The sequence below is a fragment of the Bos taurus genome, chromosome 15 (genome assembly GCF_002263795.3).
Source record: "Bos taurus isolate L1 Dominette 01449 registration number 42190680 breed Hereford chromosome 15, ARS-UCD2.0, whole genome shotgun sequence".
NCBI lineage: Eukaryota > Metazoa > Chordata > Mammalia > Artiodactyla > Bovidae > Bos > Bos taurus.
Window position 1 is genome coordinate 18,142,924 of NC_037342.1, and position 120,178 is coordinate 18,263,101.

A 120,178-nucleotide genomic window follows, 5' to 3' on the forward strand; every position below is an offset into this window, starting at 1 on the left:
CCACTGTATAGTCATAAGGGATTTGATTTAGGTCATACCTGAATGGTCTAGTGGTTTTCCCTACTTTCTCCAATTTAAGTCTGAATTTGGCAATAAGGAGTTTATGATCTGAGCCACAGTCAGCTCCCGGTCTTGTTTTTGCTGACTGTATAGAGCTTCTCCGTCTTTGGCTGCAAAGAATATAATCAATCTGATTTCGGTGTTGACCATCTGGTGATGTCCATGTGTAGAGTCTTTTCTTGTGTTGTTGGAAGAGGGTGTTTGCTATGACCAGTGCGTTCTCTTGGCAGAACTCTATTAGCCTTTGCCCTGCTTCATTCTGTACTCCAAGGCCAAATTTGCCTGTTACTCCAGGTGTTTCTTGACTTCCTACTTTTGCATTCCAGTCCTCTATAATGAAAAGGACATCTTTTTTGGGTGTTAGTTCTAGAAGGTCTTGTAGGTCTTCATGCTGCTGCTGCTGCTGCTGCTAAGTCGCTTCAGTCATGTCTGACTCTGTGCGACCCCATGGACTGCAGCCTACCAGGCTTCTCCATCCATGGGATTCTCCAGGCAAGAACACTGGAGTGGGTTGCCATTTCCTTCTCCAATGCATGAAAGTGAAAAGTGAAAGTGAAGCCGCTCAGTCGTGTCTGACTTTTAGCAACCCCATGGACTGCAGCCTACCAGGCTCCTCCATCCATGGGATTTTCCAGGCAAGAGTACTGGAGTGGGGTGCCATTGCCTTCTCCGTGTAGGTCTTCATAGAACTGTTCAGTTTCAGCTCTTCAGCATTACTGGTCGGGGCATAGACTTGGATTACCGTGATATTGAATGGTTTGCCTTGGAAACAAACAGAGATCATTCTGTCGTTTTTGAGATTGCATCCAAGTACTTCAGATATGCAGGTGACACCACCGTTATGGCAGAAAGTGAAGAGGAACTAAAAAGCCTCTTGATGAGAGTGAAAAAGTTTGCTTAAAGCTCAACATTCAGAAAACTAAGATAATGGCAACTTGTCCCATGGCAAATAGATGGGGAAACAGTGGAAACAGTGTCAGACTTTATTTTTCTGGGCTCCAAAATCACTGCAGATGGTGATTGCAGCCATGTAATTAAAAGACGCTTACTCCTTGGAAGGAAAGTTATGACCAACCTAGACAGCATATTGCAAAGCAGAGATATTACTTGGCCAACAAAGGTCCATCTAGTCAAGGCCATGGTTTTCCCAGTGGTCATGTATGGATGTGAGAGTTGGACTGTGAAGAAAGCTGAGCACCGAAGCACTGATGTTTTTGAACTGTGGTGTTGGGGAAGACTCTTGAGAGTCCCTTGGACTGCAAGGAGATCCAACCAGTCTATCCTAAAGGAGACCAGTTCTGGGTGTTCATTAGAAGGACTGATGCTGAGGCTGAAACCACAATACTTTGGCCACCTCATGCAAAGAGTTGACTCATTGGAAAAGATCCTGATGCTGGGAGGGATTGGGGGCAGGAAGAGAAGGGGACTACAGAGGATGACATGGTTGGATGGCATCACCGACTCGATAAACATGAGTCCGGGTGAACTCCGCGAGTTGGTGATGGATAGGGAAGCCTGGCGTGCTGTGATTCACGGGGTTGCAGAGAGTTGGACACAACTGAGCAACTGAACTGAACTGAACTGCATTTTGGACTCTTTTGTTGACTATGATGGCTACTCCACTTCTTCTAAGGGATTCCTGCCCACAATAGTAGATATAATGGTCATCTGAGTTATATTCATCCATTCCAGTCCATCTTAGTTGGCTGATTCCTAGAATGTCTATGTTCACTGTTGTCATCTCCTGTTTGACCACTTCCAATTTGCTTTGATTCAAGGACCTAACATTACATGTTCCTATGCACTATTGCTCTTTACAGCATCGAACATTGCTTCTATCACCCGTCACATTACAACTGGGTGTGGTTTTGCTTTGGCTCCATCCCTTCATTCATTCTGGAGTTATTTCTCCACTGATCTCCAGTAGCATAATGGGCACCTACCGACCTGGGGAGTTCATCTTTCAGTGTCATATCTTTTTGCCTTTTCATGCTGTTCATGTGGTTCTCAAGGCAAGAATACTGAAGTCATTTGCCATTCCCTTCTCCAGTGGACCACATTCTGTCAGACCTCTCCACCATGACCCGTCTGTCTTGGGTGGCCCCACATGGCATGGCTTAGTTTCACTGAGTTAGACAAGGCTCTGGTCCATGTGCAGATCTCTCCTGATGCTGAATAAACCCATCCTTGCTGGAGAAATATCTGGGAGTCTATTGTGTAAGGGCATCAGCACTTTGAAGAGGCTGGGAGATAGGAATGGGCATGTTAGCTGATTCTTTGGACAGAAATCTGTCTTCCTTATCCCCAGGACTTGTTGAGAATTGCCCTGTTGCTTTGTTTTTTCTTTTAAAAATTCAATTGATTTATCCAGGGCTTGCCCTATGGGTATCCTTTAAAATGAAGTGGTAGTCATTAAATATAGCATTTTCCTGAGTTCTATGAGTTGTTTTAGAGAATTATTGAACCTGAGGGCTATCATGGGCACCTCTAATTTAGCAGCCAGTTGATCAGAAGTGTGGGTAGCCTGGGAACCTAACTTGTGCCTGGTGTCTATAAAGACAGTCTTGTGGAACAAGGAGCCCTAAACCTGTAGGATCTGATGCTAAATCTGGGTGGTTAGCATCAAACTGTATCGAAGTGTACATCCAGTTGGGGGTGAAACCAAACAAGTAGCTCATGAAAATATTTCTTCTTTTCTAACTCTCTTTCCTCACTTCTGGCAGTCATAACTCCCTGTACATAAGTTGCCCCTACCCTTCCTGTGCACACTTCCAGGATTTGCAATTTCTTTCCATAGAATAAACAAACTCCAGTTGTTGTTTTTTCCCTGTGTTTAAGAAATGTTGCGGTGTTGCTTATCAGAGTTTAGTGTGGCTTCCTCTTCCATATAGCTCTATAGAGAGAACTTGGCTTAAAAAAGAAAACTTTGATCTCAGTAACTGGAATGGTTCCATGAGAGGTTGGCATAGTTAGGGGCAGCACTGGTTGGGATAGGATAAACTCTGGTTCTGTGCATAGAAGATCTGATTCTGTTCATAGAAGAGGGATTTTTACTGTCTAGTTTTTTCTCAACTAATGGAAGTCAAACATAACTCACCACCACAAGGATGATTTCATACCCCTCTAAATAAGAAACTTATATTTCTTCTTACCTTGGCCTTATGTCAGGAGAGAATGTTTCCTCTCTCTGCCCGCTATGGACTGAAAGTTTGCCTGTACCCGACCCCCCAAATTAATATGTTGAAACCCTCATCCCTAATGTGATGGTATTTGGAGACAGAGCCTTTGAGAGGTAATTAGGTGATGAGGGTGGAGTCCTTGTGATGCAATTAGTGCTCTTATAAGAGAGACAGGAGAGAGTTGCTTCCTCTCTGCTTTGTACCATGTGAGGATACAATGAGAAGGTATCAGTCTGCAAACCAGGAAATGGGCTCTCACCAGACTTCAGTCTGCTGGCAGTTTGATTTTGGACTGACTGCCTCCAAAACTGTGAGAAATAAATATTTTCTGTCAAAGCCACCCAGCCTATGGTAAATTTTTTATAATGGTAGCATGAACTAAGACACTGCACTTACTATATTTTCACCTGAAATAACAGAAAATAATAGTGTCAAGCCCAAATATCTTTTCCTTCAATATTAATTTCTACTCACTAGGGATTCAGTGTTGGTGATAGAAGTTTTAATTTATTCATTCATGAAGACATAATAGAATTAAAACTAGACCAACCCAGTTACAGAAATACCAAAACTATAGGTGGTTCAATCCTCTTTCTTAAAAAACAAAATTTATCTTTTTCAAATTTCTTTAGAAAGTGTACTTTATTTAAAAAGTGTGAATAATATATCCCATGATACAAAATTCTAGACATAGTAAATTTTAAAATAGCACAAAGGAAATATAAATATTCATTTTATCTTCTTATATATATCTTTTATGCATTTATTTTCTTTTCCTAGGTTTGTATTTTTCATTGTTGTCCAATCTGACTCATACTTACAGTAAAAACATTTTAAATACCATAGACAGGTTTAAGGCAAAAGTAAAAATTCCCTTCTCTCCATTCCCTCCTCAGATATTGGTGAATATCCTTTCAACCATATGGATACATTTTGTTTTTTTACATATATGATGTCACACTATACATGTTCTTCTGTAACTTTTTTCACTGAACACTGTCATGAAACGCTTTCATGATGGTGCATTTAGAGGTAATTCATTCTGCAGTGGCACCCTACTCCAGTGCTCTTGCCTGGGGAATCCCATGGATGGAGGAGCCTGGTGGGCTGCAGTCCATGGGGTCGCTAGGAGTCAGACACGACTGAGTGACTTCACTTTCATTTTTCACTTTTCACTTTCATGCATTGGAGAAGGAAATGGCAACCCACTCCAGTGTTCTTGCCTGGAGAATCCCAGGGACAGAGGAGCCTGGTGGGCTGCCATCTATGGGGTCACACAGAGTCGGGCACAACTGAAGTGACTTAGCATAGCATTCTGTTTAATAGTTAAACTGTATTCCTTGATGTATAGATATCTATTTAGCCAGCTCCCTCATGATGACTAACATGTTTCCAACATTTTATTGGGGTTTTTCTGGTGGTTCAAATGGTAAAGAATCCACCTGTAATGCAGGAGACCTGGGTTTGATCCCTGGGTTGGGAAGATCCCCTGGAGAAGGGAATGGCTACCCACTCCAGTATTCTTGCCTGGAACAAAATGATGATAGCTTATTTTTGATAAATGTAGTTACTATATTAACTTACATACAGTCCATGGGGTCGCAAAGAGTTGGACACAACTGAGCAACTAACACTCTCACATATCCTCACAGCCATCTCCTCCACAGGATACCAGTCACTGCACAGCTTGCCCTTTATTTTACACTCATGCACTGGTGCTTTGAGCAGCTGGTGTGTAGTAGTGTTTTCCATGGACAGATGCTGTAGGTGCTCGGTTGTATCCAACTTTTTGTGACCCCATGGACTGTAGCCCGCCAGGCTCCTCTGTCCATGGGATTTTCCAGGCAAGAGTACTGGAGTGAGTCACCATTTCATCCTCCAGGGGATCTTCCTGACCCAGGGATAAAACCCACATCTCCTGCATCTTCTGTATTGCAGACAGATTCTTTATACTGGTGAACACCAGGGAGGCCTTGGTTTTGATTACACTGTTATAAAATGTGGTTTTGCTTTCATCTAGTTTAAAAAAAATTCTGTGTCCCTATTGATGTTCAGTAAAGAATAGATATGGCTAATTTAAAGTGGTCACACTGTTTTCCAGGTTAGGTAAATATTTCAATTAGAAGAGTAAATATTTTTAAATTGGGAGTGTGGGTATTTCCTGTTTGGGGAGTGTGTTCTTTAATGAACTGAGTTTCAGATTGGTGATATTACAAGGAGTGTGTAATGAATTTCTGGGCTGTAAGTCTTAATACTACACCCTGTCCTAAAAGGTAAAGTAAATTTCCAAAGTTGTTATCTTAGTAATATAGCACAGTGAGATACAGAAGGGGTACAGTGAAGAATAGATGCTTGCTTTTGTCATTAGCTTGTTAGTGAATCTTAAGATATCAGGCTTCCTGGAGCTTGTTGGAGAGGTATTCAAGCATCCCTTTTAAAGATTAAAAAGAATTAAAGATCCCTACATGGCTACAGTTATCATTTATCTATTCAAATATATAGATAATGAAGGTACCCATAGGATTCTCTCATCTATTTAAAAAAATTGGGTGGTCCTTGATGGGTGTCCAATTCAGATCGACTGGGAATTATTAGCTTAAGGCACTATCTCTGCTTAATTTTGTCTTGGACCTTGAGTAAAGCTTAGTTAAAAGGATATGAATGAGCTTTAAAATAATTTCCCTCCACAGTATCCAAGCTACCTTTAATAACAGAGTCATTCTCATCTTCCTTAATTATTCATATCAGATCTTCCAAGAGGAAACTTGCTATTACTGAATACCAAAAGCAGCTTGTAGTGCCCTGCAAAAATATATTTGCTTCATAACTGGAAGGGGAAGAGGGAAAGTGAAGAAGGGATGGAAAGAAACCAATAAATACAGTGTAAATAGTTTCATAGAAAGTTATTTATATTTTGGCAAGCCTATCTACTATGATCCCCAAGTTTTCTTCTTAGAGAAACTATGATGATGATGATGATAATAGCAGTTTTTACTGAAAAGATATTGATATACTAAGATATTTGGTAATACTTACTCTAATATTGCCCTGTCCATCCACATAGCATGAAACCATAAAGAGAAGCAGTCCCCTGCATCCAGCCTTCCAGGGTGTCTTCACAGTCTTCACAGCTGAGATTCCATGTGTATGCTGCCATGAAAGTTGCTGCTGGCACACATAGGAGCGTGAATCTGGACTAACTTAGAGCTCTTGTCTTAAAGGCCTTTTCCTGTGGCATTGGCACAAAGATGCACTGTCACCTGGCTGGGGAACAAGTTCCATTCCATCACGTACTTCAGGTTTGCTCAACTGGCGTTCAGCGTATTTCTGGAATGTGGAAAGATGAGTCCAAACTTCATTCCACTGAATCATCCCCACTCATGCTATTGTTTCTAGTTGCTGTGTATCTTCAGACTAAAACCAAAGGTCTGATTTATTTCCCTCCTAAAGTGACATTTTAACTTTAGTTATGATAAGCACGTGTGTGCTATTTCATAATCTTACAAGGAGCCCCAATCCACTATTGTATGCATAGGTAAGAATCCTCTTGGAAAGGGACATCAAACAAAGTGTCCCTACTTGAACAAGAGCACTTCTTGAATTCATCCTCCACATGTTAATAAATAATTAACATTGTTGAATATTCAAATCAGTGAACAAAGATGATAAGCATCTCAAAGTAAAGTCTGTGGTTTTTATACATCCTTCCCTTTAGGCCTGTAGTCATGTGCGTTTTGCAAATGGTGATGGGACTGAAATGTCCCTCCACTTTGGCCACTGACTGAAATATTCCTTTACATCGGATTTTTCAGTTCTGTGGTTCCTCAGTACGCATGTCCTCAGATCGTGCAGTGCTGTAGTGTGCCTGTGTGTGCTCAGTTGTGTCTGACTCTTGTGACCCCATGTAGCCCACCAAGCTCCTCTGTCCATGGGATTCTCCAGCAAGAATACTGGAGCAGGTTGCCATTTTCTTCTCCAGGGGATCTTTCTGATCCAGGGATCAAACCCACGTCTCTTACATCTCCTACACTGGCAGACAGGTTCTTTACCACTGAGATACAAGGGAAGCCTCAGTACTGTAATATTTACTACTAAAAAAAAAAATCCACCTATAAATGGACCTGCATGGTTCAAACCCATTTTGTTCAAGGGTCAAGGGTCAACTTTTCATGTTTGTTCTATACAACAAATTAAATATTTGCTTTCCACCCTATACTGACAGCAAAAGCATGAATCCTAATTAATAAGGAGAATGAAGAGGTGGATATTTTGAGCAGAAAGAGATGTTAATGACCTCGAGTCTAACCCTCCTGTTTTCCATATGAGGAAAGATATTCTCTGAGGTTCAGAGCTTTGAATCTATATTTGTAAGGTCTCTATAAGCATTGTTCTTCTAAAAACTGAACGGAGATAAAAATATGGTGGCCACAAAGGGACTTAGCACTATCTTTCTATAGGTTGGTGCCTCAGTGTAGCCAGAGTTCCACAGGCTGACTCTTGACCCCCTTCAGGAAGCAAGGACTCAGGACATTTTTTGGCCTGAGGACATTCAACCAAGCAGGATGGATCCTCTGAACTGACCTGTAGTACTGTGTAATAGTAGCAGTAAAGCCGGTGTGGCTGTAGCAGATCCCTAGCAGTCAACTGTCCTTCTTTTGCAATCTTCTTGGCTTCTTCGTCATTTTCCTGAAAAGTTTAAAAAGAAACAATGAATGAAAATTACTCCTGCAACCCACAAAGAAAGCTAAGTGGGAGGTAGGACAGATGTAGGGTTGAACGTGAACATCATGGGAGAGATGAAATGTGATGAAAATATAACTTCAGAATGAGGCTATGGAAACAGACAAAGTACTTTCCTGGACATCTCTGCTATATATGCAAATAATCGTGCATGGTTGGGATCCCCCTAGTGCAACAATCTACATACAGCCCCTATTGTGACTGTCTTGGTACTTTCCAAGCTACTCAGGGAATCTGGGGCTCATCATCTGTTCCCTCAGTCTAACTCTGCTTGATATTAAAATACAAACTAGAATAGAATTAATTGGTTTTTATGCTATAACATCTTATTTAAATATTTAGCTTGAACCAAAAAGTTGTTCTAAAAGGGTACTCATGATAGACTATGTTATTGTTGTAATCAAAAATTCAGTTATTAGTACTCACCAGCTATTCCTTCAATACAGGAATAGTCAATATTCCTAATTATACTTTTATAAAATATCTCATATTATATGATGCTGCTCCCAGGAAAAGCCATTTGCAAGCAATTCTGAGTCTTTATGAAGGGTCACAAAAATATTCTGTGTCAGATATCCAGTTGTTTCCATAGCCACATTGCTTCTCAGAAACAGAATAAAGACTTACAATGGAAGGGTAAATTTTATAATTTCACAATAAAATACAAGAGCTTTTTAGTATTCTTCCTTTAAAAGAAAGAATTCTTATTTTATGGAAAGCTTGTGATTATTGGGATGTTGTACAGCATGCATTCGTTAAGAACTTATTATCCCAAGAAAATCATACATGCATCCCAATGTTCATTGCAGCACTATTTTTAACAGCCAAAATAGGGAAGCAACCTAAGCATCCACTGACAGATAAATGGATGAAGAAGATGTGGTACATATACACAATGAAATATTACTCAGCCATGCTGCTGCTGCTAAGTCACTTCAGTCGTGTCTGACTCTGTATGACCCCATAGACGGCAGCCCACCAGGCTCCCCCATCCCTGGGATTCTCCAGGCAAGAACACTGGAGTGGGTTGCCACTTCCTTCTCCAATATTCCTCAGCCATAAAAAGCAGGAAATAATGCCACTTGCAGCAACATGGACGGACACAGAGAGTGTCAATACTGAGTGAAGTAAGACAGAGAAAGACAAGCATATGATAGCATTTATGTGTGGAATCTAAAAAAAAATGATACAAATGAATCTATTTGCAAAACAAAAATAGAGTCACAGATATAGAAAACAAATTATGGTTTCCAGGAGGGAAAGGGGAGGGATAAATTGGGATATTAGGATTGACATATATGCAGTATAAAATAGATAACTAACAAGAACCTACTGTGTAGCAAGGGGACTCTACTTAGTTCTCTGTTATGACCTATATGGGAATAGAATCTAAAAAAGAATGGATACATGTGTATGTATAACTGATTCACTTTGCTGTTCAGCAGAAACTAACAACACTGTAAATCAACTTTACTTCAATAAAAATTAATTAAAAAACTTGTGCCCTTTTTTCTGACTGGGGAAAACAAAGGGGTACCATAATTGCTTTAAATATTTTCTTGTGCATAAAGCACTTTAACCCTGGTCTTTTTAATCTGTAATTTGCATTTGGTGTATGTTATTTGTATTTGGTGTGTGTGCGTGAATAGTGATCCTTTAGAAAAACCTATATTGTATGTAACACTGTACTTCAAATCTTCTAAAAATCCTCAAACATACTGATGCTGCTAAGTAACTTCAGTCGTGTCTGACTCTGTGCGACCCCAGAGACGGCAGCCCACTAGGCTCCCCCATCCCTGGGATTCTCCAGGCAAGAACACTGGAGTGGGTTGCCATTTCTTTCTCCAATGCATGAAAGTGAAAAGGGAAAATGGTTACTCAGTTGTGTCCGACTCCTAGCGACCCCATGGACTGCAGCCTACCAGGCTCATCCATCCATGGGATTTTCCAGGCAAGAGTACTGGAGTGGGGTACCATTGCCTTCTTCGCAAACATATTGATAGGGGGCATTCAAAACGGTCCTGATGTTGATTCTTCCTGATGTTGATTTCAGGGAAACAAAAATTTCACAAAATGACATTTAATTTACCTAAATTATGTCAAATTGTGTTATGATGAAACTTGTGTAACTAAATAATACTGGTGAACTTGTTATTGCCTAAAGAAATTAAAATTATGGAAAGCATACCTTGGCCCATTCAACTTTCTCTAGTAGATCACTAAGATTTCTTTTAATTGGAATATAATGTTTCCACGGCTTCAGTGCCATATAGAAATGTTCATAATACGGTGAATCCTGCTTCAGAACCAAACTGTCACCAAGCATGAGATATGGATATCTATAAGCAGCCACGGTCCCATCCACATTCACTTGATACTTGTACTAAAAGATTAAAACAAACACAAAAGTTTTAGCAGTCATTTGCTTCACTTCTGTGTCCAGTCAACATTGTAATATTAAATATAAAGAAATTATTTTCCAAGTTAATATTTAGAAGCTTTACATTTTATTTTGTAACACACATCTTCTCTTTGTATTAAAATCATAAGCAGCATTCATCAGGTCAATTTTAAGAAATACAACATATTTAAAGATAAGGTGATACATAATTTTAGGAACTAGGAATGGCTATTGTAACTATGTCTATGTAATGGGGAATTCAGATTTCTGTAACCAGGTAAGAAAACTAGTTCCAAAACTCTATATTTATTCAAGCTTAATATTGATAATAATTTACACTTTATTTATACATTATTTCAGTTTTTCCTTACACCCACGTAAGTAAGAAAAGGGAAGGCATTATCTCAAAGCTCTGTTTTAGAGCTGAGGAAACAGAAACCTGGAGAAGATAAGGACTAGTGTGATGCTGGTGACACAGTACATATACTGTCGACATGTTTGTTGGATTAATAAACAAATTACATTTGTTTTTTAAATGATTTTGATTTATATTTCAAAGTCATTTTCATTCAAGTATAATAATGTGAAGCAGATATTATCATCTCCTTCTTTTTAATAAATGATAACACTCATTTCAGAGATCTTTATAAACCTCTATTGTATGAGGCCAAATCCCATGCTCTCTTCATTATACCACATTGAGAGGAAGAGGACATACAAATTTGGTAATTAATATTTTCTTTTTCTTTTTTTCCCAGGAATTTTTTTTTTTAATTTTATTTTCTTTAACTTCACAATATTGTATTGGTTTTGCCATATATCAAAATGAATATTTTCTTAAATAATTGGTACCAAGGGCTTTAGATTTTGTCACAGCCAGTTCGTTTTTGTCATGTTATTCACATCTCTATCTCTGTGAGCCTCATATACGGTGCTTTGAAGGAGCTGGGCAGGCTCACATATGTTAGAGGCGAGAGGTGCTAAAGAGATGACAGCCCCAAAGTTAGTACAGGCAGGACTAGAGGTGGGACTTGAACATCATTTTACTAGCATGAAATTAAAACTGTTTTTATTTATTTACAAGACCATTTTATGTGAGACATTTATATTCCCAGTTTATTAAAAAAAATACAAAAAAAGAGAAAAACATGGAAATATGCCAAAATCCTAAACTAATCCTTGTACTATATTTTGAGTACTAAATACAGTTCTGAGCTATTTGTAGACAAAGTTAACAACAAACGAAAAAGAAATTGCACGAGTTTTGTAATTCTCTGTGTCTGAAAAGAATGTGTGTGCTGGGTCATAAAATCTGGGTAGAAATCTGCCCAACCCCAGCTATTTGTTTGACTTTTAACACAAGTTCATCACTTCATATCTATCCAGGAAGACCTAATCACATACCTTAAAGAAGTCAAAGAAACCTATCAATTTAGCTTTTCCAAGCTCCTTTTCTTTCTCTTGGAAGAAGAAGTATCCTGTGATTCCTGCATCTAGTAGCTGTGGATTTTCCTTGGACAGCTGCACCAACTGGAGCCTCTCCTCTCGGCTATCTCTACCTCTGAAGAAAGCTTTCTCTGTTTTGTTGATCCAGGAAGGTCCTAGATGTTTGAGACCATAAAAAAAATACTAATATGAATTTGACATTTTTGTATTATGGTAAGTATAGTCATCTTTAATCTACCTTTGTTATTTAAGATGCTAAAGCTCTTTTATCATCAATACATCCTCTAAAGTAACTTCTGAAAAATATGCTCTAATTTTTATCCTTTTGTGTACTAATGATAACTCCCTCAAAAGGTTGAGTTCCTGTGGTATGACTTCAGGAATTACCCAAAACAATGCTGGATCAAGTTAAAAGCAAAAAGAGATTCCATGACTTGGTTCACATTAGTTTCTTCACATTAGTTAAAACTTCTTTTGTGCTTCACACACACACACACACACACACACACACACACACACACACACAGACTAGACTTTCATTCTTAGAGTGACTATAACAAACTATACAATTAAGTAACACCCACACAACTTTAATTCTTAGGTCACTCAGAATTTTGAGCACATCAATTTGAATACACTGAAGAATTTTTCTAATAAGCTGTTAAATGAAAATACATATGTATAACTCAACTATGTATATATATTTATATTCTCTCTTTCCTGGGAGGGAAATAATCAGGAAGAATTAATTTAGATCTCTTTCTATCATTCTAAAAAGAAGTCATTAGTTAACACTTCTCAGTGTTCTAAGGGATAAATCATAAATCACAGAAACTAGGGAGTGGTCAACCGCTTTACTATTTTAGCACACTTTTCAGGAATTTACCGATATCAAATAAAAAGTAGGTCAGTTTTCATTTCCCATTATCTTTAGAGACTTTACAAGGAGTCTCTAGTCTTGTCTATAAAATAAGTCCACTTGAACTGATCTAAATAGAAATAAACCCTTGTAAAGACAGGCAGTGTTTTTTTCTACTCAGGGAGTTCAGTTTAATAAAATGTGCATAAACCTAAGGCCATTAAATAGGAGGCAAGGAATTCAGATTGTAAAGGATCAAGAGAGACAGAAACAGGGAAGAGAATTTCTTACTGGAGGCTATAATATCCAAATTATATCATAGTTCTCTTACATATGAATAAACTTTATATTTTTCAGAATTCTCCCTCATTTCATCCAGCAATATAAAGGCACTGGAGTCAGCATTAAGTGAAAGTTTTACCAAATACGTATTTTTACGGGACTTCTCTGGTGGTCCAGTGGTTAAGGATCCACCTTGCAATGCAGGGGAGGCAGATTTGATCCCTGGTGGGGGAACTAAGGTCTCATGTGCCACGGAGCAACTTAGGCCACGCAGGATAACTGCTGAGCCTGTACACCACAACTAGAGAGCCTGAGTGGCAGCAAAAAATCCTACATGATGCAGTGAAGATCCCCCATGTTGCAACTAAGACCCAATGCAGCCAAATAAATAAATAATACAATTTTAAAAAGAAAATGAACAAAAAATTTTTTTAAATATATTTTCAAATGGTATTTACATGTGACCAACTCAAAGGAGACTCAGTTACAGTAGATTTTGGACATTACTAGCCCAGCTCATGTATCTTTGATTTTTGAATTAGAAGAATCCTAAACAAAAACCACTTTAGAGTTCAGACTGCTGTTTTCCTCTTTTCCTGGTTAGAAAAGAAGAACAATGGTTATTTAAATATATAGACGTACTCTCTCTGAGTGAACATTCCTTTCACCTTTTTAACTTTTAAGCTTTTTCTTAGAGAATGACTTTTACCTGTATTTCCCTGAATAGACAGGAGATCATTTGTAACACCCCTCAAAGCTTCAAGTGTGGAGTGGGTGATGTCATATGTTGGAAGGATAACATCTTGTGAATCCAGAGAGCCACACCATGAAATGATAGGTAAAGGGCCAGGGGTTTCATTGACTTTTCGATGCTCCAAAGGCCAGTCTCCAAGATTAACATAAAATTCTAAATCTGGGAGAAGGACCTAAATAAACAAAAGAATGTTTATCAGTGTCGGGAAGACCTCAGTCTTTGACACTAAATGCTTTGGTTCTTCGACTTTTAAAATTTTCTGATAAATTTGAAAATGGAAGAGAGAAGGATGCTTCTCGGTCATCAGTAGTATCAGATAATCAAGGGGCTTCCCCGGTGGCTCAGTGGTAAAGAATCTGCCTACCAATGCAGGAGACACAGGTTCAATGCCTGGGTAGGGAAGATCCCACATGCTGCAGGGCGACTAAGCCCATGGGCCACAACTACTGAGCCCACGTGCTGCAACTACTGAAGCCTGCATGCCCTATGGCCCGTGTTCAGCAACAGGAGAACCCACAGCCATGAGAAGCCTGCACACCACAGTTAGAGAGTAATCCCCGCTCACCACAACTAGAGAAAAGCCTGTGCAGCAACAAAGACCCAGCACAGCCAAAAATAAACAAATAAATAACTTTTTTTTTTTTTTTAAGAAGGAAGAAAATCCAGAGTGAGGATGATGCATGACAATTCACTTAAGCAGGAAGTAGCCACCTCTCTTCAGAGCTGGCATTTAAAACTTGTGTGTATGTAACTATAGGTATGGAAACTTTGCAGAAAGGCGTGAATGAATGGCTTCAAGCACCCTTTCTGCCAGCAGCCTACGTGAGAATCTATAAAGTTAGACCCAAGCCCTTGTTTTCCTTCACTATCAAAACTCTTTATAACAACCGTGTTTGTTTTTGGAATCTGCCATCCATTTCCATCTTCATGCTCAATGCCGTAGTTTAGGCCTTTATCATCTCTTCCCTAGACTGTTCCAATACTTGTCCCTTACTAGATGTTCTGATTCTAGCCTCTCCTGCTGTCCACATTGTTGTTCAAATTTTCTAAAACCCAAATTAATGTTACTACTAAGCTTAAGAGTACCTTAATCCTATAGGACAAGGTCTAAACCCCCTGGCTGGAATTCAGGCCCTCACTATCTTGTTCCCGCTTAGCTTTGAATCTCATCTTCCATCTGCCCAAGGACCAGAAAACTTTACTCTCTAAAAACGCCACACACCTTAACATGTAATTCTCTTTACTTGGAATGCCCTTCTCCTACTTATTCACTTGGCAATCTCTTTTCATCCTCCACACCCAGAGCAAATATTACCTCCTCTATGACTTGCCTTCCTCGGACATTTTAACTCTGGGTTATCTACTTTTTTTATGTGCCTATCATGTTGTGGTATAATGTTGCTTGTGTTCATATCCCATCCTCTCTTCCAAATAACAAAAACAAGTTCCCCTAGAGTGAGCTGTTCAATAACCAGAGATGAGTCTCATTTATCTTAAATCCCTTTTTAGTCACTGGGCAAAGAACCTGGAACAAAAGGGAAGGGCAAAGGGATATGATTCTTCACCCTAGTGCTCCCCTACTATCATTTAGTAGCTTATTTAATAAGGGATTCCCTGGTGGCTCAAACCGTAAAGAGCCTGCCTGCAATGCAGGAGACCTGGGTTCCATCCCTGGGTTGGGGAGATCCCCTGGAGAAGGAAATGGCAACCCACTCCAGGATTCTTGCCTGGAAAATCCCATGGACAGAGGAGCCAGATGGGCTGTACAGGCCATAAGCTCCACATCAGAAGTTTTCACTGTAGAGGAGGATTTCTCAATCTTGGCACCACTGACATTTTGGTCTGGGTAATTCTATCCTGAGGGCGTTGTCCTGCACACTGTAGAATTAGCAGAATCCCTGGCCTCTAGCCACCAGGTGCAGTAGCAAGTCCCCAGTTGCAACATTGCCAAATTCCTCTCAGAGGCAAATCATTCCTAGTTGAAAACCACATAAGCACAGAGATAAGGAAACACAGGGCAGAGTGGACTGGTGGTAGTCCAGGAAGAAGGAACCGCCTTTAGGATCAGATGCCCATAATATGCTCATATGACGGGCTGATGGGGAGGCAGGAGGCAGCTGCTATTTAAAATAAGAATTGATTGCAATCCCATATTTCATATGCTTGGGAATATATAACTCATATCAGGAAAGGTGGCGTTTGGGTAAGAAAACTACCTTCATGGCCTTTCTAGATGAGAAAGGTAAAAAAAATGCCCATTCTTCCTCCTTTATTCTGCACGATTGGGAATAAAGAATAACAAAAGGTAGTTTGAATTGCTCTGCTTCAGAGGATTTATAGGAGTGTTGTAAATATGGAAAGAAGGGCTGAATAGAGGGATAGAAGGAGGAGGTGCTGGGGATATGAAATCTTTTGGAAGACAGAAGCTCCAATCATGTTTCATAAGAAGCCTAGACATGAAGATCAGGGTCAGCCAGTGAGAAATTCCCAGAGGTAAGGATGACTGAGAGTCTTATTTTACACAGGGATGTCTATTTTTACATGTTAGGATTTTTGTTTTGCTTATTCTGCATTGGCACAAAATAACCTCTCTCTGGTACCTCAACATTCAACAAAGTGTACCATGCACACGATCTTTTAGAAGCACTTAGGATTAAAACAACGAAAATGTGTCCTAAGTTCAACTTATTTTGAGGTGACAAGAAGAAAACTGCTGCAGGAAGTGAAATCTGAATGGAAGGAGTATTCAGCAGGAACGGGGAAGCTCAAGAAGTCACCTTGCAACTATAAATGTCTGGGAGTTCACAGAGGACTTGGGAGAGTGCTATACGGTCTACCTACCTGAGATGAGGGCTCAAACTATTTAACTTAAGTATTAAAGGAAAGAGAAATCCAACTGATCCATACTTAGGTGGTAGACAGATGTACATTTGCAAGCCTGGAATCCATTTTCATTCTTTACCATTATTATTCTACGAATTAAATGTTACAAATAAATACTTAAACTATTTTGGTTTTGGAATCAATGAATTCATTCTCATACCTTTCTTGCTAGTGACAGCAAAATCTCATCTGAGAACATTTTGAAGTCTGTGTATTTCCCTAAAGATCTTCGGTAGATGTTGTTATTGAGAATCGTGTAATGAACAATAGCACCCCTCTCATCCCCAAACCTTTTCGGAACTTCAATTAGCATCTGCTGGAGATTAATGCTGGGGAAAGAAGCAAAATCTTTTTCAATCTGTGGTTCCTTGTCTGGACAAGACAGAGTTTTCTGCCAGGCCTGAGGATCCTCTTCTGGACACTCACAGTACTCATGGTACACTGGTCCTAAGGAAAGCAAAACATGTGGAATGCCAAGCTCCATTAACAAGCAATGCAACACAGGGAGTTGTTTCTGCCACTGCTGTGAGCATGGGATGACTTCTTGGTAAACTCTACGATTATCCAGACAGGGATAATCTACTGTAAACAAATCAGTGGTAAAAGTAATGTCAGAGTCTTGTGCTCTTACCTTCTGTCCCGTTTTCACCCCACCCTAGATAACCTAGTATAGCATATACTCTCTCAATGTAACATATAGCATATTATCTCCCAGTGTAACCTACTCATTCAATTCATTGATAAATTTATTTCCAATGAGCTATAAATGGCTGATGAGCATAAAACTCACCTTTCAACAAGGAAAAAGAGAATGTATTCCTTTTTAGGCATGGTTATGTAGTAAGGCTGGTGATTTTTAAAGACAAGATAAGGTCTCTTCCTCTGAATTCCTAAAATTACCTCCATCAGCACATCTCAAAAAGGAAATATGAAACTCAGGGACATCTTGAAGTATAAGCTTAAAGTGGTCAGACATAAGTATGAAACTATTCTGAAGACTCATTTAAAAAAGAATTTGTGTAAAATTTATCTTATTTCACAATATATCCATATTTAATATAAAAATAATTTTAAAAGCTATTTAATTTTCTTGAAGATTTCTACTTCAGACCAGCATAAGAAATAGGGATCAATTTAAGCGTCCTACCAAAAACTACAAAAATATGGATAAAATATATGAAACAATAGTTTTTTAAGACATTGGCCATCAGGCAATGGATAGAGTTTGAGAGATGACAAACAAATGAGGTAAACTCTATAGTTCTTCAAGTTTACTGCCCAAGGGAGTTTCTAGGTTGTGCAACAGGCAGGAACAACCTGGGCAGAGCCCAGAAGTCTCACTGAGTTGAGACAGAGCTGAAAGTCCAAGGCAGCTAGAAGTTGTAGAATATACTGCACAGAGACAGAACTCCATAGATCTGTACAAGGTTCCTCTCAAATATTTAAGGCATACTGATCAATATGTATGTTTGAATAAACTGTCCAAAACAAAGAAAGAACTATCCATAAGGCCATAAGGATTAGAGGCAACAATACCCATGGTTCATACAGGGCTGGAAAAAGTGCCTATTCATACAAACCAAACTGGAAAGCATCCTAATTCATAGAGGTTGGACAGAATATGCAGAGACGTATTGCCTGAGTAATAAGGAATAATTAGCCCTAGACTAAACATGGCTCTGGGCCTGCCTAATAAATTGTAAAAGAAAATTTGAAGGATCAAGTTACTTCCAAACAACTTAATTGCATCCTAGAGAAAATCTCAAGAAGATGAGAAAGCATTGAGCAATGAGAAATACACTGGATAGAATTAATGACAAATTGAACATAATAGAAAGATTGTAAACTTAAACATATAGAAACTATATAAAATGAAATGGAGAAAAATATAATTTTAAGTGAAAAGAGCTTAATCGAGTCATGGGGTAATTTCAAGCCTAATGTACGGGTAATTAGAATTCTTGGAAGACAGCTGAGATAGAACAGAAAAAATATTTGAAGAATTTATGGCCACTTTTATGCTGGATTTGATGAAAGCTATAAAATGAAAGATCCACAAATCTCAAGCATAAGAAATATGAAGAAACCTACACCAAAGCACATAATAATCAAATTGCTCAAAACAACTGATAAAGAGAAAAATATTTAGCAGGGGATCAAAGATATAGAAAATGGCAGATTTATAACTGGAAATAATGCAAGTGAGAAGATATAGAAGATAACAGAACAATATATTTCAAGTACTCAAAGGGGGAAAAAAAAAGTCAATCGAAAGCAAAGGAGAAAAGGAAAGAATAATCCATTTGAATGCAGAGTTCCAAAGAATAGCAAGGAGAGATAAGAAAGCTTTCCTCAGTGATCAGTGCAAAAAAATAGAGGAAAACAATAGAATGGGAAAGACTAGAGATTTCTTCTAGAAAATTAGAGACACCAAGGGAACATTTCATGCAGAGATAGGCACAATAAAGGACAGAAACAGTATGGACCTAACAGCAGAAGATATTAAGAAGAGGTGGCAAGAATACACAAAAGAACTGTACAAAAAAAATCTTCATGAACCAGATAACCACGATGGTGTGATTAGTCACCTAGAGCCAGACATCCTGGAATGCGAAGTCAAGTGGGCCTCAGGAAGCATCACTATGAACAAAGCAGGTGGAGGTGATGGAATTCCTGGTGAGCTGTTTCAAATCCTAAAAGATGATGCTATGAAAGTGCTGCACTCAACATGCCAGGTAATCTGGAAAACTCAGCAGTGGTCACAGGACTGGAAAAGGTCAGTTTTCATTCCAATCCCAAAGAAAGGCAGTGCCAAAGAATGTTCAAGCTATTGCACAATTGCACTCATCTCACATGCTAGCAAAGTAATGCTCAAAATTCTCCAAGCCAGGCTTCAACAGTACAAGAACTGAGAACTTCCAGATATTCATGCTGGATTTACAAAAGGCAGAGGAATCAGAGATCAAATTGCCAACATACATTGGATCATAGAAAAAGCAATAGAGTTCCAGAAAAACATCTACTTTTGCTTCATTGACTACACTAAAGCCTTTGAATGTGTGGATCACAACAAACTGAGGAAAATTCAAGAGATGGAAATACCAGACCACTTTACCTGCCTCCTCAGAAATCTGTATGCAGGTCAAGAAGAAACAGAACCATACATGGAACAATGCACTGGTTCCATATTAGGAAAGGAGTATGTCAAGGCTGTATATTGTCCTCCTGCTTATTTAACTTATATGCAAAGTACATCATGTGAAATGCAGGGCAGGATGAAGCACAAGCTGGAATCAAGATTGCTGGGAGAAATATCAATAACCTCAGATATGCAGATGACACCACCCTTATGGCAGAAAGTGAAGAGGAACTAAAGAGCCTCTTGATCAAAGTGAAAGAGGAGAATGAAAAGCTGGTTTAAAACTCAACATTCAAAAAACAAAGATCATGACTTCCAGTCCCATCACTTCATGGCAAATAGATGGTGAAACAAGGGAAACAGTGACAGACTTTATTTTCTTGGGCTCCAATATCACTGCAGATGGTGACTGCAGCCATGAAATTGAAAGTTGCTTGCTTCTTGGGAGAAAAGCTATGGCCAACCTAAACAGCACATTAAAAAGCAGAAACATTACTTTGCCAACAAAGGCCCGTCTGGTCAAAACTACGGTTTTTCAAGTAGTCATGTATGGATGTGATAGTTGAACCATAAAGAAAGCTGAGCGCTGAAGAATTGATGCTTTTGAACTGTGGTGTTGGAGAAGACTCTTGGGAGTCCCTTGGACAGCCAGGAGATCCAACCAGTCAATCCTAAAGGAAATCAGTCCTGAATATTCATTGGAAGGACTGATGTTAAAGCTGAAACTCTCATACTTTGGCCACCTGATGCGAAGAACTGACTCTTTAGAAAAGACCCTGATGCTGGGAAAGATTGAAGGCATGAGGAGAAAGGAAGGACAGAGGATGAGATGGTTGGATGGCATCACCGGCTTGATGGACATGAGTTTGAGCAAGCTCCAGGAGATGGTGATGGACAGGGAAGCCTGGCATGCTGCAGTCCACGGGGCTGCAAACAGTCAGACATGACTGAGCAACTGAACTGAACTAATAATTCTATCGGGCAAAATATCTCTCAAAATAAAGACAACATAAAGATATTTTCAGATAGCTAAAAGCTGGAAGAACTAATCACCATCATCCTCACATTAAATGAAAAGTTAATAGGAATTCTTTAGGTAGAAGGCAAATAGTACTAAATGAAAACATGTACCTATGCAAAAGAATGAAGAGTACTAAATATGGTAACTACCTGGGTAAATACACAAGAATGTTTTTGCTTGTCATTTAAATCTCTTTAAATTACTTAATTTTTCTCTCCCCTAAGATATTAAGAGAATTGAATTCCAGGAGATACATATATCACATTTATCCTTTTGCACATGTCTTTAACATCATCATAATGCAATCTGAAAGCCATGGGTTCTACACATAAGGTTGGCTCTGGTTTATGTAATAATTACTTACCTTTCAAAATATAGGGAGACTGAGCAACATGTTCATCACCATAAAGGACTTCTATTTTCAGCCCTTTACTGACAGTTTCATACATCCTATATCGCATCAAAAATGTTCCATCATTCCTGTCCAAAGGTTTAGGGACATGAATCCGAACTAACTCTTTAGGTGACAGAGATTTGATTACTACTCTGAATAGTGTTTGACCTGGAAAAAAAAAAAAAGTATAAGTATTTCTATTTCATGGTTCTGTTTCACAGAAGTTTATTTTTTCTTCTATTTAACTTTCACAGAAGTTTATTATTTTTACCATTTCATCAATGGTAAACAAAATTATTTTAGTTTTGAAGATCTTTGACACCAGTAACTATATTTGGTTTAGGTCTTCTAAACCAAGCAACTGAGGCCTGCAGCTCAAGATAGCAGAATAGAAGGATGTGTGCTCATCTCCTGTGAGAGCACCAGAATTGCAACTAGTTATTGAAGGAGTACGTCAAGGCTGTATATTGTCACCCTGTTTATAACTTCTATGCAGAGTACATCATGAGAAACGCTGGAGTGGAAGAAGCACAAGCTGGAATCAAGATTACTTGGAGAAATATCAATAACCTCAGATATGCAGATGACACCACCCTTATGGCAGAAAGTGAAGAGGAACTAAAAAACCTCTTGATGAAAGTGAAAGTGGAGAGTGAAAAAGTTGGCTTAAAGCTCAACATTCAGAAAACTAAGATCATGGCATCTGGTCCCATCACTTCATGGGAAATAGATGGGGGAAAAATGGAAACAGTGTCAGACTTTATTTTTCTGGGCTCCAAAATCACTGCAGATGGTGACTGCAGCCATGAAATTAAAAGACACTTACTCCTTGGAAGGAAAGTTATGACCAACCTAGATAGCATATTAAAAAGCAGAGACATTACTTTGCCAACAAAGGTTCGTCTAGTCAAGGCTATGGTTTTTCCTGTGATCATGTATGGATGTGAGAGTTGGACTGTGAAGAAGGCTGAGCGCCGAAGAATTGATGCTTTTGAACTGTGGTGTTGGAGAAGACTCTTGCAAGTCCCTTGGACTGCAAGGAGATCCAACCAGTCCATTCTGAAGGAGATCAGCCCTGGGATTTCTTTGGAAGGAATGATGCTAAAGCTGAAACTCCAGTACTTTGGCCACCTCATGAGAAGAGTTGACTCATTGGAAAAGACTGATGCTGGGAGGGATTGGGGGCAGGAGGAGAAGGGGGCAACAGAGGATGAGGTGGCTGGATGGCATCACTGACTAGATGGACGTGAGTCTCAGTGAACTCCGGGAGTTGGTGATGGACAGGGAGGCCTGGTGTGCTGCGATTCATGGGGTCGCAAAGAGTCGGACATGACTGAGCGACTGATCTGATCTCTGATTGAAGAATCACTAACAGAATGCTGGTACCCAATAAAATAAGATACCCCACACCAAAAGACAAAGAAGCAGCTGGAGTAAGATCATAGTAGAGGTACAATCACGAAAAAATCAAATCCCATACTGACCAGATGGGTGACCGACAAACTGGAGAAAAATAATACCAAAGAAGTTCTCCCACATTGTGAAGGTTCTGAATCCCATGTCAGTTTTCCCAGCCTGGATATCTGACAAGGCAACTGGGAATCCCCAGGGAATCTGACCTTGAAAGCCAGCAGGACTTGGTTATAGGACTTCCACAGGACTGGGGGAAAAGACTCCAGTCTTGCAGGGCACAAACAAAATCCAGTGCGCACAAAGACCCTGAGGAAAGGAGCACTGACCCCACAGGAGACCGAACAAAACTACCTGCCAGTGTTTGAGGGTCTCCTATAGAGGTGTGGGCTGGCAGAGGCTCACCACAGGGATGGGGGAACTGGCGGCAGCAGTCCCAGAAGGTTCCTTTGGCATAAGCCCTCTTGGAGGTTTCCATTAACCCAACCATAGACCCCAGGGTTGGGTCACCTCAGGCCAGACAACTAATAGGGACGGAGCACAATCCTACCCATCAGCAGATAATTGGGTTAAAGCTTTACTGAGCAAGGCCTTGTCCACCAGAGCAAGACCCAATTTCTCCCACCACCAGTGACTCCCATCAGGAAGTTTACACAAGCCTCAGGCTCCTCCAATGGCACCCCACTCCAGTACTCTTGCCTGGAAAATCCCATGGACAAAGGAGCCTGGTAGGCTGTAGTCCATGGGGTCGCTAGAGTTGGACACGACTGAGAGACTTCACTTTTCACTTTTCACTTTCATGCATTGGAGAAGGAAATGGCAACCCACTCCAGTGTTCTTGCCTGGAGAATCCCAGGGACAGGGGAGCCTGCTGGGCTGCCATCTATGGGGTCACACAGAGTCGGACACGACTGAAGCGACTTAGCAGCAGGCTCCTCCACCAGAGGGCAGACAGAAGAAGCAAGAAGTACCACAATCCCACAGATGTGAGAAAAAACCATATCACAGAAAGTTAATCAGGATGAAAAAGCAGAAAGCTATCTGTCAAATGAAGGGACAAGATAAAACCCCCGAGAAAACAACTAAATGAACTGGAGATAGGCAACCTTCCAGAAAAAGAATTCAGAATAATGATAATGAACATGATCCAGGATCTTGGGAAAACAATGGAAGAGATGCAAGAAATGCATACCAAAGACCTAGAAGAACTAAAGAACAAAAAATAGAGATTGAATAATACACTAGAAGGAATCAAGAGAAGAATAACTGAGGCAAAGACCAGCTAAATGACCTTGAGGGCACAATGGTATAAATCAATGCCACAGAACAGAATATAGAAAAAAGAATTAAAAAAAAAAAAAAGGAAGACAGCCTAAGAGACCTGTGACAGAACATCAAATGCATCAACATTCACATTATAGGGGTCCCATAAGGAGCATAAAGAGAGAAAGGACCTGAGAAAATATCTGAAGAGATAACAGCTAAAAATTTTCCTAACATGGGAAAGGAAATAGTCAACAAAGTTCAGGAAGCACAGAGAGTCCCAAGGAGGAACACACCAAGACACATAGTAATCAAACTGACAAAAATTAAAGACAGAGATAAAACATTAAAAGCAACAAGGAAAAAATGACACATAACATACAAGGGAACTCCTTTCAGGTTGTCAGCTGATTTCTCAACAGAAACTCAAGCCAGAAGGGAATGGCATGATATATTCCAAGTGATGAAAGGGAAGAGCCGACAACCAAAAATACTCTACCCAGCAAGTCTGTCCTTCAGATTTGATGGAGAAATCAAAAGCCTTCCAGACAAGCAAAAGTTAAGAGAATTCAGCACCACCAAACCAGTTTTATCACAAATGCTAAGGAACTTCCCTAGGCAGGAAACACAAGAGAAGGAAAAGACCTACAAAAAATGAATACCAAATAATTAAGAAAATGGTAACAGGTTCATACATATTGATAGTTATCATAATATAAATGAATTAAATGCACCAACCAAAAGACATAGACTGGCTGGTCAGATGAAAACATGTGCATGTATGCACTTCCACTTACCACATCACTCTGCTTGATTCCCCCCAAAATTGTATGTAATTATTTTCTATTGTTAGGTTAATCATGTTCCCCATATGGCTTGCAATTGTAATTATCTTTTATTTTGTGTTTGGTTATTGATGTGAAAACTGATAAGCATCTTTTACTATTGTGATTATGTAACTGTTACTCACTTAATACCACTGTATCATGATTGGTCAACAGAAAAATAATAGAACTCTATATCACCAAAAACTAGGAACTAATAGAAAAACCTGTAATCATTTTTTGAAATCCAGATGCATATAAGAATTATCTTGTTTTTTTCTTGAAGAATACAAATGTTCAGGTATTGCTTTTTTTCTCCAGAGCTCCAGGTATGTTTCTATTGAGCAGCCATGTTTAAAAACAAATGGACTATATGATCATCCTTTATTTTTATCTAGTTTGTTTTACTTTTGTCATTTCATATTCAGTGCTCCCATTTCATTTACTTATGTTTCCCAATTTCTCTATCTCTTCTTCTTTTTTTTTTTTCTGAAGTGCTTTCTCAAGCCTTTATCAAGCAAAGTAGAAAAGTTTTTGTATACATATAAATAGTATGTATTATACATATTTTAGAAAACATGAATCTTTACCTAATTAAAAACTGTATGATATTTTGATTTCACCTTTTTGACTTAGTGTGACTAGAATGCTTGATTTCTAATTTTAAAAATTAGATATGCAATAAGCAGCAAAAATTTACTGTATAGCACAGGAACCTATAGTCAATATCTTATAATATTCTACAGTGGAAAATAATCTGAAAAATAATATATGTGTATGTGTATAACTGAATCACCTTCCTGTGGGCCTCAAACATTGTAAGTTAACTATGAGTTCAGTTCAGTTCAGTTGCTCAGTCATGTCAGATTCTTTGTGACTCCATGGACTGCAGCACACCAGGCCTCCCTGTCCTTCACCATCTCCCAGAGCTTGCTCAAACTCATGTCCATTGAGCTGGTGATGCCATCCAACCACCTCATCCTCTGCCATCCCCTTCTCCTCCTGCCTTCAATCTTTCCCAGCATCAGGATCTTTTCTAATGAATCATCTCTTTACATCAGGTGGCCAAAGTACTGGAGGTTCAGCTTCAGCATCAGTCAACCCAATGAATATTCAGGACTGATTTCCTTTAGGATTGACTGGTTTGATCGCTTTGCAGTGCAAAGGACTCTCAAGAGTATTCTCCAACACCACATTTCAAAAGCATCAATTGTTCAGTGCTCAGCCTTCTTGATGATCCACTCTCACATCCAAACATGACTACTGGAAAAACCATGGCTTTGACCACACAGAAGTCTGTTGCAAAGTAACGTCTCTGCTTTTTAATATGCTGTCTAGGTTGGTTATAGCTTTTCTTCCAAGGCGCAAGCAACTTTTAATTTCATGGCTGCAGTCACCATCTGCAGTAATTTTGGAGCCCAAGAAAATAAAGTCTGTCACTGTTTCCGTTGTTTCCCCATCTATTTGCCATGCAGTGATGGAACCAGATGCCATGATCTTTGTTTTTTGTATGTTGAGTTTTAAGTCAGCTTTTTCACTTTTCTCTTTCACTTTCATCAAGAGGCTCTTTAGTTCCTCTTTGCTTTATGCCGTAAGGGTGGTGTCATCTGTATATAAAGGTTACTGATATTTCTCCTGGCAATCTTGATTCTAGCTTGTGCTTCATCCAGCCTGGCATTTCACATAAAGTACTCTGCATATAAGTTAAATAAGCAGGGTGACAATATACAGCTTTGCCGTACTCCTTTCCCAATTTGGAATTAGTCCATTGTTTCATGTTCAGTTCTAACTGTTGCTTCTTGACCTGCATACAGATTTCTCAGGAGGTAAGTAAGGTGGTCTGGTATTCCCATCTCTTGAAGAATTTTTCACAATTTGTTGTGATCCACACAAAAGATTTAGCATAGTCAATGAAGAAGTAGTAGATGTTTTTCTGTATTCTCCTGCTTTTCCTATGATCCAACGGATGTTGGCAATTTGATCTCTGGTTCCTCAACCTTTTTCTAAATCCAGCTTGAATATCTGGAAGTTCTCAGTTCATGTACTGTTAAAGCCTGGCTTGGAGAATTTTGAGCATTTCTTTGCTAGCATGTAAAATGAGTGTAATAGTGCATAGTTTGAGTATTCTTTGGCATTGCCTTTCTTTGGGATTGGAATGAAAACTGACCTTTTCCAGTTCAGTGGCCACTGCTGAGTTTTCCAAATTTGTTGACATATTGATTGCAGCACTTTCACAGCATCATCTTTCAGGATTTGAAATAGCTCAACTGGAATTCCATCACTTTCACTAGCTTTGTTCATAGTGATGCTTCCTAGGGCCCACTTGACTTCACACTCCAGGACAACTGGCTCTAGGTGAGTGGTCACACCATCGTGATTACCTGGGTCATTAAATATTTTTTGTATGGTTCTTCTGTGTATTCTTGCCACCTCTCCTTAATATCTTCTTCTTCTCAGTCCATGCCATTTATGTCCTTTGTTGTGCACATCTTTGCATGAAATGTTCCCTTGGAATCTCCAATTTTCTTGAAGAGATCTCTAGTCTTTCCCATTCTATTGTTTTCCCTCCATTTCTTTGCATTGGTCAGTTAAGAAGGCTTTCTTACCTCTTCTTGTTATTCTTTGGAATTACATTCAGATGGGTATATCTTTCTTTTTCTTCTCTGCCTTCTCTTCTTTTCTCAGCTATTTGTAAGGCCTCCTCAGACAACCATTTTGCCCTTTTACATTTCCTTTTCTTGGGGATGATTTTGATCACTGCTTCCTTTACAATGTTACTAACTTATCCATAGTTCTTCAGGCATTCTGTCATCAGATCTAATCCCTTGAATTTATTTGTCACTTCTACTGTGTAATTATAAGGGATATGATTTAGGTTCTACCTGAATGGTCACATGGTTTTCCCTACTTTCTTTAATTTAAGTCTGAATTTCTCCTTTGGTTAGGTTTAAAAGCCCATTTCAGTTCAGTTGCTCAGTCGTGTCTGATTGTGACCCCATGGACTTCAGCATGCCAGGCTTCCCTCTCCTTCACCATCTCCTGGAGCTTGCTCAAACTCACGTTCACTGAGTCGGTGATACCATCCTACCATCTCATTCTCTGTCATCCCTTTCTCCTCCTGCCTTCAGTCTTTCTCAGCATCAGGGTCTTTTCCAATGAGTCAGTTCTTCGCATCAGGTGGCCAAAGTATTGGAGTTTCAGCTTCAGCATCAGTCCTTCCAATGAATAATCAGGACTGATTTCCTTTAGGATTTACTAGTTTGATCTCCTTGCAGTCTAAGGAACTCTCAAGAGTCTTCTCTAACACCACAGTTCAAAAGCATCCATAAACTTTTAGGATGGCATAGCTCTAAGGAAATTCCACTTTCTCCTTATAAAGTATGAACAAGCCTTCTTTGTAATCCATTTTAATACCTAATAGCCCTCAATTCTGAAGAAATTTTCCTTCCATTTCCTTAAGTAGAGAGAGATTATAGTTATTTATTAGATTTGCACAAATACAACACACTCACCTACATACAAACTCACACACCTTGTAAATACTAGATGTACCCCTCTAAGCTTCTTTCCTAGAATTGAAATGAAACAGTTACATTAGGTTACTCTATCATTCCTTTCAACTGACAATACCTACTTAGTAAACTTTCCCTTCTCTTTTTGCAGTGTATTTTTTAGGCTTTGAAACAATACTGTTGCAGGAATAAACATTGGGACTTCTTTCTTTAGAGAGGATAGTGGACATACCTGCACTCAGTGCAGATCTGATCCTCAAGCACTTTGACAATAAGGAGCAGTGAATATCCTAATCACAGTTTATTACCATATCAAAGCAAAATGTTTAAAGAAAAGTGGTGAATCTTCTGAAATACACAGTCTTGGTAAACAGCAAATTGTGATCAAAGAAATCTTTCATATCTATCTATATTTAATAATATTCAAATATCAAACATATTTAACATATATTTTTGAAATTACTGAAGAAAAAATTTTATTTTTCCTATTCTTAGTTTCTGAATCTAGTGAGTGATGTTTCTACATTTTTTGATCTTCAAAGGTTTTATTTTTTTTCTTGTGGGTCAGAAAAAATGTTTCTTCCTCTCTTCAGTTTAGTAATAGTAATGTAGTGTCTGATATATTGCTAGTAAATAATTAAGTACCAAACACATACATTTTAGGAGTTTTGAAAAAGTGTGATAAAATTATGAAAGATATCTGCCTAAATAAATGAAATGAGATAACTGTAAGGGATGTTGTAAAAAAAAAAAAAGGTAATAATGTGAAATTATTATAAACGTTGGTATATTACCTGAAATGCTTAATGAAACATATAAATCATTGCTTTGTGTTATTTCCCACTTAGTTTCAGAAAGGCAAAGTGGTGTGGCAGACTGAAAATCAGGAAGGCAGTGCCTGGGGACTAAAAAGCCATTTCCATCATTCTCTCCAGATTGGAAACAGGACAGAAAAGCTTCTTATCACCTATCAAATGGTTCTATCTTCCATAAGTTTATGATTTTAAATAAAACACAGATAGTACAAGCATATTAATAACTATGTGACACTTTGAAAGAAGCTTCGCTTACAGAAGAAATCTCCAGAACACTTCATTAATGTAAAATTGATCAGGACTAAATTAGAAATAAGCAATCCTACCCTCATAAAATATTGAAAAGCAGAGACATTACTTTGCCAACAAAGGTCCGCCTAGTCAAGGCTATGGTTTTTTCAGTGGTCATGTATGGATATGAGAGTTGGACTGTGAAGAAAGCTGAGTGCCGAAGAATTGATGCTTTTGAACTGTGGTGTTGGAGAAGACTCTTGAGAGTCCCTTGGGCTGCGAGGAGATCCAACCAGTCCATTCTGAAGGGGATCAGCCCTGGGATTTCTTTGGAAGGAATGATGCTAAAGCTGAAACTCCAGTACTTTGGCCACCTCATTCGAAGAGTTGACTCATTGGAAAAGACTCTGATGCTGGAAGGGATTGGGGGCAGGAGGAGAAGGGGACAACATAGGATGAGATGGCTGGATGGCATCACTGACTCGATGGATGTGAGTCTGGGTGAACTCCAGGAGTTGGCGACGGACAGGGAGGCCTGGAGTGCTGCGATTCATGGGGTTGCAAAGAGTCGGACGTGACCGAGCGACTGAACTGAACTGAACCCTCATAAAAGAGAAAACAATGCTATGCTATGCTATGCTATGCTAAGTCTATTCAGTCGTGTCCGACTCTGTGCGACCCCATAGACAGCAGCCCACCAGGCTCCCCTGTCCTTGGGATTTTCCAGGCAAGAACACTAGAGCGGGTTGCCATTTCCTTCTCCAATGCATGAAAGTGAAAGTGAAAGTGAAGTTGCTCAGTTGTGTCGGACTCTCAGCGACCCCATGGACTACAGCCTACCAGGCTCCTCTGTCCATGGGATTTTCCAAGCAAGAGTACTGGAGTGGGGTGCCATTGCCTTCTCCAAAAAGAGAAAACAAGAAGAGTGTCATTTCAAATGGCTTCAAATAGAAGGAATGTGAATTTTAATTTGCCCTGGAGGCTAATATAATGGAACAGAAATGAAGTCAGCTTGAGCTTTTTTGTTCTATAAATTCACACTTCTTTATGAAAGATAGCAAATTGAATAAGAATGCAGTGACTAAAGGAGACAAAAGAGGTTGGCAGTATCAAAACTTTATATCATTAGACTTGGAAATTTTGAAAACTTTTGATTGGGAAAGAAAGCATTTTTTAAAAAATTCACTTACTTAGGGGGACTGTGCCTGTCCCTGAGCTTGAGATTTTCATATCTCTCATTTATTTCCTCCAAGAACTTGTGAGAAAGGTATTTGTCATCCTATATTACAGATCAGGAAGCCAAAGGCTATCATGAAGAAGTTCAGTAACTTCACCAAGATCTCATATATATGAGTAGCATAACCAAAATTTGCACACAGCTTGACTATTTCTTCCTTCAAAGTCCATATTGAATCCAATTTGTCACACTGTGTAAAGTTGATATATAGATTCCCCTTCATGGATCACAGCACTGTCATGGTGAAGAGGCTTGTTTAACTCAGTGAAGCTATGAAGCTATGCCATGCAGGGCCACCTAAGACAGATGGGTCACAGTGAAGAATCTGATAAAACGTGGTCCACTGGAGAGGGAAATGGCAACCCACTCCAGTATTCTTGCCTGGAGAACACTATAGACAGTATGAAAAGGCTAAAAGATATAACACCAGAAGATGAGCCTCCCAGGTAAGAAGCTGTCCAACATGGGTAAGAAGCTTCCCAGTACTAGCGAAGAGCAGATGGCAATTACTAGTAGCTCTAGTAAGAATGAAATAGCTGGGTCAAAGCAGAAACAACACTCAGTTGTGGATGCGTCTAGTGGTGAAAGTAAAGTCTGATGCTATAAAGAATATTGCATACGAACCTGGAATGTTAGATTCATGAATCAAGGTAAATTGGACATGGTCAAACAGGAGACAGCAAGAGTGAACATGGACATCTTAGGAATTGGTGAACTAAAATGGACAGGAATGAAAGTGAAAGAAAATGATGAGGGGCTTCCCTAGGGGGTGGCTGCAATGGGGGAGACTGGGGTTCAGTCTCTGGGTCAGGAAGATTGCCTGGAAAAAGGAATGGCTACCCACTCACTCCAGTATTCTTTCCTAGAGAATTCCATGGACACAGGACCCTGGCAGGCTACAGAATGGGAGAATTTAATTCAGATGACCATGATATCTACTACTTTGGGTGAGAATCCTTTAGAAAAAATGGAGTAGCCCTCATAGTCAACAAAAAAGTCCAAAAGGCAGTACTTGGTACCTGGATGCAATCTCAAAAATGACAGAATAATCTCAGTTCAGTTCCAAGGCAAAGCATTCAATATCACAGTAACCCAAGTCTATGTCCCAACCACTGACACGGAAGAAGCTGAAGCTGACCAGTTATGAAGACCTACAAAACCTTCTAGAATTAACATCAAAAAAGATATCGTTTTCATCTTAGGGGATTGGAATGCATAAGTAGGAAGTCAAGACTTACCTGGAGTAACAGGCAAGTTCGGCCTTGGAGTACAAAATGAAGCAGGGCAAAGGCTAACAGAATTTTGTCAAGAGAACACACTGGTCATAGCAAATGCTCTTTTCCAACAACTCAAGAGATGACTCCACATATGAACATAACCCAGATGGTCAATAACAAAATCAGATTGTTTATATTCTTTGCAGCCAAAGATGGAGACACTCTATACAGTCAGCAAAAACAAAACCTGTTGCAAGATCTGTGGCTCAGATCAGCAAAATTCAGGCTCAAATTGAAGAAAATAGGGAAAACCACTAGACCATTCAAGTATGACCTAAATCAAATCCCTTTTGATTATATGGTGGATGACAAATAGAGTCAAGTGTTTAGATCCGGTAGACAGAATGCCTGAAGAACTAAGGATGGTGGTTCCTAACATTGTATAGTAGGCACTGACTAAAACCATCCCAAAGAAAAAGAAATGCAAACAGGCGAAGTGGTTGTCTGAGGAGGCTTTACAAAGAGCTGAGGAAAGAAGAGAAAAGAAGGGCAAGGGAGAAAGGGGAAGATATACCCAACTGAATACAGAGTTCCAGAGAATAGCAAAGAGAGATAAGAAGGTGTTCTTATATGAACAATGCAAAGAAATAGGGGAAAACAATAAAATGGGAAAGACTAGAGTTCTCTTCAAGAAAATTGGTGATATCAAGGGAACAATTCATGCAAGGATGGGCACGAGAAAGGACATAAACAGCAAGTAGACCTAACAGAAGTAGAAGAGATTAAGAAGAGGTAGCAAAAATACACAGAAGAACTATACAAGAAAGGTCTTAATAACCCAAATAACCAATGGTGTGGTCACTCCCCTAGAGCCGGACATTCTGGAGTGTGAAGTCAAGTGGGCCTTAGAAAGCATTGCTACAAACAAAGTTAGTGGAGGTGACAGAATTCCAGCTGAACTATTTAAAATATTAAAAGATGATGCTGTTAAAGTGCTGCACTCAATATACCAGCAAATTTGGAAAGCTCAGCAGTGGCCACAGGACTGGAAAAGGTCATCTTTCATTCCAATTCCACAGAAGGGCAATGCCAAAGAATATTCAAACTAATGTACAATTGTGCTCTTTTCACATGCTAACAAGGTTATGCTCAAAATCCTTCAAGCTAGGCTTTAGCAATATGTGAAGCAAGAAATTCCAGAGGTACAAGCTGGATTTCCAAAGGGTAGAGGAACCAGAGATCAAATTGCCAACATCCATTTTACCACAGAGAAAGCAAGGGAATTCCAGAAAAACACCTACTTCCACTTCATTGACTAATTTAAAGCCTTTGACTATATGGATCACAACAAACTGTGGAGAATTCTTCAAGAGATGGGAATGCCAGACCACCTTACCTGTCTCCTGAGAAATCTGTATGTGGGTCAAGAAGCAACAGTCAGAACCAGAACAATAGACTGGTTCAATAGACTGGTTCAACATTGGGAAAGAAGTACGTCATGGCTGTATACTGTCATCCTGCTTATTTAACTTATAAGCAGTTAAATATGACCATATTTAATAGTTAATACTATGACCAGTGTGTTCTCTTGACAAAATTCTGTTAGCCTTTGCCCTGCTTCATTTTGTACTCCAAAGCCGAACTTGTCTGTTACTCCAGGTAAGTCTTGACTTCCTGCTTATGCATTCCAATCCCCTAAGATGAAAAGGATATCTTTTTTGATGTTAATTCAAGAAGGTTTTGCAGAGTACATCATGCAAAATGTCATGCTGGATGAATCACAAGCTGGAATCAAGATTGCCTGGAGAAGTATCAATAACCTCAGATATGCAGATGATACCACTGTAATGGCAGAAAGTGAAAAGGAACTAAAGAGCTTCTCGATGAAGGTAAAAGAGGAGAGTGAAAGAGCTGGCTTGAAACTCAACATTTAAAAAACTAAGATCATAGATCAGGTCCCATCACTTCATGGCAAATATAAGGGGCAAAAGCAGAAACAGGGACAGATTTTACTTTCCTGGGCTCCAAAATCACTGGGGACAGTGACTACAGCCATAAAATTTAAAGATGCTTGCTCCTTCAAAGAAAAGCTATGACAAACCTAGACAGCATATTAAAAAGCAGAGACGTCACTTTGCCAACAAAGGTCCGTATAGTCAAAACTATGGTTTTTCCAGTAGTCATGTATGCGTGTGAGAGCTGGACCATAAAGAATGCTGAGCATCAAAGAATTGATGCTTTTGAATTGTTCTGGAGAAGATTCTCGAGAGTCCCTTGGACTGCAAGGAGATTAAACCAGTCAATCCTAAAGGAAATCAACCCTGAATATTTAATGGAAGGACTGATGCTGACGCTGAAGCTCCAATACTTTGTTTTTGTTTCGATGTTCCAATACTTTGGCCACCCAATGTGAGAAGCCAGCTCATTGGAAAAGACCTTGATACTGGGAAATATTGAAGGCAAAAGAAGGGGACAACAGAGGATGAGATGGTTAGATAGCATCACTGACTCAATGGATATGAATTTGAGCATATTCTGGCAGATAGTGGAGGACAGAGGAGCCTGGCGTGCTGCAGTTCATGGTGTCACAAAGAGTTGGACATGACTTAGTGACTAAGAACAACAAGGTTCTCAAAATTCATAGTTGGAAAAATAACCTCTGTCATTCCTGTTACAATGGAGTCTTCATCTCCCTTTTTGTTTAGGAATTTTATTAATGCTCTCTACGCAACAAAAGGGCTGACTCCACCTGGCCAAGGGAACAGTCCTGAAGGCCAACTTGGTACAACTTGAGGCTAAATGGAAATCCTCCCAAATGTATGAGTGCCTGCTAATTGGGAATATTCTACAGGAACCTATTGAAAACAGTGATCTTATTAACAATACCAGTGATTTGATAAAAAAGAAAGACCATGAATGAGGTATTGAAAGCGTTGGGAATCTGGACATGACTTTGACATTTATCTATTGTGGAACCACAGGAAAAATATTTATTTTCACTAAGCTTGTTTCTTACAGGAATTGTGAAGAGAATAATACCAGTCCTTCCTATCCTAGTGACTCAGACAGTAAAGAATTTGTCTGCAATGAAGGAGACCTGGGTTCAAACCCTCGGCCGGGAAGATCCCCTGGAGAAGGGAATGGCTACCCACTCCATAATGTTGCCATGGACAGAGGAGCCTGGTGGGCTACAGTTCAGGGAGTCGCAAAGAGTTGGACACGACTGAGTGACTAACACTCTTACTAACTCACAAGATGATTAAGGAGAGCATATGAAACAAAGCACAACTCAAAACACTGAAGTGCTACATAACTAGGAGGTAAGATAATTTTACGGAGGTATTACTGATGAAGGCAGAGGACGACTGAGTAGAAAAGAGTCCTGGTATCTTCTATCTAGACATACTCCAAACACCCTCTCTCCATCTCTTCTTTCTTTTCTTCTACAATAATTACTGAGCAACTCTGCCAGGCACTGTGTTAGATGCTGGGAATATAACAATGTCAACAGGTTTTGCCTACATTCATAACAGAAGGAAGTACTCAATTTAAGTCAGAGGTTACTGAAAATAAAGATATAGATTGGTTTCTTCCTCATCCCAAATCACGGACCCCCAAATTTCTGTCTGTGAACTCCTGTTTGAAATCCCCCTGTTTTAGACCATTCAAGTTCACGTTTGCTATCTAGGTTCCTGGAGACATGCGGCATAATAATAGTACTCAGATAAGTGTAACACTGTTAAATGAGAGTGCTAATAAGGGAATCTTGCTAAGTCATGTAAGATTACAGTTTGAGAAAATTTTCCGTATTTTTCATTTAGTTCTTGGAGAAAGAAATTTTTCAGGACTTGAAAGTGAATGATGTTAGCAGAAAATGTAAAGACTGGTTGAGTGAGATTTCAGAAATATAGGGCAGGTTTCTAAACGGAAGCCAGGAATCATATCCTGAAAGGAGAACCTAAAGGAATAAAAGTGAGGTTGTTTGAAAACACTTGGTGAAAGTCTTTAGTTTGTTTCCTTATGACTTTTCTCTTGATTATTAAAACATTATGTTCATTTGGGGGTAAAAAAGAAGAGTGAAAAAAAATGTGTTACTCTCTTGCTGTGACCACCAATAATCCTGATGTATGAGGTACAGGTTCATTTATTTATTATGACTTGGAATAAAACTATATAATTTGTTTCCTGTTGCATCCTTAAACTTGTATGCTGCTGCTGCTAAATCGATTCAGTCGTGTCCGACTCTATGCGACCTCACAGATGGCAGCCCACCAGGCTGCCCCGTCCCTGGGATTCTCCAGGCAAGAACACTGGAGCGGGTTGCCATTTCCTTCTCCAATGCATGAAAGTGAAAGTGAAAGTGAAGTCGCTCAGTTGTGTCCGACTCTTAGTGACCCCATGGACTACAGCCTACCAGGCTCCTCCGCCCATGGGATTTTCCAGGCAAGAGTACTGGAGTGGGGTTTCATTGCCTTCTCTGTAAACTTGTATAAGCATTACTAAATAATATTTTAAAACATCAAAAATTTTACTGTGATTTGAAACACACAAAACTGACCATCTTAACCATTTTTAAGTGTACATTTCAGTAGTGTTAAGTGTATTCACATTTTTTGTGCACAAACTAGACCTTTTTCATTTTGGAAAACTTGAAACTCTGTACCATTCAACAACTTCTCATCTCCCTCTTCCATCAGCCCCTGGCAACGACCATTTTCCTTTCTCTTTCTTTGAATTTGACTACTTTAGATACCTTATAGTGGAATGAAAGTGCTACTTTAAATAGCTGTTAAATATTCCATCACATGAATGTACCATGCTTTGTTTAACAACTATCTTATAGCTGCTCTTTAAAATATTGTAATAAATAATCATAATGGGGCAAGAATATCCTTGCTCATAAGTCTTTGACTACATGCTGATCATTTTCACAGAAGTCTGATTATCAGATAAAAAGGCATGGACATTTTTCATAAATGACTTTTTTTTTTCATTTTTACATATTCATTTCATTTCATTTTCATTACATTTCATTTTTACATTTTCTAACTGTTGAGACATATATTTTGCACATTAGGTTTGTAAATGTTTAAGATTCTTCATGGAAAATTACTTTCTAGAAAGATTTGACCAATTTGCTCCCACCAGCAGAGGATGAAGGTCATTGTCTAAGAGTATTCATTAACAGCTTCTGAGTATTAGCAGTTAAAAAAAAATGCCATTATTTTTATATTAAAAATGGAATAAAAATATAATTTTATTTGAATTTATGCACGTGTGTTAGCTAAGTCCAACACTTTGTGATCCTATGGACTGTAGCCTTCCAGGCTCCTCTGTCCATGGGATTCTCTGGGCAAGAATACTGGAGTGGGTTCCCATCTCTACTCCAGGCGATTTCCCCACCCAGAGATGGAACCCACTGTCTCTAAAGTCTCGTGCATTGCCAGGTGGGTTCTTTACGAGTAGTGCCATCTGGGAAGCCTATTTGAATTTATAGTTCTTTCATTAAAAGTAAGATTAACAGTATTTTATTTTGGATCATATAACTTCCCTTTTTCATGCATCAATTAATTTTTTCCTTAGTTTTCCATCTTTTTTCTAAAGCCCCCCGCCCCCATTTATAACATTACAAAATTAATTTTAGAAAACAAAGAAAACTATAAAGAAGAAAATACACTCCGTGATGAAAGACTAAATCGGGGTTTAACGATCTTCTTATGATCCTTAGGGCCATGGAGACTTCTTAAAAAAAAACAACAACAAAGTACTCAGTTTTCCACTGGTGGTGGAAGGGGCACTGGGGATTCTGACTGTCTCTTTGTTGACAAAACCGGGTGCCAGTTGACAGGAGATAAATCAGCAAATCCTGACTGGCAACAACTCGAACTAGCAGGACAAGCTGTTAAGAAGTTGCAAACTTAAGACACTAAGGAGAACCTGGGAGCACGACTGGGCAGAAGGGATTCAGGACAGGACCAGAGGGAAAACCTAGTAAGTTCCGAGTTTCACTAACTCCTGCGACCCGCTTTCAAGAACTCGAAACTCTAAGAAAACAAAAATCTAGCCTGCAAAACTGCCTCCCAAATTGCCTGCTACTCTGACATCTCCTTTTTGTAGGATCAGGCCTAAACAACGCACCCCGATCCGATTCTCGGGCTGGATGACTCAACGCGTGAAGGCACTCCCTGCAAGCTGTAACAGATCAAACATCTCGTCAGGCGTAGAAAGACCACCTCCAACTTGTGACTCACACTGCTTTCATTAACACCCCGGGCGCCCTCCTTACGGATTAGCAGTCCCCGCACGTTAACTGCGGAAGGGCGCTCGGAGTTCATTTATTCATTCAGTAGACTTGCGTTGCAACTCCCTCCCGCCTTTGGGTCTGGGAGGGGAGGAGAAGAGGAGGTGACCAGAGCCGAGGGAAGGACGCCGCGCGGGCGGCGGGCGGCGGGAGGGTTCCCGGGGAGGGGCGCGCGGTCGAGGACGGGACTCGCGGAGGGGACGCGAGGAGCGGCCGCAGGGCGGGGAGGCCCGCGGTCGAACGCTACCTGGGGGCGAGCGGGTGAGGTTTTGGCCCTCCGGGCTGACAGCCTGCAGGTAGAAATAGCGGACCGGCAGAACGACGCCCGCCTGCAGCCCGGGGCCCCACACCAGGCTCCGCTGCGCGCTGAGCGGCGCCTCTGGGGCCCCCGAGGCCACTAGCAGGGCGAGCTGCAGCGCCAGCAGCCGGGCCCGCGGCAGACGGCGCATGGCGGCGCCCAGCTCGGCAGCGGCTGCGGGGCGGTGCCGGGCGCACGGCTGGCCGGAGCGGGACCCACCCCGGGGCGGGCTTCGCTCCACCGCCCGCGGTCCGCCCCCGGTTCCCACCCGGCCGGAAGGCGAGGGCTAGCCCGCCGCAGAGGGGCCCGGCGCGGCTGCGCGGCCGCAATGAACTCGGCTCTCCCGCTCCAGGCCCAGCAACCGGCGGCGCGGGTCTGAGGACCAGGGCGGAGGGGGCGCTGCTGAGACCAGCGTGCTTGAGGCTGTGCCCCGCCGCCGCTTCTGCTGCTGGAGTTTGGCAACTCTTCAGAGGAAACTGTCATTTTTAAAGGACGCACAGGGTGATTGCTGTAGAGAAAAGGCCCAGTGGCGAAGAGCTTACGCGAAAGCCTTCAAACAACGAATTTCACTGGGTTTAAAAGACGCAGAGCAAAATGTCATTCCCCTGATTCCCGTACAAGGCCAACTCTCCCAGCCCTTCCGTTCACAACAGCACCCATCAACTATATTACCTGTCTTGTTTTCTGCTCAGCAGTCTCCCTCACTGGACTGTAACTCCCTCCAGTCTCCCAAATCCCCTAAACCCTATACTTCCCTTCTGTCAACAAGTGTTTGTTCATCCTTCACTGAGTTGGGGCCAAGCCTCAAGCGAGGAACCAAGAGTTGCGCTCAGTAGTAGGAATCAGATTTGAGGCTGGTGGGTGAGCATCACCTCAGAGTCAGAAACTGCTGTCCCCTGTAACCCATGGGGGTTGACTGGTCTTGAATGCTCCTCGCTCCTCAGATGCTGGAAGTTGGATATGGGGAAAGACTGGCAAGGACTCTGGTAGAGGGAAGTCAATGTCTATCTCTTCCCACCATTTTGATCTTGGATGGGCAACAGTAAGTTTCAGTGTCCCGAAGAGAGATCTTAGTTCCCTGCACAGGAAATGAACCAGGGTAACCTAGATGAAAACCAGGAATCCTAGCTACTAGACCACCAGATAGAAATAAACTTAAGTGCTCATGCTCATAGAGGTAGAAAGGACAGAGGACCCATCCCCCCACCTCCCAGCACCTTCTGGACTTCCTGTTAGGTGAGAATGATAAACCTCCTATTTAATTTAGTGAAGTCACTCAGTCGTGAGGGATTCTTTGCGACTCCATGGACTGTAACCTGCCAGGCTCCTCCGTCCATGGGATTTTCCAGGCAAGAATACTGGAATGGGTTGCCATTTCCTTCTCCAGGGGAATCTTCCCAACACAGGGATCGAACCCTGTACTCCCTCACTGCAGGCAGACTCTTTACTATCTGAGATACCAGGGAAGCCCAGGAGCTAGAAGCTAAAAGCAAAGTGGCTCTTACTCTAATCTGAAAGTTTCAAGGAGGTAAAAACTAAAAAAGGTACAAAGTTTATTATTAAAGACACAGCACAACAAGTGGGAGAGCACAAAGAGAAGCAGTTTATTTAAGTCAGAAACTAGGCAGAAATATACACTCGAAGAGAAAAGCTATGAAAAAAAAGAAAAGCTATGGACAACTTCTCTAATGAGTAAACAGGTAAAGTAAATCACACATATAGGACAGTCCTGGGTCTTTGTGGTTTAGTCGCTAAGTCTGACTTTTTGCAACCCCATGGGCTGCAGCGCATCAGGCTTCCCTGTCTTCACTATCTCCTGGAGTTTGCTCAAACTCATGTCCATTGAGTCAATGATGCCATCCAACCATCTCATCCTCTGTCAACCTGTTCTCCTGAGCTCAATCTTTCCTTTCATCAGGGTCTTTTCCAATGAGTTGGTTCTTCGCATCAGATGGCCAAAGTATTGTAGCTTCAGCTTCAGCATCAGTCCTTCAGGGTTGATTTTCTTTAGGATTGACTGGTTTGATCTCCTTGCAGTCCACAGGACTCTCAAGTTTCTTCTCCAGCACCACAATTTGAAAGCATCAATTCTTTGGCACTCAGCCTTCTTTATGGTCCAGTTCTCACATCTGTACATGACTACTGGAAAAATCATAGCTTTGACTATGGACTTTTTTTGAAGTGATATCTCTGCTTTTTAATATGCTGCCTGGGTTGGTCATAGCTTTTCTTCCAAGGAGCAAGAATCTTGTAATTTCATGGCTCCAGTCATAATCCCCAGTGATTTTGTAGTCCAAGAAAATAAAGTCTGTCACTGTTTCTATTTTTTCTCCATCTATTTGCCATGAAGTGAGAGGGAGACCTGGCATGCTGCAGTCCATGGGGTCGCAAAAAGTCAGACACCAATGAGCGACTGAACTGAATTGAACTGATGGGACTGGATGCCATGATCTGTCTTTTGAATGTTGAGTGTTAAGCAAGCTTTTCACTCTCCTCTTTCACCTTCATCAAGCAGCCCTTTAGTTTCCTCTTTGCTTTCTGCTATTACAGTGGTATTATCTGCATATCTGAGGTTGTTGATATTTCTCCTGGCAAACTTGATTCTAGCTTGTGATTCTTCTAACCTGACATTTTGCATGATGTACTCTACAAACAAGTTAAACAAGCAGGGTGACACTATATAGCCTTGATGTACTCCTTTCTAGATTTGGTACCAGTCCATTGTTCCATGTCCGGTTCTAACTGTTGCTTCTTGACCTGCATGCACACAGGTTTCTCAGGGTCTTGGTTTACTTTTGGCCAATTATCTTGTTTCTTCACTCCTAACTGGTCCTAGGATCCTCCCCAACATGTGTGTGTGACTTTTTACTGAGATGGATCCTACCTCAGAGCCTGTGGGTGCATGTCCACATACTATGGGGTGGTTCCACCTCCTTTTTTGACCCCCAAGGAGCCTTCCAGCACATGTGCCGACAGGGAAGTTTTCCTTGACTTCAGGAGTAGGCACCTTATCTATTTATTCTAGTAGCACTCTGCTTTTGCTGTCAGCTTTGTCCTTGGAGTGTCTGGGTGAGAACAAAGCTTTAATTTTATTTCACTTTACAAATCCCAGCTGACTGGCCCAGGGGCCCATCTATCTCCTACCTCAATTTTATCTATATTAGTTAATTATTTGTTCTTCTTTTATCCTCTTATGGTTTTAATCTATTCAAAGGAAAGAAAGTTCTTCACAGGCTGTGTGAGTCTGGAGAAACTCATGTCCTGGTATGGACACAGGATTTCTGCATTCTGCTGGCAGTTTCTTGAAACAGAGTTGCCAGAATCAGGCCCTGAGAAGCCACCTGTTCATCTCTTGGCTTTAATTGGGCTGCTCAGCATTCTTGCTATAACCAAAGTTTATCAGAGCAAAATCCTTACCATATTTTCCCCAGTTCTCTTGACCTGCTTTAGGAATGCTGAGCAGAGTTTCTAGACAGTGTTCTTTATACTTTAGAAAGATTTTTAGGAACTGGTGGTAAATCACTGATAAATTGTAGAGCTAAAGTGTAGCATTACTTGGCATTACTTTCACTGCTAAATTTTATTTTGTGGGAGTGTCTGCATACTTTAAATGGAAAGTTTTGCTGTGCTCTAGCTATCACTTAAAAAGTTGTTTGGAACACATTTTGTTTGCATTCTTTCAAAATATTAAAGTTTTTTTTCAGAGAAATAATCTGAGAGTCAGCTGGTACTGGATGATAGTAAAATGTCACTTAATAAATTATATAACACATGATAACACCTGGTATTTTTGAGAACAGATCAGAGAAGTCATATAATTGTATCTGAACACTTGTTTAGCTGTATTGAATCCCTACCAACCTGTTTTCTTTCTCATCCTAACTCATACCTTAAAAAGTATATTTCTTCACATGATCCAATGCCTTGACTAGATTCTTTATAATAAATCAAATTTCCTTCACTCAACAAACACTTGTTCAATACTTACTATGTTATAGACATTATACTTTGACTTCACAGCTCCTGTGGTTCACTGGTCAAAGAGGCAATGGACAAAGACAAAGAGGCAATGTAAATAGTGTTATAGGTGCTAAAATATGGGTGTCAAGGACTGTATAGTGTCTAGGATGTTCCTATGTGAGCTTCCCTAGTGGCCCAGTGGTAAAAAAAATATCTGCCTATCAATGCAAGAGACACAGGTTTGATCCCTGGTTGGGAAGATCTCCTAGAGAAGGAAATGGCAACCCACTCCCGTATTCTTGCCTGGAGAATCTCATGGACAGAGGAGCCTGGTAGGCTATAGGCCATGGGGTTGCAAGAGCTGGACACAACTTAGCGACTAAACAACAACAGCATACTTCATATAGAGATGCTAACCCCAGTACCTCAGAATATTACTGTATTTGAAGATGGGTGGGCCCTAAACCAATCTAACTACTGTTCTAAGAAGAGGAAATGTGGGCACACAGAGACACCAGGAATGCTTGGGTACAGAAGAAAGACCATGTAAGGATGCCATGAGAAGGTAGCCATCTGCAGTCCAAGGAGAGAGGGGTCAGGAGAAATCAAATTTGTCAACATATTGATTGGACTTCTAGCCTCCAAAACTGTGAGAAAATAAATTCTGATATCAAAGCAATCAGTTTGTGGAATTTTGCTGTGACAGCCCTAGCAAACAAATACCTCTCACCCTACCTTCCCATACCCTGCCCCCACCCACCCAGCCACCCACAAAAGTCTGTAGGGACGATGCAAAATGCTTATCATAGATGCCTGAAGTGAGTTGCATTATAAGAGGTACACTCGAAGTTTAAGGGCTTACCATTTTTAGGGTAGGGGTAATTATGTCTGCCCTTTGTCAGTGGGGAGATGTTATCTCATTCCTCTTGTGTTTGATGGCTGCATACACACCCTGAAAAATGGCATGAGTAAACCATGGTCGAGAACTTACATTTTTGGCATACCCAGCAACAAATATCCAGGTATGTCCAGGCCCCTTGGCAGATTGCCTCTACCAACATAAGTACACTGTATGAGGTCCAATTAACCCAACCTTGAGAGATGCTTTCTGAAAGAGATGACATCCATGCTGATCATGAAGATGGTCATCTAAGCTGATCTATTTTTATCATGAAGGTCAGATAAGAATCTGCTGCAAGAAGAAGGGGAGAAGGGCATTGCAGGTAGGAAAAGGATTATAGTGTCTACAACTAAAAACCCTAGCTGATCTAATGTATTTTAAATTTTAATAAAGGACAGTATAAATATTTTGAATAAAATACTGCTCATATTCAAGCTGACAACACTCTCTTGTCCTTGGTAGAAAGATGACTTTGGGTTCCTTTTCTAGAAAAGGTAAAGATTAGTACAAATCTACTCATTTGTTTAGCAGGAATTAACATTTCAATATTAACATATCAATGAACATTTAACATTTCAATTGGAAAGATCTGCTTATAGTACTACTGGGAAGCAGATGACCCAAACCCAACGCCACTGGGCTTCCTCTTCCTTAATAAATATGACAACTTTCAGAGAAAAATGCCAGACCGCCCTCACTCCTTCTGTCTTATGCAGCTTATGCAGCCAGGGACACTGACTTCCATTGTTGGTTGATTGCTTTTTGATACAAATGGAAGGAGAAGACAGGAGTCATTTTCCAAAACCACTCAAATGGGTGATCTTATTCAATATCCACCAGAAAAATTTGTTTGAATAATTTTGTCCATCCCACTCCCCTTTTTGTATTTTTCTGGAAACTTTCACACTTAAAAACAATGATTTGAGAATGAGAATAAAAGTCAGTCAAATAATGCATCCATTTAAATCATTTATTTCAACACCAGCATTGTTTAAATTTGCACCTTGTCTTGTAACATATTTCATACCTGGAGAAGAAGTTTGATAGCAAGTACATAAAAGGATTATTTGACAACATTTTAAACAATAGTGCTTACGGGTTATTATATGTTTCAGAAACACAGAAATGCCAGTCAAAAAGAGACTCAAAGTAAAATATTTACATATTTACACTATACATTTAAATTGGTATTCTGAAGCATTATTACTGACAATAAACTCTTAGAAATAAGGCCTCTTTAACCTTCTGGCATTCAATGGACTATATAACTTTTAAATAGGTGTGGATTTTCCAGTTTGATACCTATCTTCACCGTAAACTTAAGTGGACTTTCACCAACCCTAGACAGGCACAGGCACCCATGTACTTCCTATACAAAGTAGTTTTTATTACCTTATCATCAGTCAAAACCTTATTAGTGGCTGTTGGAGTTTTATTAATAGCAATGTATTGACAATGTAAGGGTATAAATTATTTAGAGGAAAGTCTCTGAATATTAATCTCATTGAGCCTTATTTTAAATGGAGTTTATACATAAAATTTATGGTTGTATAAGTCTATTATTTAAATGAACTAGTAATTTACCAGTAATTATTTGCATTGATTCCCTCATTAGTGACTCCATTTATGTGAATAATTACTTTAATGATGATTATGTATTAGAAAGCAAGTTATGAGTATAAAAAATGACTAGTATAAATTACTATAGCTATACCAAAAATGAATATTAAAAAGCAGTACTTTGTATGTTAAAATACATAGGTATTTGCTATACTTCTTTAATGAAGTGTTTTATAAAGGTATAAAACTTTATAGAAGGTGCTATTTTCATAAATTTTCTGTTTTCTTGATTCTTGAGCCACACCAACAAGCAAACATTACAAATGGTGCAAGTGAGCACTGGCCATCAATTACCTTTAAATTCAGGTGGTAGATTCTAGTACAGAGAATCAGGGCCTAAAAGTAGTTGTTTAGCCTGATCTTAACTTACCTAACTGCTGATAAAGGCTAAATTCAGTGAAAAATAAGCTAACTTCATTTCATCTTTTGTAACATACATGTAGGCTCAGAGTGTTTACCAAAACAGAACTTGCAACCTGATCATTTAAAAAACCAAGAATCTTAATATTAAAATATTAACTTTGAATATTTTAAAATTAAATAGAAAACATAGGTTATGGTTTATGAAGTTTTAATTAAATAATCAGATAAATAGAAAAAGGAAGGTAGAATGTACAAACATACACGAACAAAGAATAAAATGTTACTTATGCGTTACCATACAAATTTAAATGGAAATATTTAGAACAGTTCATTTAAAATTCTACTATCAGTCTTTTTGAGAATTGGTCAGAACTTGAAGTTTAAGACAATTTATAGGTTTAAGAAATAGCTTTCATGTAGTTACCTTATTTTCATCAGTTTTGAGTGTCATGGGACCAGTATAAACTAGCTCTGGCATTTAGCTTCTAGACAAGGTAGTACTGGAGAGGATAATAACAATGTGGTCCTTTCTTGCATTTCTATCAGTTCCAGATCTCTGTACATTTCCCCAACTCCTATCATTATCCTTAAATGGATGAAGCAGACTAGGTGAGAAAAATGGAAACAAAATCAGGCCAGGAAGCAAATATAGACCAAACAAGATAAAATCCATTCATGTTGACCCTCTCAATACTAAGAACTAGGATGGTGTGTTTTCTGTAGTTCTATCAGGTTAGCTTCGCTGCTGCCTGTTTATTGGTCTTTCCTGATTCGGAGAAGAGAAATCTCCAGAAGGTCTGCATGGCAAATTAAAGAGTTAGCAAAGCCAAGTTATCAGTGGGTATGACAAGCTATTTAGCCTTGATACAATTATTGAAGGAATCATAGTGACAAGCCTTTAGAAGCTCTGCCTTCTAACTTCTAAGGGTTTGGTAAATCTGGCAAAGAAGGCTGTGAATCTCAAGGTGTTAGATCTAACATGATAGTACTTTAGGGACTTGACCATGGCTATCGCTTGTGACTAAAATGTCTCATATGGAAAAAAGTGTTCTATCCTGCAAATAAAGAAAAGTTTTACATGAATATCTCTGGAGAAAAACAGAAACAAAGCAACAATAAGAAAAACAAAAACAGTTGCTGAAAGAGCTGCATTAAGGATGTCAATCACATGAAGGGATGTCTGCTTATCTCCACCCCACAGATGTGTTCCTTTCCTAAGCAGAAATTCTGTGGCTAAGCCACCCTCTGTACCATCCTAGAAACTATTTCAAATGAATTCCTTTGCCAATGGTCTGCATAGTCCAAGCTATGGTTTTTCCAGTAGTCATATATGGATGTGAGAGTTGGACCATAAAGAAGGCTGGGTGCCAAAGAACTGATGCTTTCAAATTGTGGTGCTGGAAAAGACTCTTGAGAGTTCCTTGGACTGTAAGAAGATCAAACCAGTCAATCCTAAAGGAAATCAACCCTGAATATTCATTGGAAGGACTGATGCTGAAGCTGAAGCTCCAATACTTCGGTCACCTGATATGAAGAACTGACTTATTGGAAAAGATCCTGATGCTAGGAAAGATTGAGGGCAAGAGGAGAAGGGGGTGACAGAGGATGAGATGGTTGGATAGAATCACTGATTCAATGGACATGAGTTTGGGCAAACTCCAGGAGATAGTGAAGGACAGGGAAGTCTGGCGTGCTGCAGTCCATGTGGTTGCAAAGAGTTGGACATGACTGAACAACAATAACAATGTTCTTTGGCTTACTAGAGATTCACCTCTTCAAAATAAGCACTTCAAATATGTGCCTCCCTTCTCCACTATGGATAAAACAGGATGTCCTTATGGAAATCCCCTGATCTTTGTTCAAGAAAAAACAAAACAAAACAAAACAAAAACCCAAACTCTGAATCTTCTAAAGGTTGATGAGTCAAACAGGATAATACTTATTCCATTGTTATCATCCCTACATTTTATTTAACAATCATGAATATGGACTGGAAGATGCAATACAGAGATTTGCTGTTGTGCTGGGATAGGAAAGGTGAAAGAAAGTTTGGGGGAATATAGAGCAGACAGCCAAAATTGGATCATGAATTAAGAGATTAGTTTGGGGCTGAGTGGCAGAAGACCAAGCATATATACAGAGGAAGAAAACACTAAACAAGAATTCATTGCTCTAGGATTCAGGAAGTCTCTACATAGAGGGGGGGTGGGGTGGGAGGGGAGAGAATTTGGATTGTTTCACAGCAGCTAGTCCCCAGACTGGAGAAGGCAATGGCAAACCACTCCAGTACTCTTGCCTGGAAAATCCCATGGACGGAGGAGCCTGGTGGGCTGCAGTCCATGGGGTCGAGAAGAGTCGGATACGACTGAGCGACTTCACTTTCACTTTTCACTTTCCTGCATTGGAGAAGGAAATGGCAACCCACTCCAGTGTTCTTGCCTGGAGAATCCCATGGATGGCGGAGCCTGGTGGGCTGCAGTCCATGGGGTGGCACAGAGTCGGACACGACTGAAGTGACTTAGCAGCAGCAGCAGCAGTGCCCAGACTAGATTTTTTTTACTATCTGTCCTTTCCATAGACAAACATATTTACACTGTATTTACATTATAAACTTTTGGTGAAAAGGCTATACATTTCATTGAAAAAGGCTCACAGTTCTGATTCTTTGTCATTTTCATCCAAGTAGTATTCGTCATCCGTGGTCGTGTCTGTGTCACAGTCTGAGTCTACTGGATCCTCTTCATAGATATTAAGTGGCGCACTTAGAGATAAGCCATCCTCTGGCCTCTGGTTACTAGGAGAATTTGAAGTCAATGACTCTGTCGGGTTAGCAGGGTTAATTACATCATCTTTCAGGAAGCCAGGGTTCTTAAGAAAACTTGGTTTCCATAATCTCCCTTGTGTGAGTGACCTCTTTACATTCTCCAAGAAAGCCAGCTGTTGTTCTTTCCCAAAAATCCCATAGTCAATAGGCCTGGATATAGATGTTGCAGACCTAGGACCCATTTTTGTCCTGCTGTTGTTCAAAGCCCAACTTTCATTTTCACCACAGGAGGGAAGTTCAGAAAAAGATTTAAATCTTCGATTGTACCCGCTGTTGTTACAGAATTCATTCCCAAGGGTCAGTCGACTCAGGACATCATCAATAGAAGTGCTTTCAGAGAAATGGCGCTCTCTGACTTTTGGAGGATGACTTATTCGTAGTATATCACCATGTACGTTGACACTTTTTAAGCTCTCTGAACGATAGGGGTGTAGCTGACGTTCACACTCCAGAGATGAAGCACTGCTTTGTCCTTGCTGACAACTGGTCAATGGGATGCAAACCGTAGATTTCTCTACAGGCTCCAGTTGAAAAGGGGGTTTCGACCTCCTCTGATGGTCAGGGACGTCTGCTTCCCTGAGGCTGATCAACATGGGTTGGGCCAGGGCTCCTGATTCTCTTTCCAAAATCTGAGCTACTGTTACATCCTCAGAATTCTCACACTTTGGTTGTGATTCTGAGATATTTTTAAACTCGTTTTGATGTAGTTGTGAAATGTTGTTGGACTTCTGATTACTTAAGGGTGTAGAAGCTTCTCTATTGGATACTGCAGTAAGCTGGAGAGGGTTCTCGGATGTCTCCACATTTATTCCATCATTACTTAACCTGCATTCATCTGTGGTTTCTGTGGACTTTAAAGTAGGCTCAAGGGACGGTGGGTTGCACTCTGTTGTGTCAAGGGACAAACTGCTAAAGCCAGAACTGTTCCTACTTTGGGGAAAGATAGTAGCTACATGTCTTCTAGGGTATAAATCTTTAGCTGGAAATTTTCTGCTGCCTTTGGACATAGCTGTCAATCTGTGTTTAACTGAAGATCTGCTTTTCCCTTTTTCTAGGTCAGCCAAGCCTTTTTTACTTTTATTACTTCCTTCAGGAAGTGAACATTGATTCCATGCCAACTTTTGCATTTCATCTTTAGCCTTGCTCTCTGTCATATTTACCTCCTGTCTTCTTTCAGGTAGCTCCCTGGGTTCAGACTGTGAAATGTCTAAATCTTGTTCACTTGAACAAGTCTCCTCATCAAGCTGTAGTTTACTCAAGGCTGGAGTAAGAGCAAAGACTTGGCTTTCTGAGTCAGAAAGTGGTTTCTCAGAGTTTTTTTGGGAAATCTGTTCTAATTTCCCCTCTGACTTCCCTAGGCTGCAATCCATTGGAGCTCTCCTCTGTAACTACACCTGCAATATCTTTTTGAAGACTTCCAGTAGTTGTAATGGCTGTATCACTACCTGTATGCTCCCCAGAACTTCTTATGATGTGGAAGTTTTCAACATTCTCTTCTGAATGGGCTGGGAGGTTAGAAAAACCACTGTAATCTGATTTAATGGATTGCGGACAATTTTCAGATTTCTCTCTTGTAACTTTTTTTTCCTGAAGCATGGGTGAAGTAAACACAGTTTCACTTTGCAATTTTTTCTCTTTCTTTTTCCTGCTTTGTGAATTAGATGGAGGTGTTGTAGCTAAGTTGTATGGGGAAATTTCTCCAGTTTTAGGTTCTCGTTTATGAAGAGAAACATCTGTTTCAATAGAAGCCATTGCCTGTAATGTAGATTCTGAGGACTCAACACTTGGTAATTGTAAAACAGTCATATTTTCAGTGATATGAGAAGGATGGCTGGTCTCCTGAGCAGAGGTATCTTTAGACAAAGGTGTTCCTGACTGGCCTTGCGCACGACAATTCAGTTGGTCTTTTTCTAAAGCATTAGGAGATGTTTTAGTCCCCGCTTTAATTGATTCTGTAAGTGAATCGATGTTTTGTGTATACTTTTGAAGAAGGTCACAGAATTTTTTGCTGTGCTTCCTCGGTAGGGTATAATATATTGAAACCACCTCAAGACATTTCACATTATCTTCATCACCAGAAACAGAAAACATACTTGTAGTCTTAAATTTATGTAAAGTTTTCCCACTTTCTTGTCCTGACATATCTGAAGAAAAAGGTAAAGGGTATTCATTTGGATGGGAAAATATGCCTGTTTTGGAGGCAGAAATTTTATCATTCTTTTCAGTATATTCTTGTAAGTATTCCTCCTGGTGGTGTTTCTTGCTTAAAGAACACTCACAAACAGATGAGTCACTTCCCAGAGGGTTAATGAGTCTCTCCCAAGGCCTCAGTGTTACAGGAGAAGCATATGTATTGGATACCAAGCATTTATCTCTTTCATCTCTTCCAGTTGAGGCATAAAGCACTTCTGAAGGACATGACACAGCCCTCTTGATGAGGACTGGAAGTGGCCCTTTTCTAACAGAAGTAGATCCAACGTTTGTCATATTTGTCATCCCTTCTGTGGCTTCAAGTGCTACTGAGACGGAGTCTGAAACTACTTTGGAACATTCGCTCTCTGATTCACAAGAACTAGGACTGAATTTTTTTGATGTGTTCTTTCCTACTGGATCTTCCACATCATTTTTGATTTGTAATGCAACTGGCTCGTTCCTGAACAAAGAAGGCATTATCGTACTTTCAGGCTCCCTGTTATCGATGAGAAAAACAGCTGATTTTCTTGGTAAAGTACAGTAAATTGTATGAAGCTCAGGAGAATTGGAACTGCTTTGAGTTCCCTCAGTGAGACTGCTGTTGTCAGTTGTAGGCACTGATCTACTCTCTGTTTTGCTTAATTTTTCGATGTAGGATATGCGTTCTGTTATTTTTCCTTTTCCCTTTCCACCCTTGAAGAGAGGGTGTGACTGGCATTTGACAACATTACCCTCTTCATTACGTACAGGTGTGCGATTATCATTACTCTTTTGGTTTTCTAAGTGGCTTAGGGAAAACTGACTATTTTGGTTCTTGTAATCAATGTCTTCTCTTTCTCCCAGAGATGGGTCTTTGTTTGAAGGACATTTCCAGAACACTGTGGTAGAAGGAATTACTGGAGCATCAAGGCAAGAATCATTTGATGGTGAGGAATCTGGTAGTGCCCCTGAAGACAGATCTAAAGAATTACGAGGCAGGTTGTGATCAGCATCTGACTTGCTACAGCTGCTAGAACAAGTCGTGATACTTTGTTCTCTCTTGGTATCTAAACAAGCAGGCTTTTCTGGAGACTGTGAGTATTGATTATCAGTATGTTCAGAACTCCCGTGGTTCTTTTTAATAATGCTTGAACTATCTTCATTACTTACTGTTAATTCCTGGTGACAAACTTGACTTGGGCTGAGAAAAAGTGATGTTGTTCTGCTTTCCTGAATGAAAGGAAGGGAAGTTGTTGAGTCAAGTTTTCTGTTCCCAGTATAACTCTTACCATTTTTTAGTTCATTGGCTTTATGAATTTTGGAGGTATCTCTCCTGGAAATGACTCCAGGCAACCTTTTTGAACTTACTGTGGTAGATGCATTAAAAACAAATCTGTTGTTCTTGTCTGAGTCCTGGGAAAGGGAATTCTGAACATCAGGTAAAGGGTTAGAAATTACTGTCTGTGAAACAAGTTGGGGTATTTCACCTGCCATGTTTGTCTGATCTATCTTGTTTATTTTTTCGTCTTTTTCCAAAACAGATGCCTTCAAGTCTTTCTCATTATTTACTTCCTGTGACCAAGATATTGGCTTGGCTTTCAGTCAGAGGTGGAGAATCAACTGAGACATTGTTGGTCACAGTGACTTCTGTATAGTTTCTGTTTGGAAGAGAGGCCGGCTTAATCTTTTGCAAAGTGACTGTGGGAATCTGAAAGTTAGGGCTCTGAGGATTCCCTCTGTCATCAGGAATGTGCAGGAAGGTACTTTTGAATGGGGACGCTCGAGTTTGAGCAACTCCAAATGAGTAAGGTTCTTTGTTTACATGTACTTCCATAGGAGAACATTCTAACCCACCAGATTTCATGTGATAGCTTGCATCAGTCATGGAACAAACATTTTCTGGGCTGAAATGAGTAGACTGGTTCCCATTACCTTGTGACACTTCCATGCTCTCCAGTGCGGATGTCTGAGAATCAAACTGCCAGGAATCTGGTATCTGTTGGTTTCTGGAAATATTTGTTCTATAACTAGAAGAAAATGACCCCCAGTGTTGAGAAGGAACACTATGGCCATGAACAGCTAGTGCACTGTTTACTTCAGCGGAGATCATTTCAAAGTCTCTGTCAGAAGAAGTAAATGGTTTCCTGCTTTGATGAAAGTCAGAGTGTTCTTCCTGTTGGCCCCAGAAAGGATTTTGTTCAAATCTCTGTCCCCTGCTCCGTCCAAAGGTATTGCTAAAGAAAGACCTAGTAAATAGGTTATCTTCATGGTAGAATGGCATATTTTCTGAGTTCTCAAGTGGGTCAGGACTCATTGCATTATCTACAGGAGCATTTAAACCAAAACTTTGGTAAACACTCTGTGAATGGTAAAACTCACATCTCCTATTCGCCTGGAAGCACCTGGGAACATATACTGGTCAGCAGGGTCAATCTCCATTGGTGACGGTGCCTCCAGGAACTCTTCCCAGTTCTGCCTATCTCTAGAAGAATCTGATCTATTCCATATGATAGATGATAAAGGAGTTCTCTTTGGGCTCTGTTGGTGGCTTGGTGATATAAACCCAGTCTTATTCTGAGTTGTGGCTGGAAAATATAAACTTCTTGCTTTGAAATACCCTGTAGCTGATGAGGCTAATCGTTGCCTGCTGTCAAAACACAGAGAAGTACTACCAAAAGTATTCTTTTGCACATAATCTTCTTTTAAGACTCTGGGTTCCCTTGTCCTATACATATTGTAGATTGTCCTTGTTCTAGGAGAAAAGGTTTGAAAACCTTCCCTAGGGGTTCCTGGTCTTAAGACATCATAGATAGACATATTAGAAGTTTCATTATAGCAATTTTTGTGCCTTCCTGTGATATTATTGTATTTGCTCCCACTGGAGTAAAAACGACTGAACTGTGTTCTTGATCCAATGTTGAGAGGTGTTCTGGTATTCACTGAGCTTGGAGATTGTTCCTGAGCCAGTTTGCTATCCAAATCATCTAAAACTAAAAGGAGAATATATGTCATTTTTTTTTTTTGTAAAAGATTTTACAGTCTAATAATATTTTGAATTGTTGAAAGTCCTTCTTGAAGAAGCATAATGACATAATTTTTAGATCATATCATCATAAACATTATGACATTAACTGATTATGTCTTTAAGATAGTTTGACTCTTACAAGGCTGCAATGGAAGTTTCTTTTTCATACTTTTTCAAAGTTAACCTTCCATAATGCCTTCAAAACATAAAGCTACATTGTTTTTCACCTAACAAGGATTGTAATCATGATTTCTTTTAGTGCATCTTTTGTGTCCCTAGGTAGCTATAATGTTTCCAACTGTGTTTACATCAGGGGATTGAAAAGAAATGAAAGTCTATAAATAGTATGTGAGTTGTACTTAGCTGTACATTACTGCCAAAAGTTTGGCACCCAGTTTATAAACATACTTATTTGGGTGAATTTGAGCAATATGTAAAAATTTAAGTTCTATGAAATACTATCAAATGATATACTGATGGTAGCTTGCTTCCCCTGAAAAAAATATGACTCAATAGACATTTATATGTGTCTATCAGGTACAGTTCTAAGCACTAAATAGATTAACTCATTAAATCCTCACATAATCTTGTAAGTTTAGTAGTTAGTATTCTCATTTTATAAATGGGGAAACTGAGGAATGAAGAAATTAAGTAAGTTGCCCAGCTTATACAGCTAGGAAGTGGATCCAGGCAGCCTGTCTCCTGAGTCCATACACGCAACCACTGTGCCACAAAAGTTCACTTTTCATTTTTTCTTTTAATGAACTAAAGATGATTTCACTATGAGCTCATTATGCTACAAGGATGTGAAGTTGCTGTTGTCAAACAATGTTTACTTTTCTCTCAGTAGCAAGGTCAGAGAGTGGTATGTAAGTCAGGCCCAATGACCTCCCTATAATTCCGAGGACCTAGGCCAACCCATGGAGAAGGCAATGGCACCCCACTCCAGCACTCTTGCCTGGAAAATCCCATGGATGGAGGAGCCTGGTAGGCTGCAGTCCATGGGGTCGCTAAGAGTCGGACACGACTGAGCGACTTCACTTTCACTTTTCACTTTCCTGCATTGGAGAAGGAAATGGCAACCCACTCCAGTGTTCTTGCCTGGAGAATCCCAGGGGCAGGAGAGCCTTGGTGGGCTGATGTCTATGGGGTCACACAGAGTCGGACACGACTGAAGTGACTTAGTAGCAGCAGGCCAACCCAAGACCCAGGGCTCATGCTTCCTGGGACCACTGTCTCTGTGATCTCAGATAAGTCACAGCGTATTTTCACTTGGTTGGTTCTTCCTTGAATTGTTTAGTGAATCATATTTGACATCTTTTCCTCAATAAAAACCTGTTAGAATTTAAACAGAATCAAAATCTTTTAAAGTTTTAAGATGCCCTAAGACCTATCTTAGAAATTCCCTGGTGGCTCAGACGGTAAAAGCAACTGCCTGCAATGCGGGAGACCTGGGTTCGATCCCTGGGTCAGGAAGATCCCCTGGAGAAGGCAATGGCAACCCACTCCAGTACTCTTGCCTGGAAAATTCCATGAATGGAAGAGCCTGGTGGGCTACAGTCCATGGGGCTGCAAAGAGTCAGACACAACTGAGCTACTTCACTTTCTAAGACCTATCTTATAATATATATTTCATCATATTCATGTTACAATAGATGAGTAGATGTGTATTTTGAAGAAATGTTCATTAAAAAATAAAATCTGACGTGAGAGATAAGCTATGGAAATTATTTAAATTGTTGAAGAAGTTTTTTGTTTACAGAATCTTTCCTTCTGATTTGCATAAAATGTTTCACTCTTTGTTGTCGTTAAAAATTGTAATTTTAACTCTTCAATGACAGAGAAAATGAGGTGCATCAGTATCTGAGTGAATGTAAGTGAGATGTACTTATAATATGCCAATTATTTCAGGACAGGTATTGAAGAAGTTTTTGATATCCACTCTGGATTTTCTCTACCCTATTTTATTTGTTAGTTGGTACTCTTAAGTTTGCATAGCCAGCAAAAGAACTAGTCCTGAGCGTTAAATATCTGTAACTAAGGAGTTCTTTAAGGAATCATCCTGTTAATGCTTTAATGGAAAAAAATTAGTTTTCCCCTGTCCCTAAATAACTTACTCACTATATCCACAGATAAAATAAGCAATGCCAAAATATAAGGCAGGGCAAAACAAAAAAAAGTCTTCATGAATCTGTCTTTAAAACAAATTATAATGAAATCTCTTTGATTTCTGTTTTCTCTTTTAACTTGTTCATAGTATTTTTTCCTCATTAAAGTCTTTTGCTGACCACAAAAATATGTTGTTATAATAGAAAATACAGGAAAGTATAACAAAAGAGGTAAAATCACCTAGAGTCCTTCTTCCTAGAGATAACCACTCTTAACACTTGAATCCCAATACTGCTATTTGACTCACAACTCTGAAGGTGAAAAGGTCTGCTGTTCTTCTCCTTTTTATTTTCAGAGCAGTCATTTTATTTCTTCACTTCATGAAAAATAGCTCTCCTCTACTAGGCAAAACCTTTGTTTTGGAACAGAAATTTTCCTCTGGGTCTCTTTTCTCTGAAGCAAGTTCTCTGCCAGGAACCATTTTACTGAAAGGAGTGCCCAGACAGAACATCCAGCTGGAGGTCTCTCAGTGACTACACCACTTGTCCTAACTATAGGGCTGAGCTGATGTCATTGCCTTTGCAAACTGAATTTAGTTCCTCAAGGTGAAGCTGGTGAATGATTTCAGATTTCATGTTTCATATGGCCAGGTTTATTTTAATACAAAAAACTATGTCAAGGTGAGTGATGCTTACATAATAAGATCCATGGGTATATAGTACTTTTGGAATCTGTTTTAGTCTTTATTGTTATCTATTGTACAAGGTTAATAGTTTAACAACAATTAGATTTCATCACTGCATTTAGGCCCTAATCAGGAACAATAAAAGTCTATTAAGGATAGTAAACTTTATAAATATATGTCTAAAGATATACCCTTTTATCTTTTTACTTGAGTTTATATATTAACATTATTACCATTCCATAGATTTATCAGGCCTTGATCCAAGAATATTTACTTACATTATATTTAAATATAAGATTTTTAAAATATTTCTTTTAATAGCATGTAACCCCATCCTCTTCAGGTGAGGATAACAAGAGGACTTCAAAAATAAAGTACAAGGGCTTGAGCATTTTAGCATAAACTATAATCATTATTTGCTTTCCTTTAGTGCCGGGAATTCCAAAGGAAATTCAGTGCAGAGACTTACCTTGGAAGAACTCATCCTCTAGCAGTGAACCATCCCACGGAGGGACAGTACTTCCCTCCCTCATGCTTGCTGGCTTGGGGACAGTTGCACTGTCAGTGGGTTGGCTTTCCGGAGGTGAACTGTATATTTTTGCCTGCTAATTTTAAAATAGAAAATGTAATATTATTTTTGGACCTTCTTTAGCCAACATGTTCCCACAAAAACATCCCAAGCTTAATAGTCCTAATCTAAGGACAACAAATCAATTTTCCTACCATTTATTTATCTAGTTGTAATGTTTTGTTGTTTTTGCAGTTTGCAAGTGATCACAAACTTCCCCATGCTTATATTAATTCCATTTTGTATAAGTTTTCAGGCAAGATATCTAGGCTGTCTCTGCAAAACATGCCTACAATTTACACAGCACTACAGGAATCTTAGAGAGCTTGTTGGGAAATGGAAAGAAATTTACTTCTCTTGAGTGGGGAATGTTGTTTGTCTGGCCCAGTGGCTGTAATTTTAGGTTTCTTAACATTGTACCTATTTTCTTATCAAGAGGCAGTTAGCTGAAACTTGTACTGGATCATAAGATTTGTGAACTTGATGGATTTAGAAATTAAAACAAAATTTTTTTTTAATTCTAAAATTTTTTAAATTTTCCATCCACAGAAATCATGTAAAATGGTAGAACCTCCCAGACACACATAAGGAACTGATTAATAGTTCTGAAAAAAAGGTGCTGAAAAGCATGACCTTGTATATATATTTTAAATCTTTGCTAGTTTTATAGGACTTATGAGAATGATGTACAGATGGAGAGCTGTTTACCTTCTTTACTAGCAAATTTTATCTTGATTTCATTAAATCTATCACTGCTCTTTTAAGTTTTAATTTGTCTTTATAACCTTGGGGAATTATCCACTCCTACCCCTTTACTTCCTTCTGCCAAAATTCTATTTGCATTTCTTCTGTCAAACTGGCTCTGCCACTCCTGACTTCACTTTAACTCATTCTGCATGAATTAAATGGCCTCCACAAGGCGATTTCCCATTCCAATTGCTTTATTTTCAGTTCATTTTCTTTTTTTTTTTTGGCCACTCTATTTTTTTTAATTGAAGGATAATTGCTTTACAGAATTTTTTAGTGTTCTGTCATATACCAATAAGAATCAGCCATTAGTACATCCGTGTCCTCTCCCTCCCTTCCCTCCCACCCTTCTAGATTGTCACATAGCCCCTGACTGAGTTCCCTGAGTTACACAGCAAATTCCCATTGGCTATCTATTTTACATATGATATTGTAAGTTTCCATGTTATTTTCTCCATACATCTCACCCTCTCCCTCCTCCCGTCCCCCTGTGTCCACAGGTCTGTCTGTTCTTTATGTCTGTTTCGTCATTGCTGCCCTGCAAATACATTCATCAGTACCATCTTTCTAGATTCCATATATAAGCATCAGTACGATGCTTTTGAACTGTGGTGTTGGAGAAGACTCTTGACAGTCCCTTGGACTGCAAGGAGATCCAATCAGTCCATTCTGAAGGAGATCAGCCCTGGGATTTCTTTGGAGGGAATGATGCTGAAGCTGAAACTCCAGTACTTTGGCCACCTCATGCAAAGAGTTGACTCATTGGAAAAGACTCTGATGCTGGGAGGGATTGGGGGCAGGAGGAGAAGGGGACGACAGAGGATGAGATGGCTGGATGGCATCACTGACTCGATGGACGTGAGTCTAAGTGAACTCTGGGAGTTGGTGATCCACAGGGAGGCCTGGCGTGCTGTGATTCATGGGGTCACAGAGAGTCGGACACGACTGAGTGACTGAACTGAACTGAACTGAACTAAACACGATACTTATATTTCTCTTTCTGACTTACCTCACTCTGTATAATATGCTCTCATTCACCTCATTAGAACTGATTCAAATGTGTTGCTTTTTATGGCTAAGTAGTATTCCATTGTAGATATGAACCACGCCTTCTTTATCCATTCATCTGTCAATGGACATCTAGGTTGCTTCCATGTTTTAGCTATTGCAAATAGTGCTGCAGTGAACATTGGGGTACATGTGTCATTTTCAGTTTTGGTTTCCCCAGGGTATATGCCTAGTAGTGGGATTGCTGGGTCATAAGGAATCTCCATACTGTCTTCCATAGTGGCTGTATCAATTTACATTCCTACCAGCAATGCAAGAGGGTTCCCTTTTCTCCACAGCTTCTCCAGCATTTATTGTTTGTAGACTTTTTAATGATGGCCATTCTGACTGGTGTGAGGTGGTATCTCATTGTAATTTTGATTTGCAGTTATCTAATAATGAGTGATGTTGAGCATCATTTCATGTGTTTGTTAGCCATCTGTACGTCTTCTTGGGAGAAATGTCTGTTTAGATCTTTTTCCCACTTTTTGATTGGGTTGTTTATTTTTCTGGTATTGTATGAGCTGCTTATATACTTTGGAAATTAATTCTTTGTCAGTTGCTTCCTTTGCTATTATTTCCTCCCATTCTGAGGGCTGTCTTTGCACCTTGTTTGTAGTTTCCTTTACTGTGCAAAAGCTTTTAAGTTTAATTAGGTCCCACTTGTTTATTTTTGTTTTTATTTCCATAACTCTAGGAGGTGAGTCATAGAAGATCTAGCTTTGATTTATGTCACTGAGTGTTCTGCCTGTTTTCCTCTAGAGTTTTTATAGTTTCTGGTCTTACATTTAGGTCTTTAATCCATTTTGAGTTTATATTTGTTTGTGGTGTTAAGAAGTGTTCTAATTTCATTTTTTTGCATGTAGCTGTCTATTTTTCCCAGCACCATTTATTGAAGAGGTTGTCTTTCCCCATTGTATATTCTTGCCTCCTTTGTCAAAAATAAGGTAGCCATAGGTGTGTGGGTTTATCTCTGGGCTCTCTATCTTGTTCCATTGGTCTGTATTTCTCTTTTTGTGCCAGTACCATACTGTCTTGACTGTAGCTTTGTAATATAGTCTTAAGTCAGGAAGGTTGATTCCTCCAGCTCCATTTTTCTTTCTCATGACTGTTTTGGCTATTTGCAGTCTTTTGTGTTTCCATATGAATTGTGAAATTTTTGTTCTGGTTCTGTGAAAAATGTCATTGGTAATTTGATAGGGATTGCATTGAATCTGTAGACTGCATTTGGTAGTATAGTCATTTTCACAATATTGATTCTTCCTGCCAGGAAAATGGACTATCTTGCCATCTGTTTATATCATCTTTGATTTCAGTTCACTTTCTACCCAGGCCCTGCCTCTTGAATCTTACTTGATATTCACTATCATATTTCATCTCATCTTGAATGCTTAAGACCAAATCTCTAATCTTTCCAAATCTCCACTTTTTAACTTCTCCATCACAGGTCTGTCCAAATCTAAAGCCTAGGTTCTTTTAATCCTTGCATTTCCCATAATCTAGTATAATATTTTTATACTTGTCTGCTTTCTTTCTCAAGATCTAGATCAGTTACTCCTTATAGAAGAAGCCCTGCTTAAATTTCATTGACTTGCCCATTAAATTATGGGCAAGCCATAATTTAATATATACAAAGGAGATTTATTAATAAGAAAGAAATAATCCAATGATAGTTTAATTGGCTATTGGATATAATTTAACACACTTATATTAAATTCAGAACTAAAAAAATATTAGAAGCACATTATAACTATAGGGATATACCAATTGGAGATAATAAAACCAGAAACTAATCAACTGAGAAATCAGATCAATTACAGTTACACTTTTCTCTCTACAGTGCATCAAGGTGTTCTCTCCTGTGCCCTACCTACTGTCTTTTTTCAAGATTTATTTATTTGGCTGCCTTGGGTCTTAGTTGCAGCACATGGTATCCTCATTGCATCACATGGGAACCTTCATTGAGCTGCATGGACTCTCTGGTTGGGTTTGTGGGCTCCAGAGTTCTCAAGTTCAATAGTTGCAATGCTTGGGCTTGATTGTATCCCAGTATGCAGGATTTTAGTTCTGCAACCAGGAATTGAACTTGAGTTCCCTGCATTGCAAGGCAGATTCTCACAATGGAATCCACTGGACCACCAGAGAAGTCTCATCCAAATCTTTATTTGTGCTAATAACATTAAGCCATGAACTTATAAGTCCGTTCTTCCCAAACCTGCAGTTTTGGTACTTGTTGCAGAGTAGATATATTTGATTAAGAGACAGTAAGCAATGTTGTCTCCCAGTCATTTTAACATTCAAATGAACTTCAGATTTCCTTTAAGTAGACTGGAGTACATTCCTCCTGGCCTCCTGGATAACCTTCTTTAATACTGAATTTATAATGAAATGAAAAGTACCTGAACTGAACAGTCAGGTGAAGAGCAAAATTTCTTCAGGTGGGAAGTATTTCTATCACCTATAGACTGTGAATATAACCTCTTTTGGTTAGATTTTTGCCCCAAGATACTAAAGATGTTTCCCACACAGTTCAGTTCAGTTCAGTTCAGTCACTCAGTCGTGTTTGACTCTTTGTGATCCCATGGACTGCAGCACATCAGGCTTTTCTGTCCATCACCAACTCCCGGAGCTTGCTTAAACTCATGTCCGTCGAGTCGGTGATGCCATCCAACCATCTCATCCTCCGCCGTCCCTTTCTCTTCCTGCCTTCACTCTTTCCCAGCTTCAGGTTCTTTGCCAGTGAGTCAGTTCTTCACATCAGGTGGCCAAAGTATTGGAATTTCAGCTTCAGCATCAGTCCTTCCGATGAGTATTCAGGATTGATTTCCTTTACGATTGGCTGGTTTGATCTCCTTGCAGTCCAAGGGACTCTCAAGAGTCTTCTCCAACACCACAGTTCAAAAGCATCAATTCTTCAGTGCTCAGCTTTCTTTATAGTCCAACTCTAACATCCATCATGACTAATGGAAAAACCATAGCTTTGACTAGATGGACCTTCATCAGTAAAGTAATGTCTCTGCTTTTTAATATGCTATCTAGGGCTGGGAGGGACTGGGGGCATGAGGAGAAGGGGACGACAGAGGATGAGATGGCTGGATGGCATCACTGACTTGATGGATGTGAGTCTGAGTGAACTCTGGGAGTTGGTGATGGACAGGGAGGCCTGGCGTGCTGCAATTCACGGGGTCACAAAGAGTCGGACACGACTGAGCGACTGAACTGAACTGAACTATGAGGTCTGTCATAGCTTTTCTTCCAAGGAGCAAACGTCTTTTAATTTCATGGCTGCAGTCACCATCTGCAGTGATTCTGGAGCCCAAGAAAATAGTCTGTCACTGCTTCTATTGTTTCCACATCTATTGCCATGAAGTTATGGTACCAGATGCCATGATCTTCGTTTTTTGAATGCTGAGTTTTAAGCCAGCTTTTTCACTCTTCTCTTTCACTTTCATCAAGAGGCTCTTTAGTTCCTTTATGCTTTCTGCCATAAAGGTGGTGTCATCTGAGTATCTGAGGTTATTGATATTTCTCCCTGCAAATTTGAATCCACCTTGTGACTCATCCAGCCCGGCATTTTGCATGATGTGCTTTGCATATAAGTTAAATAAGGAGGGTGACGATATACAGCCTTGACCTACTCCTTTCCCAATTTAGAACTAGTGTGTTTTTCCATGTCCAGTTTTAACTGTTGCTTCTTGACCTGCATATAGATTTCTCAGGAGGCAGGTAATGTGGTCTGGTATTCCCATCTGTTTCAGAATTTTCCACAGTTTGTTGTCATCCAGACAGTCAAAGGTTTTAGTGTAGTCAATGAAGCAGAAGTAGATGTTTTTCTGGAATTCTCTTATGTTTTCCATGATCCAATGGATGTTGGAAATTTGATCTCTGATTCCTCTGCCTTTTCTAAATCCATCTTGAACATCTGGAAGTTCTTGGTTCATGTACTTGAACATGAAGTTGAAGCCTAGCTTGGAGAATTTTCAGCATTACTTTGCTAGCGTGTGAAATGAGTGAAATTGTGTGGTAGTTTGAACATTGCCTTTCTTTGGGATTGGAATGTAAACTGACCTTTTCCAGTCCTGTGGCCACTGTTGAGTTTTCCAAATTTGCTGGCATATTGAGTGAAGCACTTTAATAGCATCATCTTTTAGGATTTGAAATAGTTCAGCTGGAATTCCATCACCTCCACTAGCTTTGTTCATAGTGATGCTTCCTAAGGCCCACTTGACTTCACATTCCAGGATGTCTGCTCTAGGTGAGTGATCACACCATTGTGGTCATTATATGGCTAAGAAAGGTAAATCCTCTGGGGCTCACAGCACATATTGGTCTTCAGTCAGGGATGTCCTGGACTCCAAATTTTCCTCCAAAGAGTGTTTCATTGCCATAGAGTTATCATAAAAGATTAAGCCTGTTTCCCATACCTGGCCTAGAGGATGAGGCCTCCGAATAGCAAAACACCTCCGAGTAGCAAAACAGTGTCAAAATCCTTTTCCAAATTTTGATTTAAGCTTTTTCTCCCCAATTATCTTTAACCCCCATATTCCAAACTCTCTACACACAGTTCTACAAAATGTCAAGCACTTTTCTTTTCAGTTTCTCTTGATTTTATTGTTCTTTTAAAAAATTAAAAGTATACTTTTGAAGGACTCAAAATAAAAGTATACTTTTGAGGACTCCGTGTCTCTGCTCCTGATCTTTGCTCTCTCTTTTCTTCTCCTGAAAATATCCTTCAGAGTCTAGTTCCAATATCATCCTCTCTGTGAGTCCTTCTCCAGTTCTCACAGGAAGAATTAATTACCATAGTATTTTTAATGTACCTCTGATATTATGCATATTATTTCATATCAAAGTTGTTTATATTCTTTCTACTTTTACTTTATCACCAAATTTTTACCCTTCCTCCCTGAATCAGACTTTTTAATTTCTACTCTGATCTAGGAAACCAGGGATTCACAGACATATAAATAATGACCCTGGAAGTGATCCACTTTCTAAAATAACTAAGAAAGCATACTATTCTCCTTTGTATCCCAAGCACTTAACAGCATCAGCATATAAGAGATTGATTCATATTTAGTGAACCAAATTCAAAGACTATGCTTCCCACAATAATCTTTCCTACTTTTGAATTCCTCCAATACATTGTGTATTATCTTTTATCTGAACAAAATTACTCATTTTTTCAGTTTTCAATATATTTAAAAAATATTTTCTCTTATTTGATCTTTAGAACAGATTTGTGAAATAGGTAGGGATTGTCATTCCCACTTTGCAGATGAAGAAACTCAGTCTCAGTTAAGAACCTTATTCAAGCCGCAGGGATAACAAACGGTGATGCTGACTGCTGACACTCATATGGTCTGATTTCTAGTTCTGTTTTCTCCACTACGTTTCTTTGTATTGTTACTTTATGAATGTTGAGATCTTCAGTTGAGGTGGTAAACTCTCTGAAGCAGGAACCTTGCTTTAAACATTCCATGCTGTCCATGCACAGTTATGGATTGATTTTTTTCTATACCAAGGTAGAAAATTATATATATAAGATTTTTAGTGAAGATTATTACAGAAATTGAGACACTGAGTATTTAAAATATTAGGACTCAGTACAGCATGTCTGAGGTAGGAAAGCATAATGGTTAAACATATGAATTTTACACAAGTCCAAATCCTGACATGAGACAAACAAATCTCTGTCATAGAGTAACCTCAAAAGCTGTACAACTTTGGGCAAGTTGCTTAACCTTTCTGTCCTGTGCCTTATTTTCTTTCTTGGAATAATGAGAAAAAAAGAGAATACAGTAACAACAATACCCCTCATATAATAATGTTGCTTGGAGAAGGCAATGGCATCCCACTCCAGTACTCTTGCCTGGAAAATCCCATGGATGGAGGAGCCTGGTCCACGGGGTCGCTAAGAGTCGGACATGACTGAGGACTTCCCTTTCACTTTTCACTTTCATGCATTGGAGAAGGAAATGGCAACCCACTCCAGTGTTCTTGCCTGGAGAGTCCCAGGGACGGGGGAGCCTGGTGGGCTGCTGTCTCTGGGGTCGCACAGAGTCAGACATGACTGAAGTGACTTAGCAGTAGCAATAATGTTGCTGTGAGAATTAAATGAATTAATATTTGTAAAACACTTTAGAACGGTGCGTGTGTGCATATTCAGTCATGTCTGACTCTTGTGACCCCATGGACTGCAGCCTGCCAGGCTCCTCTGTCCATGCAATTTTCCAGGCAAGAATACTGGAGTGGGTTACTATTTCCTTTTTCAGGGGATCATCCCAACCCAGGGACCAAATCTGTGTCTCCCTTAGCTCCTGCACTGGCAGGCAAATTTTTTACAACTGAGCCACCTGAGAAGCCCAGAATGGTACTTAGCACTTAATATTAATAATTCCTTATCATTAGCCATTACTAGTCTTCTGTGGTTAGAGAGGATTTTCTGGTAGACTTTGGCTGGTGCTCTCAGCCTAATGAGTTAGAGAAATATCCTAAAAGATTAGAGGCCAGAGACTCAAAATGCTGGCTTTAGGGTTTGTTAACAATCTTAAACATAGTACATAGAACATGCTGAGCAAAGTAAGGCTGTTTTTCCAACCTCAACTCACTCTACTAACGTTTGCAGTGCTGACATGAGACAACCAGATCTCTGTCACAGAGTAACCTCAGATTATCTGACTACTTTTAGGGCAGCCAAACCTGTAGAACAGCTGTCAAAACTGAAGCTTAAGGTCATGGATGTTACCAAATGCCTTGGTAAAGTCAACAAATTAATTTTTCAAGGTGTTCTTGAATTTACTCTGCATCGGTTTTCCTGCAAGGTCAAATCCAGCATTGCACCGTGTGGCTTAAAAACCACACATTCATTTCTTCTTTCAGTTTTGGAGTTCTCACACTGTGCTGGAAGTGGGGATACACAGGTGAGCAGGCGTGGTCCCAGCCTCAGGGAGCTCACACCAGCCTAGTGTGGATAGTGCCACGCTGGAGGTATGTTTCTAGGGGTACAGAGTGGGCGTATCACCACCAGAATGTGCTCGGAAATGAGGAGTGGGTAAGTGGCCAGAGCCGTACGGTTTGTCTGTGCTCAGAGATGGTGACCACTTGGATTTTGGATTCCTCACCTTTAAGGAGATGGTTCTCAACTGGGGGCAATTTGCTCCTCAAGGAACATTTGGAAAATTCTGGAGGTATTTTTTATTGTCACAGTTGAGTGGAGGTGAACTACTGGCATCTAGTAGGTAGAGGTCAGGGATTGCCACTAAACATCCTGTAATACATACGAGAGCCCCCACAACAAAGAATTATTCAACCCGAAATGTCAGTAGTGCTGAGGTGGAAAGAACTCTGAGATAGAAGGTTTCTAAGTTTCTCTTGTCATCCTAAATGAAGGCATAAGCTGAGGCACATTAAGACATGAGTTTATTTGGCAATGCTAATGCTAATGCTAATGCTAAGTCACTTCAGTCGTGTCCGACTCTGTGCGACCCCATAGACGGCAGCCCACCAGGCTCCCCCATCCCTGGGATTCTCCAGGCAAGAACGCTGGAGTGGGTTGCCATTTCCTTCTCCAATGCATGAACGTGAAAAGTGAAAGTGAAGTCACTCAGTCATGTCCAACTCTTAGTGACCTCATGGACTGCAGCCTACCAGGCTCCTCCTCCCATGGGATTTTCCAGGCAAGAGTACTGGAGTGGGGTGCCATTGCCTTCTCCATTATTTGGCAATAGAGGAATTGCAATTTGGGACATGCAAACCATAGTAAGCACAAGCAAGTGTGCTGAGGATTTGGGGCAGGCTGTATCTGAACAGGGAATGAGTTCAGTTAGAATGAGGGGAGAGTCCAGTGAGAGTCTATTTAAACAAAAAACAAATGAAGACCAGCTTTAAAAATTTCCTAAGCAGACAAAACCAGTCCAGTCATACAAACAAAACTCAATTCAGCTTATTTTGTAAGGCCAACCTGATCCAGGTCATTTCTTGTTCATGCCCCTGGAAACCATAAGCTAAACTTCCCGTGGCTGATATGAGGCAATCCCTGACCAACTGTCTATCATTTAAGAAAATTCTAATATTATTATCAGTTTTCTGTATATCAGGCATTTATGGGGCATGCATAATATTTTCCATTTTATATTTCCTGTTCCATTTTAGATTGAAATTCTTTCATACTCTAGCACTAAAAATTCTGTTTTTCTGAAACCCTTGGCTTCTTTTAAGCTGATATAAATGTTTAAATAGCAGCTTCCTTCTCTTTGAACAGAGGATCATCCAAAAATGTAGTACAGCCTCCTATAAAATATTGGAATCCCCTTTGTACCATACCTGCTAGGCTGCCAACCAAATGAGAGGAAGTTCATTATCTTAAGTCTTGGCAAGAATCCCTGTGGCATCACTGGCCAACTACCAGCTCTTTGCCGTTTAAGGGGATAGGACTTTTATGGATAAATAATGGAGCTCTACATGTTATACTTGTCTTCAAGTTTCATTATTTTTTTTCCCTTACTTTTTAAATAGTTATTAACTGGGAGCTACATCATTGGCTTGACTTTCACTTATATTCCCAGTTCTTATCTTTTTAGATTGACATGTTCTGAGAAGTGAAATTGTTAAAGGCAAACAGCAATTATGAGTGTCAAAGAAGAGGGTATCTTACTAGTCCTCAGACTGGACTTTGAAATCCCAAGAACTCCAGATTAGCTCTCCTGTTTTATAACTTCTAGGTGCTTGCATTTCTTTTTATGCTCCTTACCTGTTTCAGACACCACCTCTCTTAAATGGCAAAGGATGGTTAGCTCTGAGCACTTCTCTGAGGAAAAGTCACGAGTACAGAAGCATCCTGGAGTAGTGTTAGGTGCTCAATCATGCCAAACCCTTTGCAATCCTGTGGACTGTAGCCTGCCATGCTCCTCTGTTCATGGAATTCTCCAGGCAAGAATACTACTGTGGGTAGCCATTCCCTTCTCCAGGGGTTCTTCACAATCCAGGGATCAAACCTGGGTCTCTTGCATTGCAGAAAGGTTCTTTACCATCTAAGCCACCAGGGAAGCCATCCTGGCATAGGGTTCTGTTCTTTTAGAGAACAAAGCTGTATACATGCCAGTTCAGTCCATTTCTCGGTTACAGGCAAGCCTACAGGTAGGGAGCAACAGCGGTTCATAAGCACCCAGGGCTTTGGGACTGATGAAGCTGTAGGCATTTTTGACTTCTTGTGGTAGAGTTACAGAGACCTGGGTTTTCTAATCCTGACTCTCCCAAGTATCAGTGTGACTTTGAGCATGATCTTTAAATTCTCTGAACCTCAGTTTTTTCATCTTTAGGTGGGCATAATAATAATACCTACTTCATATATTACCTCTGGGTATTAAATAAAATGATCTATGTTAAGTGCCTGGATGATGATAAGCTCTCCATGAGAGTGTAGCAGTTGCTCCTGGTGTCATGACTGGGGCTCAAGCATATAAAAGAGAGAGATAGGGTTCAAAGTTACTGAGAAAGAAGTAGCATTAATCTTGAAGAAGAAAGGAGGCTCACTTTTGTTTGTGAAACCAATCACAATTGGGAAACTTGGAGCTCTGTGGGAGATTCTTTACTTGACAAACAAAAGTGAGATATATGCACTCCTCACCAGAATTCTATCCCATGCTTTTTGAAAAAAGAAGAGAGAGAAAGGTTTAAGTGTTAGTACTACAGGCAAAATCTATTGAAAAATGCCTCTACCTTCCTCCTGCACTCTTAGGTGCCTTCAAAACTCTTTCTTCCATCTCCAAACCATATATGAGTTGTACAGAAAGACAATGGTGTGTGTAGATCAAAATGCAAGAGGGCAAAAAAAGTAAGAAACAGAAAACAAAGCTTCTCAATCTTATAAACATGTGAACTCAGAGAAATTGTGGAGGTCCTGTTTGGTCAGTGCCCTCATGTAGCTTGTTCTGTCCAGATGCTTTTCGCCTATCAGTGGCTTCCTCTTTGACTACAAATGATGATCTTACCCAGAAGAGGTCTTATGCAGACCCACCTTGGTTTGCAAGTTTATTTGGAAATTTTCAAAGCTGGTTTCCATATGCTTTTGATTTTGACAGAATCAAACTGAACTCTCCCCTTTTTACATTCCCTGCCCAAATACAGCCTGCCCCCTGGAGGAGAAGGGGACAACAGAAGATGAGGTGGTTGGATGATATCACTGACTCAATGGACATTGAGTTTGAGCAAACTCTGGGAGATGGTGAAGGACAGGGAAGCCTGGCGTGCTGCAGTCCATGGGGTTGCAGAGTCAGTTGGACATGATTGAGCAACTGTAAAACAACAATAAACCTTCAGCAGTCTTGCCTACAGCTTGCTACAGTCTGAATGTCTCAAATTGCGATTCCTCTGCTACTTTCAAATAAACTCTTCCTCCATCCAACATTTTAGGGCTGTATAGGACTGACAGGTGGTAAAATAGCAGAGACAGTGGCAAGGTCTCAGGCAGAGGCTGCTGTTTGAGCATTTCAGTACCACAGCCAACTGGAAACCAATCACAATTGGGAAACTTGGAGCTCTGCAGGAGAAATCTAAGCTTCTAAGGTAAATTTAAGACTGTACCAAGGAGAATTCTGTTTAAATATGTAATCAACCAGGAATTACATTAATTCTGAATTATTCAGCATAACCTTTAGTTCTTTGGTTACTTACCAAAGCGGTTCCCCTCACAGACACAGAAGGTGTGTGGCCATCACATCTGTGGAAAGAATTTGAAATAACTTCTTTGAAAAGAAATGCCTAAGTTTTGGAAAATCAATAGCACATTTTCTATTATATCTCCATATCTTGAGAAGATATATTTCTGATGCTCAGTAGGGAGATCTTTCACAGTGCACTGCTGAAAAATCTCTCAGAAACATTTTCTTGTGCTTGCTTAGGATCAGTGTTTTACATCTTTGTCACTCAGGTAGCCAAGAAAAAAATACATAATAGTGGCTTTTTACTTGAACATAGCATTAAGACTTAGTAACAGAAATAGTTACATTTGTGAGTACTGTGTGCCAGGCAGTATTTGTATGCTCTATAGACAAGTTACCTCATTTAAACACATCACTCTTGTCAAGTGGATGCTGTGACAGCTCTCATTTTACAGATCAGATGGTGGAGGTGCAGAGAAGTTAGAAGACACTATACAAGGTACATAGTGGCTGAACTCAGAGCTGGCCACAGGCTGACTGAATCTAGAGGTCTCCTTGATCAGTATGGCACATAGAGTATTCTTGCAAATGGGAAACAGATTTTCTGCTTCTGTATATTTTTATTTTAAAGAGATACTAAGTCAGAACCAGACCACAATTAATAAGGGGATTTTTTCAAAAGGCAAACCTTACAAAGATGACTTCAGGATGCTTATTTTTATAAGTATGTCTTATTTATTATTAGAGCATCTTCAGTTCAGTTCAGTTCAGTCACTCAGTCGTGTCCAACTCTTTGCGACCCCATGAATTGCAGTACGCCAGGCCTCCCTGTCCATCACCAACTCCCAGAGTTCACTCAGACTCACGTCCATCAAGTCAGTGATGCCATCCAGCCATCTCAGCCTCTCTTGTCCCCTTCTCCTCCTGCCCCTAATCCCTCCCAGCATCAGAGTCTTTTCCAATGAGTCAACTCTTCGCATGAGGTGGCCAAAGTACTGGAGTTTCAACTTCAGCATCATTCCTTCCAAAGAAATCCCAGGGCTAATCTCCTTTAGAATGGACTGGTTAGATCTCCTTGCAGTCCAAGGGACTCTCAAGAGTCTTCTCCAATATCACATTTCAAAAGCATCACTTCTTCGGTGCTCAGCCTTCTTCATAGTCCAACTCTCACATACGTAACCACTGGAAAAACCATAGCCTTGACTAGACGAACCTTTGTTGGCAAAGTAATGTCTCTGCTTTTCAATATGCTATCTAGGTTGGTCATAACTTTCCTTCCAAGGAGTAAGCGTCTTCTAATTTCATGGCTGCAGTCATCATCTGCCGTGATTTTGGAGCCCCCCAAAATAAAGTCTGACACTGTTTCCACCGTTTCGCCATCTATTTGCCATGAAGTGATGGGACCAGATGCCATGATCTTCATTTTCTGAATGTTGAACTTTAAGCCAACTTTTTCACTCTCCTCTTTCACGTTCATCAAGAGGCTTTTTAGTTCCTCTTCACAAGAACAATTATGCTTTTACTATTTATATGGCTTCTCCAAAATTCAGTAGAAGGTGAAAAAATTTTAAGACCTAGGTCCAAAATTGAGATGAATTTTGATTTTTTAAATCTATAATCCTAAGTAAGTGTGTGCAGCCTGAATTGCAGAGTAAGAGTTAATAGAAACTAGGAAAGTAATGCTCAAAATTCTCTAAGCCGGGCTTCAGCAATACATGAACCATGAACTTCTAGATGTTCAAGCTGGTTTTAGAAAAAGCAGAGGAACCAGAGATCAAATTGCCAACATTCACTGGATTATCAAAAGAGCAAGAGAGTTTCAGAAGAACATGCATTTCTGCTTTATTGACTATGCCAAAGCCTTGACTGTGTGGATCACAATAAACTGTGGAAAATTCTGAAAGAGATGGGAATACTAGACCACCTGACTTGCCTCTTGAGAAATCTGTGTGCAGGTCAGGAAGCAACAGTTAGAACTGGACATGGAACAACAGACTGGTTCCAAATAGGAAAAGGAGTACTTCAAGGCTGTATATTGTCACCCTGCTTATTTAACTTATATGCAGAGTACATCATGAGAAATGCTGAGCTGGAGGAAGCACAAGCTGGAATCAAGATTGCCGGGAGAAATATCAATAACCTCAGATATGCAGATGACACCACCCTTATGGCAGAAAGTGAAGAAGAACTAAAGAGTCTCTTGATGAAAGTGAGAGAGGAGAGTGAAAAAGTTGGCTTAAAGCTCAACATTTAGAAAACTAAGATCATGGCATCCAGTCCCATCATTCATGGCAAATAGATGGGGAAACAGTAGAAACAGTGGCTGACTTTATTTTTCTGGGCTCCAAAATCACTGGAGATGGTGATTGCAGCCATGAAATTAAAAGACACTTACTCCTTGGAAGGAAAGTTATGACCAACCTAGACAGCATATTAAAAAGCAGAGACATTTACTTTGTCCACAAAGGTCCATCTAGTCAAGGCTATGGTTTTTCCAGTGGTCATGTATGGATGTGATGTGAGAATTGGACTATAAAGAAAGCTGAGTGCCAAAGAATTGATGCTTTTGAACTGTGGTGTTGGAGAAGACTCTTGAGAGTCCCTTGGACTGCAAGGAGATCCAACCAGTCCATCTTAAAGGAGATGGAAGGACTTTCATTGGAAGGACTGATGCTGAAGCTGAAACTCCAGTACTTTGGCCACCTGATGTGAAGAGCTGACTCATTTGAAAAGACCCTGATGCTGGGAAAGATTGAGGGCAGGAGGAAAAGGGGATGACAGAGGATGAGATGGTTGGATGGCATCACCGACTCAATGGATATGGGTTTAGGTGGACTGCGGGAGTTGGTGATGGACAGGGAGGCCTGGCGTGTTGCGGTTCACAGGGTTGCAAAGAGTTGGACACGACTGAGTGACTGAACTGAACTGAACTCTTGTATGACTCAGAGCTCTTGTATGAAGTCAAGTCCTCTCCTTCATTAAGAGCACAGAAGAAGGAATCAAGAATTAAATAAACTCAGACTAGGTCAGATCAGTTAAAATTGTCAAGATGCAGTTTTCCTTCATTCAAAGCCCTAACTGCTTCGTGGCTCTTGAAAGCTGAGCATAAAACCTAGGAGGCCAAATAATTTTACATTTAAAATATAACAACATGTATTAAACATGAAATTAAAAGATGCTTGCTCCTCAGAAGAAAAGCTATGATAAACTGAGACAATGTATTAAAAAGCAGAGATATCACTTTGCCAACAAAGGTCCGTATAGTCAAAGCTATGGTTTTTCCAGTAGTTACGTAAGGAAGTTAGAGTTGGCCCATAAAGAAGGCTGAGCAGAGAAGAATTGATGCTTTTGAATTATGCTAGAGAAGACTTTTGAGAGTCCCTTGGACAGCAAGGAGATCAAACTTGTCGATCCTAAAAGAAATCAACTGAGTATTCATTGGAAGTACTGATTCTGAAGATGAAGTTCAATACTTTGGCCACCTGATATGAAGAGCTGACAATGGGAAAGACCCTGATGCTGGGAAAGATTGAAAGCAAAAGTAGAAAGAGGCGGCGGAGGATGAGATGATTTGATGGCATCACTGACTCAACGGATATGAGTTTGAGCAAACTTAGGGAGATAGTGAAGGACAGTGAATCCTGGTGTTCTTGGGGAGTTCATGCTGCAATTCATGGGGTTGCAAAGAGTTGGACACTACTTAGCAACTGAACAACAACAAACAAAAACAGCATATATTTTATAGTTTAGCTCAAAATTTAAACAGAAATTAAAATTAACATGGATTTTTCATATTATTCTGAAGTACCAGCTCTATACTAATAATATTTAGAAGTTAAAATATTGCTTTTATTTGTACTCTTCCTTTTCATACGTCTTTATTGAGCCTGCCTGCCTTCTACATGCTAAGTACTATTTTGAGTGGTTTGAAGGAAATAAATATGACTGATATAGAGACTGTTCTAAGAGGCTTTGTGACAGGAAAGATTAGGTACATAAAGAGCCAAAAGGCAAGCCACAATGTTATAAGGACAATACAGGGGCTTAAGTAAAATGAAAATGCAGAGGGGCTGGTGAGCACTTGCCGGGACGAACTGGGAAAGTAACAGGGAGAGAAGGTGCTGGCTGAACAGGTATGAGAGCCTAAGAACACCAGGAGCACAAGCCTGGAGATGTAAGACAGCAAGGAAGCTGGGAACTGACAAGTAATTCCATTTGCCTGCAGCCAAGAGAACATGCCTGACTGTGAAGATTCTTCCCAAAGTCCTGCGGAGAGGCCAGCCTCTTGGTGTCCCTGCGCAGCTCAACATTCTCATCAGCTGATTGGGGCCCTAGCCTGACTTGGAGTGAAGGGGAATTCCTAAGGATGGCAGGTGGCACAACTGGGAAAGAGTGTCACTGAGAGTGAGGGTGTGCTGTGAGTGCAAGGATGCACGCTCCCTGACAGTGTGCAAGGCCGTGGGAGCCACTGTGGATCGAGGTAGCAGGCAGGGTGTAGGACTCAGGAGGCTTGGAGGCCCAGAGTCTCCACAGTCACTTCCAGGCCTGCTGTAAATGTATGTTATAATACTGTAACATATTCCAGTTAGTGTATGTTTCTGGTGTGAAGGGCTTCCACTTGGAGACTGACTAAAACAACAGTGCCGTCACAAAAACCACGCTGGTTAAAGTCCTCTGGATTTGGGTGATTTCAAGAGATAGAAAGCTATCTCAGATGCATTTGTTCATAAGTCCTACTAAGCCATACCCTAATGATCTCTCACGTATATTCCCACACTGCCAGCTATAGACAGAGCAGTTTCTCAGCCTTGGTACTACTGGCATTTCTTCAGTGTGGTGGTTTATCACATGCATTATATGATGTTTAGCAACATCTCTGACCCCTACCCACCAGATGCCAATAGCACCACCCTTCAGCTGTAGAAACCAGAAATGTCTTCAGACATTGTCAAATGCCTTTTGGGGTGTAAAACTGCCCCTGATTGCAAACCACTGAGCTAAAGTGAGTATCTCATTATGTCACTTTTCGGTTTAATGAAAAACATAAATACAATATGCACATGCGCACATGCATGAAATACACCAAAATATTAGTGCTTGTTCAGGTCAGTGGGTGAGAGGGGTGATATATATATATAAAATAAGGAACTATTTATACATATACAGTACATATAATAAGGAAAATAATGGTATTCTTAGAAAGGGATGAATGTCTCCCTGCTGTCTACAGGATCAAGACCAAGCTCCTTAGCATGTATAAGGTTTCCACATTCTGGCCTCTGCCAAATACTCCCACCCCACCTCTTATCAGTCTCACCTTATACTGGGTCACTGAACCTCAGTGACCTAGATGGATTCTTGCTTTTTTCTAGTTTCTGAATCTTTGTTGTGTCATTCTTTCTGCCTGGCACAACCTCCCAATTCTAAATTGCCTAGCTCAGTCCTATATGTCCTTCAGACACTGGCTCTCTTTTTCCAGGAATGCTTCTGGTTCTCCAGTCTGAGTTAAGTGCTTCTCCTATAACAATCTCATGGCATGAATGCCATGCATCTACCACAGCACTCACCATATTACACCATAATCATCAGTGTATTCACTGATGTCACTCAGGTTGCAGCTAGGCCAGAAGGCATCTCTTCTCAAGATCCTTACTGTCATTTGCCTGAAAATCACCATAATGAATATATGAATCCATGATGATTGTAATGTGATTGTCACTTCCTAGAGTTCTGCCCAACTGTGCACAGTCATCTGGTGTTCCCTGCTAGATTTTAAAGCCCTCCAGCTGAGGACTTTGCCTTGTTTTCACGATTTTATCTCCAGATCTAAATGCAGTATCTAATCAACAGAGTAGGACTTTGATGAATAAGAGAAACTATCACATGCCAGGAATTCTGACGGCCCTTACCATAGTGGGGGGTAGGAAGCTCTGCTGCTGTAGCTCCCAAACCTGGATAAACATCCGAATATCCTAGAGAAATAAAAATCAAGGGCCCCACTTCAGACCTGAGTCAGAATCATAAGGCTGGGGCCTGGTAATCTGTCATTAGATTTAAGTGCTGGTGAAATTCTAATAATGATCAACCAGATCAACTGGGAACCACTCCCTGTGTCTTGCTTCTCCCTCCTGTCACCACAATGGGTGCCACACCTGGGATCACTGAAGGAGCATTTCCAAAGAAGGATTTGCCTTACTCTCATTTCGCCTTTGATCTAGGTGTCTTACATTCCTGTGTCCTCCAACTCAAACCTAGGTACTTGGCAGGAAGAAGGAAGATGGTATAGTAGGACATTTGGAAAGAGAGAAGGAGGAAAAGAGAAAGAGAGACAGAAAACAGAATTCAGGGAGAAAAAGTTACCTGCTCTTTAAACTTTCCAAAATTGCATTTGAACTTTTTGCTTATGTAAACAGAGGTTGCAACTAGACTGCTGGACTGCTGTGTACATCCTGTGATAGATCAGACAAATTTGGGCATGTCTGAAGAGCAGCTAGGGGGCCTGGATCGATCCACCAAAACACTTTGCATCCTCAGGTGAAAAAACCATCCTAAAGGGACAGGGTAGTCAGCATGCGCGCCCTCACTCCAGGAGAGCAGCTGTCGCTCTCTGATCGCAGCATTGTGCTGAGTGCTTACTGTATGCTACACACCGTGCAGGTCCTCAAAGGAAAGAGGTCAACTTAAATTTGACTGCGCATGTTACTCATGAGCCTTATGAGCTATTTCTCTTGTACTTCCTCTTTGCTCTAATCCTTGGGACTACAACAAAGGGAAGAGTAGAGGGCAAAACAATGCACCGCCCGAAAACCAGCATAATGAACTGGGGGCACGTGGCTTCACAGCTTCGAGAATTTGTAGGCACAAAGATAAAGGGCCCCCTTGCAGGATGACTTCATGGTGGAGTGTGTTGGCTCATAGGACAGAGGGTGGCACACCACCTATTCACGGAGGGGAGTAATCAGTGGGATAATGGGGGATCTGGAACAAGAAAAAGTAACTGGAGATACTATCGGGCCGCCAGGAAAGCTGCATTTATAAGTTCATGGCATACACTGTTAGGTACTTGCTGAACTACGTGGAAGGCATTTGTGAGGCAACGGAGTTACTGAAATTCTGCGGTGGGGGCTGAGTACCATATGTCTCAGATAATAAACGCCCCCAAACAAGATGCGAGAAAACATAACTTATAGGGAAATGTTAAGAGAAAGATCTGCAATCCTGTAAGCCCTCGGTATCTGTGGGTTCTGCAGACTCAACGAGCCATGGATGGAGCCCCCATTGGCTGAATCTGTGGATAGAGAGCGCTATCTGTACATTTTTAATAAGATACTCGAGCATCTGTGGGGTTTGGTATCTGCAGGAGGTCCCAGAACCAATCCCCGACAGATACCAAGCTACAATTGTATATGTATACTTTTCTTGAATTTGCTGGCTAGCAATAAATGATTAAAGCACTAGTGGAAATTATTTCTTTGTTTCTGGGGTTGTGGTAGAGTCACAGAGAGTACAGTTTAATTATTTACAAATAGGATTAAAATAATAATGGGATAATTAGGTAGTACATAAATTTGGGAGGAGAAACTTCAGTAGTCATATTTGAATCAGAAATGGCAACAGTTTTTGCCTTTTTGTTAATTAATGAAGTCACTATGTTCCCACAGCTTTCTGGGGGTTGGCCTTCTTTCTGTGATTTGCAGAAGATCCTCTAAAACTGCTTGGCTAACTTGTTCTCCAGAGGACCGAGTGTGACAATGTCGAGTTTTGATGGCTTCAGCAAGTAGAAACCTGACTGCTTCCCAGCGCAGGATGACTGTGCTTCCCCCGGGGCCTTTGTCAGTTCCTCCCACTGTGCTTATAGGCAAGGAGCCGCTCCTGTCTGATTCTGAAGCTTGCTTCTGTATTTTGAAAAAGATCAGAACTGCTGAACGAAAAAAGCTCCACTTAATAATAAAGAGCCCCTCAGACTGTATGACCATTTACTGTCCTACCACAGTCCTACATACCCTTAAAAACAACCTCTCCCCCAATACACACATTCAAATTCAGGATTTAGATCCAAATATTTAGGTCATGCTCATATTTAAAAATAAAAAGGGTGTATTTTTATGCTTTATCTTCTGAAACCTACTAGGAGCAAAAAACAGTGTATTTGTTACATTTTAAACCAGCACAATTACAGTTTGAAAATAAAATGTATTTAAAGATGGCAAATCTGAAAACTGTGAAACATAAACATATGCTTAAAGGATAAAATTTGTTTCATTTTTATATGTTGTGTTTGTCTGGTTAAATAAGTCATTTTGGTATTTAAGAAGAACAGTTGCTAAACAGAATTTTGCAAGAGTTTCATTAAAAAAATTTTGATCTATAACCAAAATCCATGATACCCAGAATGAAGACTGTTTTTTTTACCTTCTTTGATTCACTTTTGCAGCAACTTACAATATGAGCTTGAAATTAACTTGTCGGTTACCTCAACTTTTCCTAGTTTACTAATGTTACATTGTTCAGCTACAATAAAACTCTGCCTTAAAGAAAATTACCTGAAACACAAATTACATCATAAGCCCCAACCACCCCTCAAATTAAGAATATTTCTATTCTCTTTAAAAGAAATATTTCTTATAAAGGAAATACTCAATTTTAAATTGTCAAATGAGAGAATTACTAGTGTTTTAAACATTTTTACAAAGAAAAGCAACTCACCGGTTTGAAGAGTATTTCCTTGTAAGCAACTCTCGTAGAAAACAATCACAAAAATCTACACTTTGTTCAGCTCTTCAGTATTTTGTCAAGGACAAAAACAGCCTCAGCTGAAAGCTGGAAGTAAAAACCTTCCATTCCCCTAAGAGGGGAGGACAGAGCTGAGTGAGTCTCAGAAACTCTTCACATACCTCGCCAGCTGCTTGCTGCCTACTGTTTTTCAGCAAGAGTGACCTCCAACACCTTTTACTTAGCACTGCAGTGCACACTTAATGGCACACAAGAAACATATCACGTGCCAAGCCAACACCTTAAGAGGGTGGGAAGCTTTTCAACCAGGAAGACATGCTGAAAATACTTAGCAGTCAGCTCAATTGCACATAAGCAAAGACTTGCTTGTTTTTCACAAAACAATCCAACAGCATAATGAGTCAAGACGAACTGATTTACAGTTTTCAACTGGGAATCAACTGGAACCATACCTCCATTGCTCTCAAAGCTTCCCTTTCTTCACTTGAAGTTTAAGTTCCAGGCAACTACAGAAGAATGGCTGCTCTGAATATTTGTAATGATGGTAACATATTTTTCTCTGCTTCAAAATTCAGATTTTCTCTACTCTTTGTTCATCTGATTTACGTTCATTTACTCTTTATGCCCCAACTCTCCTGACACACATACTCCTCCAGTAAGGAGTAGTTTTGATTTAAATGTATCTTCATGACCAGGAGATAGACCAGGCTCTTGGAGCAATGGAAAAACTGTCAATAATTGTTTCTCAACATTTAACCCATTATTCACCTTGTCCACCTCCTGGGACTTGTGCCATTGGTTAGAAGTTGGATTTCAGACAAGCTCAGTTTCAAAGTTTCATAAGGACTTTGTCCCTTACAGAGCTCAGCCCCGTTTCCTTTGTTACTATCTGGAATTAAATGCTAAGAACAAACATTAAACATTCTGAACACAAAACAGGCTGCTGGCCTCTGGGATCCGGTAACTAATGAGCTGTCACATGATCTGAGTTTACTCACCCTGTCTGTCCCAGCGATTGAAGCTTTGAAGTCTCCTTTCTGGATTTTCTGAATGAGAACAAGGAAGCAAATGATGATCTGAAGCTCAGCCGAGAAGGAATGGATGTTGGGTTTCTTTGACTGAATATATTTTTAGATCTTGATGTTTGTAATTCCACAGGGTCTAAATGAAAATTATAAAAATTTTGCATGACTAAAATATTTTCAGGTAAATATATTGGAGAACTAATCTCTCTTCACCGCCCCCCCCCACCCCACGCAGTCTAGAAATGCAGGCATCCCTATATGAACTGGGGGGTGGGGGGTTCATCTCTATATGAACCTCAGGAACTAGGGGCACTCCTGTGCCATGGACGGTTCTGCTCATTGGGAAAAAAACCTCACAAAAAGTAGGGAGTCTTTCGATATGTATTGTGGACTGCAGTTCTATAGAACGTCCCTCCCCCTATTCCAGCTTCAAGGCTTTCTCAATGTATCTTCCCCATGGCAAAGCAAAACCAAAACTTTGTTAGGGACCTCATTCAATTCTCATGCCACTCTTAACTAACATGTCCTTTAGAAATCTTTATTTTGGTGCTTTAAAACCATCGTGAGACACTACATAACTTTTCATATCAAAGAAAGTAAAGGAAAAGCATATTAGACCCTTCAGAGTATTTCTTATTCCCATCAAAAATCTATATCTGTGTATATGTATTTGCTACATATATACTTTATATGTGGGTAAGCATGTAACATAAATATGTATAATATATGTACAGATAATATATAGTATTATTTATGAGTACTAAAAATTCTAAGGCAAGAGCTCAGCTCAGTCAGTTCAGCCGCTTAGTTGTGTCCAATTCTTTGAGACCCCACGGACTGCAGCACGCCAGGTTTCCCTGTCCATCACCAACTCCTGGAGCTTGCTCAGACTCACATCCATCAAGTCAGTGATGCCATCCAACCACCTCATCCTCTGTCATCCCCTTCTCCTCCTGCCTTCAATCTTTCCCAGCATCAGGGGGTTTTCTAACGTGTCAGTTCTTCTCATCAGGTGGCCAAACTATTGGACCTGCAGCTTCGGCATCAGTCCTTCCAATGAATATTCAGGACTGATTTCCTTTAGAATGGACTGGTTGGATCTCCTTGCAGTCCAAGGGACTCTCAAGAGTCTCCTCTAACACCACAGTTCAAAAACATCAATACTTCAGTGCTCAGCTTTCTTTATGGTCCAACTCTCACATCCATACATGACTACGGGAAAAACCATAGCTTTGACTAGAGGGACCTTTGTCAGCAAAGTAATGTCTTTGCTTTTTAATATGCTATCTAGGTTGGTCATAGCTTTTCTTCCAAGGAGTAAGCGTCTTTTAATTTCATGGCTGCAGTCACCATCTACAGTGATTTGGAGCACAAGAAAATTAAGTCTGTCACTGTTTCCATTGTTTCTCCACCTATTTGCCATGAAGTGATGAGACCACAAGCCATGATCTTTGTTTTTTGAATGTTGAGTTTTAAGCCAGCTTTTTCACTCTCCTCTTTCACTTTCATCAAGAGGCTCTTTGCTTTCTGCCATATGGGTGGTGTCATCTGCATATCTGAGATTATTGATATTTCTCCTAGAAATCTTGATTCTAGCTCGTGATTCATCCAGCCCAGCATTTCACATGATGTACTTTGCATATAAGTGAAATAAGCAGGGTGACAATATACAGCCTTGACGTACTCCTTTCCCAATTTGGAACCAGTGTGTTGTTCCATGTCTGGTTCTAACTGTTGCTTCTTGACCTACATACAGATTTCTCAAGAGGCAGGTCAGGTGGTCTGGTATTCCCATCTGTTTCAGAATTTTCCACAATTGGTTGTGATCCACACAATCAAAGGCTTTAGCATAGTTAATGAAGCAGATGTTTTTCTGGAATTCTCTTGCTTTTTCAATGATCCAGCGGATGTTGGCAATTTGATCTCTGGTTCCTCTACCTTTTCTAAATCCAGCTTGAACATCTGGAAGTTCTCGGTTCACATACTGTTAAAGCCTAATTTGGAGAATTTTCAGCGTTACTTTGCTAGTGTGTGACATGAGTGCAATTGTGTTGTAGTTTGAACATTCGTTGGCATTGCCTTTCTTTGGAATTGGAATGAAAACTGACCTTTTCCAGCCCTGTGGCCACTGTTGAGTTTTCCAAATTTGCTGGCATATTGAGTGAAGCACTTTAATAGCATCATCTTTTAGGATTTGAAATAGTTCAGCTGGAATTCCATCACCTCCACTAGCTTTGTTCATAGTGATGCTTCCTAAGGCCCACTTGACTTCACATTCCAGGATGTCTGGCTCTAGGTGAGTGATCACAAGATCGTGGTTATCTGGTCATGAAGATCTTTTTTTGTATAGTTCTTCTGTGTATTCTTGCCACCTCTTCTTAATATCTTCTGCTTCTGTTAGGTCCATACTGTTTCTGTCCTTTATTGTGCCCATCTTTTTTTTCTTTAAGTGTTTTTTTATTTCTGGCTGTGCTGGGTCTTCGTTGGTGCTTGGACTCTTTTCTTGCTGTGGTGAGCAGGGGCTGCTCTCTCGTGGTGGTGCGCGAGTTTCTCACTGCGGTGGCTTCTCTTGCAGAGCACAGGCTCTTGGGTGATCAGGCTTCAGTAGCTGCAGCACGTGGGCTCAGTAGTTGTGGTGCATGGGCTTTAGATGCCCTGCTGCGTACAGAGTCTTCCTGGACCAGCGATCGAACCTGCGTCCCCTGCACAGACAGGAAGATTTTTAACCACTGGACCACCAGGGACGTCCTATTGTGCCCATCTTTGCATTAAATCTTCCTTTGGTATCTCTAAGTTTTTTAAAGAGATCTCCAGTCTTTCTCATTGTATTGTTTTCCTCTATTTCTTTTCATTGATAACTTAGGAAGGCTTTCTTATCTCTGCTTGCTATTCTTTGGAACTCCTCATTCAGATGGATATATCTTTCCTTTTCTCCAGAGCTACATATATCAAGTCCATCATACTGTAGTACTTTAGACATGTTGACATGCTGGTAGTTACAGTGTTAGAATGTCTATGGAAGACATTTGTTTGAGCTCATTTATGGGGTTTAAGTTACCAAAGTACCAGAAGGGTGGAAGCGTCTCTACCACCTGTTCTCCTCATTCTCTGTTCTCCTTTGCCTCCCCTCCTTTGTCTCCCCCTCCTTCTGCACCATCATTCCATTTATTTAAATGCTACCATGTTAGGACTCAGTACTTTATACATATTATTTTATTTAATTCTCAATAACCACCATATGATGATCATACCCATTTAAAGATGTGAAAATTGAGGCTTACAGAGAGTCACATGAATTCTGATAGAATCGAGAGGAGAGAGAGAGAGAGAGGATATTTGAATCCAGCCCTTTTTGATATTGATGCCTGTGTTCTTAACCACAGTGCTGTCTTGCATGACTATAAAAACACCCGCCCCCACCAAGACATCACAGTACCTTTTCAGTTCACTCTTTTTATTGTGCACTTTTGTCCCTTATGATTTAAAAATAGTCCTAAACACGGATTGGTTAAATTGGAGATCCACTGAACCTTTATCTACAATGAAGAGCCATAAAGTCTCACCATTTTCTGTCATCCCCTTTCTCAGCCTATGTGTAAGCGGTTGTTTTAACATTTGGCTAACATCTGTTTCATTACAAAACTTTTTCCTTTGAATTTCTTCAAACCATTCACCAGTCACTCCTTGAAGCCATCTGATATCCCTCTTTGTCTTCTGGAGTTTGCTGAAATAAAACAAAAATACACAGGCTTTAAATTTCTTCACATGAAGTGCAAACTCATGTGATGGGTTAAACTTTACCTGGTGGAGGAGTTGCATAACCTGTAAGTCCAGGGGAAAATTGGCTCTAGTTCAAGTTTCCTTTTCACTACCCTACCATGTATGTATTTTGACTGTAATCATCTAAACACGATGACAATCTTAAAGTTTTTCCTAGTAGTTGAAATAATCAAGTTGCTGAGGACATTGTGGGTTGAGCATTGTGCAAACCTGACCTGATAATGCAACTGATTGATAGATAATTTTAATGACATGGAGAAACTAGAACACTCTAGTTCTGTTTACTCATTCATTTATTTGTTAGCAATCAGATGTTTATTGAGCAATGTTTACGCAACAGGTCCTATAACAGATGTCAGCAGCAGTTCTTGGTTGCTTAGTCATGTTCAACTCTTTGCAGTCCCATGGACTAGAGCCCACCAGGCTCCTCTATCCTTGGAATTTTTCAGGCAAGATTACGAGAGTGGGTTGCCATTTGGGTCCTTATTTGCCCATCCAGTGGTCAAGAAGAAAAGCTTACATGGAGAAAAGAAATTGCTAAATGTAATGGTCTTAGATAATGCAATTCTTTAAACACAAAATCACAAAAGCCTGTGATGAGGGCGTGGCTAATGCTCAGTAGTAAGGGAAAGTGTGATTTGAATTTAATAGGAAAAGTTATCCAAAGCACAAATGTGTCTGACCCGTACTTCCAGAATGTCAGAACTGAAATTCTGCTATTGTTTCTTTTTCCTTCTCTCCTGTCCTTATCTACTTAGTCTTCTTTCAAATGAAAATGCTGCTCTAAGTTCTTAGTTAAATCATCAGTTTTGACTTTTTTTTTTTTTTAAAGCAGATCATTTTTTCCATTTGAGGAAGACCCTAGAACTGTTTGGAAATGAGAGATGTTTAATCCAGAGGGAGACTGCCTTGGACAGAGGTAAATAAAGCAGGAAGGGGAGTCAGAAGAACCTAATGACAAATTTCATCAAAGGGTCAGGTTGACAAACTTCTGAAGAAAAAAGCCAGGCTTCTTGTTGGGCTCCAAGCTTGGGAAATTCTGCTGCTTTGGAAAGAATTTCTTATGACTCCACAGTTGCTCTTTATCCAGGGTCCTCTGTGAAGCACAAATGTTAGAGACTCTGTACTCCTAAGAAAGCGGTGTGCAAGACAGCTGCAGAATGGCTAACTTGGGGTTAAAGGCAATGAACTGTAATGGTTGCAAGTCAGGTTCCTGCTTAGGGCTATGATACTGTCATCTTATAAAATAATCAAGAGGGAAGTCAGAGGCCATCCTGTCCAGACTTGCATTTTGAAAAGCATTAAGCAGCAATCATCACATCCTGTCCACATACTTTGCATTAGTCCCTTCTATTTTGCCATTGCTACCCCTCTAACACGTAGTCACTCCTGTCATTCTTACAGACTAAGATACTACAAGTACCTGCTTCTAACCAGTACTGACTGCTGTCAACTTATCCATACCTTATTTATTACTGTCTCACTTTTTTTTCCTTTTTTTGGCCATGCCACACCGCTTGCAGGATCTTAGCTTCCCAACCAGGGACTGAACCCTGGATCCAGGGAAGTGAAAGTGCTGAGCCCTAACCACTGGACTTCCAGGGAATTTATTATTCCATGTTTATACATGACCTTTAGTGTCTCAAAGCCCTCCCAAGTGATCAGACCACAACATTCAGCAGCACCCCTGCCCACTTCTCAAAACATCCTTCTCATTTCAGAGGACAGTCAAGCTACTTGACTTGGGAACTTTCTAGTCTTTATTTTCTTGGGCCCCAAAATCACTGAAGATGGTAACTGCAGCCATGAAATTAAAAGACGTTGCTTCTTGGAAGGAAAGCTATGACAAACCTAGATAGCATATTAAAAAGCAGAGACATAACTTTTTCAACAAAGATCTGTATAGTCAAAGCTATAGTTTTTTCCAGTACTCATGTATGGATGTGAGAGTTGGACTATAAACAAGGTTGAGCACTGAAGAATTGATGCTTTTGAAATATGGTGCTGGAGAAAACTCTTGAGAGTCCCTTGGACTGCAAAGAGATCAAACCAGTTAATCCTAAAGGAAATCAATCCTGAATATTCATTGGAATGACTGATGCTGAAGCTGATATAAGCATCTGAATGCAGAGTTCCAAAGAATACCGAGGAGAGATAAAAAAGACTTCCTCAGCGATCAATGCAAATAAATAGAGGAAAACAACAGAATGGGAAAGACTAGAGAACTCTTCAAGAAAATTAGAGATACCAAGGAAACATTTCATGCAAAGATGGGCTCGATAAAGGACAGAAATGGTATGGACCTAACAGAAGCAGAAGATATTAAGAAGACGTGGCAAGAATACACAGAAGAACAGTACAAAAAAGATCTTCATGACCAAGATAATCACAATGGTGTGATCACTCACCTAGAGCCAGACATCCTGGAATGTGAAGTCAAGTGGGCCTTAGAAAGCATCACTACGAACAAAGCTAGTGGAGGTGATGGAATTCCAGTTGAGCTATTTCAAATCCTGGAAGCTGATGCTGTGAAAGTGCTGCACTCAGTATGCCAACAAATTTGGAAAACTCAGCAGTGGCCACAGGACTGGAAAAGGTCAGTTTTCATTCCAATCCCAAAGGGCAATGCCAAAGAATGCTTAAACTACCGTTCAATTGCACTCATCTCACATGCTAGTAAAAGTAATGCTCAAAATTCTCCAAGCCAGGCTTCAGCAATACGTGAACCGTGAACTTCCAGATGTTCAAGCTGGTTTTAGAAAAAGCAGAGGAACCAGAGATCAAATTGCCAACATCTGCTGGATCATCGAAAAAGCAAGAGAGTTCCAGAAAAACATCTATTTCTGCTTTATTGACTATGCCAAAGCCTTTGACTGTGTGGATCACAATCAACTGTGGAAAATTCTGAAAGAGATGGGAATACTAGACCACCTGATCTGCCTCTTGAGAAATCTGTATGCAGGTCAGGAAGCAACAGTTAGAACTGGACATGGAACAACAGACTGGTTCCAAACAGGAAAAGGAGAACGTCAAGGCTGTATATTGTCACCCTGCTTATTTAACTTCTATGCAGAGTACATCATGAGAAACGCTGGGCTGGAAGAAGCACAAGCTGGAATCAAGTTTGCCGGGAGAAATATCAATAACCTCAGATATGCAGATGACACAACCCTTTAGGCAGAAAGTGAAGAGGAACTAAAAAGCCTCTTGATGAAAGTGAAAGAGGAGAGTGAAAAATGTTGAGCTTTAGCTCAACATTCAGAAAATGAAGATCATGGCATCTGGTCCCATCACTTCATGGCAAATAGATGGGGAAACAGTGGAAATAGATGGGGAAAAATAAACAGACTTTATTTTTTCGGGCTCCAAAATCACTGGAGATGGTGATTGCAGCCATGAAATTAAAAGACGCTTACTCCTTGGAAGGAAAGTTATGACCAACCTAGATAGCATATTAAAAAGCAGAGACATTACTTTGCCAACAAAGGTTCGTCTAGTCAAGGCTATGGTTTTTCCAGTGGTCATGTATGGATGTGAGAGTTGGACTGTGAAGAAAGCTGAGTGCCGACGAATTGATGCTTTTGAACTGTGGTGTTGGAGAAGACTCTTGAGAGTCCCTTGGACTGCAAGGAGATCCAACCAGTCCATTCTAAAGGAGGTCAGTCCTGGGTGTTCTTTGGAAGGAATGATGCTAAAGCTGAAACTCCAATACTTTAGCCACCTTATGCAAAGAGTTGACTCATTGGAAAAGACTCTGATCCTGGAAGGGATTGAGGGTAGGAGGAGAAGGGGACGACAGAGGATGAGATGGCTGGATGGCATCACCAACTTGATGGACATGAGTTTGAGTGAACTCTGGGAGTTGGTGATGGATAGGGAGGCATGGCGTGCTGCAATTCATGGGGTGGCAAAGAGTAGGACATGACTGAGCAACTGAACTGAACTGAACTGAAGCTGAAGATCCAATACTTTGGATTGCATTGCTGACTCAGTGGACATGAATCTGAGCAAACTCCAGGAGATGGTGGAGGACAGGGAAGCCTGGCGTCCTGCTGTCCATGGGGTCACAAAGAATTGGACATGTCTTAGTGACTGAACTGAGCTCAATAAATATAACTGTTATTTTTTCTAAAGCCTCCATATAACACTAACTCTCTTTAAAATAGTCACACTTCATTTAATTTCATCTCAAGCATTCATTCCACACTGGCACTCAAATCCATCACTGCCTGTTTCTTTTTAACATCTGGCCACTGAAGTCAGAAATCTGTACCTCTATGTGAATACTCTGTGTGAGTCTTACTCCAGGAAATGGATCTTAAAGAAATAGCCCTTCTCCAAGGTACATTAATTTAACTGAACATTATGCAGTTGCTAAAAATTACTTGGGCAATGTAGTGTCCTGTGAAAATGCATGTGACATAGCATGAAGCAGAAAAAAAAAGTATAACATTTTATCTATAGTTATAGCTATGTGAAAAATAATGCACCTATTTGGACACACTAGAGAAAGAAAAATAAACACCTGATTTCTTAAAATAGAATAATTACAGGTATCAACTCCACTTTTAACTTCTATAAAATTATGTTTATTCAGGAAGTACAATATATTTTTCTTTTTGTTTAATTGTGAATTTTAATTTATATGATCATTTTCCATTATAATTTTTCTTGTAGATAGAGAAAAATCAATCATCGTATTTTCACAATCCTAATGCAATCAGTATTTCCCTTTTGATGTGATATTTTTTCTCTGCATTTCTCATATGGTTGTAATAAAGTGTATTAAATATACACTTGTGGAAAGCCTCCTAGAGAGAAGATACAGAGATACAATGGTGAGCAGAGCAGATATAGCTACTATCCTAGAGAGCTTAGTGTCTAATGGGAGAGGCAGATATGAGTCAAATAATGATACAAACATAAGATAACAAATAGTGGTAAATATGATTTCTTCATTCAAAACAAATCTGAACTCTGGGCAAAGATCAATGAATAAGTCAAGTCCTTGCCATCATGGAATTTACAATCTGCTGGGGTAGGAGTGGAGGCAAACAATAAAAAATTAAGCAGGTGTTATGAGAGCATATAATAAGGGGATCTGGTTATGTGAGGTGGAAGTAAAGATTTCCTTAAGAAGATGACATATAGCCTGAAGGATGAAGCAAAAAGATGGTGGGTGGACAGTTCTGGGGGAGAGCTTTCCAGGCAAAAGAGTAGTAGCTGTAGAGTAAATGCCCCCAAGGAAAGAAGCAAGGAACTGAAACAAGGCTGGCCTGGCTGGAATGTGGAGATGGAAAATGAGACTAATTAAAGGGGAGAGCAGAAAGGTAGCTGCTATATCATGCAAACTTGAGGGTTGGGTTAAGCAGTTTGACCATTAGTCCTGGAGCAGTGATAAAGCATCAATGACAGGGAAGGAGCATGACACATCAGATTTGTACTTTAGTTTTATTTTATTGATTGATTGACTTTTGGCTGTGCTGGGTCATTGTTGCTGGACAGGCTTTTTTCTCTAGTAGTGGAGAGTGGGGGCTATATGGGCTCAGCAGTTGCAGCGCATGGGCTTACTTGCTCTGTGGCACATGGGATCTTCCCGGGTCAGGGGTCGAACCCGTGTCTTCTGCATTGGCAGGCAGATTCTTTATCACTGAGCCACCAGGGAAGTCCCCAGATTTGTACTTTAAAAAGATTTACCTGGTGGTCCGGTGGTTGGGAGTCTGCCCTCCAGTGTAGGGGACACAGGTACAATCCTGGCTGGGGGACTAAGATCTCACATGCCACAGAGCAACTAAGCCTGTGAGCAGCAGCTAGAGGGCTCTCATGCCACCACTACTGAGCCTATGTGCTCTAGGCTGTGCTCTGCAACAAGAGAAGTCTGTGCACTGCAACTAGATAAAGTTCATGTGGCACAATGAAGAGTCCACACACCACAGTGAAGACTCAGTACAGCCAAAATAAAAAAAAAGATCACCCTAGACTAAAAAGAAATCCAACAAAATGAAGAGGCAACCTACTGGATGGGGGATGGGGTGGGTGGGATATTTGCAAATCATATTTTATGATAGGGGTTAATTATCAAAATATACAAATCACACATAAAACCCAATAGCAAAAAAAAAGCAAAGTATGTGATTTGGGCAGAGGATCTGAACAGACATTTTTCCAAAAAAGACATACAGATGGCCAACAGGCACATGAAGAGATATTCAATGCCACAAATTATCAGGGAAATGCAAATAAAACCACTTCTTACCTGTCCGAATGGCTATTATCAAAATAAGAAATGACATGTTGGTGAAGATGTGGAGAAAAGGGAACCCTCAATGCACTATGTGTGGGAACACAGTTGGTGCAGCCAACGGAGACAATATAGAGGTTCCTCAAAAAATTAAAAATAGAACTACTATGTCATCCAGCAATTCCACTTCTGGGTATTTATCTGAAGAAAGTGAGGACACTAATTTGAAAAGATATGTGCATTCCTGTATTCACTGCAGCATTATTTTCAATAATTAAGATAGGGAACAACCTAAGTGTCCATTGATGAATGAATGGATAAAGAAAATGTGACTTCATACACACAGCCATAAAAAGAAGGAAATCTTGATGAAATCTTGCCATTGACTATGACATGGATGGACCTTGAGGGCATTATGCTCAGTGAAATAAGTCAGAGAAAGACAAATACTATATGACCTCACTTGTATGTGAAATTTAAACAACAAAACCAAGTTGATAGATACAGAGAACAGATTGGTGATTGTCAGAGGTTAAGGGGAGGATGCCAGGGTGGGACAAATGTGTGAAGGAGGTCAAAAGGTACAAAATTCCAGTTATAAAATAATTATGTCATGGGGATGTAATGTACAGTATGGTGATAATAGTTATTAATACTGTACTAAATATTTTGAAGTTGCTAAGAATAGAGATCTTAAAAGTCTTCATCAAAAGAAAAAAAAAGCTTATAACTATGTGTAGTGATGGTTGTTAACTAGATTTATTGTGATTATCATTTCACAATTTATACAAATATTGATTATTTTGTACACCTGAAATTAATGCTGTAAAATAATTTTAAAGGCTTTTTACATTAACGAATAATGTCAGTTACACCTCAATAAAAAAAAATTTTTTTTTAAATATCATTCTAGCAGCAGGTGGAGAAAAGATTCCAGTGGGGAACAGAAGAGAGTGGTCAGGGTACTTACAGGGGTGAGGAGAGAGAGACCCTGTTTACTTGGACAAGGATAGTCGTGGTAAAGTGGAATAAAAGTAGAAAGTACTCAGAGCTACTAAGTGGGTAAAACTGTCAACCAAATGATTAAGTGACCTTGGAAGGTTAGGGACACGGACATGTCAAGAAAGATTCCTCAATTTCTAATTTCCGTAGGTGCATAGAAGTCAGTCTTCAGATAATACATATATAATCTTCAAAAATTATATATAAAACACCTTCAACATTACTTATTTTTGGAGCAATCATTAAATATTTACATAATATTCAAACTACTATGATTTCCATAATTTATTTTCTGTTCTTCTGGTATAGAACATTGTTATTTTCCTTATAATATTGCTTAATGAACATCACTGCACATTTTCTATTTTCACAGTGCCCTGACAGGTGCTGAAGTAGAATTATCGATCAAAAAGTCAAAGTGTTTTTATGACTCTTTATTTTTATTTTTTTCAAAATGGCTGCAGCAATATTACTTATGCCAGCAATGTGTAAGACTACTAGTGGTCATCCTTGGAAGACTAGATATTATTATTTTGATTATTTTTACTTCCTGAATTTTATACTTTCAAGGTACCAAGTTTATAATGTGGGCAGCTATTTTTTCTTTAAAGAATTTTTTTCTCATCTTAAAAAATATGCTATAAAAAAAGCTACATTTCTTTGATAAGAACTTTGAACACTTTCCCATATGTCTGTTTACTAATTATATTTTGTGTTTGGCAATTGTACATTTCATCAATTTCTAAATCAATGTCTCAGAGTTTTTCACTGTAATGTGAGAAACTAGTTATTTCCCCCAGGTTTTTAAAATTCTGATTAAATTTTGAATGTTGAGCCATATAAACCTCATTCTCTCTCAAGGCTTAGAGTAGGTTAAAACATATTTAATCTGTAAGTTTATGCTAATATTTGTCTCTAAAAGAATAAGAAATGAAATGTGGATAGTGGTTACATGTAGATAAATGAAAAGGCAAGATTTTGAAGAAATCCAGTGGCTTTTAAATCAGAAGTATTCCAAGGTTGTTAGGAAAATGGGTGAATATGGCTATGATTTTTCCTGTGGTCATGTATGGATGTGAGAGTTGGACTGTGAAGAAGGCTGAGTGCCGAAGGATTGATGCTTTTGAACTGTGGTTTTGGAGAAAACTCTTGAGAGTCCCTTGGACTGCGAGGAGATCCAACCAGTCCATTCTAAAGGAGATCAGCCCTAGGATTTCTTTGGAAGGAATGATGCTAAAGCTGAAACTCCAGTACTTTGGCCACCTCATGCGAAGAGTTGACTGATTGGAAAAGACTCTGATGCTGGGAGGGATTGGGGGCAAGAGGAGAAGGGGACGACAGAGGATGAGATGGCTGGATGGCATCACTGACTCGATGGACGTGAGTCTGAGTGAACTCCAGGTGTTGATGATGGACAGGGAGGCCTGGCATGCTGCGATTCATGGGGTCGCAAAGAGTCGGACATGACTGAGCGACTGATCTGATCTGATCTGATGTACAACCAAGAGTGAGAAAATTCAATGGTAAGACAGTAATTTTATTCTGAATTAATTAATTCTTAATTAACTGAATTCTGCCAAGAGAATGCACTGGTCATAACAAAGACCCTTTTTCAACAACACAAGAGATGACTTTACACATGGACATCACCAAATGGTCAATACCAAAATCAAATCGATTGCATTCTTTGTACTTGGAGAAGCTGTATCTAGACAGCAAAAACAAGACCTGGAACTGACTATGGTTCAGATCATCATCTTCTCATGGCCAAATTCAGGCTTAAAGTAAAGAAAGCAGGGGAAACCACTAGACCAGCCAGGTATGACTTAAATCAAATCCCTTATGAATATGCAGTGAAGGTGATGAACAGAGTCAAGGGATTAGATCTAGAAAACAGTGTGCCTGAAGAACTATGGACAGAGGTCATAATATTGTACAGGAGGCAGTGAACAAAACCATCCTAAAGAAAAAGAAAAGCAAGAAGGCAAAGTGGTTATCTGAGGAGGCTTGACAAATAATTGAAGAAAGACGAGAAGTGAAAAGCAAGGGAGAAAAGAAAAGGTTCAGTTCAGTTCAGTTCAGTCGCTCACTCGTGTCCGACTCTTTGTGACCCCATGAACTGCAGCACACAAGGCCTCCCTGTCCATCACCAACTCCCAGAGTCTACCCAAACTAATGTCCATTGAGTCGGTTTTGCCATCCGGCCATCTCATCCTTTGTCGTCCCCTTCTCCTCCTGCCCTAAATCTTTCCCAGAATCATGGTCTTTTCCAATGAGTCAGCTCTTTGCATCAGGTGGCCAAAGTATTGGAGTTTCAGCTTCAGCATCAGTCCTTCCAATGAACATTCAGAACTGATCTCCTTTAGGGTGGATTGGTTGGATCTCTGTGTAGTCCAAGGAACTCTCAAGAGTCTTCTCCAACACCACAGTTCAAAAGTATTAATTCTTCGGCACTCAGCTTTCTTTATAGTCCAACTCTCACATCCATACAGGACCCCTGGAAAACCATAGTCTTGACTAGATAGACCTTTGTTGGTAAAGTAATGCCTCTGCTTTTTAATATGCCGTCTAGGTTGGTCATAACTTTCCTTCCAAGGAGCAAGCATCTTTTAATTTCATAGCTGCACTCACCATCTGCAGTGATTTTGGAGCCCAGAAAAATAAAGTCAGCCACTGTTTCCACATCTATTTGCCATGAAGTTATGGGACCAGATGCCATGATCTTAGTTTTCTGAATGTTGAGCTTTAAACCAACTTTTTCACTCTCCTCTTTCACTTTCATAAAAAGGCCCTTTAGTTCCTCTTCACTTTCTGCCATAAGGGTGGTGTCATCTGCATATCTGAGGTTATTGATCTTTCTCCTGACAATCTTGATTCCAGCTTATGCTTCTTCCAGCCCAGCATTTCTCATGATGTACTCTGCATATAAGTTAAATAAGCAGGGTGACAATATACAGCCTTGACGTACTCCTTTTCCTATTTGGAACCAGTCTGTTGTTCCATGTCCAGTTCGAACTGTTGCTTCCTGACCTGCATACAGATTTCTCAGGAGGCAGGTCAGGTGGTCTGGTATTCCCATCTCTTTCAGAATTTCCCACAGTTGATTGTGATCCACACAGTCAAAGGCTTTGGCACAGTCAATAAAGCAGAAATAGATGTTTTTCTGGAACTTTCTTGCTTTTTCCATGATCCAGCGGATGTTGGCAATTTGATCTCTTGTTCCTCTGCCTTTCCTAAAAACCAACTATACCCAACTAAATGCAGAGTTCCAAAGAATAGTGAAGAGAGACAAGAAGGCCTTCTTCAATGAACAATGCTTAAAAATAGAGGAAAACAACAGAAGGGGATAGACCAGGGATCTCTTCAGGAAAATTGGAAATACTGAAGGAACATTTTGCCCAAAGATGGGCACAATAAAAGGACAGAAACAGTGGAGACTTAGTAGAAGCAGAAAAAATCAAGAAGATATGGAAAGAATACACAGAAGACCTGTACAAAAATGATATTAATGACCTGGATAACCACAATGGTGTGGTCATCACCCAGAGCCAGACATTCTGGAGTGTGAATTCAGGTGGGCCTTAGGAAGCACTACTGTCAATAAAGCTAGTGGATGTGATGGGATTCCATTAAAGCTATTCAAAACCTTAAAATGATGCTATCAAAGTGTTGCACTCAATATGTCAGAAAACCTGGAAAACCCAGTACTGACCACAGGTCTAGAAAAGGTCAATCCTCATTCCAGTTCCCAAGAAGGGCAATATTAAAGAATGTTCAAAATATTGGACAATTGCACTCATCTCCCATGCTAGTAAGGTCATGCTTAAAATCTTGCATACTAGACTTCAGCATTACTCGAACCAAGACCATTTTACCTGTCTCCTGAGAAACCTGTATGGGAGTCAAGAAGTAACAGAACCCTGTATGGAACAACTGATTGGGTCAGGATTGAGAAAGGAGTATGACAGGGCTGTCTGTTGTCACCCTGTTTCTTTAACTTATATGCTGAGCACATTATGAGAAATACTGGACTGGATGAGTTACAATCTGGAATCAAGATAGGTGGGAGAAACACAAACAACCTCAGATATGCAGATGATACCACTCTAATGACAGAAAGTGAAAAGGAACTAAAGAACCTCTTGATGAGGGTGAAGGAGGAGAGTGAAAAAGCCAGCTTTAACTAAATATTAAAAAAACTAAGATCATGACATCTGGCCATTACTTCAAAAGGTGGAAGCAGTGACAGATTTCATTTTCTTGGGCTTTAAATCATTGCAGATGGTGACTACAACCATGAAATCAGAAGATGATTGCTTCTTGGCAGGAAAGCTATGACAAGACAAAGCTATGACCTAGACAGTGTGTTGAAAAGCACTCTGCTGACAAAGGTCCATATAGTCAAGGCTATGGTCTTCCCACTGGTCACATACAGTTGTGAGAGCTGGATCATAAAGAAGGCAGAGTGCCAAAGAATTGATGCCTTTGAACTGTGGCATTGGAGAAGACTCCTCAGAGTCCCTTGGACAGTGAGATCAAACCTGTCAATCTTAAAGGAAATCAACCCTGAACACTCATTGGAAGTACTGATGCTCAAGATGAAGTGCCAGTATTTTGTCACCTGATGATGTGAACAGCTGACTTATTGGAAAAGTCCCTGATGCTGGGAAAGATTGAAAGCAGAAGAGGGTGTCAGAAGATGAGATGGCTGGATGGCATCACTGATATAATGGACATGAACTTGGGCAAACTCCAGGAGATGGTGAGGGACAGGGAGGCCTGGTGTGCTGTAGTCCATGGGGTTGCAAAAAGTTGGACATTACTGGGCGACTGAACAACAACAATGGCATTATGTTTACTTATTACTAAATAAGTAAACATAAATAGCTCTGGCCCTTGAAGTAAAGATAAACCAGTAAGGGAAACTATGAATGACATAAAAGTCTAAATAATTTGCTGCTGCTGCTGCTGCTAAGTCTCTTCAGTCATGTCCAACTCTGTGCGACCCCATAGATGGCAGCCCACCAGGCTCCCCCATCCCTGGGATTCTCCAGGCAAGGACACTGGAGTGGGTTGCCATTTCCTTCTCCAAGGTATCAGTAATTTAACTCCTTAATGTTATATACCCACAAGCCCTATAGTCTATAAAATAAATACAATCTGTATACTTATAGAGGTTGACTGAGCTTCTTACATTAAAAAGAGCACACCAGTTATAAACTCATTCATTTACTTAAAAAATAAAATATCAAATTAGCTCAACACTAGCAAAAAAAAAAAAAAAAAAAATCTGAACATAAAGCAGGGGTACCTTGATGTGTGAAACTTAAAAAGACATTGTTTTAAGTTTTAACTGGCCTCAGTCTAAGAGATAATATTTGCTTGCAAGTAGAATTCAACCAATTTCATGGCCAGCCTGCACAGGGCTCTTCCTCATCTATTTTGGTTTGTTATATATTCAGCCAGTCATTTCAAGCACACAGTTCACCTTATGCCCAAGAAAATAACCTCAATGTTACAAAGGACATGCATATAGACAAATCACCAGTATACAGCTTTTTTGCTTCATTAGCCCAGCTTGACTCAGCATATCACAAGGGACTGCTGTCTACACATGAAATTTGTCTACCCCCAGGCTGATTAACTTGACTAAACAAAATCAGGTCTTTTCTTGCAGTCCCAGCCTTCTGTTCCAAGTCCAAATGCTCTTCCTTCATTCATAGGAATCAGTCTGCCATGTGCTGCCTTCAATTCCATTCTAGAGCCTGCAATGAGGCTGTCCTCTGAGGTTCCTCCTTCTATGTTAAATTTCTTTCCCTTTTTCATCTTTGAGTAATAAACCCATCTCCCCTGTCCTCCTCTTTGTACTCCCCCACTGTGCCCCTGCTGACCGTTGCCACTTACTGTTCTTTGCCCATGTTTTTCTGAGCAGATCTCTGTCCTCATCTCTATTTTCATGACTATGTACTAACCATTGAGAATGTATTCTTCATCTTGCAGTCTTTGGCCCCACTTGTCTGCTCCCTGAGAACCAAACCCTGGCCTGTTCTTGAGCTGCCCTCAGATGGTAGAAAGAGCACAGAATGAGGGTTAGGTTCTAGCCTAATGGGTGATCTTGGCCAAATATTCAACTCTCTTGGCTTTGTTTTTCTCGCCTGTGAAAGAAGATTCAACGACACTGTAGGTTTTTACCAAGCAGGCCTGCACAGTTCCTTTCACGGCTGAAGGCATACTCCTTTGTGGAGTGATTTTGTTCCTCCTCTGCCTTCTTGAATCTGGGCTGGCCTTATGCTTGCTTAGACCAACTGAATGTGGTAAAACGAAATTTGAGACTTTTGAGTCTAGGCCTCAAGAAGCCTTGAAGCTTCTGCCTTCTCCCTCTAGGAATCTTGATTCTCTGGTTTGAAGAAGGCCCAGGCTAACCTCTCCTAGAGGATGCATTCATGTGTAGAGAAGGACCCAGCAGAGTGCTCACCAATTGCCAGAGATGTGAGCAAAACTTTCTTAGACCATCTGGACACTGTGAAATGAAATATTTCCTGCTATATTGGTGGGCAAGAAATGTCACAGCCATCAGTGATTCTGGCCCTCCAAATGTGAGTGAGGGCTCCCAAAAGGGAACACAATGCCTGAGATCTAGCAGATGCCATCACCCCCCACGGTGATTGCTGAGGAATTGGTGGAATGCAAGAAGCAGTCATTCACCACATTTGCCACTCCTAGCAGTGAACAAGGAATTAAGGATGCAAACAATCAGAAACAGGATTTGGCCCCAGATAGCTGAAGTACATACAAAAGGAATGAATTCAGTGAGCTCAGAGGCTTGCATCTTCTCATACAAAGAAGATAGGTTGCTAAATTCCTGGTTTTTCTTACTTAACAATAGTCTTTGATGTTCAGACTGCCTGCCTCCTTTGTTTCAAACTAAGCCTGCTCCCTCACTTGACTTCTAGGAACAGTATTCTCAGGAGATGCTTCCTCCAGGGCTCAGAGTCCTTAACATTCCCCCCAAATAAAATAACTCTCTACTTTCAGGGTGTGACTATATTTTTTAGTAAACAACACCATCTAGCTGCCAGATGAATGAAGCCAAATGAGTAATCCCAGCCCAGACCAGGAGAAGCACCTAGCTGAGCCCAGAACAAAGGGCTGTCCCTTATAATAATAAATGAATAGAAGTTATTTTAAGTCTTTAAGCTTTGGGATGGTTTGTACACAAAATTTTTTTAAAAGGACAAAGATAAGATTATTTGGAAGATATCTTCTGGTCTGAAATGTATAGTCAAACAACTCATCATTCTCACATTTAATTGAATCATTGAGAAATCATATAAGAACTGAAAAGGGGCTTAAAGCATAATCAGGTCAAGCTCCCTGTCTTTAGGTGAAATAACAGCAATAAGAAGCAATAAGGCAACATACTGTGTACTGAACACCCACCATCTCCCAGGATTCAGCAGTCATCCTCAGAAAGCTGCACAGGTATCATTGCCTTCATTTACAGAGACCAGCAGGCTGGGGCAGAAGAACTGGGATGGGAGCTCACGCCTCACTGGAAAGCCAGTGGCAGCCTGACCTAGCTCTCTGTCTCTGGGTACTATGAACCTCATTAATAAACAAGGCAACCAATACAAGCTCAAAGGGACTTTTGCCAATTAAAAAGGTGACAGTGTGTATTCAAATGTGATTGAGGAGAGAGCGGTTAGATAAATGTTGAAAGCAAACAGGTCCCCGCAAGCCAGAAAACAGGAATTACAATTGCCATTTTATTGTCAGAAAAATCTCCAATTTCTCAAAATAGTTTCCCTTATCATTACCTCTTGCCAAGGGCATCAATTCCTCTTTTGGCTGTTTTCACCTCCCTTTTCATCTCCTCAGCACACATCTTTTCCCTCTACTTGTCTTATTTCCTTGGTTTCTACACACTGATCAGTTTCCTTTCACAGCTGACATATCTATCTTCTTACATCGTTTTTGCCTTCCAGGCAGCTAAGCATCCTGATCTCTATCAAGCCTTGACTTATTCACAGGGACCTTACACATCCTCCCCAAACCCCCCACCTTATCATAGTCTCACTGGCTCAGTTATCAGTAAACCCTAGAACAAATTGCTCAATTACACTGAATCCTGTAAAAGTGTATTTGTCACTTGAATTAGAGGAGATCAAAGCAGCATTAAAGTTTTCCTCTCACAGAGGAATTCAAATATATTTTTGTTTTATATTGCCTAGCAACCACAACACACAGAAAAGAAAAACCACAACATACATGAGTGCAGGGGGTGGGAACTGTGTCTGAGTCAAAGCCTAAACATTGAATTAGTGTAATAGCAGACATAGGATCAGTCTGTTCAAGCAAGGGCTTTTCCAACCCTGAAATCCCAAGGAAACTCACCATTTGGGGAAAATGTTGCCTTTTGTTTTCCTGTGCCAAAGGTGATACTTCCAGGTCTAGATTTCTCATCACTTATGCTCTAGGGAAAGCTTTAGGACAACTACTGTGAGTTCTCAGCCAGGAAGAGGCTGAATAAAGAATGCAAAAGCCCTTGTTCAGTGGCTGTAACTGAAGCTTTACATTTCAGGGCCTGGCCGCTCTTCTCTTTGTTTGTTCTTTTGAAAAGATTTTTTTTAACAGCCACTGCCCCTGATATCAGAGTCTATTTTTTGGCTCAGTCCAAGGCCAAGACTCAGAAAGGGACAGGGATTAGGTTAAAATGGGCAGGTGTATTGGAAAAATATGTCCTTTTGATCACAGTAAAGCTAAACCATAGAAGGAAGTCTGAGGAAGGAAGCTCACATAAGGAAAAGTGATAAACAAAAGCAAGCAAGAGATGACAAAAACAATAAACATTTAGAACTCTAAGAGTGGTAGGAAATAATGGCACCAGTATTCAAGCCAAGCTAGATAATAAAGTCCACTTAATATCCCTGAATGGCTGTGATTGATCCAACCTAGAATAAAAGACCAGAGAAGGCAATGGCACCCCACTCCAGTACTCTTGCCTGGAAAATCCCATGGACGGAGGAGCCTGGAAGCCTGCAGTCCATGGGGTCGCTAGGAGTCGGACACAACTGAGCGACTTCACTTTCACTTTTCACTTTCATGCATTGGAGAAGGAAATGGCAACCCACTCCAGTGTTCTTGCCTGGAGAATCCCAGGGACGGGGCAGCCTGGTGGGCTGCTGTCTATGGGGTTGCCCAGAGTCAGACACGACTGAAGCGACTTAGCAGCAGCAGCAGCAGCAGCAGCAGAATAAAAGACAACCTTTTCTATATTTTAAAAATTAACCTGTGTAAATCTTCTTGAATGCTTATTCTCATGTGATACAGAGTCACAACAAAAGATAAAAATGATCTAAGTAATACGAAGGATGTGTAATTCCTTTACTGGTTCAGATCACAGCAAGTCATTTCTTATTGATTAGTCACCCTAAGGAAGGTGGCTAGAAAAGACCAGCTGTCCACACCAAGGCCTAACTAAGAGTTTAAGTGCCATCCCCTCATCTGGCCTCATGGGTTTCTGTCTTTCTAGTTTTGTCTTATCTCTTTCTTAACCTATTTATGGAGTAGGAAATGGCAATCCACTCCAGCATTCTTGCCTGAAAAATTCCATGGACAGAAGAGCCTTGGTGGGTTACAGTCCATGGGGGTCACACAGAGTCAGATACAACTGAGTGGTTGAGCACACACACAATTCATTTATACCTTTTACCCGAATCACCTGGGAAAGCATCCAGTGTCACCTCTATAATTGCCAAATCATATTGAATCGCTCGTCATGCTCCTGTTTGTTTCACTAGCTATCAGCTCCTTGAGGACAAGTGTCATGTCTCATTTCTCTTAATGTATGCAGGGCCTAGCATGGTCTTGTAACCGAGCAGGACCCTGTGGGTACCTCTGTCAAGTTTATGATTAACCTTCTCATCTGACCCTTTATTCCTTTTCTTATTCAACACTTGTTCTCCTTAAGATTGAGGAGTATCAAAGAAAAGGAGGGTTATTATAACCAGGCAGGACACCATGGGACATTCCAAGGACAAGCCTTCTCTCATATTCTCTGCTTTAGCTCCTCTCTGAAGTACCTAGATAATAGTATTTGATGCACAGTTTCTGAGCTGTTTTGCAGATATTAAAAAAAAAAAAAAATCCCCCTTTCCAATAAACCAGTCAATCCTAAAGGAAATCAATGCTGAATATTCCTTGGAAGGATTGATGCTGAAGGTGAAGTTCCAATTCTTTGGCTACCTGATGGGAAGAGCTGACTCATTGGAAAAGACCCTCTTGCTGGGAAAGATTGAAAGCAAAAGGAAAAGGGAGTGGCAGAGGATGAGATGCTTAGATAACATCACTGACTCAATGAACATAAATCTGAGCAAACTCCAGGAGACTTGAGCTAAAGTAGGACATGACTTCACGACTGAACAACAAAAACAACTCTAACAAATGGAAGATGTTAACTACTTGAAAACCATCAGCACATAGCCCCAGACCTCCTGGAGCCTAAGAATTGATCATGTTAACCCCTGTGACACCAACCTGCTACCTCACCATCAGCCAATCAAGAGAATTGTGCACAAGCTGATCACAGACCCTGAGACATCTTTTTCCTCACCTGGCTTTTTAAATTGTGTTGTGGAAACCCTCTGGGGACTTTGGCAGTTTTAGGGCATGGGCCACCTGTCTCCTGGCCTGGCCTTGCTCCAAACTCTGACATTTCAGCTTGTTTGGCCTCACTGTGCATCGGACACACAAAATTCCATTAACAGTGTCTTAGCTGGGATCAATCAATACATATTTGCTCAACATTTGGAGTAAGGAATGAGTGCTATGTTCATCATTGTGAAGCAACTCAGTCAGTATTTGACATAAGTGAGAGACATGATCCTGCACACACAAAACGTCACGTATGCAGGAGACTGGTTCAAGATGGCAGAGTAGAAGGATGTGCGTTCATCTTCTACCAGAGCTCCCAAATCACAACTACCTGTTGAACAACCATCATCCACTGAAGAAGTGAAGTTGCTAAGTCGTGTCTGACTCTTTGCGCCCCCGAGGACTGTAGCCTACCAGTCTCCATTCATGAGATATTCCAGGCAAGAATACTGGAGTGGGTTGCCATTTCCTTCTCCAGGAAATCTTCCCGACCCAGGGATTGAACCTGGGTCTCCCATATTGTAGGCAGACACTTTACCATCTGAGCCATCAGGGAAGTTCTCGTCAACCACTGGAACCCACCAAAAAAAGATACCCCACATCCAAGGACAAAGGAGAAGCATAACAAAATGGTAGGAGGGGCACAATCACCATAAAATCAAATCCTGTACCCACCGAGTGGGTGACCCACAAACTGGAGAACAATAATACCAAGGAAGTTCTTGCACTGTTGTGAAGGTTGTAGGCCTCACCTCAGTCTCCCAAGCCCAGGGGTCTGTCCAAGGAACTAGGAATCCCCAGGGAATCTGACTTTGAAGACTAGCAGGATTTGATTACAGGACCTCCACAGGACTGAGGAGAGCAAAGACTTCACTCTTAACATAACATAAATAAAACATTGATTGCACTAGGATCCAGGAGAAAAGAATACTGACTCCACAGGAGACTGAGCCAGACCTACCTTTGAGTGTTTGAGGGTCTCCAACAAAGGCGTGGGTTGACAGTGGCCCAACACAGGGACAGGGGCACTGGTACAGCAGTTCTGGGAGATGCGTCTTGGCATAAGTCCTCTTGTAGGTCACCAATAGCCCTACCATAGACCCTGTAGACTCCAAACAACTAACAGGGAGGGAGACAGACCCACCCATCAGCGGACAATTGTGTTAAAGTTTTACTGAGCAAGGCCCTGCCCACCAGAGCAAGACTCAGTTTTCTGCACAGCCAGTCCCTCCAAGCAGGAAGCTTGCACAAGCCTCTTATTCTCATCCACCAAAGAGCAGACAGAAGAAATAACTACAATTCCAGCAGCCTCTAGAACTAATACCACACTTACAGAAAGCTAACCAAGATGAAAACAAAGGAGTATGTTCCAGATGAAGGAACAAGACAAATCCCCAGAAAAACAACTAAATGAAGTGGAGATAGGCAATCTCCCAGAAAAAGAATTCAGAATAATTATAGTGAAGATGATCCAGGATCTTAGAAAAAGAAGGGAGAAGATGCAAAATACGTTTTCCAAAGACCGAGAACAACTAAAGAATAAACAAATAGAGATGAATGATACATTAGAAGGAATCAATAGCAGAATAACTGAGGCAGAAGAATGGATAAGTGACCAGGAAAACAAAATGGTGGAAATCAATGCTGCAAAACAGAATGCAGAAAAAAGAATGAAAAGAGATGAGGACAGCCTAAGAGACCTCTGGGGAAACATTCAACACACCAATATTTGCATTAAAGGGGTCCCAGAAGGAGAAGAGAGAGAGAAAGGACTTGAGAAAATATTTGAAGAGATAATAGCTGAAAACTTCCTGAACATGGGAACGGAAATAGTCAACCAAGTCTAGGAAGCACAGAGACTCCCAGGCAGAATAAATCCAAGAAGGAACACTCTGAGACAAATAGTAATCAAACTGACAAAAATTAAAGATAGAGATAAAATAGTAAAAGCAACAAGGGAAAAAAGACAAATAACATACAATGAAAGTCTCATAAGGTTATTAGCCAATTTCTCAACAGCAACTCTACAGGACAGAAGGGAATGGCATAATGTATTCCAAGTGATGGAAGGGAAGAACCTACAACCAAGAATATTCTACCCAGAAGACTGTCCTTCAGGTTTGATGGTGAAATCAAAAGCTTTCCAGACAAGCAAAAGTTAAGAGAATTCAGCACCACTAAACCAGTCTTACAACATATGCTAAATGAACTTTTCTAGACAGGAAACATAAGAGAAGGAAAAGATCTACAAAAATAAACCCAAAACAATTAATAAAACAGTGAGAGGATCATGAGGTTCAGTCGCCCAGTCATGTCCAACTCTTTGTGACCCCATGGACTGCAGCATGCCCTGACTCTCTGGCCCTCACCATCTCCCAAACTTTGCCTAAGTTCATGTCCATTGCATTGGTGATACTATCTGGCCATCTCTTCCTCTGACACCCTCTTCTCCTTCTGCCATCAATCTTTCCCAGCATCAGGGGCTTTTCCAATGAGTCAGCTGTTCACATCAAATGACCAAAATGCTGGAGTTTCAGCTTCAGCATCAGTTCTTTCACAGAGTATTCAGGGTTGATTTCCCTTAGGATTGAATGCTTTCATCTCTCTGCTGTTTAAAGGGACTCTCAGGAGTCTTTTCCAGAACCTCCGTACTTCGAAGGCATGAATTCTTCAGTGATCTGCCTTCTTTACAGTCCAGCTCTCACAACCATATGTGACCACTGGGAAGACCATAGCCTTGACTATATGGACCTTCATTGGCAGAGTAATGTCTCTGCTTTTCAACACACTGTCTAGGTTTGTCATAGCTTTCCTGCCAAGAAGCAAACATTTTCTGATTTCATGGCTGCAGTCACCATCTGCAGTGATTTTATTTATTTATTTTTTTTTTTACAGTTTTTGACTCTAGGGCAGATCATTTTTTTAAAAATTTTATTTAACTTTACAATATTGTATTGGTTTTGCCATATATCAAAATGAATCTGCCACAGGTATACATATGTTCCCCATCCTGAACCCTCCATCCTCCTCCCTCCCCATACCATCCCTCTGGGTCGTCCCAGTGCACATCGCAAGCATCCAGTATCGTGCATTGAACCTAGACTGGCAACTCGTTTCATATATGATATTATACATATTTCAATGCCATTCTCCCAAATCTTCCCACCCTCTCCCTCTCCCAAGAGTCCAAAAGACTGTTCTTATACATCAGTGTCTGTTTTGCTGTCTTGTATACAGGGTTATTGTTACCATCTTTCTAAATTCCATATATATGCATTAGTGTACTGTATTGGTGTTTTTCTTTCTGGCTTACTTCACTCTGTATAATAGGCTCCAGTTTCATCCACCTCATTAGAACTGATTCAAATGTATTCTTTTTAATGGCTGAGTAATACTCCATTGTGTATATGTACCACTGCTTTCTTATCCACTCATCTGCTGATGGACATCTAGGTTGCTTCCATGTCCTGGCTATTATAAACAGTGCTGCGATGAACACTGGGGTACACGTGTCTCTTTCCCTTCTGGTTTCCTCAGTGTGTATGCCCAGCAGTGGGATTGCTGGATCATAAGGCAGTTCTATTTCCAGTTTTTTAAGGAATCTCCACACTGTTCTCCATAGTGGCTGTACTAGTTTGCATTCCCACCAACAGTGTAAGAGGGTTCCATTTTCTCCACACCCTCTCCAGCATTTATTGCTTGTAGACTTTTGGATCACAGCCATTCTGACTGGCATGAAATGGTACCTCATAGTGGTTTTGATTTGCATTTCTTTGATAATGAGTGATGTTGAGCATCTTTTCATGTGTTTGTTAGCCATCTGTATGTCTTCTTTGGAGAAATGTCTATTTAGTTCTTTGGCCCATTTTTTGATTGGGTCATTTACTTTTCTGGAATTGAGCTGTAGGAGTTGCTTGAATATTTTTGAGATTAGTTGTTTGTCAGTTGCTTAATTTGCTATTATTTTCTCCCATTCTGAAGGCTGTCTTTTCACCTTGCTTATAGTTTCCTTTGTTGTGCAGAAGCTTTTAAGTTTAATTAGGTCCCATTTGTTTATTTTTGCTTTTATTTTCAATATTCTGGGAGGTGGGTCATAGAGGATCCTGCTGTGATGTATGTCAGAGAGTGTTTTGCCTATGTTCTCCTCTAGGAGTTTTATAGTTTCTGGTCTTACATTTAGATCTTTAATCCATTTTGAGTTTATTTTTGTATATGGTGTTAGAAAGTGCTCTAGTTTCATTCTTTTACAAGTGGTTGACCAGTTTTCCCAGCACCACTTGTTAAAAGAGATTGTCTTTAATCCATTGTATATTCTTGCCTCCTTTGTCAAAGATAAGGTGTCCATATGTGCGTGGATTTATCTCTGGGCTTTCTATTTTGTTTCATTGATCTATATTTCTGTCTTTGTGCCAGTACCATACCGTCTTGATGATTGTGGCTTTATAGTAGAGCCTGAAGTCAGGCAGGTTGAATCCTCCAGTTCCAAAATCTGTCACTACTTCTACCTTTTACCCCTCTATTTGACATGAAGTAATGGGGCAAGATGCCATGATCTTAGTTTTTTTAATATTTAGTTTTAAGCCGGCTCTTTTACTCTCCTCCTTCACCCTCATCAAGAGGCTCCTCAGTTCCTCTTCATTTCCTGCCATTAGAGTGGTATTATATGCATATCTGAGGTTGTTGATGTTTCTCCCACCTATCTTGATTCCAGCCTGTAACTCATCAAGCCTGACATTTCTCATGATGTGCTCGGTGTACAGCTTAAACAAACAGGGTGACAGCAGACAGCCCTGTCATATTCCTTCTCAATCTCAAACCAATCAGTTGTTCCATACAGGGTTTTAACTGTTACTTCTTGACCCATGTACACATTTCTCAGGAGACAGATAAAATGGTCTGGTATTCCCATGTCTTTAAGAGCTTTCCACAGTTTATTATGATCCACACAGTCATAATAAGTCCTTATGATCTGCACAAGAGGATCATACACATCAATAATTACCTTAAATGTAAATAGATTAAATGCACCAACCAAAAAACATAGACTGGCTAGGTGGATACAAAAACAAGACCTATATATATGTTGTCTACAAAAGACCCACTTCAGACCTATGGACACTTTCAGACTGAAAGTAAGGGAATGTGAGAAGGTATTTCATACAAATGGAAATCATAAGAAAGCTGGAGTAGCAACACTCCTATCAGACAAAAAAGACTTTAAAATAAATACTGTTATAAGAGACAGAAGGACACTACATAACGATCAAGGATTCAATTCAAGAAGATACAACAATTATAAATATATATGCACCCAACATAGGAGCACCTCAATATGTAAGGCAAATATTAACACACATAAAGGTAGAAACTGACAGTAACACAATAATAGTAGGGCACTTTAATACCCCACTTTCATCAATGAACAGATCATCCATACGTAAAATCAATAGGGAAACATAGACCTTAAATGACAGTTTAGATGAGTTGGACTTAACTGATATTTATAGAGTATTCCATGCAAAAGTTGGGCTTCCCCAGAAGCTCAGTTGGTAAGGAATCCACCTGCAAAGCAGAAGACCCTGGTTCAATTCCTGGGTCAGGAAGATCCCCTGGAGAAGGGACAGTCTACCCACTCCAGTATTCTTGGTCTACCCTCATGGCTCAGGTTGCAAAGAATCTGCCTGAAATGTGGAGACCTGGGTTTGATCCCTGGGTTGGGAAGATTCCCTGGAGGAAGGCATGGCAACCCACTCCAGTATCCTTTCCTGGAGAACCCCCATGGACAGAGGAGCCAGGCAGGCTATAGTCCATGGGATTACAAAGAGTTGGACACAAATGGGTAACTTTCACTTCACTTCACCTCCATGCGAAAGCAGCAGACTACACATTCTTTTCAAGTGCACCAGTAATATTCTCCAGGATTGACCACATACTGGGCCACAAGGTGAGCCTTGGTAAATTATGAAAATGGAAATCATATCAACTTTTCTGATCACAATGCGATGAGATTAGAAATAAACTACAAGAAAAAACTCGAAGAAACACACTCATGGCAGCTAAACAATATGCTGCTAAACAACTATTGAATCACAGAAGAAATAAAAAAAAATCTAGAGACAAATGAAAATGAACGTACAATAGTCCAAAACTTATGGGATGCAGCTAAAGTCATTCTAAGAAGAAACTTCACAGCAATACAATCTTACCTCAAGAAACATGAAAAATCTCAACAAACAACCTAGCCTTATACCTGAAACAAGTAAAGAAAGAAGAACAAACAAAACCTAAAGTTAATAGAAGGAAGGAAATCATAAAAATCAGAGCAGAAATAAATGAAACAGAGACAAATAAAACAATTGCAAAGATCAATGAAACTAAAAGCTGGTTGTTTGTAAAGATAAACAAAATTGATAAACTTTTAGCCAGATTCATCAAGAAAAAAAGGGAAAGGACTCAAGTCAGTAAAATTAGAAAGGAAAATGGAGAATTTACAACTGACCCTACAGAAATTCCAAGGATCACAAGAGACTACTATGAACAAGTGTATGCCAATAAAATGGACAACTTGGAAGAAATGGACAAATTCTTAGAAGGTACAATCTCCCTAGATGGAACCAGGAAGAAATAGAAAATATGAACAGACTGATCACAAGCACTGAAATTGAAACTGATTGAAAACCTCCCAGCAAACAAAAATCCAGGACCTGATGGCTTCACAGGTGAATTTTATCAAACATTAGAGAAGAGTTAACACCTATACTTCTGAAACTTTTTCCAAAAAGTCACAGAGGGAAGAAACTCCCCAATTCATTTTATGAGGCCACCATCAACCAGATACCAAACCCAAATATACCACAAAAAAGAAAATTACAGGCCAATATCACTGATGAATAGATGCAAAAATCCTCAACAAAATACTATCAATCCATATCCAACAATACATTAAAAAGATCATATACCATGATCAAGTGGGATTCATCCCAGGGATGCAAGGATTTTTCAACATCTGCAAATCAATCAATGTGATACAGTACATCAGAACATTGAAGAATAAAAACCATATGATCATCTCAATAGATGCAGAAAAAGCTTTTGACAAAATCCAGCACCCATTTATAATTAAAAAACTCTCCAGAAAATGGGCATAGAGTCTACATACCTCAACATAACAAAGGCCATACATGACAAACCTACATCTAGCATCATACTCAATGGTGAAAAGCTGGAAGCATTCCCTCTAAGACCCGGAGCAAGACAAGGATGTCCACTTTCACCACTTTTACTCAACATAGTTTTGGAAGTCCTAGCTACAGTAATAAGAGAAGAAAAAGAAATAAAGGGAATCCAAATTGAAAAAGAAGAAGTTAAACTATCACTATTTGCAGATAACATGATACTTTACATAGAAGATACTAAAGATACTACCAGGAAACTACTAGAACTCATCAATGACTTTGGTAAAGTTGCAGGTTACAAACTTAATACACAGAAATCTGTTGCATTTCTATACACTAACAACAAAAGACCAGGAAGAGAAATTCAAGAAGCAATTCCATTTACCATTGCTTCAAAAAGAATAAAATACCCTAGAATAAACCTACCTTAAGGAGACAAAATACCTGTACTCTGAAAACTATATGATGCTGATGAAAGAAATCAAAGAAGACATAGACAGATGGAAAGATATACCATGTTTGTGGATTGGAAGAATCAATATCGTCAAAATGACTATACTACCCAAGGCAATCTACAGATTCAATGCAATCCCTATCAAGTTACCAGTGGCATTTTTCACAGAAATAGAACAAAAGTCTCAAAATTTGTATGGAAACACAAAAGACTCTGAATAGCTAAAGCAAAGAATAAACAGAGCTGGAGCAATCAGGCTCCCTGACTTCAGACTATATTCCAAAGCTACAGTCATGAAATCAGTATGTTTCTGGCACAAAAATAGAAATATAGATCAATAGAACAGGATAGAGAACCCAGAAATAAGCCCATGCACTTATGATCAATTAATCTATGATAGAGGAGGCAAGACTATACAATATTGGGAAGACAGTCTTTTCAAGAAATGGTGGGAAATGCTGGGAAAACTGGACAGTCATGTGTAAAAAAATGAAATTAGATCATTCCTTACTCCACACACAAAAGTAATCTCAAAGTGGATTAAAGACCTAAATGTGAGACCAGACACTATAAAACTCCTAGAGGAAAATATAGGGAGAACACTCTCTGACATAAATCACAGCAACATCTTTTTCAATCCTCTCTCAGAATAATGGAAATAAAAGCAAAAATAAACAAATGGAACCTACTTAAACTCAAAAGCTTTTGCACAGCAAAGGAAACAATAAACAAAATGAAAAGACAACCCACAGATTGGTAGAAAATATTTTTAAATGATGTGACTGATAAGGGATTAGTCTCCAAAATTTACAAACAGCTTATGATGTTTAATACCATCAAAAGAAAAAAAAAACACTCAAAAAATGGGCAGAAGACCTGAATAAACATTTCTCCAAAGAGGACATACAGATGGCCAATAGGCACATGAAAAAATGCTCAACATCACTAGTTATCAGAGAAATCCAAATCAAAACTAAAATAAGATATCACCTCACACCAGTGAGAATGGCTATCATAGAAAAATCCACAAACAACAAATGCTGGAGAGGGTGTGGAGAGAAGGAAATCCTCCTGTACTTTTGGTTGGAATGTAAATTTGTACAGCCACTGGAGAATAGTATGGAGGTTTCTTAAAAAAATAAAAATAGACTACCATATGACCCTGCAATCACACTCCTGGGCATATATCGAGAGAAAAGCATGACCTCCAAAAATACATGCACCCCAATGTTCTTTGCAGCACTGTTTTCAATAGCCAAGCTGTGGAAACAGCCAAAATGTCCATCAACAGAGGAATGGATACAGAAGATGTGGTACATATACACAATGGAATATTACTCAGCCATTAAAAAGACTGAAATAATGCGATGTGCAGCAACATGGATGGACCTAGACAGTGTCATACTGAGTGAAGCAAGTCAGAGAGAGAAGGAGAAATTACCATATGGTATTTCTTGTAAGTGGAATCTAAAAAGAAATGGTACAAATGAACTTATTTACAAAACAGAAAGAGAATCACAGGCTTAGAAAATGAACTTATGGTTGCTGGGGAGAAGGATAGTTAGGGACTTTTCAGAAAGTTATGTACACACTGCTATATTTAAAATGCACAACCAACAAAAACCTACTGTATAAGACATGGGGCTCTGTTCAATGGTATGAGACAGCCTGCATGGAAGCAGGGTTTAGGGGAGAATGGATACATGTATGGCTGAACCCTTTGCTGTTCACCTGAAACTATCACAACATTCTTAATCAGCTATACCAAATACAAAATGTTTTTGGTGTTAAACAAAGAAATTAAAATAAAAAACAAACAAACATAAAAACCAAAAAGTCATGTAAGCAAAAAGTAATTTTTCCATAGGGATAACACTAGAAACTTAGTCACAGGTAAGATTTGTGCAATACTGATTCTAGGCTAGGCATGATTACTTATACTAACTTATATTACCTATATTATAATATATAATATATATTACTATATGATTCTAGGCCAGGCATGATTACTTAATTTAATCTTTACAAAAACTCTATGAGGAAGATATTTTATTTCATTCTAGAATTGAGGAAATTAAAATACTGAGAGGATAAATTAAAGTCACACTGACTGGTTGGAATGCAGTCCCTGATCATGTGATTTAAACCTTTCTCTGCCTCTGTTTCCCCATCTGTAAAGAAGGGATAAAAGCAATAACAATACCTCATGGGGTTTTCCTGAGGATTAAGAGATTAATGCATGTAAGGCCCATATACCTGTTCTGGCACAAACGAAATGCTTAGTGAGGGTGATCTGCAAAATGACAGAACAGGCAGTGATGGGGTGGATGGATGGAGACTGGGGAGTGGAACTTGGGTTATCTCCTTCCTCAACAGAGGTGGATGGCTGGCAGTAAAGAGAATTTCCCTTAGGCTTTTCCATTTCCTATAAAGAAACTCAGAAGCATCAACTGTTTATTGTGTGCCAGCCACCCCTCTTGAATCTCCAAGTTGCACTTAAATTTATAGTAGGATTGTGAGAAAACCAAACCTTGCATTGTAGATTTCACAAAAAGCCTAAATGCCATGCTCAAGACAGCAGTGGGGGTATAGGGTATGAGGGGCGCTGGGTAAGACTCACTGATGTCACTGGACTGGCCCTCACACTGCACTGAATGCACTGGCTGATGCCAGGACTTGGGCACACGATTTGCTAAGCACGCTGCATCAATTTTAGTAGAAGATCTAAAGAATATTTATTGTTTTAAACTCTATTAAGGCAAACATACATGAACTAAGAAGAACTTGTATTTTTAGTTCTGTTAAACCTGATTCCAGTCTAACTTCAGAAAGTGATTATTCATTCAATGATTCAACTAATATTTTTAAAGTACATATTATGTTCCAGGCACTGTTCTGGAAGCCTGGGATACATAAGTGCACAAAAGAGACAGCTCCAAGCCTTCCTGAAATTTGTAGTCTTTCTACCAGTATTTCCAAGGCCACCTCCTTGGCCCAAGCCACCACCATCGCTCACCAGGACAAACCCTCCATCCAGCTTGCACACAGCAGAGTGATGTTTTAAAAATGCTAGTTAAATCATGCATTCTACTTCCCTGCTTCAGTCTCTCCAGGACCTTTCAATCATGCTTAGAATTCCAAACTCCATGGTCTTCAAGTCTGTACAGGATCTGGCCCTTGGCCTTTTCTTCAATTTTCTCATACTCCTCTCCCCACCACTCAGCACTTGGCCTTCTTTCTGTTCCTCCAGAAAGCCACTTGCAATTTCCTTCACATGGTATCAGTTCAGTTCAGTTCAGTCGCTCAGTTGTGTCTGACTCTTTGCAACCCCATGAATCGCAGCACGGCAGGCCTCCCTGTCCATCACCAACTCCCGGAGTTCACTCAGACTCACATTCATTGAGTCAGTGATGCCATCCAGCCATCTTATCCTCTGTCGTCCCCTTCTCCTCTGCTCCCAATCCCTCACAGCATCAGAGTCTTTTCCAATGAGTCAACTCTTCGCATGAGGTGGCCAAAGTACTGGAATTTCAGCTTTAGCCTAATTCTTTCCAAAGAAATCCCAGAGCTGGTCTCCCTCAGAATGGGCTGATTGGATCTCCTTGCAGTCCAAGGGACTCTCAAGAGTCTTCTCCAACACCACAGTTCAAAAGCATCAATTCTTTGGCACTCAGCCTTCTTCACAGTCCAACTCTCACATCCATACATGACCACTGGAAAAACCATAGCCTTGACTGGATGGACCTTTGTTGTCAAAGTAATGCCTCTGCTTTTGAATATGCTATCTAGGTTGGTCATAACTTTCCTCACAAGGAGTAAGCGTCTTTTAATTTCATGGCTGCAGTCACCATCTGCAGTGATTTTGGAGCCCCCAAAAATAAAGTCTGACACTGTTTCTACTGTTTCCCCATCTATTTCCCATGAAGTGATGGGACCGGATGCCATGATCTTTGTTTTCTGAATGTTGAGCTTTAAGCCAACTTTTTCACTCTCCAATTTCACTTTCATCCAGAGGCTTTTTAGTTCCTCTTCACTTTCTGCCATTAGGGTGGTGTCATCTGCATATCTGAAGTTATTAATATTTCTCCCTGCAATCTTGATTCCAGCCTGTGCTTCTTCCAGCCCAGCGTTTGTCATGATGTACTCTGCATAGAAGTTAAATAAGCAGGGTGACAATATACAGCCTCGACGTACTCCTTTTCCTATTTGGAACCAGTCTGTTGGTCCATGTCCAGTTCTAACTGTTGCTTCCTGACCTGCATATAGGTTTCTCAAGAGGCAGGTCAGGTGGTCTCGTATTCCCATCTCTTGAAGAATTTTCCAGTTTATTGTGATCCACACAGTCAAAGGCTTTGGCATTGTCAATAAAGCAGAAATAGATGTTTTACTCTTCCCTATTTTGTCTCATGGCGGTTCCTTTGTGTCATTTAGGCCTTAGCTAAAATGTCACAACCTTAGAGAGGCCTTCCATGACCCTCCAAAACTACAATCATTTTCTATCAAATTAATTGGCTTACCTTTATTAATCTCATTTATCATCATATGAAATCATCTTCTTCATTTATTTACTTTTTTATTGATGAGAATATAATCCATAAAAGGAAAGACCTTGCCTGTCCTGTCTTCTGGAATGATGTCTGATATACAGCAGGGGCTCAGTAAGCCCTTGGTGAACAAATGAATATGAATATATTTCTTCTCTATGGACCAGAACTTCTTCTTCTGTTATATTAGGGATTTGAACTAGATTTCCTCAAGGATGCTTTCTAGTATTTTATCATGCTAAGGCTGCATGAAAAATCTTGCCTGTGGTTGTACAGTGGTAAGTGAAAGAGCTAGGCTTCCACCTAGGCTCAGCTCCTGCTACCTAGCATAACGTGTGTTGAGTGAATACAGTTATTTCCAGATTGTTTTCCAGAGTCTGAATTATCAGTGCTCACTTGTCTCTGAACTTTTTTTCCACAATGGGTGTCTTATCACTGAATTGCCATCTCCCTAAACAGAGTCCCAGATATTCTGAATACACAGCAAACAATGATGAAGTATTTGTTGAATAACCCAACAAAGGAATACAAGAGAATTAAAAACTAGAGTTTATAGCCTTTGCTTCTCCCTTATTCTCTTTACACAGATGCTCGGACATCTGCCACTGGAACTTGTAAGGCAACTGTTAATTAATCCAAGTTGACTGTTATGGTTTTACAAGTATAGGAAAGTTGCTCAGAGCTACAGAATCAGATATGAATGCCTCTTGTAAGGCTGTTGTGTTACTAGGACAACTGCAAGGCAGGTTAGAGCCAATAAATTCTGATCAATAGATAAAGTATATGATCGCAACATCTAGATTTGTTTCTTATATTATTCATGGCTTCTTCCCGAAAACAACTAATCCTAAATTCTGACCACACTCTCTACACTGCTAGTTATGTAGCAAGACAACTGTACTCATGCAAATCTGGTGCATCCTTCCTCCATTTTCATGAGTGAGAATGCAGAGCATGTTTTTTCTCATATTCGGACAATTTAATGCTAATTCTTGTAATGTGTCCTGACAGGAAAAAAATACAGAAAGAGAAACGGTCTCACAGGAGCCTAGGTATGTCTTAGAGGAGCCTAGGCAGGAGTCTAGGCATTTCTTTCTTTCCACGAAAGAAAATGATGCCCTCATAGTTTCATTCTGGGTCCAGACAGAACAGTCACAAGGCTATATTGCCTTCACTGTAATTAATACCCATAATTATCATACTTGACTAATTAATTCTCTGTATCATAAAAGCTTAAAGATGTTAGAAAATCAACTCAAATCCAGTATTTTGGAAGTATCTTTAGCTTCAAGGAACTTAATGCTACTATATGAGACTCTCTCCCCTAGACCCCTTCCTACATACTGACCAAATAAGTAAGCGAAGGGGGAAAGAAAGATAGTTCTCAAATGGTTATTCACTTTTTGCTTTGGGACACAGAACTTAAAGAAAATGCTTGAGGTTTCCTAAATGCCACCACCATGAATGGCCCCTGGGTTCTCACCAGGTATAACGGAGGTTCAGAAAGTCCATGACTTGCAAACCATTACCCACTGGAGGATTCAAAGAAAGTTTGACACGGACATCAGTTAAAGTTCATTGGTTTGGATTACAATTTGTAATACAGTCTGAAGTAACCCTTATTCAAAGGGCTGCTGCTTTTCCAAGTCCTCCCTAGCAAACTTGCCTCACAATGATCAGCTTGGGTTTAAAGGGCTTTCCTCCATCTACTCACCTGACTAACCAACATTCCATTTCATCAGAAATTACTGCAGAATTACATCCCAAAGGGCTTTACTTTGAACATTTCCCCTTGAATCCTTGTGCTGAATATTATTAATGATAATTATTATTATTATGATCAGTTATGTCTGCTTTCATATGGTATTATTCAGATCTTATTAAGTTTTGTCTTTAGACTTAGTTTCATTTATTTACCCAAACATACACCTGAGAAGCACTCCTAGAATTATTCCATAATAAAATCAGTACCTGGGGTGAAATGAAGCAATGCCAGCAGTACAATTATTTGTCTCTACTCCAAATTATGTAACTTATTTATGGAAACTTAACACTTAGGTAAAAGGAATTTTATTGGCAATACTGTTATTATGCATTATTTACTATCATTTTAACTCAGATTCTAATGTCTAAAATTTTTCTTTCTCATAACAACAAAAAAAATTCTGATCATTCTTCATAATGTATTAAATGCTTTATCATAAAATCTCAATGGTCTTTGGAGAAAAGGCCTAAATAAAGCTTTGTTCCACAATAAAAATGACATTGTACATCAGAGGCTGAAGTGAAGTGAAGTGAAATTTGCTTCAGATCATATCAGATCAGTTGCTCAGTCGTGTCCGACTCTTTGCGACCCCATGAATTGCAGCACGCCAGGCCTCCCTGTCCATCACCAACTCCCGGAGTTCACTCAGACTCACGTCCATCGAGTCAGTGATGCCATCCAGCCATCTCATCCTCTGTCGTCCCTTTCCCCTCTTGCCCCCAATCTCTCCCAGCATCAGTCTTTTCCAATGAGTCAACTTTTCGCATGAGGTGGCCAAAGTACTGGAGTTTCAGCTTTAGCATCATTCCTTCCAAAGAAATCCCAGGGCTGATCTCCTTCAGAATGGACTGGTTGGATCTCCTTGCAGTCCAAGGGACTCTCAAGGGTCTTCTCCAACACCACAGTTCAAAAGCATCAATTCTTCGGTGCTCAACCTTCTTCACAGTCCAACTCTCACATCCATACAAGACCACAGGAAAAACCATAGCCTTGACTAGACGAACCTTGTTGGCAAAGTAATGTCTCTGCTTTTGAATATGCTATCTAGGTTGGTCATAACTTTCCTTCCAAAGAGTAAGCGGCTTTTAATTTCATGGCTGCAGTCACCATCTGTAGTGATTTTGGAGCCCAGAAAAATAAAGTCTGACACTGTTTCCACTGTTTCTTCGTTTTCTGAATGTTGAGCTTTAAGCCAACTTTTGCACTCTCCACTTTCACTTTCATCAAGAGGCTTTTTAGTTCCTCTTCACTTTCTGCCATAAGGGTGGTGTCATCTGCATATCTGAGGTTATTGATATTTCTCCCCGCAATCTTGATTCCAGCTTGTATTTCTTCCAGTCCAGTGTTTCTCATGATGTACTCTGCATATAAGTTAAATAAACAGGGTGACAATATACAGCCTTGACGAACTCCTTTTCCTATTTGGAACCAGTCTGTTGTTCCATGTCTAGTTCTAACTGTTGCCTCCTCACCTGCATACAAATTTCTCAAGAGGCAGGTCAGGTGGTCTGGTATTCCCATCTCTTTCAGAATTTTCCACAGTTTATTGTGATCCACACAGTCAAAGGCTTTGGCATAGTCAATAAAGCAGAAATAGATGCTTTTCTGGAACTCTCTTGCTTTTTTGATGATCCAGCAGATGTTGGCAATTTGATCTCTGGTTCCTCTGCCTTTCTAAAACCAACTTGAGCATCAGGAAGTTCACGGTTCACATATTGCTGAAGCCTGGCTTGGAGAATTTTGAGCATTACTTTACTAGCGTGTGAGATGAGTGCAATTGTGCGGTAGTTTGAACATTCTTTGGCATTGCCTTTCTTTGGGATTGGAATGAAAACTGACCTTTTCCAGTCCTGTGGCCACTGCTGAGTTTTCCAAATTTGCTGGCATATTGAGTACAGCACTTTCACAGCATCATCTTTCAGGATTTGGAATAGCTCAACTGGAATTCCATCACCTCCACTAGCTTTGTTCGTAGTGATGCTTTCTAAGGCCCACTTGACTTCACATTCCAGGATGTCTGGCTCTAGGTCAGTGATCACACCATTGTGATTATCTGGGTCATGAAGATCTTTTTTGTACACATCTTCTGTGCATTCTTGCCATCTCTTCTTAATATCTTCCGCTTCTGTTAGGTCCATACCATTTCTGTCCTTTATTGAGCCCATCTTTGCATGAAATGTTCCTTGGTATTTCTGATTTTCTTGAAGAGATCCCTAGTCTTTCCCATTCTGTTATTTTCCTCTACTTCTTTACATTGATTGCTAAAGAAGGCTTTCTTATCTCTTCTTGCTATTCTTTGGAACTCTGCATTCAGATGTTTATATCTTTCCTTTTCTCCTTTGCTTTTTGCTTCTCTTCTTTTCACAGCTATTTGTAAGGCCTCCCCAGACAGCCATTTTGCTTTTTTGCATTTCTATGGGAATGGTCTTGATCCCTGTCTCCTGTACAATGTCATGAACCTCATTCCATAGTCGTGTTCAAATCTTTGTGACCCTGTGGACTGTAGCCTGCCAGGCTCCTCTGTCCATGGAATTCTCTGGGCCAGACTACTGGATTGGGTAGCCATCCCCTTCTCCAGGGGATCTTCCCAACCCAGGGATCGAACCCAGGTCTCCCACATTTCAGGCATATTCTTTACCATCTGAGCCACCAGGGAAACCCACCATCAGAAGCTATTATGTACTTTACATGAATATATCTCAGTGTATCAAGAAGAGGTACAGAATTATTCTCAATCTGTAAACAATCAGTGGTCAAAAATGAAAAGAAATCTAAGTTGTAATGAAGCAGTAATTCCAGATGTGTTTTACAGAAGAAAAGTAGAAATGAAAATAACTTTTTACTTGGTATTGTAGATGGGTATGGCCTATTCTTTATTAAGAATTACCTTAGATTTAAAAAGTTATTCTCTGGTTTTGAATCACTTTGACTTTGCAAAAATGCTTGTTTTCTTTTAGGTAGGATATGATGAAATAATGTAAGAAATCTAGATATCTGGTTTTCTCCCTCTTGTTTTGCTTTGTAAATTGTGGAATGGACGTTTTACTGATATCCAAAAATAGGACTCAAGCCATAGAGGCAATGAATTAAACATGGTGGTAGATATGTCTGAAAGACATAGACTGCTCTTCTAGCGTACAGGCAGTCCATGATGTGTTGGCAGCCTGATCCACTCATAGCAAAATAGTCATGGGTAGTTGCTGTGTTTTGGCTCATGTGATTCAAAATTCTTCACATTCCTGGCCCTAATCTACTAAACCAGGGACTTATGCTTGACCCCAAAGCTAAACATTAGCAAGAATGCTGTCTAACTGATGTGTTCTATTTTGGAAAGTGATTAATCACATCCTTCTTCTTAATACGTCTTGAAATCATTATTACAAGTAAAACAAACTAAAGTGACACAAAGACTGAGATACACAGTGACAAGGTGTTAAGCAGTACCGTGAGTAGAAGCCATGAGGCAACAGAATCTGGAATAGGCAGAAGCCATGCAGCAGAAAGGAAAGTGGCAAGAAGAAAATCAGCTGTGGCCATGGATGTGATCAGGCAAAAGCAGAGCAAAGGAGCTGAGCCACAAGTCTGGTAGCTTTTCAGCTTGGTGGATTGGCACCAGAATGTTGCTATGCTGTAATCACTGTGTCTATTCCCAAGGACTGGTTGTACAGGGTGAGCCAGTTTTTTCCTTACTTCCCCACTGCAGACTTACAATAAAGTGTCATTCATCACTTAAGATAAATTAGAGCAAGCTCTTTGTCATCTGAAAGAGTATAATGAAAACAGCCAGCCATAGCAACATGTAGGAAACTGTTTACAAGGGTGGGGGCAGGAAATTTCAAATGTCAACAAAACTGACTTTGATTTGCTATTATATAATTTTTAAGTTCAGTTTTTTTCTAATTCAGTTCAATTCAGTCGCTCAGTTGTGTCCGACTCTTTGTGACCCCATGAATTGCAGCACACCAGGCCTCCCTGTCCATCACCAACTCTCCGAGTTCACTCAGACTCACGTCCATCGAGTCAGTGATGCCATCCAGCCATCTCATCCTCTGTCGTCCCCTTCTCCTCCTGCCCCCAACCCCTCCCAGCATCAGAGTCTTTTCCAATGAGTCAACTCTTCTCATGAGGTGGCCAAAGTACTGGAGTTTCAGCCTTAGCATCATTCCTTCCAAAGAAATCCCAGGGCTGATCTTCAGAATGGACTGGTTGGATGTCCTTGCAGTCCAAGGGACTCTCAAGAGTCTTCTCCAACACCACAGTTCAAAAGTATCAATTCTTCAGCGCTCAGCTTTCTTCACAGTCCAACTCTCACATCCATACATGACCACAGGAAAAACCATAGCCTTGACTAGATGGACCTTTGTTGGTAAAGTAATGTCTCTGCTTTTGAATATGTGAAATTACACTCAGTTCAGAAGACTTGAAAATTGCATAAAAGCTTGGGGGGAAAATGTCACTCAGTTTCCACAACCAGAGATACTGCTGTGTGTGCATATGTCCACTGAGCATTTTAAAGCAGGGGTAAAAGGATGTTACACTTGGACTTGGCCTGTTTTAGTTTTAGCTGAGCCATGAAAGCAACAGATTCCACATACCCACGTGAATTGTGAGAAGACTAGTAAGGAGAATTTGCTTGGTAGGATTTATAATAACAAAGCAAAAAAAAAAAAAAAAAAAAAAGCCAAAGACTTTATCTTATGTTTTCTTCTAGTTTTATAGTTTCCAGTCTTATGTGTAAGCCATTTGAGTTGATTTTGAGTTGGTTTTTGTGTATGCCATAAGGCAAGGGTTCAATTTCATTCTTTTGCATGTGGATATCCAGTTTTCCCAACATAATTTATTGAACAGACTATCTATGCTTCATACCTTGTGTATTCTTGACACTCTTGTTGACATATATGCATAGATTTATTTCTGGGCTCTTTGTTCTGTTCCATTGGTCTATATGTATACCTTTATACTAGTATCATCGGAGAAGGCAATGGCACCCCACTCCAGTACTCCTGCCTGGAAAATCCCATGGACAGAGGAGCCTGGTAGGCTGCAGTCCATGGGGTTGCTATGAGTCAGATACGACTGAGCGACTTCACTTTCACTTTTCACTTTCATGCATTGGAGAAGGAAGTGGCAACCCACTCCAGTGTTCTTGCCTGGAGAATCCCAGGGACGGGGGGAGCCTGATGGGCTGCCATCTATGGGGTCACACAGAGTTGGACACGACTGAAGTGACTTAGCAGCAGCAGCAGCAGCATACTAGTATCATACTGTTCTAATTACTGTAGCTTTGTAATATATTTTAACAATAGGACGTGTGATATGATTTCATGGATATGGCACCAAAAGCCAACAAAAGCAAAAGTAGACAAGAAAGACTTTATCAAAATAAAAATTTCCTGCACAGCAAAGGAAACAGTCAGTAGATTGATAAAGTAACCTATGGCATAGGAGAAAATATGTACAAATTATATTTCTGATAAAGGGTTAAAATGTCTAAGATACATTGTTGTTGGTGAAGGTCAGGTCCCTGGGATTTAGGGCCTGACAAAATGTGGTCCACTGGAGAAAGGTATAGGAAACCTTCACTATTGCTGCCTTGAGAACCCCATGAACAGAATGAAAAGATATATAAGGAACTCCTAAAACTCAATAGCAAAACCCCTAATAATCTAATTTTTAAATGGGCTAATGCCTTGAATAGACATTTGTCTAAAGAAGGCATACAAGTAAATTATAGGTATATAAAAAGTATCTCAGTGTCAACTATCATTAGGCAAATGCACATTAAAACCACATTGAGATATCACCTTACACCTGTTAGGATGGCCATTGTAGTAATAGTAGTGATGGTGGTGGTGGTG

The 120,178-nt window shown here is 40.0% G+C and overlaps 2 protein-coding genes across 4 annotated transcripts; both read right to left on the bottom strand.

Moving 5' to 3' along the window:
* Positions 1–3,862: 3,862 nt before the first annotated feature.
* Positions 3,863–38,452, bottom strand: POGLUT3 (protein O-glucosyltransferase 3). Of its 3 annotated transcripts, XM_010812332.4 has the most exons (9): positions 38,216–38,452; positions 37,806–37,859; positions 21,129–21,326; positions 16,765–17,051; positions 13,677–13,893; positions 11,785–11,981; positions 10,168–10,362; positions 7,821–7,925; positions 3,863–6,566 (listed from the first exon to the last, which is right to left on the bottom strand). In XM_010812332.4, exons 1-9 carry the CDS (start codon positions 38,415–38,417, stop codon positions 6,441–6,443), a joined length of 1,581 nt encoding a protein of 526 aa, XP_010810634.1. In that variant the 5' UTR covers positions 38,418–38,452; the 3' UTR covers positions 3,863–6,440. The 3 variants fall into 3 exon arrangements, with proteins under 3 accessions (XP_010810634.1, XP_002693013.1, XP_015330092.1); XM_002692967.7 differs by lacking the exon at positions 37,806–37,859; XM_015474606.3 differs by lacking the exons at positions 37,806–37,859; positions 38,216–38,452 and having other exon boundaries at positions 16,765–16,933; positions 21,129–21,218.
* Positions 38,453–44,083: 5,631 nt separating this feature from the next.
* Positions 44,084–78,898, bottom strand: EXPH5 (exophilin 5). Its single transcript, XM_059875078.1, is given in 7 exon segments — positions 44,084–49,259; positions 49,261–51,678; positions 51,680–52,515; positions 52,518–53,096; positions 56,395–56,530; positions 68,962–69,007; positions 78,680–78,898. Coding segments are annotated over 7 exon segments (5,706 nt in total). The 5' UTR covers positions 78,871–78,898; the 3' UTR covers positions 44,084–47,759.
* Between the last annotated feature and the right edge of the window lie 41,280 nt (positions 78,899–120,178).

Coding starts and splice junctions, on each gene's coding strand:
- POGLUT3 (XM_010812332.4), bottom strand. CDS start 38,417: ATGCGCCGTCTGCCGCGGGCCCGGCTGCTGGCGCTGCAGCTCGCCCTG. Junction 37,860..38,215: donor CCTCACCCGCTCGCCCCCAG/GTAGCGTTCGAC, acceptor GATCTGTTACAG/CTTGCAGGGAGTGCCTTCAC. Junction 13,894..16,764: donor TGCTGTCACTAGCAAGAAAG/GTATGAGAATGA, acceptor TTGTTTATTTAG/GTCCTTCTCCCAGATTTAGA.